This window comes from Ictidomys tridecemlineatus, chromosome 6, assembly GCF_052094955.1.
Source record: "Ictidomys tridecemlineatus isolate mIctTri1 chromosome 6, mIctTri1.hap1, whole genome shotgun sequence".
Classification (NCBI taxonomy): domain Eukaryota; kingdom Metazoa; phylum Chordata; class Mammalia; order Rodentia; family Sciuridae; genus Ictidomys; species Ictidomys tridecemlineatus.
Window position 1 is genome coordinate 17,548,651 of NC_135482.1, and position 144,179 is coordinate 17,692,829.

At 39.6% G+C, this 144,179-nt stretch overlaps 1 protein-coding gene across 6 annotated transcripts; it reads left to right on the top strand.

Annotated features, from left to right (window-relative positions):
• The first annotated feature begins 21,814 nt into the window (after positions 1-21,814).
• On the top strand, positions 21,815-96,474 carry Igf1 (insulin like growth factor 1). 6 transcript variants are annotated; one of them, XM_040279244.2, is made up of 5 exons: positions 21,815-22,171; positions 27,406-27,562; positions 74,987-75,168; positions 76,653-76,704; positions 90,283-96,474. In XM_040279244.2, the coding sequence occupies exons 1-5, from the start codon at positions 22,109-22,111 to the stop codon at positions 90,306-90,308; spliced, it is 480 nt and encodes a 159-aa protein (XP_040135178.1). In that variant the 5' UTR covers positions 21,815-22,108; the 3' UTR covers positions 90,309-96,474. The 6 variants fall into 6 exon arrangements, with proteins under 6 accessions (XP_040135178.1, XP_005322410.1, XP_077909052.1 ...); XM_078052926.1 differs by lacking the exon at positions 21,815-22,171 and adding an exon at positions 22,362-22,397; XM_040279238.2 differs by lacking the exon at positions 21,815-22,171 and adding an exon at positions 23,908-24,057.
• Positions 96,475-144,179: the final 47,705 nt, after the last annotated feature.

Below are 144,179 nucleotides of genomic sequence, written 5' to 3' on the forward strand. Positions count from 1 at the left end.
CCCTCTTTCTTTTTGAAACCCTTTCTTCACTTATTCTCTGTAACCTACTTTTCAGCCTTTTCATTTGTCTTTCAAGCTATATTTTTTTGTGTGTCCTTCAGCCACCCATCCATTAAATATGGTTATTCCTCATGTTCTATTTTTACCCTATCTATCTGTTTTGTTTATGGGACTTCTCTATTCACACCCTGTAGTTGTAGATGGAAGAAAATATAATTCAACTGAAGCAAAGTCAAGAAAAGTTAAACAAAAAGATAGAAGCTATTCATTGATGTAATATGCTCATCCTAATCCAAGGCCTTAAATAAGGACATTACCATATGGCCTTATCCTTTCTCTCTTAGCCTTGTTTCTATTTGAGTTGACATTATTTTCAACCTGGGTTCCCTCATGTTGTTCCTTGAAGCCCCAGGAGTCCATGCTCATACTGTCAGGCTCTTCCTGTTTATGTGCCCATTCTAAACCAACCGTGGTTGCCAGCAGGGTAGACATATGTTGACTTGTTAAAAACTGAGTCACATTGCCCTCTCTGGAGATAGATGTGAGGTCAATCTTGCCCCAAATGATATTAATTTATTTAAAAACAGTCAGTACATGAAGGTCCCAAGTAATAGTTTTAGTTCTGAAATACAGCAGTGAACAACAAAATAAAAGTCCCAAGTCCCTATGGAACTGGCATTCCAGGGGGTATCATACATAATAAACAAAACAAACAGAAGCAAATAAGCTCATAAATACAAGAGCAGGGGTTGATTCCCCAAGAATACCAGGATGGTGCTAACAGAAGGATTAATGCATTCTAGGTAGGCAAAATCAATAGATACTCACTATCATTCCCAGATTACTATGATTTGGATTTGAGGTGTCACCCAAAACCTTGTACATGAGAGAATGCAGGAATGTTCAGAGGTGAAATAATTATATAATGAGAGCTGGAACCTAGTAAGTGGATTAATCCATTTGATGGAATAATGATTTAAATGGATTAATGGTGGTAATTGAAGGCAGGAAGGGTACGAATGGAAGAAGTTGGTTGCTTGGGGTGTGCTCTTGGGAGTTATATTGTCTCTGGATCCTTGCACTCAAATTTTCTCTGCATTCTTGTTGTCATGAACTGAACAGCCTTCCCTGCCTCACCCTTCCACCATGATGTTGGACCTCACATGGGGGCCCAGAACCATGGAATCAGCTGACCATGAACTGAACCTCTGAAACCATGAGTCAAAATAAATTCTTCTCCCTCTCAATTTTTTTGTCATACTTATTGGTCACAGTGAGGAAAAGCTGACTAATGCTCAGCTCTACACCTTTAACTATCATATCCTATCACTCATTGGGCCCCATCACTTTATATGGAAATCAAAATGGTCAAATTGCTTCCATCTTTAAATAAAAAAATTTTCCCTGTTAGTCCTTCTCACTAACTTCTCTTAAACTAAAATTCGTATATTCCTTACTTTTAATTTCCTACTCAGTTTTGCTTTTTCTTTTAAAAAAATCTTAGTATCTAGTTGAGGTATCTTCTCTCCACTCCCACACCTTGGAGGTAATTAATAATAAAATATAGTAGAATGGAATTCACAAAATAAGGGACTATTTTTGAGAAGGCTGAGATAACAACCTTGTTGGAGAAGGATGGTCAGGATGGAAAGAAATTAAATTATTGGAGAAGAAATGACTTTCCTAACAAGGTTCTTCCAAAGAAGTATTCTGGCTAAAATCTTAAATTTAGAAATGACTTAATCTATCCACATCTTCCAGTTACCACTGATAGTCCATGATATAAGCAAAGTTGATTATCTGATTGCCCCTACCAAGTTTCATTCATTAAAGCTTGCCAATACCACCTCTTCAATATTTCTGGAATTCATTCCCTTCTTAAGATGCCTAAGGCCACTGAATCTCATCTAAATCCTATCCAGTCTTCTTGTTTCCAATCTTGTCCTCTCTCCTGATATTCACAATATTTCTGGAAAGCTCTTGGACTTCCAAGTAGTGCTGAATGATGATGCCTCTGGTCAAAAGTCTAAAATGAAGCCATTCAGCTTTATTGTGTGGTTTCTCCAGCTTTAGCTGCTCAGTTGTAGGCATGGAGTTGAGAATTATATCAGGGGAGGCCTGGACAAGGTGTATCCACAGAGGATGGAATAAGTGATGGGCGATTGACTCTAAGCTGAGTAAAGGGGCAGGAAGGCATGGGGTCAGGGAAGCCTGCAATGGGGACAAGGAATAGTTGTGGTTGAATTACCAGAAATAAGATGGAAAAACAGAAGAAGGTAAGAATGGGTGCGATACTTGAAATGGAAGTCATGCAACTAACAACATCTGGGATAAGAGAATGGAGGTTGATAAGTAAGGCAGGAAGGGACAACAGAGGGTTGGGTGCAAGGAGGTCAAGGAGTGGAGAGGCCAGGTTGTCAGATGGACTGCCCACGTGGATGCTAACATACTCAAGAACATAACAAAAATAGTGCTACAAAGAAAGAGACTATGGTCCGGTCAACAAATTTTTAATGAGGGGAATGTAAGGACGACAATGGATCATGGCATCAATGGGACAGGAGGTGGAACATTCTGTTAGCTTGTGCTCCAGAGGAGTTGGAGCAGAGTGATTTAGGGAAAAGGAATCAAAAATCGTCTGAAATAGGGGATCAGAAGGAAATCATTTCACTGGAAATAAGGAGGACACCTGCTAATCATCTCCAGACCTCACTGGTATTAAATACCAGAAGAAAAAAGTAAACGGCCCTCACAGAGAGGATTGGGAAAAAATCAATAGGCATATGGGTTTGGGAAATAAAAGAAAATGAAGAAATTGGTGATTCTGCTGCTGATGTGCTATGAATTCCAAAAAGAGGGGAGGGGAGGGGTACTGAGGAGTAAGCTGGATTGCTGAGATGTGCAGGGCAGTAGACAGAGTCTCCATGATGGGATGTAAAGAAGGATCCAAAATATGTAGCTTGGTCCATATGGTCTTTTAGAAGGAACTGAGTAACCAATCTGACTGTAGCCTTCTTTGTGAGATGAGTCTCAGAATTTGTATTCGGTAATGAGGTGGGACATGGGAAGGCAACACAGTCTTGCCAAAATATATGGGAAGCTCAGTGTCTTCCATGGAACCCAAAGTGATTCATATTGAGCTCCCAGTGAGTTGTGACTCTTTCAGGGACTATTTTCATTTTAAAGGAAGGCCATTTTCTTGAAGTAGGCAGAAGGGTGGGACTTTGAGCCTCTACATCTTGCCTCCTCTGACCCACATTCATCCCCACTTCACTCTGCGAATCACCTAGAGTTAATATGACAGAACAAGGATTACAGATGCAACTGTCCCGCCATCAAAGAACAACCCAAGCATGGTATTTGATACCATATCCCTCTAAATTAGCTAGTAATCATGACATAAAGGTCACTGTCACTATTTTTTAAATAAGTTTTTTAAGTGTAGATGGACACAATATCTTTATTTTATTTACTTTTATGTGGTGCTGAGGATCAAACCCAGTGCCTCGCGCATGCAAGGCAAGCACTCTACCAATGAGCCCAAACTGCAGCCCTCAATGTGACTATTTGAAATTTGAATTAAGTTTCAGAACATTAAATTCTTTTTGTTAGCTACTAAGGCTGAATATTTAGATTTGGTCTCTACTTTGGATTAGTGAAAAAGATGGTGAATTTTATAGCAGATGGTACTTCCTAAGGTCTTTGCAATCATTCATGTTAATCATCTCATTTCTCGAGGTTTAAATAAACTTGAGAACACCAAAATTCAATTGAAACGGGTCACCCTGACCTGGACCCAATTCTTCCACCAAGGATAGGCCATCAGGAAACTCCACGCATGGATGACGCCAGTGTGATGGGTTCCAAATTGGAGAACTTTGTAGGTTAGTGGTTTGATTAAGTACTTACAAATAACTTCATATTAATACATCCACTCTCTGAGAACTTTTTTTATCCTTAATCTGTGAGCTGGGCATTGATATTCTGATTTTATAGGGATGGAGCTTCCCAGAGAAGAAAGAGCTTGCCCATGGTCATACAGTGTGTGATGCTGCTAGAATTTCAACCCCAGTCTATCTCAACTTGGGGTGATAGAAAAGCTATATATTATGGAACTATTCTGAGATGCTTCTGGGATTTAAACCAAGGTCTGATCTCAACCTCTGTGACACTTATTTTGGAGGAAAGTCATTTTCTCTTTCCAATACAATGCTTTTCTCCCTGTAACTGGATCATCTTGTAGCTTGACCAATTCCCTGCCTCAATCTGGTTTTAGATTTTCTTTCTTTTAATGTTACCTCTCTTTTCTGAAGTACAAAACCTCGGAGGGCTTTTCCCAAGCCCGTGCCCACCAATGTGCCCTAGAAGCCATCCAGGTTTTACTTTGTTTATTGCATAAAGTGCCATGTTAGGGACCATATGTAGCAAAAATACCCATTGCTGCCTCTTTGCTGTGTTGCCCACTTGAGATGACTGTACACCATTATTCAGCACATTATCCAGGCCCAGATCTCCCTTTCTCCATTTCCATGAGGTATTAAGTAAACAGGCACTTGGACCTGAGATTATGTCTAACTAAGGTCCTTTCCAATTCTAAAATTCCACACGTCTATCAATACTGTACTTTTGATCCTTGTCTTGAAACATGGTACATTTAGCCCTGGTAGCAGATCTGTGCTTTTGTTGATCCTTCCTGCCCCTTTCTAGCAAAAAATATGGGTAGCAATTATTTTAAATATTAGATTTCCACAGCTTCTTCTTGATGTTAGATAACCAGGTCTGACTGCAAAAATGGAAGACGGTCATAGTTTTCTGTATTAGCAACCCAAGATTCCAAGTACCCAGTAGTAAGAGAAAAGGTGACATTGAATGACCTGTCTTTGAGGCTGAAGATATGTACTTATCAAGTGCCTCATGTTCTCCCTTTCCATGTCTGCAGATTGTTTCAAACACTGTTTTGGCTATTTACCAGTTGAGCTTTGCCTATTAAAGTTTCAGATTTTCCAAGATTGTTCTCAAATTACTAACCACCTATTTCTAACACAATTTTCGTTCAGTTCTGTAAGATGCATTTTTTTCCTGCTAAAAAACTAAAACTACCATAGTTTTAAAAAAATAGCAATAGGTAATCCACCAATGATTCATTTTCTAAGTGATCCTAGACTCAAAGAAATCAGAGCTACATAAAAAATACCTGAAGCCCGGTGGTGTTAATCCAATTGCTAGGCTGCTGCTGATGAAACCACACTAGAACATACAAGTGTGGATTTTTATCCTAAATTTCTTTCTGTTATACCTACTCTTAACAGGTACGTCCCTCCCCACCAAACAAGGAAAATTCTTTATTTCTTACCTGTTGAAATCGGACACGTAGACACTCTAAGCCTTGATAAATTAATTCCCTTGTCCTCACAGCAGTCATTTGAAAAAGTTCAACAAAACAATCTTCATGGTGAAGGGAAGGAAAGATGAGGTGGCAGTTAGAGGAAGCAGTGGACTCAGGATGGGAGAAGGGCCATCACATTGTGTGACTCAGGAGAGCAAGCCCAGAGGAGGAGAAGAACACCTGGAGACAGCCTTGAAGAGGCAAGGAGGGTCCAGGTGGAGGCTGGTCTCCATGAGGCCAGTAATGGACATTTGTCCCTGTGAATAGGAGGCAAAATAGTCTACATGGAGTCAAACGTGGGCAGGTAGATGAATGTGCTGGGGGAGCTCACAGAGGACCTCTTCTGGCAGCTTCTGTCTCTATGATAAAACAGAAGTCAAGTTTTCAACTAATAGTGGAGGAGGGACTGGAGAATTAGGAGAGAAGATCTGAAGCACCCATCTGTGAAAGAGATTAGGTGAATGAAATAGAGGTGACTTTTAGGCAGTGTCAAGGACCGCCCCTTCCATCTTTGACCATCCCAGCAATAAACTCCTAGCAATAATCACGCAATTTAGAAATTGATCGCATATTATTCAATTGAACACTTGAAGGGTACATTGGCTCTAATTTCGTTGTATTTAAAAGTGCCCTCTACAGAAGATGAAAAGCTTCTCAAGGTCATAGATCCTGAGGTCATGATTAGGAAGGCCACCATGGAAATACACATAAACATACTGGACAGTGGGAGGCCACTTGGGAATACTTTCCGTGTGCTTCTCTACTGTGACCTGGCAGGCCTAATGGAACTCACCTGGCTCATGGCAAAGGTGCTAGAATTTTTATCCAAAGCATTTAGATGAGTCAACTGAGATTTATTCTTAATTCATTTGCTCACTCATTTCTCAAGAACGTTTGGGTATTTTTTGTTTCCTACCTCTGTGTTTTAGTCAGTTTTCTCGCTGCTGGTTCTAAAGGACCAGGCCAGAACAATTGTAGAGGAGAAAAGGTTTACTCAGGGCCTCTCGGTTTCAGAGGTATCCATCCATAGACAGCAGGCTCCATTCCTCAGGGCTGAAGGTGAGACTGGACAAGAAGGCGGAAGAGTGTGGCAGAGGGAAGCAGCTCACACGTGATCAGGAAGCAGAGTTCAAGGTCTCCATTTGCCAGATATAAATATATTCCCCATAGCCACGCCCCCAATGAATCCCTTCCTCTAGTCACACCCCACCTGCCTCCAGTCACCACTCAGTTAATCCCATCAGGGATTAATGTGCTGATTAGGTTAAGGCTATGCATGCCCCAATCATTTCTCCTCCAAACCTTGCATCGTCTCATGTGAGCTTTTAGGGGACATCTCAAATGCAAATCATATAGCGCTGTGTTTTCAATTTATGGAAACCATAATTTCTAATGAGGAGAACATTTGATTCAGCTTGAGGTTCTAAGTTTATTGTGCTAGGTAATAGGTTTGGAGCAAGTTGAGACCTTAGTTTTTAGCATTACTTCTTTAAAATATGATTATTATAAAAGGTAATTTTTTCAGGGAACACGAAGGATTTAATCCAGAGGGCATTTTACTAAGCTCTATCCCCAGCCCTTTAGTTTTCATTTTGAGCAGAGTCTCACTAAGTTACTGAGGGCCTCCATAAATTGCTAAGACTGACCTAATACTCGTGATCCTCCTGTCTCAACCTCCCCAATTGCTGGGATTACAGGCGTGCACCATTGCATCTGGCTATAAAAGGTAATGCTTACATGTTCAATTGTTTTTAAAGAAAAAACTTCTAGATTCTTTTATTTCTAATCTTATTTCAACCAAAATTATCAACTATCTGTCAAATTGAGCCTGCTTCCTACCTGCATTTAAAAAAAAAATGGCTTGAATTTGGGTTGCTTAGTTAAAATCCACAGCAACGACTGTCTGTTTGTGTTTCTAGGCGCCCTCCAATGCCGTAATCAATTAGCTCATGTACTGGGTAGAATTATACAGGTAGCAGAGAGCTGTATCACTTGAAAAATGCAGATGGACAGGAAGGCATTAGGGACATTGCCCCAAAATATGGCACCTTGGCACCTGAGAAAACAGCAGAAGCTTCCACCCTTGTCCTCTGAATCAAGTAAGAAGACCCTGAGGTTAAACACGCCTTCCCGACTCCCAGAGAGATGACAAGTCTAAACACATAGGCCCTGCCCGCTTTCCCCCAGGTTGTCACCATTAACACGGCACCTTTTGTCCTCCATGAATATCTACTCTTACCAAACCTAACCCAAAAGCTTTCACACTCACTGTTCCTGGGACTTTATTTTCTTATGCAGGCTCCTGTACCATGCTCAAATAAAAAATAATTTAAAAAGTAGGCTTTTCTCTTGTCAATATGTGTTCTTTTATAAGGGTCTCAGCCATAAACGTAGAATAAGGGAAGAAAGGATTTTTTTTTTCTCCCCTACAAGAGATCAACAAATACGACGTTGGCTGCTAAAAGACTACAGGGAAATGAGACAGAAATGGGTTTCTCTCTCTCACACGGGGTCATCTCTGGGTCATTTCCACTTTATCTCTGAGTTAATCCTTGCTAAGCGAGTCTATTTGGCTATCCCAAATGCTATTACCCTGTTTTATTTTTTTCTACATGCTTAGCTCTTTTTGAAATTATCCTATCACTTATTTCTTTGTGTGCTTCACCCCTACCCACAGACACGCACACACACACTCTCCAGACAGTAAGATCCATGGAGGCAGTGGCCAGGGGAGTCAAAGATGGGTTTTGAAAAAGAAAGAAGAAAAAGAGATAACCAAACCTTTTGCCTCTATATCACTATTTCCTAAGGAAGACTCCCCTGCTTCTCCCATCTCAGTCCCTACTTTAATCAGGTACCTTTGTAATACTCCTTAAAGCCATAAACAAATGACCAAAAAAAAAAAGCAATTTCCTACAGGATAAAATAACTCAGCTTCTAAGTATGCATTCATTAGTGTGATTATTTAATGAGTGATCATCTTTCTACACTGGACAGCAAATTTCATGAGGGGAGAATGGTGTGTGGTCTTACTCATTATATTTCTATTGCCTGTTATGCTCCATAACTAATTTATGAATGAACACATATTTACAGACACATGTACAAAAAGTCAAGGCATGAGCAGAGTGGCACAGAGTTCATAAGGATGAGTCATCACTTGGAACTGGTACAGGGTTGCAGGCACAGAAGAGGTGGCAAGAAGATTGATGGCAGCCAGGTGATAAATGTGCTGGAATTTTCAGCTGCAAGTGTTGGGGTCAAGGTGGGGATGAAAATCCTTTAGCAGGAACTAAAGATGGAAATAGGACAAAATGCATTTGGAGTTCTGTAAGTCGTCCAATTTGGCAAGAAGGACAGACGAAGTTATGCAAGCTATATGAAGGTGTTTGTTTGCAAAGCTCCATTCACATAAATTACCAAGGGCTTGGGAGTTGTACTGATTCCATAATATCTCTAATAAAAATATTGGTGTGACCTAAACACATCATGCTCCAGAATAAAGAACACTTTGAAGCAGATTCCTATGGTCTAGAACTCATTACAAGTTGTTTAGAGTTAATTCCTTTTGGAGAAGATTCTGAATTGAAGCAACACTAGGAATATAAAGTATCTTTTTCTGATAGGACAGGCCCTGGAATGGTCTGATTTTACACAGGTCAGTTAGTGTGCTACAGTCAATTGGATCCACATCTGCATTTACTTTCCATGCCCCTAAAACTTTTCAGTGAAAACTCATTTTGACAGTAGAAAGGAACACGGTGTTGTGAGGCCAAACTGGGGAAGAAAAATCTCAGATGAAAATGTTCTCTGGTATTGCCTGCCTGCCTGCCTTTCTATTTTCTTTCTTTCTGTCTTTTTCTTTCTTCCTCTCCCACTGCTTTTAAAAATGTTTGTTTTGTTTTACGCACATATACTTACTTAACTGGAAGTATGAGATTCAACATTATAATTCCCAACATATCAGATTTCAAGTGCATCTCTGTCATGATGACGGAAATCAAACTTCTTGGGCAAGCAGAAAGCCTCTCTTTTGTGCTCAGCGAATCGTTGGGACATAATGAACATCTGGAATATACACTTGGCTTCTTTACATGATTATTGATAGACCCAATCCCACTGCACCCCTTCCAGGACTATAAAAACCTGTTAATATAGTTATATCACACACTTCGGCTGATTTGTATAAGGCATGATTTTGCCACATGATATTTAAAAATGCAGACAATAAACCCATTCAAAGTGACACTGTAGTTTGGGGCATCCGTGTGAGCCGAGCCTGGCCACCTACTGAGGAGTAGCATAAACCTTCTCCTCAAGCAGCATAGGTGTGTAGTTCCAAAAGAACAATGATTTCTCTAGTTCTGGGTGACCCTAGCTTCTAAGTGAGAGGCTGGACCACCCCTATTAATGAGTCCCATCTTCCAGCCATTCAGTTAAGTAATGGCTTTCCCTTCAGGAAGAAAAATCTCATGATGTGGGCTCCACTGATGCTGTTGAGGGAGGCAGCACCTCATGAATTGTGTGTGGTTACAAAACATTTGTTTTATCTGCAAAATTCACAAATTTGGAAGAAGTTTGGAAAAGGCCTGATGTTGGGAGACTGGGCCTAGATGACCCCTTGGGAAAAACAAAGGCCCTCATTTGGAAGGCCCAGGCTTCTCCAAACTTTGCAATTGCTACAATTGTCTCTGGACGTCTTCTGTGTTCCGAGCAGTGGAGTGTGTTTAACAACCTTGGCACCTTGCGGAGGAGCTCCCCCTTCCAGGATTTGGGATTGTTACCTTAAGGGGAACCCAAGATGGGAGTCTGCCAGTGGGCTGGCAGTGCTCTCACTCTGGCAAGATCCAAATCTGAAGTCACCATCAGGGATGTGGAGACAGAGAGCAGTTGATTAAAGGGAACCAGTTTGGCAAGTACCCATTAGCCAGGGAAAGAGGATAAAGACAGGATTTGGGTGAGGGTGGTCCACAAAGAGCAACTGGGAGTGGAAAGTTGAGGCCAAGTCACTAAGCAGACAGTCTGGTTAACCGGTCCTACCTTAACTCGCAGGAAGGTCCACAGTTTTTCGGGAACTGTCTCCAAACTACCATGAGCCCATTTGGGAACCACAGAAGAAAAGGAATGGTTTTCCCAGCTCCCCCAAACTGCAGAGTCCTGGGCAAGTTGAGAGGGATTGGTTCCCTATCCTAGGTCCAAGGATGACCTGTAGCTGCTTCTTTATCCTTAGGAACGGTAAACACCAAAGAGTGTTTTTTTCCTGCGGCCTACGATTCTAAGAAGAGCTCTCCCAGTCATCAAGTGGGAAATACGAAGGCTATGTTTCATCTGAACAGAGCTTATACAAATCAGAGTAGGAATCAGCAGAGAAGCGTTGGGCGCTGGGAGCTTTACTGCAGCTCCCCACATCTAAGGCTCTGGGAAGACTCTGATCCTGACGGTCTGTCCTCTGTTCTTACTGGAAGTACACGGAGCAAATGGCTTCCTGTCGGAGTCAGGGCTTGCCTCAGCTTCTGTCTCGCTCCTCTTGCTTCTGGAGAGTTATTTTCTATCATGCTGCTCTGACAGCTTGCTTTATTTTATCGGAGGCAGCTTAGTGTGGTGGGAAGTCTGCAGGGACGTGTCTAAACCAGGGAGTATTACACATGGTGCCCACCTGAATCTGAATCTGCAATCTATAATTCACTAACCATGTGACATCGACCAAAACATTTATCTTCTAGCTCCGTTTTCATTCATCCGACAAATATTTTTGAGAATCTAGTTTCTTCCAAGAACCAAACTAAGTCCTTGGACATGAAAATGGAAATTGAATATCTATTCCATCGAAGGACAAGAGAATTATTTAGATCATTAAAATAATATGAAATAAAAATTGAATATAATGGGCACTCAATAATGGTAGTTTGATTACTACAATTATTAATCAACAAGTATTTGTTGAGTCCTTATTAAAAACCAAGCACTATGATGTGAGGTAGGGCTACGCTGGGAATAATAACAGGACAGTTGTGAAAAGCCATGCTGAGCATCAGCAGGGCAGGAGGCTACTTAGGAGGGGGCTGTTTTAATTGGCAGGGGGGAGCCTTAGATATGAAAGGACTCCCGAGGACACGCTGCATGTCCCCAAGGAAGCATGATACACATGAACGTGGTAGGTGAAGAAGACGATTCCAGCAACCAGACACTGGCCTGGTTGCTGTGGGGGAAAGCATCTTAGAAGTCCATGATTGCCTGGACCTCATCCACCCAACAGGGAACAATGGCAGGCAAATGGAAAAGAAGGAGGAGGAGGAGGTTTGCTGAGCTAAGGACTGTGCCAGTCAAATAAGCAAGCCAAGACCAAGCTGATAATTGAAGAGGTTTCAAATCTTTGAAGAATACAAGGATTAAGTGAGTAACTAAATACACACACACACACAGACACACACACACACAGAGAGAGAGAGAGAGAGAGAGAATTGTACATGTATATGCTACATTTTCAGTCAACATTAAGGACAGTTAGTATAGATAGCATCTGCCAATGATTTTTTTCTTTTTCTTTCTTTTTTTTTTTTTTTTTTGGTACTGGGGATTGAACTCAGGAGCACTTGAGCACTAAGCCACATCCCCAGCCCTATTTTGTATTTCACTTAGAGACAGGGTCTCACTGAGTTGCTTAGTGCCTCACTTTTGCTGAGGCTGGCTTTGAACTTGAGATCCTCCTGCCTCAGCCTCCCGAGCCACTTGGATTATAGGCCACTGAGCCCAGCTCCAATGATGTTTTTAATAACTGTTTGTCTTTTTTGGCTATAAAAGTAACATCCTCTTAATGAAAACTAATTACTAAGTTCAGAAATAAGAATGTTAAAAAGCACTTGTCATCCTTTTACCCAAAAGGTCATGTCCTTATGTAAAGCCAGGCAAATAGTTAATCTCTGTAGGCAAAAGCATATGGGATTCATCCCAAGGATTCAAGGTTGGTTCAACATATGAAAATCAATAAATGTAATTCATCACATCACTAGACTCAAAGTCAAGAAGTATATGATTATCTCAAAAGATGCAGAAAACGCATTTGACAAAACCAACCAACCATTCATGTTCAAAACACTAGAAAAACTAGGGATAGTAGGAACACACTTCAACATTGTAAAGGCTTTATATGCTAAACCCAAGGCCCATATCATTCTAAATGGAGAAAAATTGAAAGCATTCCCTCTAAAAACTGGAACAAGACAGAGATACCCTCTTTCACCACTTCTATTCAACATAGTCCTGGAAACTCTAGCCAGAGCAATTAGAAGAAAGAAATTAAAGGGATATGAATAGAAAAAGAAAAGCTCAAATTATTCCTATTTTCCAATGACATGATTCTATATTTAGAAGAACCAAAAAACTCCACTAGAAAACTTCTATAACTCATAAATGAATTAAAATAAAATTAATACCCATAAGTTAATTCATTTCTTACATTTCAGTGATGAATCAACTAAAAGAGAAATTAGGAAAACTATCCTATCACAGCCCCAAAGAAAATAAAATACTTGGGAATCAATCTAACAAAAGAGGTAAAAGACCTCTACAATGAAAACTACAGAACTCTAAAGAAAGAAATCAAAGAAGAAGTTAGAAGATCTCCCATGTTCTGGGATAGGCAGAATTAATATTGTCAAAGTGGCCATACTACCAAGAGAGCTATACAGATTTAATATAAATTCTATTAAGGTTCTGATGAAGTTCTTCATGGAAACAAAAAAGCAGTAATGAAATTCACATGGAAAAATAAGAAGCCCAGAATAGCCAAAGCCATCCTCAGCAAGAAAAGTGAAGCAGGAGACATCACAATACCAGACTTTAAATTATACTACAGAGCTACAGTAATAAAAACAGCATGGTATTGGCACCAAAACAGACATGAAGACCAATAGTACAGAAGAGAAGACACAGACACATCCACATAAACACAGTTATCTCATACTAGAAAAAGGTGTCATAAACATACATTGAAGAAAAGATAGCCTCTTCAACAAATGGTGCTGGGAAAACTGGAAATACTTATATAACAAAATTAAATTTGACCCCTATCTCTCACCTGCACAAAGCTCAACTCAAGGTGGATCAAGGAGCTAGGTATTAGACCAGAGATCCTGCATCTACTAGAAGAAAAAGGAAATCCTATTCTCTACCATGTCAGCTTAGGAACCAAATTCTTAAACAAGACTCCTAAAGCATAAGAATTAAAATCAAGAATCAATAAATGGGATGGTATCAAACTGAAAAGCTTTTTCATGGCAAAGGAAACAATCAATATTGTGAAGAGAGAACCTACAGAATGGGAGAAAATCTTTGCCACCTGTGCCTCAGATAGAACATTAACTATTTATATAAAAAGAACTAAAAAAAAAAAACCTACCACCAAAAGAAAAAATAAGTTAATCAATAAATGGCTAAGGAAATGAACAGATACTTCACAGAAGAATAAATATGATCGGTCAACAAATATGTGAAAAAATGTGCAACATCACTAGCAATTAGAGAAATGCAAATTAAAACTACACTGAGATTTCATCTCACTCCAGTGAGACTGGCAATTATCAAGAAAACAAGCAACAATAAATGTTGGTGAGGATGTGGAGGAAAAGGTACACTCATACATTGCTGGTGGAACTGCAAATTGGTGAAACCCTCTGGAAAGCAGTATGGAGATTCCTCAGAAAACTTGGAATGGAACCACCATTTGACCTGGTAATCCCACTCCTCAGCATATACCCCAAAGACTTAAAATCAGCATACCATAGTGATGCAGCCACATTAATATTTATAGCAGCCCAATTCAAAATAGCTAAGCTATGGAACCAAACTAGGTGCCCTTCAATAGCTGAATGGATAAAGAAATGGTGATACATATACACAATGGAATATTACTTAGCCATAAAGAAGAATAAAATTATGGCATTTGCATACAACTGGAGAATATCAGCTAAGTGAAATAAGCCAGTCCCAAAAAAGTCATAGGTCAAATGTTCTCTCTGGTGTTCAATGCTGATTCACAATAGGTGTCGGGCAGCAGGGAGTAGAGGTTCGCTGGATTGGACAGCAGGGAATGGGGGAGAGGGAGGGAGGATGGGAATTGGAAGGAGAGTAGAATGAATCAGACATAACTTTCCTATGTTCATATGTGAATACATGACCAGTGTAACTCCACATCATGTACAACCACAAAAATGGGAAATCATATTCCATGTATATATGATATATTCAAATACATTGTACTGTCATAATGTAACTAAAAAGAATAAATTAAAAAAAATTTAAAATCAAATGGGAAACCTCTCTCTCCATTTTGCCAAAACATAGGAGCTCATCCTACTCTGAATACCAGTGTAGGCCTGATATTCCTCTCCACTGGTCTAAACAGCAAATTCTCTTATAAGAGAATGAACACAGGTGTTTATGTATGTATTTGCATGTTTGCATGTGTATGTTTGAGTGGTGTGTGTGTGTGTGTGTGTGTGTGTGTTCTATGTATATCTGTTTCCCTTAGTAGTAGAAAAACACAAAACAAACACACTTCCCAGTGAGTGCGTCTTTGTGAATACTAATGTCACAGCAAAGGCAAGCACCCTGAATCTTCCTCAGAGTAATGCTCAAAAAACACTAAGTGCAGGAGCCCAAAGTTTAAAAACATGCCTGGGAAGAAAACTTAGAACTGGAAAACATGATCCACTAACTCTGAGTTTTCTATTTTTGTAATTGGTAAAAGATTGTTCAGTTTTAGAGAAGGAAGACCCATGAGTACACCATTTGAGAACCACTGGTCTGATAGTTAATCACATGTGTCAATTTACCTACGCCACAGGACCCAGATGTTGGACTCGCATCATTCTAGATGTTCCTGTGATTTTTTTTTAAGGGAACAATTAACATGTAAGTCAGCAGACTTTGAGTCAAGCAAATCACCCTCCATAGGCCTATCTTGCAGATTTTGGACTTGCAAAGTCACCACCACCACGTGAGCCAATTCCTTAGAATAAATCTTTCTATATTCTTGGTATACATCCTGCAGATTCTGCTTCTCTAGAGAATTCTGACCAATACAAATGGTTTGAAAATGTATTTTGAGTTCAGAAAAAAAAAAAAAAACAAGGACTGTGCCAAGATGTTGTGAAACAGAACAAAGTGTATTACACTCATATCCAAGTGTCTCAAGGTGTTCATTTCACATTCAAGGGTCTGTGCTGAGCAGAGGATGAAGGGCCTCTCCAAGGGTGTGCAGATGCCAAGACCTCCCCTCAGGGCTGTCTACTCACACTTCTGCCTGTGCTGGGAACTCCACAAGGAGCGACCCCCAAAGCTCCCTAGTAGTCTCCTTCAAGTAAAAGACTGAGGCTAAAGAATCTGCACCCCACTCTCAAAGAGCACCACAAAACTTTTTAATGGACCCACATAAAGAGTGGTATAAAATAACTTTTTGCCTTAACCCTGACAGCAACCTTTTATGATCCGTTCACTTTTCTATTAACATCTATGTTCCCGAGTATCAACGGTGCCATTAAACCTTCCAGAGTGGGACCACCACTGGTGATCCACTGGTACCTCCGTTCTCCTGGAGGACTGCCCAAGTGGACCTGGGTAAAAATGAACCCTGAGTCTGTTACAGCACGTACGAGGCACTCTTCTATTCTCAGGGGCGATCACAGGTTCAGATATGTACAGATCTTTGCATACCAGGGAAACCTGAGAGAATTAAGACTTTCAGTCTTTCAACTGTGTGAAGGAAGCTACTGATATAGGCAGAGGTGGTGAAGGGGAGCCACCGAGCCACCGTGCAGGACACTGAGCACATGACTATGTTACTCCCACTTTGCTCATGCTGTTCCTTCTGCCTGGAACGGCCTTCACTGTCTTCTATCTCAAAAGAGAACACATGCTTCAAGGCCTAACTCAAATGCTAAACTCTCTGCCAAGTCTTTTCCCTTTCCTTTAGTTTTTGGTTGGTTGTTTTTGTTTGTTTGTTTGTTTTGCTTTGCTTTGCTTTTTGCAGTGCTGGGGATGGAATCCAAGGCCTCACACATGCTAGGCAAGTGCTTTATCACTGACCCACATCCCCAGTCTTTCTGCGAAGCCTTTTTCAATATCTCCAGACTCTTTGGAAGACTGGGGTGAAAAATGAGTGAGCCTAGAAGGAATCCAAATTATCTAGAATTGTAATTAACACATTTATATGGTGGCATTTTTTTTTTTTTTAACACACAACCTCTTTGTCCCCAGGTTTTGCAACTGTGGTTCTTTATTTGTTTTCCCAGTATAATAACATTTTGTTATGGGACACAAGTCCCAAACCAGAGACTTTTAAACATCATTTACACATTGTTTCTCATAACCATTGGTCACCTGTAATGTTATTTCTTTACTTTCAATATATTCTTTCTTAAATATATGTTTTTAGGATTTAGATACATAAGTTTTAAAACTCAACTTCAGGATATCTATTTTAAATACAGCATCACTTGCCCTAAATTGAGGGTATATTCTTAAAAAGAAATACCATAAAAACAAAACAGGATTATTGAATTCTGGATAGCAATTGCCACCTGCAAAGACTTAGGGCTTGAAATCCACTTTTGTTTTTTTAATTAGAAAGGGAGCTGAGCAAGTGTTAGAGAAGCATGGAAACCAAACCGGTCCCAAACCAAAACTCTCTCCCTGATCAATACAGGATAGAAAAAGAATTAAAAACCGGAACTACCGTGTGAAGGTGAGCAATTCTTTAATGCCCTGGTCTTTGTTCAGAGGCATTCTAATCCACATTTTGAAAAGTAACATGATAAAAAGTGCATGGAACAGAGTCTGGGTTCGAGCTTGGTTTTCAAGCACCTGAATTGGTTTGGTTTAATAAGTCATTCTTCTATCTAGCAACCGTGCGCCCCAGTCTCATTTTTTTCTTATTTAGAAAATGGGGACGTTGGTCGTTTTACTCTCAGAGAGTTTACACCTTTTTTAAAAAACATTTATCTTTAGTCTCATTTATTTATTTTTTAATGTTTATTTTTAGTTGTAGTTGGACACAATGCCTTTATTTCACTTATTTATTTTTATGTGGTGCTGAAGATGAAACCCAGGGTCTGGCACATGCGAGCCGAGCACTCTACCGCTGAGCCACAACCCCAGCCCCTAGTCTCATTTATTTTTGAGACTTCCATTCGTTCAGCAAAATGTTTGGAGCCCTCACCTGGAGTTAGGTTTGGGGAATATGGGCATGAAAATACCCATGCTCTCATAAAGTTAATAATCTTCCTTTCTCTCTTAGCACTCGTCCCCTTTTAAACGACAGTGAGTTTTAAATCTATATTCTGGATTTCCAAAGACTTAATAAAACTCAAGGTAAGTACAGTTTGAGGCGTATTTGAATCCAGAGCTTTTAGACCATCCCTCCCACCACCACCCCCTGCAGACCTCCCATCCAGGGAAGAATGCCATGGCAGTTTCCCAGATGCCCACTAGAGGGCGCGCACATTTTTCTATTCCCAAGGAAAGTAGCTGCGTGGGTTCTACCCCTGAGGTTTGCAATTGGTGTCTGTTTGCCCACTTTCTACGCAACGTAGGGCAAGTGTGGTGAGCCCTCCAGTTCCCTCACTCCACCAACCCGTCCTTAGCCCCATGCAGTGACTCCTCCTCTGCCATTACGAAGAATTCCTTTGCTCACAAAACCACAACAATTTTGTTTCTGTTTCCAGCATTTATCCTTTTGACATTTAGAAGAAATAAGACCCAAGTTTAATGTTGAAAAGAAAGCATTGATTTCTTTAGTGAGAGGATTTCTCCTCCCTATTCCCGTTTTCCCTAGCTGTGGGGAAAATGCTCCTTTAAGCAGTTAGAGCGACCCCTTTGAGCTGAAGAAGGTCTTTCTGGGGAATAACTGGACCCTTCCAGTTATTTTGAAGATCTTTTGAAGCTGACAGGACTCCACGTGGCTTGTACCATGTTGAATTGGGGGGGGGGGCGGGTCCAGCATTACCCCTGAGTTTTGCTGTGTGCATCAACAAACTCTTCACTTCTTGGCGAATACACCCCCAGAACAACCCTCCCCACAAACCAAGATCCAAGAGAAGAGACAAGAGTTCCCCAAAGTTCTTTGCCATCTTTATTGGATGTTAAAGAATCTTTACCTCCAAATCTCTATTCTGAGCTTTTCTTAGGAGTCAGCAAAAAACTATAAGGAAATAAATTGTAAATATGCCCAAGTCCACATGGATGTGAAACAACCTTTAGGATGAGCTCCTCTCCGGGAAACAAAGGGGAGATTGGGAAACATGGCTTAAGCAGAAAGAAGAGGGACAGGTCTTGTCACCCCTTTCTGTGACCCTCAGACAGCCTATCCTTTCTGAAAATGAACAACTTTTTTTTTTTTTTTTATAGAAAGGTGTCAGAAGTCTTCTGAAGCTGCAGCTTTTATGCAAATATACTACTCAAGTAGAAGGCTGTAGGGGAGAGTTATTTATATCCCACAGGCATTACACATGCAAAAGGTGAAACTGTGAATCTCTGAATTTCCAGGAGTGGATGTTCTCATGATGAGCACATCCTTGCAGTTAGCTATTTTGGTTGGCACACAGTTCCCATATCTGTCAGATTTCTTTCCCAGACAGAAGACTGCATAATCATTCCGTAATTTTAGACTGACCCTGGATATTTCTCTCCAGTGGGATTTCCTGACCTGAACTTTGCCTGGGCATTAGATTTACTACCACCTTGGACTCGGGTAATAGGTGCATTCATTTCTTTCTTTCTTTCTTTCTTTTCTTTTTTTTCCTAAATGGGTACAGCATTCAGTCATTAAAAAGTAATAATGTGGCACATTATTGCCCCTTCGTTTCATATTGAGTCCTGGAATTAGCAAAGAAAATGGACATTTCTCTAGGAATGATTGCCCTGCTCTGTTGCTGGCTCAACCTCCCCAGAAATATAGACTATTCTTCAAATTGAAATATACGTTAATCACTTCAGGAAATTGCTTCCCCCATTGGAAACTGATAGCTCACATCGGAATGTTTCCAAAGCACAGCTGATGACAATTACGACTCTCTGAAATTTCAGTTTTCTTTGATTGTGACATAAAAACTGGGACATAAATTAAAACTCAATTATCCTTTAAGGGTAATTGGGGTTATAAAACCAAGAGAGTTCCCCGTGTCGATATTGCAGGAGGGCAGCATCTGGTGGAATGGTATATATTCTGTCCCCAAAGCGGCCTTTCAGACAGAAATGGTTGAGGATAAGGTAATCTGTGCAGAGTGTGTGCCAAGAAAGCACATCAGACGGGGTCACAAACTTGGAGAAATTTAGTGAGCTTCTAGGACATCTTGGAACAATTAAAGCATGCCAAAACAGCACCGGGGAGGGGGGCAATCAAGTGCTGGCTTACCTGTGAAGGTGCCCAACGGTGGAGCAAGGAACACAGCACTGAGACTGCAGCCTAATTCTGACTCTCACAATTGAAAGTGGGGAGCTTCTTTCTCACCTGGGAGAGAAGTGAGATCAGGGGTTTTTGCTCCTATACAATCTACATCATCACAGTCCATAACAGGAGGATGAAGGGCATGATCCTCAAAAGCTGGAGAGAAAAGAAAAATGTTTGGTAAATTAAGTCATAAATCAAGTGCACAAGGAGAGCTTGTTAAAGGAAGCTTTGGATTATTCTTTAAGAGCAGGGATCACCACACAGCTGCAGATGTTTACAGGGCCACCTCTTGAGGATGCATCTTTGTGTGTTCTTCAGGTCAAATCTTCTCTGCTGAAATTTCCTAACCTGGTACCCCCCCACCAAAAAAAATTCTCATAGCACAATCCCTCCTTCCCCAACCTGGATTTGCAAAAAAAGTTTCCCTTCTCTATCTTCCCAGGAAATTTGCTGCTCCCTTTCACTGTGAAGTGTTCATGGTTTTAAAAGAGCACATACTCACCACATGACAGTGAGATTTTTCCTCTCTGTCTGCCTCTCTGTCTTATTCCTCTTTGTTTCTCTGGGGATGTAATAGTTGCTCACAAAATGAGCTGAGTATCATGTACCATTGCAACAGGAGAACTTCAAGGAGCTCACTTTTATTTTTGAAAGGTAAACATTGAGGTATTAACCGCAGGGCAGATTTCCCCAAGCCCAATTCCCTTTTAAAACCAATCAGGTTTTCTCTGAGGGCATCCACCTCTATAGCCACAGGACAATGTAAAAAAGCAGACTACAGTTTCTAGCAGACCTCTCTTTTCAGTGGATGGGTCGGTATGGTCAAGGCCCCTGAGAATCAGGAGAGAGAGAGAGAGAGAGAGAGAGAGAGAGACAGACAGACAGACAGACAGACAGAGACAGAGAGTCAAGGTCCACCTAATTTCTGCCCTTCCTGGGAAACCGTGCCAGGAGAGAGAGCCAGGGGAAGTGCCATGTCTGATCTGGGCTTTTGCAACCTTATTTCATAACCCATTTTCTTATCACTGCCTCCTGAAGCCAAAGAGAAATAGGTACAAATTGTATTGACAAAATATCACAAGTTGATTCTCCATGGCAAAGGCAAGTATACATTATAAATAGCAAAACAGCTGGCTTGGACCCTGCTGCCGGCCACTCACTCACGCAGTAGAGGGATTTGAATGACATCATAACCCTTGAGAGGGTATTGCTAGCCAGCTGGTGCTATTTAGAAATTTAGAATACACAACAATTAGAGAAAGAAAACGGCACCCTCTCCCCCCCCCCCAACACACACTCCCCACACACGCAGAGGTTCAGGTTTTGCAGAAAATATAAACAACGGGAAAACAGCTTGTCCCTCAGGTGCTCCCTCCTGGAGAGTGGGGAAGGTGACAGGCAGCCAGCCTAGCCTAAGAGTGAAGAAAAAGATTTTATTTTTCAGTTGATTTTACAGCTCAGCACCGTCTTTGCCTCTTTTGCTAGCAAAAAGCATGGAGACAACGTTCTGAAAGGAGCCAATCCAAAGCTGCCTGCCCCTTCTGTAGGTTTTAGGATATGAGCTCATTCCCCTCACTTGGCAACTAGGACAAGGGGTCACTCGATCTCCGTCTTCCAACCTAAGTTTACCCCAGTCATTGCAGGGTTAAAATTGTAGGATTTGCTAGAGATGGTCTTTTCTTCCTTTCTTCTTTTTTCTTTGAAAAAAAAAAAAAAAGCATTTGCTTTAAAATATAAAATTGCTCCCCTATCACCGTTTAATTCTGGTAAGGTGTATTAGCAGACGTGTGTGTCTTCATGCCTGGTAGAAAGTTAATCAGAGAACAAATTCTTATTTTCTATGGCAGCATAAGTATTTTCATGTCTGCTAACCCTGTCACTAACACACATTCTTTTAAGGGAAAAAAAATGCTTCTGTGCTCTAGTTTTAAAATGCAAAGGTATGATGTTATTTGTCACTATGCCCAAAAAAGTCCTTACTCGATAACTTTGCCAGAAGAGGGAGAGAGAGAGAAGGCAAATGTTCCCCCAGCTGTTTCCTGTCTCAGTGTCTGTGTTTTGTAGATAAATGTGAGGATTTTCTCTAAATCCCTCTTCTGTTTGCTAAATCTCACTGTCACTGCTAAATTCAGAGCAGATAGAGCCTGCGCGATGAAATAAAGTCCCTCAAAATTGAAATGTGACATTGCTCTCAACATCTCCCATCTCTCTGGATTTCTTTTTGCCTCATTATTCCTGCTCACCAATTCATTTCCAGACTTTGTACTTCAGAAGCAATGGGAAAAATCAGCAGTCTTCCAACTCAATTATTTAAGTGCTGCTTTTGTGATTTCTTGAAGGTAAATATTTCTTACTCTTTGAAGTCATGGGGGAATTTTATTTAAATTGTGTGCCGTTTTTTTTTCCTTCTGCCTAGAACTGTTATTCACTTTAGAATTTTCATTGTTTGGGAACTGGGAGATATTTATAAATTGCTGAATATGCAATTCTGTGGGATCTGAGAAAATAGCTCCGGGAGACGGATGCATTTGCACAGATAACTGTATGAGTAGAAACTATTGCAAGGTACTTATGCTAAATCCTCCACTTCTGCAGGGCTTTGGTGGTGTCATTTTGGAAGATTCCTTTAAATCCTGCCTATGGCTAAGGGCTATAGAGCATCCATAGGAACTTTGGGATTTTTTTCTTTCTTTTGCAGGTGCAGATGTTTTATTTTTAAGACCGTGTGAGTGTCTGTGTGTGTGTGTGTGTGTGTGTCCGTGTGTATGGGAGAGAGAGAGAGAGAGGGAGAGAAGGGGAGATTTGTCAGGACTTTATAAGGCATGCCACAGACGGAGAGCTATATTTTAGATGATATTAAAGCTTTTAAATATGATCTTTAAAGCTAAAGACCCGGAACTCTCTGCACTTATGCCCAGAGAGTCAAAGTTAGAGTGAAGTTTAATTTGCTCTTTGGAAAAAGAACTCCGTGACAGTGCTTGCTTACCTTTCATAGTCACATAATTTAAACAAACGCATACTGGATATGGAAAGCAGAAACTTTCTAGCAGCTGCTAGTCTGACTTTTTTCTTTTGAAGAGGACTTCCCCGGTGAAGTTTGGACCCCGGGGTTTTGTGTTGTAAAGCTCGGATTTTTATGCTCGGGTTGTAAAGTCTCTTTAGGTGAATTTGGCTGCTGTAGTCGGGTGCACCGGCTTCTCGGCTTCTCCTTTCTGATCACTGGCCCTGATTCAAGTTTCCATTCTCAGCAAAATTATATCCTCCAAGACTTGCGTTTTTCAATTTGCAAGCACTTTCAAGCCGCTGTCACTGGCTCCTCAGAGGCAATTGCATTGCTGGAGGGCTCAATTCATAAAAGGTCCAGCTACTCAGTGAAGCCGGGGTTTTTTTTTTTTTTTTTTTTTTTAACTGCTTTCAAACGCTCCACCAGGAGGACTTTTCTTAGTCTAGCAAGTGGCTCAGGAGTTAAGGAGATACCCTTGTCAGGCACCTGATTCTGCTGTCCCCCGAGATGCCAGCACACCCGGGGCCACGTTTTTCTTTTACAAGAAATGAAGTCAGTGTACATATACACTGTGTGGTCTGGCAGCCGGGGGTTTTTTGATGTCCCCACGTAAAGGGTGATCAAAGAGGCTGTGGAATGTGATCCCTGCATTACTTACAAGTTTGGAAAATTGTCTCCAAATGAACTTTTCCTGCTGTGCATGTTGAACGTTTCAGAAGGGGAGCTAGCCCTTGTTAACCCTTTCATGTGCTTGCTGCAGGAAGTGGCCAGAGAAAGCTTCGAGGTCTTTCAGATGTAATTAAGAGAATAAAGGCATCCTGCCCCGAGGCAGAACTCAGGAGCTGCTGGTACTTAAGAGTCTCAAGGTCTTTCCCAGTGACAGAGCCAAGAGGAAGGGAGCAGGAGCAGACTGGGGCTCAGGTCACAATTGGGGCAGCTACAAGAGGCATGCAATGGCGATTGGTGGCTTGATGGGGGGTAGGTTAACTGGGATCCCAGCTGTGTGATTTGTTCATTGTTTGAATGGACAAAAGGCAGTTTACCCAGGCTCACAGCATACCTGCCTGGGTGTCCAAATGTAACTAGATGCTTTCACAAACCCCACCCACCCCGCAGCACATGTTTTTAAGTCTTCAGTTTTCTATTCACATCAGCCTCATAATACCCACCCTGACCTGCTGTAAAAGACCTGGAACATACAAAAAAACGATCACACCTACAGTGAGTATTTTCTTATGACTATGGCCCTCACATTTTACTGGGCATTTTCATGGGAGGCCAGACATCTGGAATCCATTGATCTTCCATTTATTTAAGATAAAAAGAAAGGTTTTTGAAAATGTGGAGTTGTGAATGACTTCCAAGTAAGAAATTTTTGAAAATTTTTTGGTTTTTTCTCTTCTGTTTCGGGTTATTCCCTCTTTGCTCTCTCTCATGGGCTTCCCTTTCTATTCGTTGCTTTTACGGTTGGCAAAATAAAAGGCCAAGGGAATGATGAACATATGGGGCCACTTGTTTAAAACTTTCAACTCCTCAGCAAGTTCATTATTGTTTTCTGTTTTGGGAACATAATGTGATAAATTTTCTGATTCTCTGTGGGTGTGCTGTGCTGGACTGTTTTGTGAACTAAAGGAAAATGCACTAAAGGTTCTTCTACCTCATCCTAGAACTATTAAGTACTGATATTATCTGAGAATACAACTTGGAGGGGAAAAAAATGAAAAAAAAAAACAATATTAAAAAAACTATTATTATTATTTTTTTTAAATTTCAGTGCTGGGGATTGAACCCAGTGCCTGGTGGATGCTGAGCAAGTGCTCTACCACTGAGCTAAACCCCAGCCCTAAAAGAATCTTGAGTTTTTGATTGCTAGAGATTTACGTGTATTGTTGGATTTAGAAGTGTGATACCAGAAATAACAATTAAAAATACAGTTTTGACATCTAATGAAGTGCCAAATTGACTAAGGATATAAGGTGAGTCATTTCCCCCCTGAATTTCACCAAAAAAATTGAAAGAACTTGAAGGCATTTATAGCTGCAGGTGCTTGGTCTTCAAACAGTGTCAGAAACTGAACAAAGAAAGGAAGGTAGAGAAAGGTTAATAGAATAATACTTTCTAGAACTGGCCTATCACCAGAGCATGGAGATACATTTTGTAAGATCAGTTATGGTTTGTTCTTTTACAAAGAGCCATGAAGTCCAGTTAGGTTAGATGTGTTGAGGTTGCCATTGGAATTACTGAAGTTAGGACTGGATGGTGATCTGCTTCCAGCCTTCCCAAATGGCTCTAACTCTGTGGGGACAGAAGGTTTCTCTGCAGAGGTCACACTGAGAAAAGGGAACAAATGTTGGGTTTTTACCTCCTGCTCTATTTCATGTCCATTCATCATGATGATTTGAAAATAGAGGATGTTTTTCATCTGCAGCTATTTTATAAGCATTAACTAAATATTTACCTTATGTGAACAAGAGTCAGGGGTTTGCCTCACTACCCTCCACCCACCCCACTTGCCGGCTGAAGGTCTGGCCACAAAATTGGAAATCTTAATTAGGATGATGGAGCAAACATTGCCACTGGTGCAGAACCATCTGGTTGAGAGTTCAGGGAGGACAAGGAGGGTGGTCAGAAAATAAATGACCTGAGTCCATTTCTCCCAAACTGAATGGACCTGCCCTTACTGTGAGGTCTAAAAAAGATATATATGTATATATCTCCAGCATAACCCCACAACCCTTTTAAGGGTTAAGGGTCCCTCACTTAACACTCTATGGTGGCTCCTTCCAGTGCAGCTGACAGTAGAGGTATCTGGGACAGGTGGAGCTATTCACTTTGGGACCCTTTCTGGAAGAAACCACAAGTATTTGTGACAGAAATAACAATGTGGGAAGTGTGGCTCAATGGTCACCTTATCCCTTTTCTACTTTGCAGAATGAGGACAGAGACTTGAGTCACAAGAATCCTGCTTTTTTCCAGGGCTGCCATTTAGCTGTCTATCACTGACAAAGTCATGAAACTAGGGGGCCCTCCTTAGATTTTACTGTAAAATGGATACAGTGACACAATAATCCCTCCAAGAGAATTCCGGTGACTAAATAAAAAGACTTATTCAGATTTTAAGCCCGTGTCCTGTATGTGGAATGGACTCACCACCCATGTTGCCTTGATATTAGATTTGGGGTGAGGGGCTTTAGAATGCAGAGAGAGTAGAATTTACTTAGTGTTGGGGCTCAGAAAACAACACCCCAGAATACAGTTCTTGGCACGCTGAGTATTGTAAACTAAAGGGAATTGAAAGGTCTCAAAAGCAAAGTCTCTCTGACCTTCCTCTGACCTTCTTTTACCTGTTCTTTATTCTCCCCCAAGTCAGACCATGGAAACTAGAAAAACTCTTCCCCCAAACCAGCCCCCAAACCTGGAAATAAAGTTCTAACCTCCCCACCCACCCCCATGGGGAGGAGCTGTCCAAAAAGAAACTTTGTGACTTAGCTTATCTGTCAGTACATTCATAGGACCCTTGTCCCTATATCCAGAACATAGGAATGGTTCACTTAGGGGGCAAAGTAGAATCAAGACAGACAAACCTTGCTGGGTTTCCCCATCTCTGGCTGTGAGCACTAAGTCCTACCTTTTGTACAAACATATTTCTACCCAGCGATTCATACTTCATTTAACCAAAGTATAAAAGACAGTTTTCCCTGAGTCTTTGAGTCTTGCTTCTGTGACCTCCATGTTGCATAAAACTTCAACAAAATTAATTCACTCTTTTGTGAACTGTCTTGAGTTATAGGGATGTCACCTGTGATCCTTATGATGAATGAGGGAAAGGGTCACACCTTTCTGCCCTGATTTTGGCATGAGTCAATCTCACTTCTACATCCTTATATTTTTCCTGTTTCTGTTCATTGTTTTTCTTCCACTTGTGATTATGTTAACTGCTGATATTCCCCAGGTAAGAAATATCTGTATTCTCCTCCACCTCTGTCTCTCTCCCTCTCTTTCAAAGAAACTATAAAAATATATAACAGTATGTAGAATTTTTACAAGTCCTTTTTTGGCCACAGTAAATTCTTCTTAATCAGTAGCTGAGGAATGATGTTCTGGTTCATTTCACATTCTGGTTAATAATTCATGGATGGCCAACTTTCAGAGAATTTAAATTAATAAAACATATTTGGCCACACATCCGTACTGAGCACAATTTAACCTTTGATAATGCAAAAGTTTTACCTGATCTCAAAGTGGTGTGGAATCCCACTATAGCATCCTTCTTCTACAGAGTAAATGTTTGCAGATCTCTTATCTTAATTGAAATAGAAATCCATGGACAAGGGCTTCAGAAGGATTTCTCCAAGAATCTAGTAGCAAGGGAAATAAGTGCAGGTCATCTGATGTCGGAACCTGTAGGGGTCCATCACGCATTTTTTTTTTTTTTTTGCACTTCCGGGCAAAGTGGTTCTGATTAATGAAGGCAGTGGAATGATGGGAGTCAATGTGTTCTACCTGGACCCCACTCCCCTTTCAAGGATCAGGGAGAAAAACCTGACCCGCCTTCTGTTTCTTTGGCAGGTAAAGATGCACACCATGTCTTCTTCACACCTCTTCTACCTGGCCCTCTGCTTGCTCACCTTCACCAGCTCGGCCACAGCTGGACCAGAGACGCTCTGTGGTGCTGAGCTGGTGGACGCGCTTCAGTTCGTGTGTGGAGACAGGGGCTTCTATTTCAGTAAGTAGTTCTCCCTCTCCTTCTGTTGCTCAAAGTCTGAAGTATATGGCTTTGTGGATTTACAACCACAGGGAGTGTGTGAATAACTGAATGACTGCCCATGGCTGGCAGTCTTCCTAGGCCTCCAAGATCCTTTTACCTTAAAGTAAGCAGGCTGTTTCAGCGGGGTTTTGGCAATTTTTGCAGAGTTTGGGTGGAACTTTCTGCCTTAACAATTTGTCTTTAATGATTTCCTATGGAGCCTTCCTTCATCTATTATGGTCTACTGTCATTCTTCTATTTCTTCCAGAGAATAGGATAAAAATGGCCCTTGTTTTCTAGACCTGTGGGCGCACATATAAATATACAAAAGATATGTATGACTATTTAAAGTGCTGGGTGACTTGAAGGGAAATAGTAAGGACCCTCCATTCGTGTGGGTTTAGGAAAAGAACTATAGGGGCATACCCTAGATGTCTCATGCAATATGAAATCACTGTGAACAGGCAGAAGGTGACCTTTGCTCAAAGACAGGTTTGCAAATACACAGGAGGCTTCCTCTAAATGCAAACTGAAATGTCATACCAGTTTGCCCTCTATGCCAAGTGACCTTGATTTTTTTTTTCTGTCATGGCAATTTCTTGGCACAACTCTTCCCTGGTACTTCCTAATGATAGCTCCATCTGGAAAAGGGTCTTTGATGAATACAGAATCAGTTATCTTATAAGTAGGTCTCAGACGATTAGAAAGTTGACAGTCGTTAAAAAGTAGACAGCTGAGTCAATGTCTGCAAATAATAAACACAAAAGTCAATGGTACCTAAGGGAACTGATCACTTAAAAGATCTACCCCAAATGCATCTATCTCACTGTATATTACAAGACAGGGAAAGACTTAAAGCCAGATGCTCACTCTGCATAATTATTTGGAATTTTAGAGAGTTCCAGGAAACGGAGCATGAGTCATTCTCAAAGGTTGATATCACTCCAAGTGTAGACAGCTTACCTCAGTTACCCACTAAGCTTTGAATAGCTCCTGTGATGACTCACACGCTTGAAGCCTTTCTCATCTCCTTCCCAAATGTCGGCCTTTCTCTAGACAGGTGTGTGTGTGTGTGTGTGTGTGTGTGTGTGTGTGTGTGTGTGTAAAACTGGGGAAGGGGTGGGTAGCACTCCAATCTGGAGCTGGGTAGAGGAGGTGGGAAGAAGGAGGCTGATAGGGACACTTGTACTTACCATGGCTTTGGCAAAAAATGACAGAGAATCAGAAGTGCTTTCTACTGTCTGGGCCATTTCCCATTGAGTGCTTTCCACCAGTATTTGAATTGAGTGAATTTATTTATTTTTCTGGCAATAAAGCAATTCTATCCAATTTTCTGCTGCAAGGCCAAATGAATAAGTTCACTGGGGGGTGCTTTTCCAATGGCAGGCTTGTTATAACTTTAGAACATCCAATGGAAGGTAAACATCGGACAACAGAGCGACCCAACAATGGGTTGAAATTATTCAATAATTTGCTGCTACTGATCTGTATTTGTTTAAGAAAAGAATTAGTTCTCTTTATGCCCAAGAGGATTTTTTTTTCCCTTGATAATCCATGCTTGCAATTTCCTTTCATCCAGTTCACTAAGTACTTGCCAAGTCTCTGAGTGCCCTCCGTTACATGCCAGGTTCTGATGCTCACTATGGAATGTCTATGTGGACGTGTGGAAAGTAGATCCTTCTTCACCTATGAATGTTTGCATCAGATGATGAAAATGCAAAGCATAGCTTAGTCCTAAGTAACTGTGATCCTTATGTATGTTCTCACAGACACCTTAAGGCAACTATGTTGAAAAAAACCAACCTCAAGTCTGAAAGCTTTCTTTTATTCTGTCACACAGTGACCATATTTTAGGGTATGTTTTAAAATTATGTTTTAATCACTTAAAAGAGAGAAAGTTACTTATTGCAACTCTGTGTTTCTAAATTATGGCTAGAATGTGGCTTTATAAATTGTGTATTATAAATCCTGTCATTAAGAGCATATATTTCATATGTTCTGCCTTATAGAATTCCTGATTTAGGTTAATCACCTGCCTGACATAGTTCCTTATGCACAAAAGTATTCTCATTAGCTTCTTTGTCTAAGAGATGTGTGTCAGATTCTATACCAAGCATGCATCAAATGCCTGAAAATGAATGATAAATTGGCCTCATCTTTGAGGGACTCACAGTTTAGTGGGAAGATTTCAAAAAATGTGCACATACATATCATCAGGAGACATAAGAGAAAAAGAACCTTGGAAGAAGAGACTTTATCTTTGATGCCTTTCCTGAGAATTTTGTCTCATTTTTGCCATCAATTTACCTGGTTCTACCTTATCATGAATAATGCCTTCTCAGTGGGCTCCTTGTTGCAAAAGACGGTGTTTATTTACCCTTGAATCCCATTGTCTAGTTCAATGCCTCACTGATAAGGCAGTTGCTTATATCTGATTCTTGAAAGGTTGGGACTGAATACAATTGATTCAGTCTGAATCTAATGCAATTATTTCTTTGGAATTTTGGTCCTAAGAGCCATCAGAACTTAGGCTTGGTTGTCCAGTACTTTGAACCATACTTCTTACCTCAAATGTTTACCCAGTTATTTGATAAACTGCTTTTCTTTCTCCCAATTGTGTATAACGTATATATCCTAACAAGGACTTAGAGGCTGCGTTTTGGTCATCCCTGGGCTACATTGACGGTCTGTTTTGTGTCTGAGCCAATTATTTTTACAGGAATTAACTGTTGTCAACAAATTTTATTGAGTTTCCTTTTCATTCCCTGAGATTTACTGTGTGTGGAGAAGTCGACTCTAAGCATTTACAGTCTTTGAAATACTTTTTAGAGGAAAGCATTCTTCCATACTTCTATCCCCTGTGGGTTGACACTTGTTATTTATTGTTCTTTACCCTTACTTTCAAAGTTTCATTGTGGCTGTACCTTTTATTTTAGGCTTCCTCACCTCTATTTTAGAAGTATGGATTTTTCTAATGGTGGAAGAGAGTTTCTGATCTTAGTTTGAAATTTAAAAGAAAATTGCCTCCATCTGTCTCTTATTCATTAATACAGAATCTTTAACAAGAAAAGTTTTTAAAATACTACTAGAACTGTTCTGAATAAAAATGTTGGTAATGCTTGTTTTGTATAAATTGACCCAGTATTATGAATGAGCTCACTTTCCCCTTCAAGCCCAAGTTCCAAAGGAGCACAGTAGAAGCAGCCTTCTAGTTTAACCTGTTTTGTGAACATTTATCCCAAGCCTAAGTGGATCAGTCCACCTATAATTAATGTAACATCCCCCAGACATTCTATGAAATGGAAGAGCCGATGAAGAACTAATTACTGATCCTTCCCTATACATCTTAGTAAGAGGGCCTGTCAATCAGCCTTTTGCTCTCAGGGTCCTGGGTGGAAAATGGCGGCATCATGGAGGTAAAGCACACTGAGCCAGAGATGGCTATTACCTTTGCAGACTAAAGAAGCCCTCGCCATGGGTGGCACATTATAGCCTCCTTTTACATAAAACACAGCAATAGCTTAAATGAAGTGGGAGAAGTTAAGCTTGCCACAGAAGTCATTTTTGACAGCCACAGTGATGAGCCATTTTAGCATGCTGTTTAGGAGCTGGTGGAATTTTTCTTCTTGAAGATATTTTAAAAATGGAAGGGCAACCAACCATCTTGGATGGTTTCAATTAAGAGCAAGCAAAAGAAAGAGAGTTTCTGGGGTCCTTTTTAGTTTTAAGAGTCTATAAACAGTCCCTTAAATAAACTGTATATGCTATACCTCGGGCAGTCTGGGAAAAAGGAGAAGTAAATCAATTAGAAAAGAAAGTTGGATACCCTTTCAGCTATTCCAGATTTATGGCTTTTGTAAAACATGCTTCCAATGCACAGTTATTAAGAACAGGTCTGAATAAACGAAAGACATTCTTCATGTGTTAAAACATACTGTTTTTAAAGAGTTTAAGTGAAACTTTGCAATTAACTTTCATTGTTATTGATTGCATAAACCTTCCTAGATTTCAGTTATTATTATTAACTCAAGCGTCTTTCCTTTGATATATAGTGTTCAGAAAACTTCTCCCAGACCTGCCATTCATTAGTTGTATGACTTTGGCAGGCATTTAAACTTCCTGGGCTGAAATGTCCTTGTCCATAAAACAAGGGTATTTTGTTGAGGTAAATGACTTCTACTAACATTAACAGATTTGTATTCTAGGTTGTAATTAGCAAGGTGCTATTCAGGGAAGGACAATCTTGGATTTAAGTAGTGACCAAAGAGCATTATCTTCTTTAGATAGTTTCTGTTTGTTCCCAAAGATAGGAGATACCACCCACTTAGAGAAAAAGGAGTCACCTTCTTTGTTTTAAGTTGGGCCTCAACCTCTTAGAGATGAAACAGAAATTCAGACATGGCCAAATACTATCAGATCATCTACCCCAAAGAGTACATACCTCATGAAAACACACTGCCATTTTTCTTTGTTAGGAAGCATGACCTGAAGGTTCTCATCTTTGCATTTTCTCATTTTCTTAGCTGTAAGGACAAATTAATGGGCTCCTTTTTAGCTGTGTTTTATTAAGTTAGAGGTGACAAGGATCTATAGGCTTCTGAACTTCCATCAAAAGCCTTTCCCCAGTCTATTGCATACTACCTTTCCAATGGAAGAAGAGAATGTACAATTTGGAGCATTCAGGTGTACATTCACCCACTTTCCGCATTATTTTAAAGCAGACTGGATTTGAACTGTGCTTTTTGCATTCCTTTGCTTGATACCCCTGAGACTCCCAGGCATGCATTTGTGTGACTACTGGTCAAAATTAGGGGTACAACCACTAGCCATGGAAAAGCTATTCTCTTTGAAATAAGTTGATACATGTGGAGTTTGACCTTATGGTCCTGGACTCATTAATACCACGATGTTTATAGGCCACAGATATTATCAAAGAAAAGTACTGGGTTTTTATATTGGCCCCCAAAGCTTGTTACTACTCTTTAAATATACTCAGGAAGATGAGTCCATATAACTAGAAAAAGAATGGTTTCTGCACAAAATTTAAAAATAATTTGCATCTTGATGATATGTTAATGCTCTTTAAGGCCATCTTCTACCTGATGGAAAATTATAAACAGGAGAGTGAGGGGTTCAAGACCAAGATTGGGGCCTCCATGCCAGGTGTCCAGTGTTTGAACCCCATCTCTGCAACTTACTTGGCAGGTGACTTTAAGAAATTTACTTAACCTCCATGTTTCTCAATATCATCATCTCTAAAATGGGGCAAACTTACAGAGTTGGTATTAGGATTAAATGAATTAATGGATGAGAATATGTTAATTTAAAATACCAACTGACATATAGCCACCCACACATCTTAGCTATTACACTTATTTATTATCTTCTGGGATCCATTGCAGAATCTATTGCAAAGGTTGAGATATCTGAAGAGCCCAGTTAATTATGCACTCATTTTCTCTCCTTGGAGAAGCTGATTAAAATTGTTAGTAACAATTATTTCAGGAGGATCTGTACTTGTAACAAGAAGAATGACCCTATGTTTGTCTAGTACATTTACTGTTTGAAAAATCCAATTATCTGGGTCCTCTCATGATCTATATGTGAGATCATGTTTAAAACATAGATCATTGCTTCTCTGGGCAAATAAGATACGTGAAGTACAGAGATTTGGTGTCATACCCTACTGGATAGGTCCAGAACTACAACCAGGTTTTCTTGTCTCCAAGATGTGTATTCATATGGTCGTTTACATTGTTTAGAAGCCCAAAGTCTAGTAGCAGAGGGAGATGTTTCTAAAAATCTCAGTCCTCTTCCAAGAAATAAGAAGCAGGAATCCTGGGGTGACTCAGTTGATTTTGAACATTTCCTTGAAGGAGATATCCACATAATGACCCTACATTTTACCTTCAGGAAAAAAAAAATGGAGACAATACTAATAAGAATTTCTCGGGTTGCAAAAGAAAAGTCTTCTTTGATCAGAGTCTCCTGCTGTATAAAAGACTTCACAGGTCCCCACTCAGGCAGGACACTGCCACTCCTCTGTGGTCACCAGTGTGATCTAGGGAGCCTCTCCTCTAGCCAACTCAAGTTTTTTTTTTCTTCCTCTGCCAGCAAATCTCAAGTGCTTCATTTCTTGCAGCTATTAGCTTTGTTGGTTTTTCTTGAAGAACTTTCAATGAGGGCTATTTAGTTGGACCAAGCATCTCTCTTGGGGTACTATGAAAGTGGTAGTGACTAGGAGGCACCATGAGCCAGAGAGCCAGGCAGGAAGAGACTTCCCAACCTGACCAGGATAAGAGCTGTGGGAATAGCCAGGAGGTTTGGAGGCAAGACCTCCACCTGGGTGGTATAGCTCAACCAGTTGTTTGAGACCATTGGTATTGGAATGTCTCATATCTTCTGGAACTTGTAGGGTACGCATTTGGGATCCAAAAGAGGGTTTTGGCATTCATTGTGTGGATTCAGTGGGCTCAAATGCCTTGTCTAGACATGCAGCATCCCTCAGGGGCTCCATGAAAGAGGACCTCCACTCTCTATCATCTTCCTTGATTACACAGCCCACCACAAAGAGTCAGACACACTGAAAAAATAGGCACAAGATCTCTCTCAAGGAGATTTCTCATTGTTCTCAATAACAGGCTGCAAAGGTTTTGCTCTTTTATGCAGCCAGAGGTTTTTGACAGTGGTGGTGGCAAAAAGTCATTTTTGCATTGAGCTGCTACCCTGGCAAAGGTCTATCCTACACCTCTTCATGAAACATCAACAAGCTCTTCCATCCTAAAGAATTACTTTGGGTTGCCTGGAAAGTTCAAATCCCTTATTAGCTGTTAGACTAAGGAGATGACAACACAGCATTTTGTTTGTCTTTATCTATATGTGAGATCATGTTTAAAACATAGCAAAGAGCTGTTATTTGACGTGCAATTCCCTGACTGCAGTAAGCTGTATGCCTATTTAATGCATTGTTTAGTCTCACATTGGCTAAAGCCACTTAAAGAAGCACTTGGCAAGCTCTAGGCTTTCATTCTTGGCATAGCTGCCCCTCTTACTTTTTCACTGAACCTTAAATACCAAGAAAAACCCTTCACTTACTTTATATCTGGCATGTTGCTTCCTGTAATTCACCAGAACCTTTGCACGTGGCCCTATGAATTTGTTCTAAGGTAATTAATGGCTTTGCAATATTTGATCAGCAGAAACACAGATACAAAGAGAAATTGTGCAACTAGAAGAGACCACACAGTCTTTTAAATTAAAACCTCTTGCTTTAAATGCTAAGGCATTCTGCAGGAATAAGAGTTTCCATTCCAAAAAAAAAAAAAAAGTCTTGCTGAAACCCCTGAAGAGACACCCAAGAACCTCATTATTGATTAAGTATACATCTTCCTATTCCTTCTTAAAACTACCTGATTGTTGAAAGGAAGCAAAATTGAAGATTGCCATAAGCTTGGAGGTCCCCGAAAAATAATTTTTGTCAAACACTTAGACCCAGAGAGAAATGACATGTCCAAGGTCACATAGCTAATTAGTGCCAGAAGTAGAAGGAGATTCTGTTTTCTGATCCCAGTGCAGTAGTCCTCCTTCAGCAGTAATTAACCATGTGTGTGTCAAAGTGATCTGGTAAATTAACAAGACCAGGAGACCCTCCAATCAAGTTCATGCAAATAAGCACAGATGTCAGTGGATCTTTCATTCCAATTAACTCACCAGAGACTTAATTAACACTTTGGTTCCTTTGCTGCAAAAAGTGATCCCCTACTTATCTCCTACATATAGGATAGACAAAACTTTTTCAAATGTACTTTGGGCATTTCAAGTCCACTTAAGGTCATAATTTAGACTATTATTGTATATTATATTATTCTGACTCTCTGGTCACTCTCTCCAATGTCAACTTTGGGAGAACTGCCTTGGAATGACTTAGCAAAGCTGAGTTCCTGGAAAATCTGAAAAAGTCTGATGAGTTGTTGGATCAGCCGTTTTTTTTTTTTTTTCTGGAGATTTCTCTGATGGTCTCAGGCCAAAAGAAATTTACACCTGATTTTTTTTTTCAAAATCCCAAGCAAATACTCTATAAATTCTGATTTTCTTCTTTCATTTGTGGCCTTTGTGAGGTATTAGAAAGGCTGTTTGAGGAACCTTTGGAAACTCTGAAAATCTGTCAGTCTATGACAGAATTGTCAGGCAATTCTGTGAGCGTTTCTGGGAAGATGACACTACCTCTGTACCATTTACCCTGATGAAATGGGTCTTTCATCAGAAGCGAGAGATTTAGAAAGTCTGTGCTGAGCCAACCCACAGGCAGCCAACTCCTGATTATCTGTGAAACTGGGGAAAGGAGCACAGGAGTTAGAATCCTGGATTTATCTGCTATGAAGCCTCTGTAGGTTTCTCTTCTCTCTCCTCTCTGCCCCCTGCCCAACCCCTTTATGACACCAAGTGACACATTTTTAAATCCTGCTCCAATCTTATAATCCTCACTCAGTTTTCCAACCACACCGCTGGCAACATGGTTTTCAACCTCAGTGTTATTCATGTTTGGGGCTAGATCATTGATGATTGAAGGAGGGGATTGTCCTAAGTATTATAGGATGCTCAGCAACAAACTGGGCTTCTAGATACCAAATTGTGATGACCCAAAATATCTTTAGACATTTCCCAGGGTCTTCTCTGTGGGCAAAATGACCTCTAGTTAAAAAGTACTGGGCTGGGCACAGTGGCGCATGCCTGTAACCCCAGCAGCTCAGGAGGCTGAGGCAGGAGGATCATGAGTTCAATGCCAACTTCAGCAAAATTGAGGTGCTAAGTAATTCAGGGAGACCCTACCTCTAAATAAAATAGAAAATAGGGCTGGGGATGTGGCTCAGTGATGGAGTGACCCTGAGTTCAATCCCCAGTACCCACCCCCCCAAAAAAAGTACTGGACTAGACGAGTCTCCAGAAGTGAAAATAACACCCCACTTAGCAAGGCTTCCCTTGTGGGGGAGTCACTGATTAATCCTGAGTTAGTGTCCAGTTGCCCGGAGTAAGCAATGAGAGGAGTCACTGGGGTTTTGAAAACCACTCTCTGAAAATAAAAAGCTCTTTCTATAGGCTCTTTAAAAAGTATTTGCAGGCTTTCATTTCTGCCTTATAGCTATGGAACTCATTTATTTTAGCAAAGCCTTGTGCTTAGAAGTTTGATTGTGACCACCTGGAGAAAATGAAAAAGAAGTTGTTTATCTTTGACCTCGATATTTGTGGCTGTTCCCTTCTTAGTCTCATAAGAAATATTTCAACTCTCAATTCCTCACCAGTTAAAAAACCTACTTCGAAGGTAGTAGCCATCATTTTTCTCTTCCTTCATTGTTTCTTTCCTCTTTGAACAGCATCATGTGAACTTAATTATTACCTAGAAACAGTCAACGGTTCCATGTTCAGGCCTGACTCAGTTTCCCTACCAAATAGCTCTGTGATCTTGGAGAAGTCACTTAACATCCTCCAGCTTTACATTCCTTGTCATAAAATGGGGATAAAAATGTTATTGTTCTGAGATTGTTCTGAGATTCAAGTCCAGAAGGATTTTGGAAACTGAAAGAGCTATCCTAATATGTCCCTATTGATATCCAAGTACGTCACTATTAATGACTCACTTTACCTTATCTCCCTTCTCATGTTCCACAAATGAGTTCAATGGTTCAGCTTCTATAAAACCTTATGCAAGAATTATAGTCTAGAGAAGTTAATATGGCAGTGCATTTTTCAAACTTTTTAATTAAAAAGAAAAGCATGTAGTCACATACCACTATGCATTTAGGCTGCCCAAGAGTTAATTAATGACTTTGAGAATGCTCACCTCAGTATTGCTCTTTATTTCCTCTTATTGAAAGAAGCAGAAAAAAGATGGGGTCTATCACATTACCACACAGAGTTTGTTTAGAGAATCTGTCCCCAATGAGGTGGTTAGGTAGTCTCTGAGGTATCACACTTAGGCAAATGATTTCCATTCTCCCAAGTCAGCTATTGGAGATTTCTGCTTAGCCTCCAAAAACTGTTCAGCAGAGAGAATACTCTCCTAATCCGAGAAGTATCTTTACACTCTCAAGTTGCACTTCTAAACTGCTTGCTTATCACTATCCAACTTGGGGGAATCAAATTTTTTTGTTTGTTTGAGCATGCCTTTTTTCAAATCAAAATTGTGAGTTTCATCACCCTATGGACCAGTGACTAAGTAGTCCTTCCCTCTCAGGAACCTCACATCCAGGGGATCCCAGAGATAAGATTTGATATAGTAAAGACATGTTTGAATTACACAGTCAAATACTGGTTACTTTTGCAGTGAGTTCTCATTATGTTTTATTTTGAGCTCTTCAGTAAAAGCAGAGACAAATTTTAGCAGGTTTTTTTTCCCCCTGTCCTTTATAGCACCCAGTGTGCGGCACTTGATACTTGATTTGATATTTAAAAAGTCATACCAAAAGCTATTTTCCTTTTTCAGTCCCCAGAATAAACCTCAGGAGTTTCCATTTGTTACTATCATCATTACTTATGGCTTTGTGATTGAAGGAATAGAAAAATCTACAAATCTACTTGAGGAATAACCTTTTGGGGATCCATTCAATGCTGTCATACTTAAAACTCCCATCTCAAGAGAGAACTGATTCTAGTCTGGACCCTCACTAATAGGTTCCAGATGAGAACCTCTACTCAATTTCTCTTTCTTATACCATTTGAATTATTTAAAAGGATTTGTGGAAGGCAAGACATGCAACAAAGGGGACATCCCTGGAAAATATGTCTCAAGGGGGTGGCACAGCTGGAGCATCAACCCTTGGAGAACACCATAAATAGTTTCTATTGCCAAAGCAGATTGAAGAACTGGAAATCTAGAAAGAACCACATAGAACAATCTGATCCATGGAACTGAGATCTAGAGAAAACACAATGTGCATGAGGTCATAAAGCTGGTCATAAATACTGGCTGGGTGAACCAGGACTACAGAATTGTAGAAAAGCATGTAGGTATGAATATTCAACTCAGAGAGCTTTCCCACAGCTAGGTATATTAAACTTAACCTTTATAAACTCCTGTAAAGGTGGTCCAAACACTCAGAATGAACCGCTATGGCACATTCTACTGGTGTAATGCATCAGAATAATCTTTGAAAATTCAAGCCCTTAACTATTCATTAAAAAATTTCCCAGTTCCTCTCTCCCATTGGATAATATTATTAAGTCTCTTTATCCCAAATCTGATCAACTGGACTTACAGGATTATGAATCTTCCTAAACCCTAGTAGTTTGATAGACTGGGAGCTAAAAAAGAAAAAAAAAAGAGCTAATTCCTTTTTATAGTTAATTTTAATTTGAAGTCTAGTTAATGCATTTTGTATTGCTGGCTAACTTAGAAGATACCCCAAACAAAAGGTATTCTCAATGAGTTTTCTCTGTTTCCACACATTCCCGACTTGCTAGTCTTCCATGAAGGTCTTCCATGAAGAAGCTTAAATTTTCCTACGTATTTTGAGTTTTATGTTTCTTTCCATTAAAGTTTCCAGCCGTTCATAGACATATTTAGTTTGGCAGAAGGTAGTGGTGACTCATGGAATGAAGAAATTTGAAGGCAAAGCTACTGAAAATGGATCTAATTTCTTTTTAGGGTAATTTGGGAGCAAGCAATTGATAATTTGTCTAATTTTTTCTGGTTTCATCAGCTGCCACACTGCCAAATATTTGTTCCATATGGATGCTTTGTTACTCCTAAAACACATAACAAATTTCAGCTGCAACTATATCTAATATGGTCAAAGGGTAAGACTATTGTTGGCTCATTGTCTCATTGTTTTTGGCTGGACACCCTCAATCAATGGCTATTGAGTGAAAAAACAGGATCAAATTGAAACCATTTTCAGCATGTTCCTTCCTATGGATCCAACCACATCTCTGTGAGTTTGTCGTGCACCGCAAATGTTCCCTATTAGAGGCATGATGATGTTTCGGTGTAAATGCCACTGCCAGTTCATTGTGTTCACCTTATAATTTCACTCTCTCAATTGTGGTGTAGAGATGTTTTTAGCTCCCCAAATATCCCTTATTTTCTGCCTGATCTTGCCTCCCAGTATGGAACAGACACTTGGGGATCAATTCTGAGAAGTTCAATGACATGCTCATACCATAGGTATCATTTCAGGCTTCCCTTAAGATAGACAATCTGTGGGCCCTAAGTCAGATGAATCATAAGACTTGTAAAAGGGGTCAGCCACAGATCCAGCTGACACTTCTGGAGCTTATTAGTACTGGTGCCTTGCATGTACTTAGGGAAATCTCCCTTCCCAGATAAGCCAGTCAAGGTTACAGAGATTACATGATGTGTAAGCTAAAGGACTTGTTTTTGACTGATTCTGAGACAATCATTTGGCCACTTAGAGTCTTAAAGTCACTCAGGGGATTATTGGTTTCAATATAAATGGTTTGATCCCCTCTACCATTACTCCACCACGTAAAAAACAACCACAATCATAAAGAACAGGGATGTCTACTTCTTAGAAGAAATCAGATTTGATTGGTAGCTATAGAGAGTGTTTTGTGTCAGGGAACAATTCCTTGCAATCAGTGGATTTGGTTTGATGGACACATGTTCTAAGGACACATGCCAATGTTACTCAGTGTGTGTGAAGTTTGAAAATCGTGGCTTTAGTCAAAAATTCTATCACTAAATAACTTGGCATATTTATTGATTACTCCTCTGGATCTCAAAACTTGTTGCCGTTGGAATACACTGCTCAAAGCAACCTGAGAGCTTATTAGAAATGCAGAATCAGGAGCTCCAAGATCCCAGGACAAGTCAACCAAACCTTCCATTTTAAGTAGATACCCAGGGACTGCACATGCATTAGGATCTGAACCCTAGTCTAAGAATAATTGGTGACACTCATCCAATAAGAGAGAAAAGAAAAAATAATCAGAGTTCACCTTCCACTGAAGATAAAATCAATAATGGGGTAATACCCACTTGTGGTTAATATATAAACAATATATAAGGTGATTTATCTGTATCAAGTCCCCATTCCTTTAAGTCAGTGGAGCCATTCTTCAGAGGAGGCATAGAAGTGCTCCAAGGATAACCCCATGGCCTGACTTTCTGTGAACTGGAAATTGGAACTCCTAATTGCTGTAGCCACAATTTCCAAACCTCACTGTGGCCAGGAACTGAGCTCCAATACTTAAGATCTTGCCAATTGCTTTTTCAAAATTTTTTTTTCCCAAGAATAGCCAAATGAGAGTGATGTGTGAGTGTGTGTGTGTGTGTGTAAATAAAATATGTTTTCTAAATGCAGGGAGTTGACAAATGTGTTTTACTCATATCACATTGCTTCCTTTGTCATGCTTAGCCAGGTTCTAATATTATTTCTTATGAGTCAGAGTTGATTAGTATCCTTAGGGCACCTATTAGGATTTAGGAGAAATGATTTTAAGATGAGAAAAGTATACTTCTGTCACCTATTGGAAGGTGAAGGATAAATTTGGAAACTGCTTTTCAAAGAGAGATTCCAGCCTTTGCTACACCTGTTTTAGAATGTGACAGATTCCTCCATCTGGGTCCATTAATGGAGGACCAGGATGTGCTTCTTCTTCACAAGGACCTTATCCTACAACAGAGTAGGTAACTTGAGTCAGTTTGTAACTTGTATTCTTTGAAGTGACACTAGGGGGAAAAAAGGAAGGCTTTGAATTGGACAGTTTGAAAATCATGGCTTTAATCAAAATTCTATCACTAAATAACTTGGCATATTTATTGATCACTCCTCTGGATCTCAAAACTTGTTGCCATTGGAATGATGATACTAAGATGTAACAAGACATCCCACCTCTGAAATGTGATCCCTTTCCCCAATTTTCCAGGAAAAAGAAATAAGTCATCAATATCATTTTTGCATTTTTTACATATGTTTTCCTCGGACTTTAAGTATCTGCCACCTCTTGATTATATTCAAATCCGAGATAAGGTGGTATTGGGCTTTGATCAAGATTACATATTTGATTTGTTTAAACCTAGTTCATATTATTTAGACACAATAATATCCCTGACTCCTTGGCACTCTCCCTACTGAATGAATGTTGACACAAAATAATCTCTAAGACCTTTTCTAGAATGAACATTTAATGTGGTTTCATGGGAATCTATAAAATTCCCTTACAAATCCAACTGTGTGTGGAGTTTATTGTTTGCTTCTTTGTAAGCATTCTCTTCTCAGCACTTTTTCTCAGTGCTTTAGCAAAAGGTATGGCAATAAGATTATAGCAACCGTAGAATCATCAGCTGAGCACCTGCTCTGAACTAAGTACCCAACAGAAGACAAAACCATGCCTTCAAAGAGGTTTCACTTAGTGCACCAGGCCCCTTAAATATCAATGGTACAACCCCAAGCTTAAGTGAGATGGAGATATTCCATCCCTCCATCACATTAGTCTCCACCATTGCTAGCCCTCTACACAAATGATGAAAGACTTGAGGAAGACACCACAATCTAAACCCCAGTATGGACAGGAGGGAATAAAGCACAACCCCTTTGCTGGTGGAGTTGGTTTCTAGAGCAGATGGCACACAGTGGTGCAGGCCCGACCCCACCCTGCCTGAGTCCAGCCCACAGTCATGATTTTTTGGTTCATTCTATGTGTGCGTGTTTTTTTCTGAATTTCAGAATTATAAAACTCAAGTTATTTTAAGTAGAAGCAAAGATTAACAGTTTCTCTTGAAAAAAAAAATGAGGCAACCTACCATGGCTGGGCTTACCTTCCTGAATGCCAGCCAGAAAAACTGGAGGCTTCCATGTGGGGGGTATGCAGGCTTCAAAGTGGGCGGGGGGGGGGCACCTACCTTTCTAGTTTTAGCATATTTTGAGCCATGCTTCTCTGCCTCAGATATGCAAGATCTCTTTGAATATTAACTGTCTACCCTTCTCCTTATTCACTTCTACGTGGCTTTTATTGACTCTATACTGTTACCCAGCACTAGGCTAACCACAGCTGGTTCATATGAATGAGACACAAACCTCATCTTAATAGAATTTCATGACTCCCCTCAGACATACCAAGGCTACAGCTCAGCTAGAATTTAAAAGACAATAAGTCCTCCTGGTGAAGGAAGATCCCAGATCTGAAAAGCTGAACATTCAATAATTTAGAGATCACAAAGAGATATTTCTTCAAGAGCAAGTGGACTTTTTTTTTTTTTCCAGTGACCTTTCAAAGCAGGAAAGGCTAGGTTCCCAGCCAATGCAATGGATGATTTACGCAATCACCCAGAGTGTTTAGGACAGTGGAGACCATCAAACCCAACTCTTTAGACAAAGCAAGCTGTAGCATTATAGTTTGTTTTGCACCAAGATCCAGAACAGCTGTTACCAATTCGCTAGAAGATTACACATGTGTCCCTCCTTCCAGTCCCACCACTATTTAGGTCCTCCTCATCACTCACCAAAACTATTGCAACAGCCTCCTCAGTGATCGCTGTGTCCAATCTTGCTTGACACCAGCCATCCCACCCATGAGATTAATCTTTCTAAAAAACAGTCCTAATCACTTTATTCCTTTTCTAAACAACTTCCAGTGACCATCCATGGCTAAATAAATTGAGTCCAAACTTCCTAATTTGACAGCAAGGCATTTTATGGAAGACCTCTATCTGACTTTCCAATTGTGTTTCCTAATGTTTCCCTACAGCAGAGCTCGCAAACTGGCAGTCTGTAAGTCATATCCAGTCTTCACAAGTATTTTGTTTGGCAAATACAGTGTTTTTATGAAAATGTGAATTATTTGCCAATATTTACTAAATGACTCTTCCCTTCATATTGGCACATGCCTGATACTTTACCAAAGCCCCCACCATTCTCTATTATTTTCTTCTGGCCCACTTCACTTCCTTATAATGACTCCTGTCAGTCATAGAGTCACTGAATCAATACCTCATTGAGTTTACAACTGCCCCCTGCATATTCTGACGTGTAACCCCGATGACTGACTACCACATATTTTATTTTCCTGGACTGCCCTTCTGTTCTCTCAAATGTCACCTCCTTTGTAAAAAATCTTTGTAAAAAAGAGATATAAACTCTCTTTCCTCTGAAGAGGGCAGCAATAATATTACTCTTATTTATAATCTGCTCTATTTTGTGGTTTTTGGTGGATTGTTCATGCCTCATGCCATCTGGTTAACTATCAGATCCTCGAAGGTGAAGACTGTATTTCATTACTCTCTGTAAAATCCCCCTCACTCCTTTGTAAAACAGGAAAGTCAATGACTGCATGGAATTAATTAAGGCTTCCATTTTTCTTTGGACTCACAAGCCTAGATTAGTTGTGTGTGCTCATAAGAAGGCAATAACTCATTTGAAATGCAGACATGGCTGAGTCGGAAGGCCCCCATGGACTTTTAGGCATTTTCAAGAAGGGAGTGAGAAATGCTGTATCTAAAGGAAACTACTGAGGGAATTTAGGTAAACAGAACATGATTCTTTTTGTTGGAAGCTGACTGTGATCTCCAGATTAAAATGCTAGTGCATGCCTCACAAGGAACATCAGCAAATCCTTGAGTTTGCTCAAACTTGTGTTTGAATTACAGGAGTCCATCTATTCCTGAGGCCCCAGCTGAACAGTGAATTGAGCCAATACCAATAGATCACAAATACACTAGAAAAAAAAATGGAATGCAAAGAGCTCTTCCTGCTACATTCAAAAGCGTCCATTTCTCAAGTTTGTGAGTACCTAGAAAGGGACTCTCATCCTTGTTGGCGCTGGTATCAGGGTTGTCAACAAGTCACAAGGTTGTTTCAGCTCCAGAAATGAATACAACTTAATGAGTTTCAATTGGAATGATCTGTTGTAAAATAATGATCAAAAAGAAGAAAGTCGCTCTTCTAAATGTATTTAAATTCAGCAATGTTTGATGAGCTACTGTGTACCTAGCATGGTGCTAAAAGCCAAGATGAAAGCTGAAATAAGAAAGCCAGAGGAGACACTGTCCAAGTCTGTCCTAAAATCCTTCAATCTACTTAAGAAAGCAACCCTTACTACTATGTAGGACTGATCATCATAAGCCTATAGTATTAAAAGAAATAATAATATGTAGAAATGGTATTCTTTTTCTTTTCTATGTCTCCTGAACATAGATTTTAAAACATGTTTATTGAATTTGCAAATGAATACCAACAATTTTCAATCTCCTCTTCTTTTATTCAGTCTTATAAGGTCTTCCATTGATATTTAAGGTGGAATATGTCACCTTCATGCCCTGACTGTCTGCTGGGTCCTTAGCAAGGCAGAGATGTGGATGTTTTCTGTAGCCTGAGATAGGCCAGAAATAATGTGGCAAGCTGCTTTGACTTTGAGTTGATGGAAAGCTCATGAAAGACTCCCTCATTCTGTGAAGTTGCCCGGCCAGGCTTTCAGTGGTGCATCCAAATTCTTCCTAGAGTCTTGAGGTTCACCTCCCACCTGACCTCCACACCCCACAATACAGAGAGGATCAGATGCAGAGAACACGGGCATTGTTGGTTCCTGTTCTCAGCACAAGTACTCTCCATGAAGATTTTTCTAAAGTAAGCAAAAATCCAACTATGACTGTCTGAGTGTATTGGAGAGAGATTATTTTGCTACCAGAAAGACAACACAGAGTATCACAAAGAACTCTGCATCTAAGTTGAGGAGACCTGGAAACAGCCTTGAACTAGCTGGTTATAAACTGGGTCTATTTCTGTCCTTTAGAAAGTGAGGGTGGCCATCCCTACCTGCTACCAAAAGAGATTGTTTTCTAAGTATGAGGTGAGGTAATACTGGTGGCATTATCATAACATTGTCAGAGAACCAAGGCCCACTACCAGTTTCTAGAAATAAGTTGAGTGGAGAGTTGTTAGAACTGAAGGAGAGCTAGGCTGGAGTATTCTAAAGCTGAAAGTGGGTTAGCCAAGATGGCACTCTTGCATCTACCACAAGAGCTTTAGGGACTGCCATTCCTTTTTTGGGTCATATATAATTTCTGTGAACTCAAATGACAAGGGTAAAAGTAGGGGTCACTATATTCTTGGTCAATACATCTCACACTCCACCATCCCATGAGCAGGGATAAGAGGTTAATTAAATACATCTCTCGGGCAACAGAAATGATCAAGGCTGCCCCTGGAACACAGTTGCTTCAAAAAGTAGGCTTTTGTTTCAGGGAAGATCTCCCACAGAGAAACATGGACCGCCAAAGAGAACTATAAATAGGACTATCATTTATGTCAATTATAAATAGATTTGTTCCCTTTTGATTAGAAGATTAACGCTAGCTGAAACTCTGTAGTTGAACAGAAATGAGGGAAGAAATCCTGACAAAATATTATTACATGCTAACAGTTAGATTTGATACCTTTTCCTTCCTGAGGTATTTTCTCTGATTTCCCCTAAATGAGGACTTTCTTCTCTTCTCGTATGAGTTTAAAATTCAGTGTAATCTCTGAAGTATATTTGTTCATTCTTTCCTGGGTCCCCAGGATCTCTCCTTACTTTCTAGATCAGACAACACACATGCATACACACCCCTTTCTTTAAAGGGAAAAATTGAATACATCAAATGTTAGTGTTAGGAACTCAACAGGGGGCAAACCTGTTGCCTCTGATACTCCCAAATTGGCCATCTTGTTCTATTAGAGAAGTTCTTTTCAATGAAAGAGATTCTTTACCAAATTACCATGGACAAATTAACTCATTAAACACATGTTAGCAATGAGCATAATCACCAAAGAGACAAAGGGAAGTGTTATAGAAGAAAGTCCACATCACATAAGCTGTTGCTACTGAGAGCTTGTTAGATATGGAACCATTTCCTTTTCATTTGGACAGGGGCAATATCAGAAGGGTCCAAACTCTGTTTAGCCAACTCCTGGCCCTCTGTTCATGTTCATGACTCATCTCTTCTCAGGCCCAGGGAGAGAAATTACAGCTTCTCATCCAAGCTCTCTGCTAGGTTTACCCTGGGATGAGGGGTTGAAGATGGAGCAGCAGGATGCCTCAGTCCTGTACCAGGCAGGATGGATGGAATGCAATGGAACATGCATTTCATCCCTGCTTGGATGAGGGTATGGGACATCTTGCCCAAGTGTACCCACCTGGTCCCAAGGAGGCTTTTGATTTTAGCTACCTCAGACTCAGCATTAAGGAAGGTGCTATAGTTAAAAGATGGCTGAGCAGAGAGGGCAGATGTGCTGGGCAGGGACCCCTCTGGGAAACTCCTCCCCCACCTGAAATGCCCTACTGATGGGATACTTTTACATAATTTTAACTTGTCAACTGGATATTCTTTGACAAACCTGAGAGGGGAGATTTCTGGAAAAAAAAAAAAAACCTAATCAGGGGTTTGGAAAGGGTGGATCCCAACATACAAAGAAACATTGAATATTTTTTAAAGATACAAAATACTTAGAACCATTGGACAGGTTTCTGTGTATGACCTCTCTCTTCCAAGTGGTGTTGCTCAATAGCCTAGCTCCCCTCGGAAGGCTGACGTCACGCCGTTGTGCAATCAGACCCAAGTAATGTCACTTTGCTAACTGCGCTTGCCGTGCATTCCACGGCTGAGAAGCTGACTGACTTCAAGTTTTGAGTTGAGAGTTCTAAAAAGGATCATTCCCTTGAAACCCGAGCCTTTCGTTTTTCTTTTAAAAAGTCAAAAGACATTTAGATCTTGCAAATCCAGAATGTCAGAGCCAATATTTTCCTCTTTAATCAAATCCCAGGACTGGCACAGCGGGTGGCTGGGGCCCTGTCCTCCTTTCTTTTCCTTCCCTTCCCCCACACTCCCTGTCAAGATTCTCCAGGCAGAAGGGGGCTGAAGTGACAAAGCAGATCCAGTCCTTGTGTGGTCGGTCAGCCCTGAGGGTCTCTGCCAAGCATGGCATTAATGGACTCCGACACAGTGGGATATGGAGACATGAGCCTGAGAACACAAACTCACTCCCAGACTGATAGGTAAACAGCAAAGAGGAAGCACTTCTCTTCCACCCTCATCTCAGCTCTCCCATCAAGATATCTTGGACTTCAGCCAACAGCCTGACTCCACATCTGATGCTGGCCTCTGACTCAGTTGACCTCTTGATGAGGAATCGTCCATCTGTGTTGGATCCCTCCTCTGGCTCCATCTATGAACATTTTTCAAAACTGAGAATATGAGGCTCTTTTCTCTTCTTACATAGGCTGGCCTAGAATGTTCTTAGGAGCTCCACGAAGAACGACGAGTCTTGGCTTGTTCACAGAAGTGGCAATGGCCTTCAGACTTGGTTAAACCAAACATTGGCACATGCAGGTCACAAGCTGGTGTTAGTGTTTACCTTGTTCCCTCTGTGTGGCTGACATCTTTCAGGGAAATCTAGGAATAGCAGAAAGATGAATCTGCCTGCCCTTCCCTCGGCTACATGCCCTCGCCTCCAGGGAGGAGGAAGAGAAAGCCCTGTCATTTCCATGAATCACTCTGGAGGGTCAGAAGTAGCTTTGGTAAATGGCAAGTTTTAGAAAGGGATCCTGCAACCACTTGCCACAAAACTTGTGAAGTTCAACAAGGGTGCTTGCCTTTGCCTGAAAGTCACAGCTAGTGTTTAAAGTAGACCTTGAATAGGTAGTATTTTGATAGGTGGAGAGATTCTGGGCATAAAAAAGAAGTCAATGAACAAGCACCCAGAAAGAAAGCAGGGAGTCTATAGGTACATGAGATATCATCTAACTGTTTAGGTATTATCCTAGCAAAGTGTGGTGCAAGATAGTCCAAAATAAAATAAATAGATTGGCACAACATTTATAGTGGAAAATAATAATTAGCATATGCTGAGCACTTATTATATGCATTATACCATTCTAAACACTTACATGTATTACGAAGTCATTAGTCCTCAAACAACTCTGTGAAATAGGTACTATCATTATCCTCTATTTACAAGTGACACCACAGAGGCACAGAGAATTACACAATGAAGTGAAGAGCACATAGCTTCTAAGTGTGACAACCAGGGATTTAACTCAGGTGATCAACCAAAGCACCTTGGTACCTGGTCACCTTTACAGCATACTCCCCATAGCATGATTTTATTCTTCACTCTTTCTTCCATTTCCTCTTTCTTAGCTGTATAAATGCTGGGTAACCTCTAAGGCTAAGCTCCTCTATTCTTTCTTTAGTGAAGCCTCTTACTCCATAAGAAAGAATTTATCTTTCTGGACTCCAGGTGACTGTTCACTTGTCATACAATAATTTCCCCAGCCTTACTTACTCATTTATGAATTTCTCCAGGCCATAATTGACATCATCCTTCTCTTTATATCTTCAAAGCCCAGGATGGTTCTTTGCATGTAGAAAGTGTTCAATTAGCATCGCTTGGATTGAATTGAATACCAGAGGCCTCTGGTTAAAACCCGAAGAAATGTCCCCTACTTCTACCTTCGCCATATGTCTTTAAGATGGTCTTTCCAAATTCAAAACAAAAACAACAACAACAAAAAGACCAACCTAACAAATGTGGAGCCCTACAGGGAACTCTCCCACTCCTAAAAACCTACAACCCATAAAAAACTCTTTGGAGAAGCACAGTGTAGATAATCTCAGGCTACAGACCACGCACACTATTCCGGGTTTAGCCGAGTTTGGCTGCAAAAGACGCTAATGGCAACAGTGCTTCTAAAGACAAATATGTGGCCACACATGCATGACACATCTCACCAAGGGCCATGGGGTTTCAGGATTTCTGAGAAGGCTTCCTTCATCCTAATAAAGTTCTCAGAGTCTCAACCCCCAAACCCAAACTCCCTTAGGGAGATTCAAAAACACCCAATTTAATTAAACCTCTTTTTTTTTTTTTCACATTGAAGTCACAAGTTTTCACAGGATACAACGTGTTGCTAACCCAGCGTTTTCCAGACTAGACTGCTCAGCAAGGCAGGTGCTGTTTTCTTTTTAGGGCTTATGTCCTTAAATTACTTTGCTGCATAAATGTCTCTAAGGACCAAATTTCTCTGGCAGATTTTAATCCAAACTTTCTCTCTTTCACCCCAAACTTTTCTGGCCCAGAATAGTTCTTTCTCCCATAGGTGAGAGTAGCCCATAGGAAGATAATGTTGTCATTTTTAACCCATTATGTCTCAAGTTTTCCACTCTGTATAAGATGATGGGACGGAATGGGTTTTCAGTAGTTCTGTCCCAACTCAGAGTGTCAATAACAGCAGTAAGGACAGCAGTAGACCTTCTGGAATGCTGTTGAATAAGTATGTGGAATGGCCAACAATGATCTAATTGGCAAGACAAACCTAACACAGTTTGGGTGTCAAATAAGTGCCAAGTTGAGTGCTAACAAGCGATTGATAAGTGCTCAGATATTTGCTGAACATCTACTACATGACAGGCTCTGTGGCCATTGCTGGGAATATGATGCTGAGCTAAACTGGCAGGGTTTCTGTCTTAGGTGCTTATAATTTAGCCAATAAAATATAGATGCCAGTACCAAAGGAGAGCAAGGAAGAGAGAGAGACCCCTGTGCACTGAATCACCTGATAGGAGCACTATATAGTACATTCCCTAGCTTTCTTTCCTTCCCAACTGTTAAAATATCTATTCAATCTCCCGTCTTCTTTTCACATTTTCTTCTTATCATCCTCTGTAACATATGCTTCTGCATACCCACTGTTATCCACTGTTTTAGAAACTGGTTATGGGTTCCTTTTGTGGTTAGATTGCCTCACTGTGGGGTTCAGTTGGTTTCTTGATCTCCCCCTCTTCTTAGTTAACCAAAGGACCTTGGTAACTAAAATTGGGTGCCTTGTTGGTCTCCCCCCAGAGTCAGGCTCATTGGGCCTCTGCCTTTTCCCATACACATCCGGAAATTTCAGGTGTGCTATATTCTCTTGTCCTAGGAAGGTCCATATTCCTGAAATGTCAAAGAAAGGAAACCGTGGCCCTCTACCATGGCACCTTGATCTCAAACTTCTGGAATTGATGATTTCCTCAAAGCTCATTACCCATACTGTATAAACGAACAAAATAGAGAAGGATAGGTGATAAGGGTAGTTCTCATATTATTTGTTGGAGAAATACTGAGCTACTCTGTAAAAGGGAAAGCAGTGATCCCAGATCTTGACCAGGTACATGAAGAAGTCCCAAGGTTTAACATAATTTTCATTGATGAACTCAGTTCCCGCCCAGAAGCCATCTGGTCTGCCTAAAATAATTCTGGGCATAGACAAAACTAGATTAGGATTAAATCCCATCTATGAGACTTTGATACACTTGATATATCATTAGAATGTTTTGGCAATTTCTTATCTTCTCACCAATAATCTTTCTCTGGTCCCGTTAGACTAACTTGTTATAACAACACTCTCTGAAGCCTCTTTCAAGGAGGAACCTCCATGACTCTGTATCCCTAGATCTCAAATCCTGACTTTAATTAACAGAGGTTTGATCCAAGACCCTTCTTCTGAAAATCCACCCAAGGTATTATTGGAGTCTATTAGACCTGGAAAGAATATGTCAAAACTAGATGCATAGATGGAAGGACATTGTATTGGCAAATAGCATGTAGATATTGATTAAATGACATCTAAAATACCAAGAGAACTTAAGGGTACCAAATGACTTGGAAAGAAGAAAAGGCAAATGTATCCTCTAGCTGTATTTGTCAACACAAGATATAGTAAAAACCATCTCCAAATTAGATGGTGCAAGCCCTAGCCTTCAAGTGGAAGAGGCAGAGTCAATGGAGAAATCCAGAAAAGCAGCCTTTTATCAGGTTTAATTTAGTCCCAGTCATTGAGATTCCATTTGCCTCTAAGTAGAGCATTGTGTGGTGGCTGGCAGAAAGCCGCTGGGGCTGTCAAAGCAAGAGGGGCTTCCCAAAGAAACTCAGAGAGGAGTCCCAAAAGGCAAATATGGTCTGTCACATCCCAAACAGTTCACTCAGCTATTACACACTTTTCTTACGCTTTGTCATAGAGCAATTTCTAGGACAGTTGTGTAAAAGTAAGGAGACTTTTAAATTTGAGCAGCAGATGAGTAAATTGGGCAAGGAAAGCATACAATTTAGAAAGGAAAAGAAAAAAAAGTGATAGGAGAGTAATAGAAAAGAGTGTGTTCCAGGTAACAATTGACACCTATAGACCAGATATCCTCTGGACAGATTTTCTCCATTTAGAAGAATCCATCCCTTGAATAAAATGCTTTCTCAGTTTTTATCTCTTATGTTTGATGTGGCTGAGCACTTCCTTCTTAGAAGCTCACCCTCTCTGTCCACTACTGGATGAGGAAAAGGAAAGTCCATGAGTGGGTCTCCCTGGAGGCCTCTCTACCTACCCACATTTGTGCCTGACTTCTTCCAAGTGGTTGCAACATGACTAGGTGCAGATAACTAAAAGGGCAAGAGTTTGTGTCGGGAGAGAGGTAGAAGAACCAAAGAATGAAAGGGTTGGAAAAGACCTTCTAACTCAGAATCACTCTGCAGAGATGGCTTTCCCTTCTTTCACAACATGACAGAGACCTGTGCTAAAATTCCTCCAGAGGGAGCAGACAACAGATAACTCTCCTGCCTTCCCCATTCTGCAAACAGAAAACTATCAATAGGGTGTCACATTGCTGAGATGGAGACTCAGTGGAGTTGCTCCTCTGAGCCTTCCTTGTTTGTACCTGCAGAGACACTGACCCTTGTTCTGCTTTGGACTATTGTTATTTACGGGTCACCTCATCTCCCTGCTAGATCAGAAACTCCATGAAGACCCTAGCTTGGGCTTACCCATTCATTTTCCCAGTTAGGGTCATGCCTTAAATATGGCTGGTAACCAGTAGCTTTGCTTGCTTTTCAATGTGAGTTACTTTTAAACTGACTTGCAACTTAGCTCTGCAAGAAGACATCTAGATTATAAGTGATTTTGTCAACATGGATTGAAATTTCCTTAGTCTGTTCAATTTAAATTTCATCTTCTAAAAAGCATGCCTGACACATAGCTGAAAGTAAATGAGTCTGTTGAATGAATTCGGGAGTGAATGAAGGGATGAATTTATGAATTTGTGAGTGAATAAATTAGTGAATAGCAGGTGCTCCCCTCTTTTGCCTATGGAGTGGACAGTGTTGGCAGATGGCTTTATTTGACCCTAACTCTCCTGTCTCAGTCTGGTATTGCTGACACAAAGTATCATCATCCTTGTTAATCCAATACTAATGTAACCTGAACTTTTGCTCTGTGTAATCACAGATCAGTGGTGAATTTCCTAGAAGAGAACAGCCCTGGACACAACTGTTAAATGGGAAAAAAATAAACATTGGGCTTCTTCCTTCCTTACTTTCAAGATCAAGGAAGTGGTGTCTCTGCTCTGCTTCTTCCACCTTGGCCCCTCACTCCAACCTGCCCAGCAGCACAGAGACCTGCCCAGATGGCTTATTTTGTGCCTTCTGTCACTCCACTCACATACCCTGGGTGATTTGTTACCTTTCTCCCAGAATCTCTGTATAAATACATCCTAGTTCAAGGGGACAAAGTCATAATGGGGAAATTACTTATTCAAGAAGGGGTAATCCAAGAAAAAAGAAGAGGAAGAAGAAGAGGATAGCATTAAAATACTCCATGAGCCAAAGATTTCCAGGGTTACAATGGCTTCAATACAATGGGAATTTATTTCTCCCACATAACAGTCTCAAGAGACACAGTGCAGGGCTCCTGGACTATCTGCTATGCAGAGCGGTTGTTTTACAAAGTCCTCAAGGATCCGGCTCCTTCTAGCTTTTTGTTTCACTCTCCTTGCATTGTAGCCCTCGTCTACATGGCCCCAAATGGCTTTTTGAGATTCAACATTACATCCAGGCTCCAGCAAACAGGCAGAGTTAAGAAAAGAAAAGGGATGCCTTCTGTTTCTCTTTCAAGGAAGGATCCCAGAAGGTGCCATATCACTTATAGTGCCTTGTCTAGAACCTGAGCACATCACCATGCAGAGCTGCAAGGGAGGCTGGGAAATATACATTCAGGTGAAAATTAGAGTTTCTATTATTACAGACAGAGAGAGAGAACGGATATTGGGCAATGACTAGGAGTCCCTGCCAGAATAAACATCCCTGAGCTCTTATAAGTTGCATCGCTTAGGTGTCCAGCATCAAGGCACTGCAAAATCAAAGGATGATCTAGTATCATCCAGAACTAGATGCCAATCCTGCCAGCATCACTAATAAATGGCATGGTCTCTGAACCATGTCCTGTGCTATCACAAATGAGCATAACACTTCCCTCTTAGATCTCTGTAGGATCCTGAGATGACTGGTATGGTGCCTAGCACAGTGAAATGCATAGAGGAGATGCTCAGTCCACATTTATTACTATTATCATTCTGCCTTTGCATAAGATTGGCTCTGCTCCAGGCTTTAGATCAACCTGGGCATGAAAACATTAACAAAGTTCCTGGCAGTCATGCTTCCTTGAGCAATTTCACACCCTATCCATTAACCAGATGTGTTAGAGCAAATAAGTGATGCTCAAGAGAATGTCTATCCTCATCTGCCCTTCCCTTCCTCTTTGCTGCATGGTGTTGAACAAGACAAAAGCAATTTATTAAACTTCTCAGCACTATAAGAGACAACAATTAGGATCAGAAGAGCTCAAAAGGAAGCATCAAATGGTGAGCATTGGGGTAATGGGTTTTATAGGTTACAAAGAGCATTTCTTTTCAGTTCACCCTGTTGATCAGGTCAAGCAAACTAATGTGGGAAGTCACTGTGGAAAAAGTTCAAGAAAAATGTATCTCTTCTGTCACTGCCTACTATGCCATATCAAGTAAGTGGGTTAAGAGGTGTCCTGGGATTTAGTTCACTTTGTTTCATGCTAAGGCACTCCTAGAAAATGTGCTAAGATGCATTAAGCAATTCTCTTTGGCTTCTGCCTAGGCAGGAATTTTCTAGTCAAGGTGAAAATCGAAGTAATAGAATAACTTGGTGCTCAGAAAGACCCGAGTCTGAGTCCTGACCTGTCCACTTATTAGGTCCGGGTGATCTGGAGACAAATTAATAAACTTTTCTAAAGTTCAGTATTTTCAACAGTGTAGTGGGAACAAGGATGGTTTCCATCTCACAGGATTAAAGAATTGTAAGAGTAAAATGCGATGATGCATGTACAAGCCAGATGTCCCCAGGTTTTCCAGTCTTCTTGGGTCACACTTCCTCCAATATCTACTAAAATCATCATGTGATTTCTTTCCACCTTCCATGGGGAGTCCATACTCTGCCTAAGAGCTCTGCAGCACCGGGGCCTCTGCTTCTCCCAAGTTAGTTCACGTCACGGTCTGCCTCCCCAGTATTCCCACTCCCACTTATCACTCTAGACTCCTGAAATTGCTATCCTCTGTCACCTGCCCCCTTTTTGCTGTAGCTCACCTACAGGTTAGAAAAAAGCTGGAAGGAGAATCATGACTGATTGGAGTTCTGCAAGAGCTGTAGGAGTGGGTAGTAGGAGGGGACCCTGAGATCTGTGATAACAGAAATCTGGAAGCAATCTAATGCTTCCTTGAATCAAAGAAAAAGGCACAGATAGTAGCCAAAGATGATTTTAGGATTTTGAGCCTGTCTAAGCATGAAGACAATAAAGCAAACATGGGCAAGTCCAGAAAAGGATTTGACTTTAATTGAATTCACTTTGGTCAATGGTAAAGATATTGACTTTGGTTTTGGAGATACTGAATCATTATGGCACATTGAGAAGATAATTCTTATGGGTCACTAAGGTACTAATTCGAGGCTCAGAAAGAGGGCAACATAGAGTATGAATAGAATTGGAAGTTTTTTAATACAGTTGATAGCTGAAGTAGGCTCCCCATTCCTCTACCCAGCAAGTATTACATTTATAAATCATTTTTACAAGTAGAATAAAAATTTCCCTTTTTTCTTAAAAAGGACCAAGACCACCCAATTCCATTACAGATAATCTCCCCCCAAAACTCATTCCTTTAGACCATCAGCTAAATTTCTACCCATTATTTTTGTAACTAAGATTTCAAATCACAGAATCATAACATATTGCAGTTGGTAGAAGCCTTAAAATGTTCCTGAACCAAATGCCTCGGGGAATTTGGTTCATATGGGGAAACCGACCTGCTAGAGATGTGGGTGACCTACACTTTCTCTCTCATGATGAATAAAAGGGCTGCCAGAAAGTCTGTCAGAATTTCTGTTTTCCTTTGCTCATTGTTCCTCCTGCAGTCCAGCTTCTGATGATATGATTTTAGACATTTCACCTGCATTAAAAATGTTCCCTCTAACTGAAATGCAAGCAGAGGTGGCAAAGAGAGGGTGAATAACAAAGGAGCCAAAAGGCCTAGATCTTAGTCCCATGCAAAAAGAATGATCTGAAGAGAGTCATTTAATCTTCCCAGTTCTCACTTTCCCCATTCCAATAGCAAGGGCTAATAGGCAGGGGACAGGTCTAGACCGCAATGTCTTGCAGTTCTGACATTCCACCATTCTTGGAGGAATCAGCTGTCTCCAACTGGATCCCCATCTTCTAGTTCCACACAACATGGAGAAGCGGGCCCATCCCCAGCATTTTGGGAGGCCCATGAGGACAAAAGCTGGCCTCTCTCTGTGGGGGCTGCAGAACGGACGCAGCTGAAGCAACACTATCAGTTTCCTTCCCATTCAGAAGAGAACAATCCAGCTCCTCCCGGGGGAAGCCATTCGGATTTGGACAGTGTGGGGTCTGTCTTGTGACGGGAATGGAGGATTACTGTAGAACAGCGGTGCTTAGTGGCCATGGTTCCGCACACAGAATCAAAGATGGAAGGAAAGCCAAGAGGTCCTGAGGTCTAGTCCCCTGTCTCTGCCTAAGCCTTCCAAGGCAGATGGTTGTCATCCTACGTTTAAAGATCTCCAGGGTAGCAAATGCTCAGCTTCCCACCGCACCCTGGGTCAGCCCGTTTCCCCCTTACAATCAAGAAATTCTTCCCAGAGTTTAAGTGGGAATAACTTTCCAAGTGTCTCAAGCCTGTTTACCCTTGTCTAGTCCTCAGTGGAGATGAGGAAAGAATCCTCAGTGAAATCCTAACCCTTCTTCTACCTGCTGTGGTTATTAAGCCACCTCTTAGCCTTCATTGGCTGGGCTATATCTTAACTTCATTTTCCACACAGTTAATCGTTTTTTTAGTCCTCACTGGAGCCTTTCCAGCCCTCTCCAAATGAATCTTAAAATAGGAGGATGAAATCTGAGCTCCCACTCTAATTAAAACCTCAGCAATGCCAAGTTTTGTGGAAAGACAACTCTCCAGGCTTTTGCTCCTGGTTCCCCACGTAGGCTCGCCTCGTATCACACTGTGTGGTAGTCCTCTCTCACTCACTGGGGCCCACAGCTATTTCGCTTCAGTCCTTGTCTCTGCCAGAGGAAGCCCATTTCGGTTGGTGTTTTTCATGACTCCCCCTGTCTAAATTATTAAAGATCTCTTTAAATTCTAATCCTACCTCCTACCATTTTGAAGATCTTTTCCTGACTCAGTGGAATCTGAAAAGCATTCTTTTCTATTATTTATCATTGAGGAAGGAATTTCAATTTACATGCATTCCCAAAAGGGCCCGATTGTCAATCATTTCTTCCAATACCACAGACACGGTGGGAACATGAAAACCAACGTCGACCACCCCCTCTATCTATTCATTCAGCAAACTTTTGAGGACCGGTGGTAGCCACTGAGGACTCAGGGATGAACAGAACAGTGTCTCCAGCCATTCACTATTGTATCCATACATGTGTACAGAACGTATTCATTAAGCACTTACTCTATGCAGACCTCTTATGGGCCTTGTAGCCCTTGCAGGGAAAAGGAATAAAAAGCTCTTGGTTCCATAAACCAAGAGGGAGGGAGGAGGAGGAAGACAAAGCACAGGTCCACCAATAAGTAAACAGGACCATGTCAAATCTTGATAAATGTCTACAAGGACATAAGTGGGTGATAGACTGGATGGTGGCCGCTGCCTTAGATGGAGTAGACAGGGGAGGAGTCCCTGAAGATCTGACAGCTTAACAGAGTTCTTTTATTCTAAACCAGCCCCTTTAGCAAACCAACCTTCCTGTGTTCTCTTTGTCCAGACACAGAGTTAACTTTTGAGGGGATTTTAATGATTGACAATCCACTGTTGCTCATGTAATTGAATCTCAAAGGATTCTCTCTTAATCAAAAACAAAAGTGATAAGCAGAAGGAATTTCAGGATGAGGTGCCTTAGACCTTAAGGAAGTTAATAGATATTCCTGGAAAACTGGAGTCCTGCAGTGGATTAAGCAAGGGGAGAGTAGACTTTGGTGCTATCACATAGATTTCTTCACTATAGAACTCCTCACGGCTTTGAACCGGCAGGTGAACTTTAAGACTCTCCAGAATGGGCTACTGTTTGGATCCCTGAATGTCTTTTGACACTGGAAGTGTCACTGGGGAGGTGACTCCAAATCACAACTGCAAGCCACTCCTGGATATCTCTGAAGGGTGTGGGAGAAAGAAGGGTGTGGTGGGAGATAGGGGATACAGACTCTGCTTCAGTTCCCTATGGGCCTCTATTTCTGGGCCTATATTTCTCTAGTTTTCTCAGATCATGAAGCCTTTTGAAAATCCATTGACTGTCTGTCTGAATTTCTTCTTTCCAGGAAAATCCACAAACATACTTAATTATACAAAAAAAAAAAAAAAAGGATTCACGAGCCTCTTCCCAAAACGTATCCATGGGTGGAAAGATTTCTAGGGACCTATCCAGCACTGCAGTTTGAATAAGTCTGGGCTCTTGGATCATGTTAACCCAGCATGGTCCAGGCTTTTGACTCACCCATGGGCTCTTTGGGATCAGAGCAAGTGTCTTACCACCTCTTAAGCTTCCTTCAGCCTTGGTGGAACACTTCAGTATCCAGAATTTGCATACATACTTCTGTGCTATGGCTGATTCTCCCCAGAGGGTCCTGAGACGGCTGCCATTTGAGAAACAGCTCAGGAAGATGGGAAGACACAGAGGTTCTAACCAACCCTGGGGACACTCAGTTTTGAATTTGCAATGAATAAATGAGGTCATTTTCCCTCTTTTCTTTTCCAGAAATAGATCCTAGAGGAAGACATGTGTTGAAAGGACCCAGGGAGGCAATGGGAAGGAAGTAGCTAGAAAGAGAATCATTAAAAGCCCAAGTTCTTAAAAGGGCAATGGAAACAGGGACTTGAAGGAAAGTAATAATTATCCAGCCAGCCATGGCCTCTGCCTCTGCCTCCAATATGGATTTCCTGCCTGCGGGGCACTGCTTGATTTAAAGCTATGAGAACCTCACACACAATCTCATGAGAGGGCTCAGAAACAGAGCCTCATTCACCCTCTTCCTGCCACTTCTGTATGGACCCTTTGGATTCATTAACCCTGTTTCTGCAGTGAGCTTGATCCTCCCTTGAAAAACGCAGGTGATTATGTATAGCCTGGCTGTCAAATACCAAGCTGTATATTTTTTTTTCTTTTTGCAAAATTGAATGCCCCCTGGTTTGTGTAGCCACCTTGGATCTATGGGCAATCACCAGTGGTAATGTTTCCTTTTCACCCTCCTTGGCCTTGAGTTCTGAATGATCCACGAAAGGATGTTTGGAAAGTGTGGTTCCGAAGGTGTGCTCAAACCCAATCCCACCCCTTTTGGCTTCTCTGCATGACCCTAGGAGTGTACAAAAGTGAAGGCATAGAAAAGGAAAATTGGGGTTCTTGTGAAGTCTGTGTTCTGAGCTAAGCTGTACAATTGAGCAGATTGATGGGAACACCAACCTGGCCATTCTGAAAGCTTAGAAATGAGTTGAATGTGGGACTTTGAAAAGAAATGGCTGTTGGTATCAGAGACTGTCCCTGTGTTTCCAGTCTTCGTTTCCTGAAGACCTGACTTCTTGTCTTCAGGTACTAACTAGAACTCAGAAGGACACAGACTGTGAACAGAAAAAAACAAGGGAAGGGAGATAGGTCAATGTGTTGTTGTTGTTTGTTTAATTCCAGTTCAGTTTCTTACTTTGAGGGATTTTATGATTTTTTTCTCTTTTGAAATTAAAGTTATTCTGCTACCAGACTGACATATTAATATTTTTATTGGGCAATTATCAAGATTTTCAATTATTTCAGTTATTATGAAGACTATTTCTAGAGTTTTCTAGGTCTCTCCCAGGACTGAAGCCCTCATTGGCTTTTTCTTTTTCTCTAGTGCTTAATTGTTCAATCACATGTTGGGGGTCAGTAGCACACAGGGGCATTGGCCTTATCTCAAAGTTCTGAAAACTTGCATTTGGAAATGCAAATTCTCAGGTACCAGCTATTGAAACAGAGGGTGGGTTCTATTGATCTCTGCTTTTGTTGTTATTGTTGTTGTTTTGATACCACGGGTTGAACTCAAGGGTACTTAACCACTGAGCCACATCCCCAGTCTTTTTTATTTTTTTGATATAGTCTCACTACCTTTCAGAAGGCCTCACTAAGTTGCTGAGACTGGTCTCCAACTTGCAGTCCTCCTGCCTCAGCCTCCAAAGCCATGATCTGTGTTTTAACAAGTCCTCTAGGTGATACTATGCAGGCTCAAGTTTAAGAACCACTGATATGCATTATTGTGTAATCCACCCATCCTGTGGTGTGTTAGTCCTCTTGGGCATGAGCTGCTCCAGGAACACCCACACACTTGTGATCTTGAAATTTATCCTCTCGTGGGGTTTGGGGGACAGGAATGTGAATAGAGAAGGTTCACCATTTGAAACCAAAAGATCCTCAGTTTCATACATTAGTCACTTGAACTCTCAGTTTTCTCTTCTTGACAATAGATATAATTCCATCTACCTCAACAGGTTGTTGAAATGGCTAAAGGAGATAATTTCTGTGAAAGTGATTTGCACTCTGGAATTACCGGTGGTGCTGGCTGTATGGATCGATAATGCTGACGTACATTATGAACTGTAGGCTCCTGGGGGTGGGAGGGGATGTGGACTGTCCCCTTTGTCCTCTTTGGCATTCTGAGAACTGTGTCCAGGCATATAATGGCCACTGGCTCTTTGCTGAATAATGTTAAGTGACGTTTGTTAAGTGTTTAATCTTGCGTTCATCATGAGCACCTTGTGACGTCTCTGTCTCTTTTTGGATGAGACCTGAGAGGCGCAGTTGTGTACCCACGGTCACATGGGTAGAAATGGCGGAGCCAATGTGTCAACCGAAAAATCAGGTTCCAGAACCCCGTGACATAGCCACTTCTCCACACAACCTGGCACCCAAGTTGTCATGGTGATACTAAGGAGGGTGATGTCAGATACTTGCTATGTCCCACATGCTATTTGTGCCTTAACTCACAATAACCCATATAAGTTAATACTGTTCTCACTCCATTTAACAAGATAGGATATGGAGATACAGATCCTGGGCCTGTGATAGGATTTTCTGTTCTTTTTATGGTGCTGGGAATCGATCCTAGGGCCTCAGACATGCTAGACAAGTACACTACCACTGTGCTACATCCCAGGCCCTTGATGATAGGTAGGTTTCCCATTTTCTATGCACAGATTGCTTCTCTTCTTGTGGTGTACTTTTTTTTTCTCTTGCACAGTTTCATCAATCCACCCATTAACAAGCATTTAGGAAGTACCCACGTGCTCAGGGCTGTACTTCCAGGCATGGAAGCATGCGGTTGGAGTTACTGCTCTAAAGATGCTTAAAATCAAGCTGGGGAAATGGACTGATCTTTGCAAAAAATAAAATAAAGGTCAATATATAGTGAGGTGTGAGTTGTGAATACACAAAGTAGTCATTTTACGCATCTGAAGAAGTTAATGGGAATGAAGTACTCAGAGCAGAACGCTCCCCAGGTTCTGAGGGAATTTACTCTTGCCAGACTCAGACTTCAGTGTTGGCTCTGAGCAGTTGTCAGTGAACAGTTGAGCATCTCTGCACTACAGTTTCCTTTAAGGTTGCCACAGGAACCAGGGTCATAAGGGGATACTGACCTGTTATCCCATTTGTGTCGGTTGGGTTGACTTCTTATCCCACCTACTAAGAACACCATCCAGAATAGAGTAAGTGCTCAATAAACATTTGTAATGAAGGATTATGAGCAGGAGAGGAATATTGTGGTGAAAGAAGGGCATATGTGCTTGGCCAAATTTTGGCTTGGATGAGAAGGCAGGAATATTATTTCACAAAAGAACATGGAGAAACACCAGAAAGGATCTCAGAGCCTTTGTTATTTAGAATGCAAATCTCCCCCCACCCATTCCTTCCCTTGGGGTGTAGTATCATCTGGGCAGTTGTGATTCTAGAACCCTCCCTGGAGAAGAAAAACTCACAAGTACTTGGTGATAGTGCAAGTTAAGAATGAGGGTCTCTTGTTATCAATTTCTTTTTCCTTGCTTTTTCCTCTAGTTAGCAAACCTTTGAATGCCAAGCCCAAGTCTTGGTTACATCCCATGTTTCCTTCAGAGGAAACTGCACTAGAAATTGAAAGCAGAAATGGGTTCATTTGTTCTAATTCATGGGAGGCAGGTAAGATTCCTATTTATGCTCCACCTTGGCTGTCTCTTTTCTACTCTGGATTTGATTCTCTTCTTTGTTTATTAAATTCTTTCCAGTCCTAGACTGAGGATTGTAGGTCACTGGTAGAGCACTTACCTAGATTCAATTCTCAACACCAAGATAAATCAATCAATCAATCTTTCTGGTTCTTAGGCAAAACTGTGAACTTTCATCAAAATAGAAATTTTTAATAATATTCTTTGACTCCGTGATTTCATTCCTGAGAATTTATTCTTATAAATGACTGAGGAGAATGTTATTTCTACAGATACTTATTGCTATAGTAGTTAAAATACTGAAAACACTGGGAATAACCCAAATGTCTATAGAAATAGAAAAATGGTCGAGGACACAAAATGACAGTAATCTACTTAATAAAACATTCTGCACTTTTAAAATTATAATTATTAAGACTAGCAATATGGAAAATGCCTATGATGTAAGGTTAAGTAGAAAACAATATTGCATTGATTTTAGGCTGTGACTATATTAAAATAATGTGCACATCTGGATAAGAATGAGAAAAAAAATAGAAAAATGAAGATAATGGGATTTGTTGGGATATCAAAATTGTGGGTAAAATTTCCCTCTTTCATTGTCTTTAAATTATTACCACTTTGTACGATTCAAGGGGATTGGATAAAGATGATCTGACTACATGACAGAGCTGACTGCCCCATCTAAAACTGAAAGGGTCACCATGTACTGCATTATGCACCCTCCAGAATCTCAGTAATGCTATCAACCTCAGAATATTGTATCACCACAGAATTCTCACAATTTCAAGGTGTCCCCAGTCAAGATGCTCATGCTCCAATGTATAATTTCTGTCAAGTTACTATGTAACCTTGCTAAGTCTCAGCTTTTTAAAACATAAAATGGATATGGTAGTAACACTGACTGCATGTTGATGTTGTAAGGGTATAAATAAGACATTGAAAGCAATATTTACTATAGTAGCTCAACAGAAAGCACTCAATCAAGGAGAGCTAGTGGTAGTGTTATTGCAAAGGCTCTGAATTTTCTAAAATGTCAAAAAGAAACTTGTACTTAATGAAAATGTTCCCAAATTCCTCTTGGTGATATCTTTGGGTTTTATAATGCCTTCTCTCTCATTAGTTATCAGCTTCCTTGAGATTTGAGTCTTCTCAAGTGTTTCCTGCTTGCATTGTACACACTGTCTATGTTACTCTGTTTAAATCATGTGAGGGAGCTTAGCTAAATTTCAAACCAAGTAGCACAGCCTGCATAGTATAGTACTCTGACATTTGGAGAAATGCAAATCTCTAGGTCAGGTAGAAAGCTGGAGAGACGCTGTTGGTGATGTTACCAATGACTAACCCAGATGGGGAATATGAGAAGGGGGGGGGGCAGGAGCAATGGCCAAAGACAAGAGAGGAATTTGGTTTGAAAGGAAAGTGTTAAGATAGCAACAGACTGGAAAGAGAAGTCCAGGGTGATTTGTGGCCTGTTGAGTACCAGGAAAAAAGATGTGGCAAAAGAAGGCACAGATGTTCTGAGGAACGCAGGGAATTTATGACAGTTCATAGTCCAACTGCAATAAATGGCTGCCAAAGGCAAATCTCAGTAGATGGTGGGAGCACTGGTTCTTAGAAGAAGATAGGAGAAGACTAGGATTTCACAAGTGACCTTTACCAGAGTATGTTCTTGAACCATAAGCAAAAAAAGATGAAAAGAAGAAGGAGAAGTTTCTTGGGAAGAAAGTAAATTAGCAAGTGTTTAAAAGTAGATTAAAATATTCCTAAACCAACAGATCTCTTTTTCCTATCTTTTTTTTTTCCTTCAATAACTTGAGCTTCAGTATAGGAAAGAGAATGTAGGATGGGCTTTCCAGTCTCCTATCAGAGCTCCACCACTCAGAGTCAAAAGCTTCCAATGCCATTGCATGGAACTATTCTAAGACCTTGAGATTCATTTCTCCTCAGCAACCTGAAGGTTTATGCATCTTAAAAATATATGTATGTAGTTGACATAGGACAGATTATGGAGACCATGCCCACCAAGAGGTCAATGGACTCATTATTCTCCTTTCTCCCAAGAACAACAGCTTTGAGTAGGGTGGCAAAGAAGAAGGTGCTGGCTTCAAGGCTGGGGAAAGAGAATGGACACTTTTCTACTGTGAGACTGTATATCAGAAGAGAGCATTTAGCCCCTGCGCTGGGCCCTCGTTTTCTGTTAGAGTCAGGGAAGAGCCGATGACACCTATTGGCATAAGCAATGTCTCCATGAAACTTTCCCAAACCCAGACTGAGCCAAAGAGAGCGCACAGAAGGCAAGTGTCAGGGGAAATAAAATGGCCCACAGCCGTTATTCAGGCTCAGTGTCCCTGCCCCAAAAGAGCCTCCCAGCTCAGTGTCATGTTAGGCCTCACGTTGCTCGTTCTCAATGAGGCCAACTAACTCTGCAACTGGGAAAAGATTTTGTGATAAATTAGAAAACAGCTTGTGGGACAACAGTCTCTGGTTCTCAGAAAGGAAATTCACAGAAGTGGGTGAGTGGCCAGAAGGCCAAGAGGCCATTGCCTCAGAGTGGGTCCCAGGACAGTGATGTGGCCATTCACAATGTGTTCAAGTATGTAAGAAAAACTACAAATAGAAAAGAGTGTGATTTTTTTTCCAGCCAGTATCACAAGCCAAAAATATTTTTCTATGCTGAATTTAGTAAAATAATTAAAAGAATCAGAGTTTTTCTTGGTGGGTAATTGTATTTGCTAAAAAGCATTTAATGAGGTTTGAGATATAGGCATGATGTTGGTCCCAGATGAAATAAAGACAAGAACATGACTTATCTTGGTGTCAAGCTGTAACTTCTCTCTCTCTCTCTCTCTCTCTCTCTCTCTCTCTCTCTCTCTCTCTCTCTCTCTCTCTCCCCCTCCTCCCCCCCTTATTCATAAATAGTTCACTTCTTCAATTCGGAAAAATAATATGTAGGCAGTGGGGAGAAAGTTAAGAGGAACATAGAAGGTAAACACTAACAGACTCAATAATGAATCTGCTATAATATCAAAAGATGTAGGAAACTCTAAAACTCAATAATTTGAGGAAAGCACTTAAGGTCTCTTGGTCAAACTTAAGCAATAAAATACTATCATAAAAAGAAAGAAAAATTGCAGCATCAAAAATCCACAAAAAGTAAAAAAGTCATGGTCTGATAAGTCCAGATTTTATCCTAAAGGTTCTGAAATAAAATAATCACACTCTAAATGAACCATTCAACCTCAGTCTGCATACTTGCCTGATATTTGATGAGTAATATTACAACTTGCTTGAGAATTTCTTGCACAGATTTTAGAATTTTAGTAACCTCAGCGTTCATTTATTTTGCCAAAAAAAGTTGGGGGGGGGAATGGCATTTGAAAAACCATGTTTACAATCTTTCTCATCTGATTTTATTCCCTTGGCACATGTTGGATACCAATGTCTGGTGGCCCACTCACATCATCAGAGATGAGACAACATGTAGTTGGGAATTTTCAGGGAAATTGCATCTGTTCACCTGAACGGAAGTAAATATCACACAGAGGATTCATAGATCATTGACAGGCACCAAAGAAATTAGTGAGATAAAACATTGGCCTACATTGAGCAATAGAAAGGTAAGCATTTTGGCCAATAATATTAACAATCCGCCTTGGGGTAGAAAGAGTCACTTATTCACCTCTTGAAGATGCAATTTTGTGAAGTGTAATGATAAAAGGCCTTGAAAAAGGAATTCCAAGAAAGACTCTTACACTAACCCCTCTTCACTACTATATTTTCCTGTTAATAAGGAAAATACCTGCTGTGATGATAGATAGATATAAAGACAGAGAGATCAGGGAAATATAGCATAGTTATAATAACAGGGAAATAACTTATATATTATTGATTTAAAAAATGTGTTACCACCCAGAAAGAAGCTTGAGATTATTCAGTACCTCGGTTATGTACATGAGAAAACTGAATCTTAGCCAGTTTGGGTGGCTTGTGAGACACACAAAGGATCCCGAGCTGGAATGCAGTGATGTTTTTGATATCCCGTCCTGCCTTCCTTCTGTCCCTTCTCTGCATACAGCACGGTGCTAGGTGCTATAGAAACACTCCCAGGACCTTTCCATCCAAGAACACTGTTGACCCACCAGCATGAAAGGGGCATCACACAGGACCCAGCTGGCACTCAAGTGCTCACCAGGCAGTTATTTATACTGTGAAACACCTGAACCGTCTCCTCCTGCCCTCCCTCTCCCTCCCTCTCTCCCTGTCTTCAGTCTGTCACTGACTCTGGCTGCTCCCTTTTCTGCCATGCTGCCAAGGGCTGTCCCTGCTGCTGTGGAGGCTGTCTTCCAACAGTTCACTTCCTGACGCAGCCCCCATGACTCCCTTGACAGGCCTCCACCTCCCAACACACTCCCTTCAGACATGCCAGACTTCCCTGGCAGCCATCGCCCCTTCACCTGCCATCCTGACCCTGTCACACCCACCCCTGGGAAAATGTCCAGATGTGCCCCAAGCAAAAAAAAAAAAAAAACCAGAGGTCTGAGTGAGGAGACTGACAGGGAACAGGGCCCCTGAGAACACAGGACAGGTGCCAAGTGGCACAAATAAGAGAAACTTGAGAGACTCTAGGGGGAAACTAAAAATGAAGAGAATGTGTTTTAATACCCCTGTGACTGATTTATCTTTCTGTGTCACCAGAGAGAGAGGTGTTACCCTTTATTCATGAATGCCCTACGTTCTGCCCACAAGACCTCTTTTCTGAAAGAGTAACAATAACAGCATAAGTATAAGAGATAATGCTGCTGGCATGTCTACAGTCGCCAGTTTGCTTGCAATTTTTTGTCACAATCTTTCTCACAAAAAGAAGAAGAAGAAGAAGAGAGAGAGAGAGTTCATATATACAATTCCTCAACACCTCTTCTCATCCTTTCTCCTGTCATTTTCATCTCATGGGTCCAAGATGGAGTAGTGACTAAGTGGGCCTGGTGACACGGTATACTTGGTGATTGCTTATTCCCAAAGCAGGGTTGGCGGGAGATGAAGCCCTCTTTTATAGTCATTTCTGGGAGGGAACAAACCTCTAATTCCTAGCCCACCATGAACTTTGCAAGACATGAGCTTTTGACCTGACATTCATCGGTAAGTAAAAAGAATGGCTATCAATATCAGGAGAAGAGGGGAAAGGGAAAAAGAGAAGAAAAGAAAGAGGTAAGCCATGAATGAGAGAGAGACAAGAGAAATACAGATGTTGGTTAAAGAGAGGGGGAAAGAGCTTCTGACTACGTATTTCACCCACACCCATCCCAATGCCTTGCAGCATTGTTTTTAAAATAAGATGGATGAATATTGCCACTGATAAACCAATGATTTTAACTACTGAATTATTGAGGAGAAATCAACAGTAACAGGGGGTCAAGATCATCTCATATGACTTTTCCTTGTTGGACCTACTTGAAGGATCCATTCTCGCTCAGTGTCTACTCTAGATTAAAATTGTTCAGGATAGTCTGCACAACATAAAGTCTAGATAGCCTTCCATTTATTTTAATGGAGAACACTCCTCCTGTATTTCTAGATATCCATTTTTTCAACCAAACTTGGGGGGAGGTGCATTTTTAAGAATAAGAGAGGAAGGGGATACCTGCCCAGCTAACTATGTTAAGCAACTCAACTCCATAATACAAATAACCCATATTTATGTAGTTTATTGCATGCCAGACATTGTAAAAAACACATTCTTCATCTTCATAACAGTTCTAGGAGGTATTTTTGCTATGTCCATTTCATAGACAAGGATTTGGGTTTTGGAAGATTTGGAGTCTTGCTAAACCAAAGTGAACAGTGAATAATGGTAGATTCTAGACCTGTCTGACTCTAAAACCTGTGCTTTTGATGACTCCATATTTTGACTCCATCAACAGTATGACAGATCTTATTCAAATTCCTTAATATGTTCTAAAGTAGAAACTACATAACTAGAAGATGGTAGCTAACTTATTTAGCAGGACCCATTGAAGTAATTCAAACCTAAAAATGACCTCTTGGCATTTGATTATCTTTCACCTTAGATGCTGATAAGACAAACCATTCCCTTAGGACAGGGTTTCTGTGCAGCAAAGCATTTCTCTTGCCAAAGTATAATTTTGTTGGCTACATCTATCTCCTCCAAGCCCTGGAATCAGACCTAAGCTAGTAAATTGTGCTGTCCTGGCAAGATGCTCATCCTCCAGGGCATTGTATCAGGCTAAAGTAATACATCATGTTGCTTCCCACTCTGTCGGCCCATTTCTCCAAAGAATCCTAAAACAGTAATGTTTCTGCTTTGAATCTCTAGTTGTTCTGCCCATAGGCCTTGTACTTTAGCTCCCTGGCCTTGGAAACCAAGCTGAACTGAGTGGCACCCTTTCACACCTGTCCTTGTGTCAGGCTTTCAAAAGAAAAGAGGCTCACAAGAAAGGGGCAACCCCACAGTGCTCGGTTTCATTCCTTTTAGACCCACAAATAAACATTGACTTTATTGGGTAACAGGAAGACTTTGGTCTTTTGGGTTATGGGGATTTAGTAGCTGAGAAAGAATTGCTGGGTGGTGGTGGGGTGGGGTGGTAGGTCATATAAGGCCACGATTCCTAGAAAAGATGACCTCGTCCCATTAAGAGGTAGTGAGGCCAGCAAACATGGCCAATTAAAAATTAACACAGGCCAAAAGTGAAATCGATACCTAAATTTGATAGGTTTTCAAGAAAAGTTTATGACACAGAGTTCACAGAAAAGAGAACATTTTCTCAGGGTTCACTTTTACAGATGCCAAAGGTCAGTCTTACATGGAAAGACCCTTCCACAACAAAATCAGAGATATATATGGTTCATTAGCAAAGTATAAGATAGGATATATATTCATAAATTCTTCAAAACCAATCCTAGTTTCTAAAGCTTTGATATTGACAATAATTCACCCTGATATGTGTTTCAGTATATACAGGTACATATCCATGTTATTCTAAATGCATAGCAATATGACCAGTAGTAAATCTTTCTTTCCATATTTTTACTAAGCACATGACTGTCAGTATCTCGATATTTGCCTCAAATAAAGTAATATTTTCACAGAAATGTTTTAAAAGGTAAAATATTGAATCAAAAGGTTTTAAATTAAATGTGAATACCACAAGTTTAGGAAATATCAACCATTCAAGGTATCACTTTTGGGGTCTAGATAATAGTCATACCATAATTTTATTTATACTAGGAATTCAGGAAAGGCGTCGGGTTTTCCATATAAAGCCATCAAATGTACAAAATACTGGAAAGTGATCTATTTTTCTGCAGATGAAAATTAAAATGCTAAAATGCAGGACTGGGGGTGTAGCTAGTTGTAAAGCACATGATTAGCTTGCACAAGACCCTGGGTCCAATCATCTTTGGAAACACACACACACACACACACACACACACACACACACACACAGCTAAAATGTAGACCACTTTAAGATTAGTTCCATCTTACATAACTTTTCTACTAGTATCCCACATAAAATTATGTCCATGGAAGGTATTTGTATCAGACAACATGCCCTACAGAACAACATTGTCCTAAGAAACCAATCCTTGTAAATTATTCCAAATTGCCAATATATCTGGAGGTCTGAAATAAATAATTGGGATAAGAAACCTAATTTTCTGGCTTCTATAGAACTTAACTGTGATTTTAAGTTGTGTAGTCAATCCTCTGTTAATCAAAATTAAATGAGGATAAGTTTATTAGCTAATAATTCCATTTTTTACTAGACACATAATTGAGAATTTTCTTAAAAAAAAAAAACCTCAAAATATCCAACTTGGATTGTCTTACCTCTTTTATCATGCTTTCAAAAAATGGTGCATTTTGGAACCTTCTCCTGTTAGCAAATTTCTAGAGAGTAATTTTATTCCTTGGACCCCAAAGAGTAACAAGTACATGTCTTCAAAACTAGATATATCTCTATTTGGAAAATGTTTGCAGTTGTCATTATTTAAATACTGATTCTTCAAATCAATGTTTCCTCTTTCCAATGACTTAAAATAGAGTAGAGCTTTCTCAGTAAGCAAGAGGGGAAGTCTCAAAGGAAATCAGTCAAGTACAAGGTCTCAACTGCACGTCCCAAAACTGGTAAGAAACAAAAACTTGTGCCCCAGTAGAGGTAGTTTTATCAGTGGAGAATTCTTTGCTCTCGAAGTGATAACCCCAGTTAGATCTCAGCATCACACATTGCTCCTTAGCAATGGAGGAGAGCGAGTGGCTTGCATCCATGACAAAATTCGAGACTCAGCTGATTGATGTGGTTTTGATGATGCCACAATTCTGCCCAAAACCCTTGTAACTAGCAAGTTTGCCCTGAAGATTATTGAATTACTCCACTGACCATGCATTATTTAAAGGGAAGTGCTGTTATTACAGAAGCCAGCTGTTTAACCATTGGAATCCTGTCTGTTGGCCAACTTTCAAGACACAGTAGTGTGTTATGACTAAACATTATGTCTACTCCTAGACAGTCGAAGTCTAGGTTAGGCGGTGATCAACTTCTCTGATACGCAGTCTTTGGTCTACATGCTATGAAAGTGCTGAAGCACAGCTACTGGCAAAATAAATACATAAATATATGAATTTTCAATGTTAAGACTGTCAGTGAGAAAAATCTGTGTGTTGTTATACATGCCTCTTCACTGTAACAACAGAGTGAGTATTTAGACACTTTATAATGCTGGTACAAGAAAACTCTGGGATTGTCTCTCAATGTAGAAGGAACCAGCTCAGTCATCTCTCTCTTGTTGCATTGGGTAAGGACAATGAAAAATGTTTTGAGCATCTTGGAGAACCCAAATGATGAATAGAAAACAAATTTTCAACTTCAATATTCAACAATGTTTGAACTTCTTTCTTGAGGACAATGTGAGTGGCTTCCAACCACAATGAATATTCAGCCTAGATGAGCTTTTTCTACCATCTTTTCTTGGAATCTTTAGAACAGAAAAGACCAGAGTACTTATCCACTATGCTCAACTCAGCAGTGAGCTCCTAGGACCGCTGACCAGTGTTCATGTTGCCTTTATTTAACTGCTTTCTGCAATGGGGAGCTCACTGCTTTCAGGGATGTCTGTCTCATTGTTAACTATTTTGAATTTAAATTGTTAAAAATGTTTTTCTTCTATTAAACCAAAATTTGTTTTCTATTTATAGAAATACCAATTCTGATTCTACCCACCACAGCAGAAGTATATAATATAGAGTTTTGTTCCATTTCATTTAAAAATTCATCAAAATGAATAGAGTAAGCTGTAATTTTGAGGTCATTAAAAGTACCTATTTTTCTCAAAAATTATACTGGAGGAAATTATTTTATTGCCTTTTCTAATAAATCACATTGAGTCAGGTTTCCTGTTTTAGTCCAGAGAAGCACATATCTTTATTGTGGTTCAGAAAAAGAAGGCATATGAGGATTTGAAAATAAAGGACAAAACTTTGACTCACAGTTGTGGTCTCCCAATTGGTGAGAGATGATGATTGTTTGTTAAACATCTTAATGTAGAACCAGAAATCAAGCCTATAGGGCACTTCAAAGGATAAATTAAACTTTAAAAGGCAATAGGTAAACACTTGTCATATTCATATATTCTGAATAGAGTACAATGATTCCATTGTAGATATTATGAATAGACAAAGGAAAACATCTAAGATTCTGGTAGTGGAGATAAGTGGTAGTTCTATTTTATGGGAAAATCCAAGTCTGTATAGCACTACTTCAATAACATTTTAAAAAACAGATATGGACATAAAATCAACTTTCTTTATGGAACATTACAGAAAACTCCTAATATTCTCTATTCTAAAATTCATCAGTCTAAGAACTGAAAAACACAGCTATTTCATAAACTGAGTCATGTCAAACCTGAGCTCACCAAAACAGGCAACAAACCTGGTGTCAGGTATGTCTGCCATTTTTGGCTGTGGTGATTACTGTCTGTTTACCAAGAAGAAAGAGACCTTTGACTGTTGACAGTTGCCAAGAAGGGATTATAGGACACAGAGTGGCTCTGCTATCCCAGGTGAGGGTTGGCGACTTCCTCCTGTAGTAGGTAAGGTTTTCAGGTGTGCATGAAAAGAGAACGCAGTGTGGGTCCTGCCATCCCAAAACCTATCCCTCTCCATTTTCAATGTAAAAGCCTGAGTTTTCAAATCCGTTTTTTTCTGAGTTGGCCACACATTTGGAAGTTTCTGGAACCATCCCTACAAACCCATCCCCACAAACCCATCCCCAATATCAAATTTCTATTTCATCATCAACAAATGAATCCCAATTAGGTCCTATTAAGAAATAGATTGTCTCAACACAGAATAATCATTATCTGTAGTGGATGATAGTGACAATTAGCACAAAAATGACCATGTCACCTTCTTTTTTTCCCTACCTCAAGAGAAAAACCACTACTCTTGACTGGCTAGCCACTTAGCAAAAAGTATGTAGAAGTGCTTTGTGGATTACAAAGAACCATGTCAGCCAATTTGGGTCTTTCTTCTAATTTATTGTCCCAGGAAAAGATTATAAAAACAAAACAAACAACAACAACAACAAAAAAAACACACGGAAAACATTGTTTACATTGCTCAGGGGATCAGCCAGTCTCGGCTTGCCAGGACCTGGCTGGCAAGTCAGAGCAGAGTCCACTTCTATACTAGCCTTTGCCCTCATGGCAAGTGAAGGCAAAGCCAAGGCTCCAATTGGAGCCAGCTGCCTGGTCCCTCCCAAAGCCCACAACCATGAGAAGCCTACAGCGTTTGCACTGGGACACAGCAGCAGATCCCGCCCACAGAGTCCACAAATGAACCCTCACTAAGTGACTACCTCCAGCTGCCCTAAAAATGACAATAAACCTGCCTTTCGGGAGGAAGCAGCCACCAGGCTGGCATGCCAAGCAGCAGGAAAACATTTGGGTTCTTAGAGGATGCCATGAACAGTTGGCCCTTCCAGCAGAGAGGCAGCCAGACTAGTTTGGTAGCTGGCCATTACCGTGGGCCTGACATCCCCAAATGAGGAAGTTCAAAATATACATGAGGGTCTAGACTTTCAAAACCCCATCCTTAAGTATAGTGTCATTATCATGCAAACATAAGACTTTTTTTTTTTTAAATATCAAGCTTTCCCAGATCGGGGATTAAGTTTGAATCTCTTTCATATTTGTAATTGTATTCTTGTAGATTGATGGTTTGTAAATTGTCTTCCATGAAGCCTAGACCTCCATGGAGAAACCCAGGCCCCTCACCTCCCATAGGAGACAAGGGAGATAAGAAAAGGCCAAAGTCCAGTCTCCCTACCCTCACCTGAGCCAGAGGAGCTTCACCTGGGTCTGTTTTATGTTCTGGTGTATGGGCAAGGTTTGATTTAACAAAAGATCTAATAGGACACAAATTTACAAATAATTTTTCCAGGTGCATGTTAAGTTCTGTGTGAGCTTGTTTTGCCCTCTCTTTTAATTCCAAAGCCAAAAGAAGTGTGCCCCCAACAAAATCAAACCAAGCCAAGACCTACTTGCTAAGTAAAGAGGGCTAATTGATTTGAGTGCTCCCTCTTAGCAATCAGAATCACATGGAAGATGGACTTTTAGTTCAGTCTGTCTCTGTCTAGTAGATTTCTATTTAAAAAAAGAAATGATTATACTGATCCCTCAGGTGATGCTAGAAGGAGCCCTATCCCACTGCTACTATGGGTTCTAAGTTCCCAAGCTTCTGGGTGCAGTCAATAGTAACACTGCTTCTTTATAGACCATATAAGACCCAGAAAGGGTGCTCAGAGGAAGCAAACCAATATTTATTTAGCATCTACTATGTGTCAGGTGCTGCATTAGGCACTACCCTTACATTCTTTCCTCTAATATTTTATTTGATCCTCTATTTTGACAAAGAAGATATTATTACCTCATTATATAAATGGGGAAACTGAGGCCTAAAGAGCTTACATGACTTGTCTAGAGTCACATGCCAGGTCTCCTGGGCTTGATGGGGCACTTGGGCTTTGCAGAAAGCACATAGGAGTTTGAATCCTTTCTCCATCACTTACTGCATGCGTCCCCTTGAGCCAGTTGTTCCCAAATGAGTCTCAGTTTTCACACCAGTAAAATTAGGAGCCCTTTTCATACTTTAAACCCCTTTCATCTTCAATTTGATATTACAAAGGAAGCAGATAAGGGAAAAAGCAAACCTTGGAGCTGTCCTACATATAAAAAATATACAGATTTGTTAAAAAGATGAAGGACACCCAGTTTTCCCAGAACCATTTATTGAAGAGTATCCTTGCTCAAAAATGTGAGATAATGGATAACCCAAATATCCTGAGTTGATCATTACAAAGTACATTCATGTAATGAAATATCACATTGGATCCCATAAACATGCACTAATATTATCTGTCAAAAGGACAAATAAATAAGTGAAAAAGAGGTTAAGGAAACTTACTGCATGATTTTCTTTTAGTTAGTATTTTTAGTGGCCTCCCAAATAAACCAATATATTGAAAGTGTTCAGATTAGACAAGATTCTTGACAAGTTGCTGAAAACATGGAAAGAAGTTCTCCCAAACTTCTCTCCAAGTTTTGTGGTGAATGAGTTTATGCCAACAAATATAGTGTAGACCCCAGGAAACACAAGGAAACCAGGAGGATCCGTGGGGTCAGGAATTGCTGGGGAAGCTTCCAGGAGAAGGTGAGATATTAGAGGATGAGTATTGGCTCCAAGTGGAGAGAAGAGAGATAGCATAGAGAGTTGGAAGATTAAAAGTAGCAGATTCCACACTAACCCCAGCCACTCTTCCTGTGATTTGTACAGACAAGCCCACGGGGTACGGCTCCAGCAGTCGGAGGGCACCTCAGACAGGCATCGTGGATGAGTGTTGCTTCCGGAGCTGTGATCTAAGGAGACTAGAGATGTACTGCGCACCCCTCAAGCCTGCCAAGTCGGCCCGCTCCGTCCGTGCCCAGCGCCACACTGACATGCCCAAGACTCAGAAGGTAAGCCCACCTGGGTGGGATCCAGTCACCCTCAAGTGATCTCCGTCTTCTGCGCGTGGTGGGCCTAACAGAAATTCTGCCTACAGCCTCCTGGTTAAAAGGGGGAAAAAAACCATTCCCACCAACAGGATGGATTGTATGTCCATCCCTCAGTCACTCAGCATTGCAAATTTCACCTTCCCCTGCTCTGGATGATCTGGAATATGGTGTAAAACACTGGCAAAAATATGGGCTTTGGAGCCAGGCAGGGTAGCACACACCTGTAACCCCAGTGGCTCTGGAGGCTGAGACAGGAGGATCGCAAGTTCAAAGCCAGCCTCAGCAATGGCGAGGCGCTAAGCAACTCCATGAGACCCTGTCTCTAAATAAAATACAAAATAGGGGTGGGGATATGGAGTGGTTGAGTGACCTGAGTTCAATCCTTGGTACCCCCCCCAAAAAAATGGGCTTTAGAATCAGATAAAACTGTCGTAATTGTAATTGATAACTGAAAACTGAACTTGTTAATCCTGGAATTCTGCAATGGTGCAAAAAAAAAAAAAAAAAAAAAGCTCTGTACTGGGATCTATTTGAAATTGACATTCAGTGGGAAATACAAATTAGGGGGGAAAAAATTACAAATAGAAATTTCTGTTTTACTTGTGAGAACATCTAGAAATTTCTAATGATAAAAATTTGCAGGCATCTTTGTTTTCTACGAGTTAAACTATAAACATTACAGATACCAGCTATGCCATCAGAAGTACATAAAATCACTCAATAGATTTTTGTTGAATGGATGAGTGACAAATGAAAATGAGGGCTAAGTAAAGGTTTAGTCTGTAAGTAGAAAACATGAGAACTAAAGAGAAGATGAAAGAAGAGGAGAAAGTGAGGAAGATGAGTTAAAAAAAAAAGATAAATTTTTGGACTCTTTGGGGACTCTGTTGAAAAAAAAATCCTACATGTTGTTTTAATTTTTGAAGCCAAAAAAACTCCACTGTTTAGAAAGCTCAGCTAGGAGACCATTCATCCCGACACATTTGCTGCTTCCTGGTCTTAAGCCACCGCTGAAGCGGAAGGAAGACCTTGGTGTCTTAGTGGAGATGTCTCTCATGTGATATATAGGGACTGTTGAAGACAGGATGCATACAGAACACAGAAGCCAACAGTGAGTCAGAGAGAGAGGGCCACAGAAGAAACTTCTAGATAAGTGAGGTGGGAAGGTGTGCTGGAAGGGGGGGAAGGTATGTTCATTTTTTCTCTTCCCAGGTGACTCAGTGTCTCTTGATTTCTAGCCAGGGAGGAAGTGGGTGTCAGAGATGAGTCTCAAAGTTCTGGAACGTTGGGTCTTGGGACCCAGTTGTAGACTCCTCTCCAGGGCCAGTGCTGGCTTCCTGCTTTCTATGGAGCCTGGGCACTCTGGGCTGACTCAAAGACTTTGTCTTCAGGGTCACCCTAGGAACAGCCTCTTCTCAATGCAATTATTTTTGTGATGTTTACAGTATCAGCTCCCATCTACCAACAAGAAAAAGAAGTCTCAGAGGCGAAGGAAAGGTGGGTCAAAGCCACACCCAGGAGGGGAACACAAGGAAGGGGCAGAAGCAAGTCAGCAAATCAGAGCAAAGAAGAAAGAGCAGAGGAGGGAGACAAGGTAGAAACTGATCAAACAAGGAAAATGGAGGAGAGAAGGACTAAGCAGACAGAGGCCAGGATAAGAGAGGAAATGCTGTAGAGGACATGAAGACCAGTGGCCCTGACAGCGCTAGATAATGCTCACGATGGAAGGAGAATAACCTGTTAAATGGGAAAGAAAAATGGAAAGCCAAGAAAGGACAAGGAAAGTGGCAAGAATGGATAAAAAAAAAAGAGCAAAAATTATAAGAGGCAAACAAGATGCACCCTTTTCCTTTCCCCTTCCAAAATTTAAATGAGTAAAAAAAAATTTCAGATAAAAAAGGCTTTTATATGTATTTTTATTTTAAATTTTCTACTAATCTATAATAGAAGAATTGCCCATGTCAATATATGTTCAGAGTTAAATATTAGCCCCAAATTCTCAGCAAGACTGAATTGTGTCACAGAAGTTCCCAGATTTCTTTTCCTGCAATATTATTGGAGGCCGTGTTTCTTGGTCAGGTCCAGGGGTCAGACCAAAGGGCACCCAGTATTTACCTAAAGGCTTATGAGGTAACCTTTGAGAGGTCGCTGAACTTTTTTTTTTTTTTTTTAACTTTGGAATCTGATTTTTAAAATGTATCAGTTGGCTAAGGCTGCCATAACAAAGTGCCACAGGCTGAGTGGCTAAAAACGACAGAAATTTTTGTTCTCACAGTTTCAGAGACTGGAAGTTGAAACTTCAGGTATCAGGTTTTTCAGAGGCTCTCAGGAAGGTTCTGCATCAGGCCCCTACTTTGACTTGTAGATGGTCTCCTTCTCATCTTCCCTAGGTACATATGTCTGTGTCCAGTGCTTCCTTGTGTAAGGATAATAGATTGGATTAGGACCCAACTTAATGACCTCTTTTTAACTTAATAACTTGTGTAAAGATCCTATCTCCAAATAAGGAAACATTTCTGAGGAACTGGGAATTGAGACTTCAACATATAAATTTCAGAGAAGGGAACATAATTCAACCCACAGTGAAAACTTCTGATGTCCAATTACTACCTTCTAATTATCTTTCCTAGAACCACCCCCAACACATACACACTCTCTTTACCTTATAGTGAACTCCTTTACACACACATATCTAGATTTGACTTGGATTTTTAGATTAAAATTCCATGAGTTTCTGCTCCATGAAAAACATTAGGACCATGTTATGTTAGAGATGGAAGAAGCTTCAGAAATTGTTTTGTTCAATCCCTTCATTTTAAATACAAGGACAGTGAGATTTAGAAATGAGTAAAGACATACTTAGATTCTAAGCTTTTCTTTCTTCTGGCCAGCCGACAAAAGTACATAATCAATGAATCAACTGAGAAAAAATTCCAAAAGGAAAAAGAGAACAGAAATGAATATATGAAGTCTCCAACTCATTTAATATTTTTCATCCAGAAGGAAATAGTAAATAACAGAAAAGATGCTGGATTTCCCTGAGGGTGAAGAAAAACTAAGTAGATTCACAGAATTTAAGTCTTAGAGATCTTCACTTTTCTGGATTTAATCAGTAGGAACAAAGTCTTCCTAGAGGATAAAGCAAAAAGTCTCAAGATCATCCAAATTGTGAATTATAGTCATTCAGAGAGGGTAGAAAAGAGAAGTACTTAGCCAAGTAAATGATGAAGTCAGGGGTAAGAAGATGACTAAAAACCACACATGACCTAGTCCATCCAAGTAGCCTAGTTTAACGAAGTCATGGTTCTTGGTGCCCCTGCTCTGCTTTCTACTCCAGATCACCCTTCCTGAAAACCCAGCATTCATTCAGTATGGAGACTTCCAAGGCTCAATCCATAAGGAAAAGTTCTAATCAGAAGCTTCTCAAGGAACCATTAGTTCAGCAGAAGAATTCAAAGTGCATGTCATATGGAAAGGTTTGGGTAAACTATTACTATACATAATCATAAACTATATTCAAGAAGAATCTTATAAAGGCAAGAGAGCTGTCTAGTTAAAGTTCCCATAGTCTTAGACTATGCATTAAAATAAACTTTCTTTTGGAATGGGTTTTTATCAACCCTAAGCAATCCTTTGGAATTATCAAATAATGATTGCCATGTAATAGGTACTATCAATACCAAAGAGCCCACTGGATGGATGGACAGATGGACAAATAAGTGATATAGATGACTGTATCATGGTGGAAAGACAGACCATAAAAACAAGTTCACTGCTGAGATGAAATGATTTCTATGTAGAATAGTGAGGCAAGTACAGAGTAAAACAGGAAAGGACACAAATCTTATATATTTGGAATATCCTTCTCTAATATAAGGTGAATTGTTCAAGGACCTAAAAAAGGCTAAATATAGTGAATGTTAGATGCTTATTAACTTCCTCAATGTTTTCTTAAAGTAGACAGAGTATTAATAGTCACTTAAAATTTTCAATTTTCAACTTTAAATGTTTTTCTTAGGGGAAATTGATGATTGTGTGCAAAATGAATTGAAATAAGTATGGACTCATGATCTTAAAATAAAATTATTGGAAAACATTTTTATTGAGCATCTACAATGTAAAATATCTCCATACTAGGCATGAAGGAGATTATATATATATATATATATATATATATATATATATATATATATATATATACATTAAGAGCACAGAATGTACAGTCAGAATGCCTGAGTTCAAATCCTGGCTCACTTACTAGCTACATAGTCTTAGGCAAATCATGTAATTAATCCTATGCCTTAGTTTCCTAGTCTGTCAAATGGGGCTAATAATTGCATCTACCTCATGTAATTGTGAGGACTGAGATTTTGTGTGTAGGTACAGACAAATGTGTGTGTGTGTGTGTGTGTGTGTGTGTGTGTGTATGTGTATTATGGTGACCAAAATGGCACATGGCACATGACAAGTGCTATTAAAGTATTAACTAATATTATTGTACTTCTGAAAATTAGAGCCATATGTAAAAAAGTTAGTCTCTTGAAGTAGAAACAATTTTCATATCACCAAAAACTTTAAGCCCAAGCTTGCCAACACTTTTTGGTGATGTGGTAGTGAAATCTCAAGCATGTGACAGATGGAGAGAACCCAATGACCTAAGGCCCTTCCAACTAGGAGAACCCCTGAAACTATGAAGAATTTCAATTGAAATGGTAGCTTGGCTCTCCTACATGAAGAACCATTAACATTTATTTCAGGACCACATAATGAACTTTTCAAAAGCCACCATTTTTCTCAACCAGTTAAAATCAAGTGTAATATGTGTTTTCCTTTCGTGGTGCCTGGGGAAAACGTACTTGTAGCATGAACTCCAGCTCTTGCTAGTTTTAAGTGAAAGTGCCAAACTAAATAGAAAGGGGGGATATTTCCGGGCTCACACAGCTTCCGGGACACTTCAGTTTCTAGGACCGCCAATCCAGTGCCTTTCACAAGCATTTGATCTTCTTTCAAACGTCTCTTGAAAACAAACAAAACCTCATACAGCTCCTCAAATGTTTTTTGAATGTGGGTACTGTTAGGATGTAAGGATGGAACAGGAGGCAAATAAATGGCTTCCAAAGAATAACTCCCCACCCCCTCCAGCCTCTCCTGACCACCTCTCTGTCATCCACAGGGGAAGCAAGGCTTTCTGAGGTCATATATCTTACAGTTTCACAAGTCTGTTTGCATCCATGGGAGAAGATGAGGCCTATTCTCTTTTCTTGCCCACTTAAAGGGAATAGCACTCTTTTGCAATATTTAATAGAAAGGGTGAAGACGATTTTTCTTCTGATAACAAAGTTGACAGTCTAAATTGAAAGTGGAAGCTTTGGGTAGCAATACAAAGATTAGCAGTTTGAGATGAAGCACAATCCCCCCTCTTAAAGTTTGGAGTATCCACTACAGAATTATATGCTCATCTCAAAGATGAAAGCCCCATTATTGATTTCTTTGATGTAGGCAAGACGAATCGGAGAAGCTCATGTTAGCAAAAGTTCTTCAGGGACCACTAAACACCCCACCTGCAAGGCCAAAATCAGTTTGTTCATCCTTAATGTTCTAAGCGAAATCAGAATTTTTCCCTGATGCCTCCATATTTGGCAGGGGGGGGCTCTCATGGAACTTTTGGATGCCTTTAGTCCTAACTCATTATTACCCAGCAAACAAAAGAGATAATTTAGAAATATAAACAGAAGACAGAACTGGGTATCAAGAACAGCAGGGAAATGATGAGAGACACTCATGAGTCCATGCCTGACATTTCTAGAGTCCAAAGGAAAGTTCTCACCATTTAAGGGCTCAGTTACAGCTTGCATGGGCTAGTGGTAGATGAGTAACAACAACTAGAAAACATTTTGGGAAATTTATGTCTTTATATTATTAACCATTATGGTTATGGTTTTAAGAACCATTGATTAGGAAACTTATTTAAAAAGATAACACTAAAGGCACAGCCAAATGATTTTAATTCTAAATGTCCTTGGTAGTAATTCAGGATCTGTAATTACTTTTTCCATAGAATCAGTTTGCAAGTTGAGGAGCTTCTAAATCTACTTCTTGACCATGAGAACCAAGGTTCAGAGCACCCTTCCTCCCTTTTGTTGGAGACTAGGATTATTGGCAAAAAAACATCACATGCTTCTTGCACCATTTCCCCTTTCCTTAACCATAAATCTCTAACTTCCTCTATTCACTCTGGCATATTCTTTCATTTTCAATAGGTCCAATAAAGGAACATACATTTAGACTTGTTCAGGCAAGTATTATTTTCACTTTGGAAAAAAAAATTTAAAGGAGACAGTGTCCACCTTGACTCCTCTAACTGGTATGGTCAGAATTGACATAAGATGGGATGTTGAGAGCAGGACCTCTGACTGGCTGAGCATGATAGCAACTCTTATCTTTGGTAAAATTGCTCCACCATTCCCAGTGAGAGACCAAGAAATTTTACATCAACCCTGCACTGGCCAAATGGGCCCAGGCTTTCAAGCTAGGATTCATATGCCAAAAGTTTTATAAAACTCTGTGTAAAATCTATTAACATTTGCATGGGGCTTTCTGTCTGGCCAATACCAAGAGGTTAAGTAATCAAAGACCAACCAGCCCTGCCATCTGTGAAAATATGATGGGCTATTTTCACAGCTGTAGATAACAATTATGGCAAGACAAAAAATTCCAAATAATTAGGAGCAAGACCATGGCAAGTCTAGGGCTGAGAAAGATCCCTAATCCTGTGACAATTGTAAACTTGAGAATGCGCAAAATTTGTGTCATGGTGTGGCATGCTCGACTTGTTCATGAGGCATTGCAAGATGAGAAGAAAAGTAGCAAAGAACCAGTAAATGTACAACATCATTATTGTTCTTTTGTCAACATTAGTTGAGCAGGCCATTCTCGAATGTTCTGGTTTGTCTCTACAAATAATACTTGTCTCCTTTCTTGAAAAGGATAACAGGGTGGAGGAGGAGGTCCTTTTGGCACAATGCAACAAGTCTGATTTTTTTTAAGACTGTGCACGCATGAACTGTTCTTGTGCCATTTTCTGTCTTGGAAAAGCACTGGCTGGCATCCGTCATGTTTACTTTTATGTGCTGAAGTCTACCATCAACCTCAAACAGATGCAAATCACTTCAACTTGTCATAGTGTTATTTTGTACATCCTAAAAGTTCAGAAGAGTCTTCCAAACTTCCAAAATTTCTCTCAATTCAGTGAGGAGGAAAATTCAGAACACAGAGTTTGAATGTTCTGCCCAGATTTGTCACACATACAAAGAATGAGTGGAAGAAGGCAACACCCTTTCCTACTAACCCTGCAAACTCATCACAACTGCATTACATCGACCCCCACAGGTGAAAACCCAGGGCCTCACATCTCTCAAGGACATCATTGTGTCAACTATCACACACTCTACTTGAAGTAACCCTAGCTTAAATCAGTTGTCAGATGAAACAATGGCATTTAGAAGTGTAAAAGAAAAGGAATCATCAAATCCAGCTCTTAGGTAAGAATGTGCCGAAACTTTAACGCATTATCAGTACAATTGCTAGAATCTGGCGTTTCACTTTTTTAAATGCCGTAACACTTGAACCTTTAGCAATTCCAAAATCAACTCCCTCTGGGAAAGATAGTATGCTTAAACTTTTTTTTTTAATTTAAAAATGTAACACAAACACAAACAGCTAACTCAACAAGCTGCCCAGAAAATCAGCAATCCAAGCAGCCCTGAATCCTGAAGTATTTTACAACACCCTTCAAGACTATTAAAAACAACATAAATACCTCTTGCCAGGGAGAAAAAGTACCCTTCAGCATTTTTTTTCTTCTTTTTCTTTTCTCTTCCAGACTTTTAAGCCATTTTGGTAGTGTTTTTTTACATCACAGGAAGAACTATTTGAAATAGAGTCAGGTGGTATCCTTTGAAGACTAAGAAAATTAATAAATCAAGACAATCTTGGAATAATGATGGGGTGAATATAAGCTCCCCAATTCCTGGAATTGCTGGGGGTGCATACCAGTCCCTGGGGTCAGTGAGGGAACAATTATAAGTCTGCTCTCCCAGCCCTCCAGGGAGCTCTGAAAATCTGGAGGTACCTGCTATTTCACTGTACTCAGCCAGAAAAGTGCTAGCATGGAAAGTGCTTTGACTATTAAAAGAAAAAAAAGGTTAGTAAGAGCTGATATTTATTAGGAATATATTCTGTGGTGAAGGCCACAGGGAATCACTTCATTTAATCACTATAGCCTACAGGTTAAATACTAAAATTATCCCTACTTTTCAGAAAAGAAAACTCAAGCTAAAGAATCATCATATGATTATAGTTCTATAAAACAAATAAAAGATCTATAATAGAAATTTTCTCTAACAATCCCCCAAATTTTAGGAATGGTAGTAGGTGGATAAGTTTTCTGGGACATTAAAAACTAATAAATACATTATACAAAACTCCTCCTTAAAGTGAATTAAAAGTATATTTTATTTTGAAAATGTGAACTACAGAAAGAAAGGAAGAAACGGAGAGAAGGATCAGACTCAGGCTAAGAAAATCTAGAAAAGGTAAATGTCTTGAAAAGGCCTTAGCTACTCTTAAAAAGTGGCCAAATCTAAATGCCAAACCGAGTCAGACACCAGACCACCAGCCACTGCACTGCACTCCCTCTTGCCCCTAGTAAGCTCCAAGACAGCAGAGGGCTCTGTGCTATTTGTCCCTTACTCAGAAGCCAACAGGAAACAGGCCACCATGCGGTGCTTGCTATTGACCTAAACTGTGTTCCCTCAAATCCTACAGGACATTTCAATTAATTTAACCAGCTTTATGCTTTGCTTAAACCACCATGCTTGGGTCTGGGGAGGATACATAAGTAAAGGAAACATGCCTCCTACCCTCAAGGAGCTTACCTTCTCCCGTGAGACAAGACACACAGAACTTACTCTATAGTACACCAGTGTTCTAACAAAAGTAGCCCTAGAGCAGATTCTGACAGTGCACATGTCAAAATAGATTGATACTCTTCACAAAAACCACCTTAATCAAGTGCCCTTGAAGTATCGGTTCTCTCATAAACAACTATGCCTATCTCCCTGGGCCAGTTAAACATTCAAGGGTTTTACATTTAATCAGAATGTCTGTATGGGGTTGGTGCTCTTGCTTCACTCTTTCAATATATGAAAGAGGAAAATGAGGCAAGAACAGGGCAGTGATTATCAAAGGTTGCACCCCTATGGGGTCTAATAGCTGGGATCCAAATCAGGCATATAAGCCTAGGTTCCCTAAGAAGCAGAAAATGAGATGGGGGTCAAATGAGCAAGGATTTTATTAGGAGCAAGGATTTTATTTTATTGTGTGAAAGGAAATAGGAAGAGCTTTGGAAGACTGGGCAAACCATCAACAGCAATGCAAGTCTGAGCCCACGCAAAGGAGAAAGGGAGAAGAACTTGGGAAGAAATATCTATACTATTATGTGGTCAAAAGGAAGAAACATAAATCCATATTAGTCTTTGGGCTGGGGATGTGGCTCAAGCGGTAGTGCGCTCGCCTGGCATGCATGCGGCCCGGGTTCGATCCTCAGCACCACATACAAACAAAGATGTTGTGTTCACTGAAAAAACTAAAAAATAAATATTAAAAAATTCTCTCTCTCTCTCTCTCTCTCTCTCTCTCTCTCTCTCAAATAAATAAATAAATAAATAAATAAATAATGAACCAAAGTTGGCCTGCAAAAGAATGTGTTTCCCAGGAATGGGTGTGCCTTGGTATCCCCACCACACCTAGTCATTGGCTTATGGGAGGCTCCTCCCTGGGTCAATCTACTATGATCAAAGAAAGAGAAAAAAGTTATGCTTTAGGCCATTTCTAGCATAACTACATAAAAGGCAATGAAGTAGTTTCCAGGCAACAGCATAAAGTGAGGCAGAATTAACACTGTGTCCAGTAAGTACACACCTCTCACTTTTTGCTAAAGAAACAGCCACTTACCTGAGACATACAGATCTCTTGAATTCTGCACCTTGTCCTTTAGTTTTAAAGTCACATGCAAATGCCCTGAGTAAATCTCATGACACTCACTCAGCTTGGCTCCCAGAGATGAAAGGCTGACCTAGCTCTCCTGGAATTTGAACTTGTGAAGTTAAAAAGATATCACACTTGACACTGAGACATCTAAATCATCCTTCACAATTCCACACGTTCCCAGGCCAAACCAGGAAAAAAGCACATCCTTCCAACAAGTGACAAGCTAAGATCTGGGCCATCTCTCCATCACCCACTGCTCTTTTTCCTCTATTTTACCCTTTTGGGGAAAAGGTCAATGCTAAATTAATACTTTATGATATACAACAGGCAATAAATGTTCCATGCTGGACAGTATTTACCCAATATTTTTTATAGGATGCCAGGTTTTTCCAGACTTTCTCTCATATAATAGTTAACTTGTTTGGAGTGGGTGGGGAAGGAAACATAGTCATTGAAAAGAACACTGCTTCCTCCTTGAAATCTAAAGAGTCTATTATAATTCTTCTTTCAGAATCTGTCTTTCAGGCCAAATCTCCTTCAGATTAGGGAGAAGAGAAATGGTTATGCTATCCAAGAGTTCACTTTCACTAACTGAATATTGTGCTACTAGATTTCTATAAATAATCACACAAAGAAGCCCATCTCACATCAGTAGAAAGAGAGGGCACCCAGCCACCTAGATTAGTCTTCTATCCACCAGGCAGTACCTTCTTCTCTAAAAAAGCCCCTAACAGAAGCTGTGATCATGGGCAGCTCAGGGCATTATTGGCCATTGCTACTGGGAAGACTTTTGGACTTTGAGACACCAAGTACAGTTTTCGGTCTTGGGGAGATAGTACAGCAGAATGGCTAACATGGTAAGCTCCAGAATCAGAAGGAACCAGCACAAATCCCAATCTCTGCCCCATCTTCTCTATATGTTTGTCCTTTCAAAGCTTCAGACTCCTTAAAGGTCAAATGGTCAAAATACTCATACCCACCCCTAAAGGCCTATAAGAATTACATCAGAAAATATTTTCTTTTTTTAAAAATTATTTATTTATTTTTGCATTAAAATTCTTAATACACCATTATATCATAACATATCATATCTCTGATTATACATAAGGTATATTGACACCAAATTCACATCTTCATACATGTATTTTGTATAGTGATGAGGGTCTCCTTTCACCATGCATGCTATTCTCCTTCTCCCTCCCTTTCCCTCCCACCCCTATTCCCTATCTAGATACAGAAGATATTTTCAATGAGCCTGCATAGTACAATCTCCAGCACATAATAAATGCTCGTGTGATAGGTACTATTAGTATCAGTTCTGGGCTTATCAACTTGTTCCTATGTGATTTCAAGCACATCACTAAATCCTCAGCTTATTAATGGGGCTGATGTGAATAACGTGACTTCACCATGTAGTTTGAGAAGATTGAGTGAGATTATCTGCAAACTATAAAGCTTCTGCAAATGTGAAGATGATTATTATTTTCATTGTTATTAGCCTTCAATGATAGTTAATGGATAACTTTCCAGAGGAAAGCTTGGAACTAGGATAAGAACCAGAATGTAATGGGAGACAGTGAATGGTCACCTCAGGGTGGAGGTACCCATGTGCAATAACGTATATTGCAAATCAATTTCTTTCCCAGCTTATTCCCTGATGAGTTGGTTAACCCTCCTTTCAAAAGGGTTAACCAACCCCAGTAAACTGGAAGACCGATATTTTTAAAAACAATCTTACCTTCCCTGGTGTCAATAGGAAAACAGTATTTACTCACTACTGTTTTCCTTTCAAAAATCTGTCTAGTTGCATACTAGAAACAGCTTCAGCTGGTTTGTTTGTCTTGGATAGGCTGCTGAAATGAAAAGTTTTTGCTTGGCTGAATGTGGGACAGTTTCATAACCCTTTGAGAAGTGCATTGAAGGTGGTGCCAGCTCAGGACGGCCGCTCCTTGCGTGCCTACACTTGCCACCCATTGTCAAGGGTGGCCGCGTAATTAAATTAAGACAATAAGCAAAGCAACAGATGCATCTGAGACCAAGTCCCTGAGTGCTTTTGTTTAGTCACTGTCATTGTCTGCAACAAAAAAGTCACATGTGAGAGCCTGGGAAGAGAGCCAGATGCAAACCAGACAACATCCCAGCTGGTTTGAATGGCCTTCCCGTACGTGTGTGTGTGTGCATGAGAACCATGCTGCTTGGAGCAGTGCTGGGTGAGTTTCATCCCATAGCTCTGCTGTGACGCTGAGACAGGCCCAGAAGAAAAAGTCCAGAGGATACCTCTGCTCAAACCTCACACTTTCAACCTTCTGCTTTAGGAGCAAAGAAAAGAATCTCTATCGGAAACAAAAGATAAGATCTACATGATGTGTCTAGCTAACCTCAATGTTTTTGCTATAGCGCTCATGAATTTGAAGAGCAGAATACAGAATATACCTGTTGTCTTCTATAAATCTGTAATTAATTCAGTTTGCAAGGAAAACTGAGAAACATCTTACAGAGCATTGTTAACATATCATTCTTCAGTATTTTTTTAGTTTGGGCATGTCAGATTCCTAAAAATATTTGTTTTAAGCTGGTATGCATCTTAAATAGGAAAAAAAAGGTAAAACTCAAATTAGAATATATCTCTTCCTGTTAATTTGGTTTATAGTTTGGCGGAAAGGTGGTAGCCTTCAAAATAGTTATTAAGTGACTTACATGAGATACATCCCATCAGCAGGGTCAACACAGAAATTTTTCAACGAGTTTGGGAACATTTGTGTTTTTACTCTGTGGGCCTATATGTCTTTCTTTCATTTTCTTAACTACTATTTTTAAAAAAGCAATATTCATAGCTGCAATACATAGCAATAAATGCATGTTAAATAGATTTGGTAAAAGGTGTGTGCTATTTGAGAAAAAAAGTGCCAGGATTTTAAATAGAAAGATTTTGAGGATTCTATTCAAGTGCCTAGTTTGTTCGCATCAGCTTCTTTTGCAGTGGCCACTGAGCTACACTCCTTAATAAATGTTTTCATACAGTGATGCCATCTGCCTTCCATTCAGACAGTTCAGGGATATCAACCTTCAACTGGAAATGCTAGCTGCCTTTCATGAAGGACTTGGTGGTCAAACTCTATAATGTTCCAGGCAGAACTGAACACATATAAGAAAAATTGCCACATCCCTGTGGGTCTTGGCCAACAGGTATTATTTCTAAGGAATGGTAGGTGGGTTTTCTCCCATGTCAGCATTAAAACTTCTCTCGTTGCTCTAGGTCTCAGTTCTGAGCAGCACTAAGGACTCTTAGTTCCTAACAGTGCTGTGTTTGGGTGGGTGATCGTAACTTAAGCCAGAGAAAAAGTTTGGAGATTCTGGCCATCGTTATAAGAACCACTGGTTTTGGGTCTTAGTGAAAACATGTTTTAGGGATGAGGATAAGAATTCTTGAACTCCATTTTGTAATTGTCCATTATGTCCCCCCATAGAAGATTCTCTGGCTAGAAGCAAAACCAAGCAAAGAAGTGCTTTAAGTGTGTGCATGTGAATAACATTTTAGTTCACATCTCCTTATATGACTAAATACAGTGCTATTTAAATTGATTCAAGGCTAAAATAAGAACTATAGGAAAATGCATACCATGAAGGAATCCCTCATACTCATGTGATTCATCCTATAGATATTTTTTGAGCACCTGCAATATCCTGGGCCCTGTTTTAGACTCTGCAGCTGTCACAGTGTCCTTGCCCTCATAGAGCTTCGATTCTAAATGAAACTCCAAATTCCTTAGCTAATAGCCTTGTTTGTCAGTAAGTGAATAGTATCTCCAAATCACAGAACTCAGGATATTTGGTCTTAGAATGGTTACTTTGCAATACAGATGGCATAATAATAAGAGCAAACAAAGAATAACTGAAAATAGTAACAGCTAATACTTACGTAGCGCTTATCATGTGCCAGACTAGTATTAAGTGGTTTTATTATATATGAATCCTTTCATCTTTAATCCTATAAGGTAGATAATGTTATTATTCTGTTTCATGAAGCAACAGAGACAAAAGAGACCTCATTTGCACAAGTTCCCATGGCTAGAAAATACACTAATTAGGAATTGAGCTCAGCTCAGGAAGTCTGTGATTTTATAGATGACATCAATGACAAACTTGTGAATTTCTACTTCCCAAACTCTGCCTCTTTCTAGAGGGCAGGGAAAAGAACACAAAAAAAAAGAGAGATAGAAATATCATCTTTTTCACAAAAATTAAAACAGAACTTTGATAAAAACAGCAGAGGATGATCTCATCATCTGATTGATGTGTTTGTTTTATTTTGTTTTTTTCTAAGAAAAGATGCTACTGGTCAGACACAGGGATTTTCAGGATCCCTTTCCTATTAATGTGTGAGATAGGCAGATGGGTAGAAATACACTTTATATGATTATATATAATCATATATGTATAATATGATTATATATACATATATAAAAACATATGTGTGTGTATATATGTATATATGTGTGTATAATATATATATTACACACACATATATTTCCACATCACCAGACATGGAAGTAACCTAAGTGCGGTTTAACCAAGGAATTAACTAAAGACCTGTCCATCTATATGCCTCTCTCAGAAAAACCAATGCCTAAAGCTCTGCTGTAGCTTGATTCATGGCATACAAAGTACAAAAGAATGAGACCTCGTGTTAAAAACAGATGGGTACAGTTAGATAGGAAAAATAAGTACTAGTGTATTGCAGCACAGCAGCCTGTGTATAGTTTAGAATAATTGACTACATATTTTGTAAAGAATGAGAAGAGAGTGTCAGTTTCCCAGCATGAAGAAAGGATAGAATTTTAAGGGGCTAGAAATACTAATTACCCTATTTTGATTATCACTGCTGATACTCATGTATTGAATTATCTATCACAAGGTTCCCCATAAATATGTACAATTTTAAAATAGATGCACTTAAAACAATTAAATTAGCTGAGTCTACAAAACCTCACCAAGCTAACGTCACTGTCTCTCCTTTATTCATAGGAAGTTCATTTGAAGAACGCAAGTAGAGGGAGCGCAGGAAACAAGAACTACAGAATGTAGGAAGAGTCTCCTGAGGAGCCAAGAATGACATGTCACCGCAGGATTCCTTGCTCTGCGTGTTACCTGTTAAACATTGGAACACCTACCAAAAAATAAGGTTGATAGCATTTCAAAGATGGGCATTTCCCCCAAGGAAATATACAAGTAAACATTCCAACATTGTCTTTTGCAGTGATTGTTAAAAGATTTGCACCTTGCAAAAACAGTCCTGGAGTTGATAGATTGCTGTTGATCCTATATCAATCATGTTCTATAGAGAAAAAAATATATATCTTAGTCCCTGCCTCTTAAGAGCCACAGATGCATGGATGTTGTTCAGACCCAGCTGCCCTCAGTTCCTTTCTGAATCTTGGCTGATGCAGCATCCATTCAGCAACCTGGTCTAAGTGGTTTATGAATTGTTTTCTTATTTGCACTTCTTTCTACACAACACGTTTATTTTACAATGTCTAATAATCTTCTTTGTCTATCCCCATCACTCACCCCTTCATGTCATTTACGTTTTTCTAATTTGGCCTCCTCAAAAGCAGTAGCAAGAAGTCAAAGAGCCCACCGATGTTTAACCTACAAGATTCAATCTGTGGCATCTGTACCAAATATGAATTGGGTGCATTTATTTTAAACAAATAGCTTTATTTTTCCACATCATGCCACCAAAAAAAAAATATATATAAGAACGCAAGCAGTTGCAACTTTGAGGCCAATCATTTTTAGGTGTATGTTTGAAACAGAAAGTCTCTTAAACTCTCAATGGTTCCTTCGAATGATGAGTTAGCGTGCAACCTGATTAGTAAATTCTCTCTTTTTATTTTTTCCATGTAGAGCACTATGTAAATTTAGCATATCAATAATACAGGATATATCAAACAGTATGTAAAACTTTGTTTTTTAGTACAATGGTGCTATTTTGTAGTTTGTTATATGAAAGAGTCTGGTCAAAACGGTAAAAGGCGAAAGCAAAGCAGGAGGGAAAGCCTGGAGCCAAGGATGGTACCAAGGGGAGGGAAACTGGAAATTCCATCCATTTAGGAAAGAGGGCAAAGTCCCCCAATTATGCCTCAGAGGAATTTAACATACAAAACACCAATGCAAATTCGACTGGCACGTCCAGAGAGGAAGCCCTGGAATGGGAAAAGCAAAGGCTAGGAATTTTAATAGTCCTGGTTTCTGTTTCTTGCCTAAGAAACATCCAGCTCTGCCACAGACTCACCACTGTGTGACCTTGGGCAAGTCGCTTCACCTCTCTGTGCCTCAGTTTCCTCATCTGCAAAATGGGGGCAATATGTCATCTACCTACCTCAAAGGGGTGGTATGAGGGTCAAAAAGATGAAGCTTCAGATTTTTAACCTGGGTTGGTAGGAGGGCACAACACCAGAGCCCTTGAATTGCTGGGATATATGGAATTCTATAAACAACCCATTCACAACATGGCTAGAGGGTTATTAACCAAATGTTTTTATGAATACAAGTGAAAAGAGAGAAAGGAAAAGAGAACAGTAGAAAAACAAAAAGATTTCTACCAATGAAAGGGTAATCAATCAATCACTCCGTTTGTTAAGTTCTTAACTGGTTTTTTCCAAGTGGTTGCCTTCTATCTAGTAGCACCTCTTTAAATGTGACAAATAATATTCTACTCATTTGGAAAAACACACTTTTCTTGCTTCTTAGAAAAAATACAAGAAAAATGGCCTGAGATTTTAAATATTGAAGTAATATCCACTAAAATATCACATAGTTACTTTCTTTAATGGACTTTATTCTTATCCTTAGTTGTATATATACACACGTATTTTATATTTTGTGAAAATATGCTGACTACAGTTGGTAATTAAGAGACAAAAAATTCCTCCTCAAACTTGAAATTTCTCCTCATATCTGCTTAGAAGAGTGATTCCGAACTTTCTGTGAATGTCTTACACATTCAACTGAACATTGATATTAAGAAAATCCAAAAATGAGGACAGCCCCCCAAAATGCTCCCTGTCTATGGATCAGGATTTTCCTTTTAGAACAATGAACTATCCAGCATTCAGATGTTTTTATCTGCCTTAGATATTTTGGTGAAAAGCACACAGTTTGAGTATGTCATGTAAATTTTTATCTTTTATGTTCTTGGAAAGTATATATGAAAAACAAAAATGACATCTTTAGGTTTTGGGTTTTTCTTTCTTTCTACCTTTCTTACTGGGTCTCCTCAAGTTTAAGAGGCCAGGAAAAAAAAAAGGAAGACTTCCTGAATCTCTGATAATATGCAAAAAGAAGGCCTTATTCAGTGGAGTGTTCCTGTTCAGTCAACTAGCATCTTAACACTCAGTCCTCAGAGTCATTTGAATCAAGCGCCTTGGGGATGTTGAGTAAGGCTCTGATCTCTATGGAGAGATGTCAAAAAAAAAAATCCTATAAATTGTTTTTGCTCTCTGCCTGTTTTTCTAGACATGGATTCTATGGAATGAGATGCTAGACCTAAGCATCTCTCCAAGATGGCTCTTCTGATTTTTATTTCTTGTTCCCAGTGTATACCTTTTAAAATTGCTGACTCCCAGAAAAACTTCACAGGCAGTCTTCCCCAGATTTATGGGTTTCTTGACATAGTTGGATATGATAATTCTAAGGGTGACTACGACATATTTTATTCATTTAATTCTACATGCAGTCAAAAATATCCCAATGAGGAAAGCTTCAATATGTGATACCACGTCATTTTAAACAATATTTTCCAATACACAATCCCCTTGAGCTGGATCCTAAATCAACAAATAAAAATTAATTAATTAGGCTAGCCCACCCTTTTACTTCCAAATGAATTAACACTCGAAGACAAATAGATGTTATTGCTGCAATTCAATTGATTACTGCCACAGAATGGCTCAGGATTGACAGGAAAGAACTAGAACTTCACAGCTCAAAATTTTACCCACTTTGCTATGGAGTTACATTGCTTTAGTACTTAGAAATGGGGCAATTTTCAGTTGTTTATAAAAAGAATGACAAAAATTGGTAGGATGAGCTTTCAATGGATAGTTTTATTTCCAATGTAATTGACAGTATTCCACATCTCTGTCAATTTTTGGTTTCTCTTCCCCAAATAGTGTAAAGAATTATTTGACTATTTCAAGATTAGGCAATTTCACTGGACAGGCGAATGCATCTCTCCATCAAAACTCACTCTTCTATTTTAAAAGAAAATCTCATCATCCAGACTGCACACACACATGTACACATGCTCACCCTAAGAGACCAATGGAATCCTGAGTGGAAAAAAAAATTACTTCCTTGAAAATCTTACTTAAAAATAATGAAAACCAACAAAGCCTCCCTATGAATCCTTCCTTTCCCTTCCCTTAGAACATGGATGTTTGTATAGATGAAAACATCTCATGCTCTGTGGCTCCAGGGTTTCTGTTACTAGTTTATGGCTTGCAAGAATGCTTAGAATGAAGATGTAGCATATTTTGCTTTCCCATTTATTGTTTGGCCAGCTATGCCAATGTGGTGCTATTGTTTCTTTAAGAAAGTACTTGACTTAAAAAAAAATGAAAAAAAGAAAAAAAAAGAAAGCATAGACATATTTTTTTAAAGTATGAAACCAACAATTCTATAGATAGATGGCTTAATAAAATTGCATTAGATCTAGTCACACCACCTTTCAACTTTGTATCACTCACAAGTAAAGTGTTGTTCACCAAATTGTGAGTTTGGGGGTACTGGGGTAGAAGATGGAAATTTTTAAAAGTTACAAGGCTCCATTATTTCGTTGGCTCTCAAACTCAGCAAAATCAGCAATATTTCATCTAATCCAAACACTTTGATCAAGCGCATGGAGTATAAAGGGAAAGAAAAAGAAAGCTCTTCTAGGTAAATGGCAGAACTAGAAAGAGTATTCAGTTGCTTTTTGATTTTTTTTTTTTTTTTGTGCTCTGCTCTAAAACAGATATTCAGCAAGTGGAGAAAATAAAAACAAAGAGAAAAAAAAATGCATAGATTCGCCAACTACTAAAAACAGCTTCTGCCACATCTTCCTGGGGTGTTCTTGGGTATGGTCTGTAGAAGATCCTCTCCCTTCTTCAAAGATCTCAAACAGGCAGGAGCTCTCCTAAAACACAATCACTGATCTCATTGGGAAACGTGGGAAAGGACTTCCTTATGAGATGGGAGTCATCTGCTGATTAAGAAAGAGAAGCCTTTATGAGAAATTGTTGAAAGAGATGTTACAATCTGTGAAGATGTTTTTGTTCTCAGTTTCTGATTTTTTTTTTTAACTTTAAACTGCCTTTATGAATACCCGAATGTTCCAAATGACTTGGTCCTTTTCTTCTTTCTTCATATTGGAATGAGGGGATGATAAGATTAAACCACATATACTCTTTAAACCATAGGCTAGATAGAAACATATGCTTGACTTATCGAATCCAACTATTTAAAATGTTTTGCTATTTTTAACCTTGAAAGACGGTCCTAAATTGAGTCTGTTTGGCTGTCCTCATAAGAAAGAGCATTTCCTTTCAAATCACATGGATTTCCCATCGATGTTTTCAAAAGGTAAATCTGATCTATGATAGGGTCTCATGTACTTTAAAATACAGTAGAAGAACTAGCAGTCTTCATGAAGCCCCTTCCCTGAAATGATCATAAAGTCCAGGATCTGAGGGGGTGAAAACAAAAAAAAAAATTTTGGATTCTTTATTTTTATTTTTGTTATGTTTTGTTTTCAAGGCTAGTGCTTAATCTTATAGTACATATTCGCTTATTGCTATTTTAATATTCTATAAGACTTTCCTGTTAGGTATTAGAAATTGATACATAGATATCTTTTGTGTGTAATTTCTATTTAAAAAGAAAAGAAGACACAAAGACTGTCTAAAGCTTTAAGTGCATATGGTACAGGATAAAGTTAATGATTTAAATAAATAAGTCCTATGTGGAACAATTTTTTTTTTTAAGGAAAACTCTCACAGATAAAACAGGCCCAGGAGATTTTGAAACTGTCTTTATTCTTCTCCGTCCTTTTTTAAAAAAAATCTGCCTCAGAATTTTTTAGAGAGCTGATCAAGCTGAAGTCCTAGAATTAAAGGAACCTCTTTTAAAAAAAAACATACACTTCACATGGTCCCACTTAATGTATGATTACATTGATCTTAAACACAGTCCTTCTCTCTCTATTTTCCAAATGTCACTGATATAAACTTTCAAGGGAAATTTAAAAAAAAAATTAAAAAGAGAGCGAACACAAGAGTCAGAGTGTTCCTGCCCAATTGAAATATGATCTAAGATGGAAATAGAGTTTCTCCTACTTAAAAATCCAATGCTGATTCACCTTCAAAATGACCTTTTACAATCCTTAGAATACTCCTTTGTTCAAATTGCCCAGGCCTACAAGCAAACATTACTCATTTTCTTTTGCCCACAATGCACTAAAAATATAAAGTGGAAAAAATGAAATTAGAATTCTAAAAATCCCTTCCAAGCCACCCACCGACCCCACTCACAGATTCATTGCAAAGTCACTCTGTTGATCCCTTACTCTGATTTTATTTAGATGTTTATCTTGTACCTGCTGCTAAACACAGTGCAAGAGGGACTCTGAAACCTCAAGCTGTCTGCTCGCATCTCTTCTCTGTGTCTATGTATCATTAAAATGTCTATTCAAAATATCAAAAACTTTAAACATCATGTAGCTTATATTCAGTTCACATAGAAGCCCCAAATAGATGTCAGATCTCTTTTTGCTAAAAGAGTTAATGAACTATGAGAATTGGGATTACATAATGTATTTTGCTTCATGTATTTTTATCACACTTATAGGCCAAATGTGATAAATAAACTTACGGACACTGAATTAATTTTCCCCTGTTTTCTTTGAAACCAGAAAATAATGATTGGTCATTCATTGTATCTGTTTTAGTGAAAAGCATACTTTTATTAAATTAATTCTGATTGCATTTGAAATTATTATTCAATTCATTTATGGCAGAAGAATATCAGTCCTAATGACTTCTAAAAATGTACTAACTGAATCATTATCTTACATTTACTGTTTAATAAGCATATTTTGAAAATGTATGGCTAGAGTGTCATAATAAAATGGTATATCTTTCTTTAGTAATTACATTAAAATTAATCATGTTTGATTAATTTGTTCTTTTGGATAATGTTGGTGTAATGTGTCATTCCTTAAGAGGTCTACCATTATATAGCATTCTTATTAATTAACATCATCACAACAAGTAAACATGAAAACTTACCCAGAAAAATAAAATCAATCATACAACAAAATGGAAGTATCTTATAGAACTTATATTTTTTTAAAAAAGTATACTTTAAAGGATGTATACAAAGTAAGAGAAAGATAAGATGAATTATATAATATGTACATCAAAGATAAGATGAATTATATAATATGTAGGTTGAAGAAACTGGCCCTACTCACTAAGACTCAGCATTGAGTAATAACCCAGGATAGAAAGTTTTTGACAAATAATTTTCTTGCCAAAATACCTAAACATATCTTATAGAGTACATAATAAAGAGATGGCATTTAATACATGCCCAAACCAAGAGACTATATAAGAATGTGATCTTGCTCAGTATTGAGCTTTTATTTCAATAGATCTTTCTAACTCTTTACTGAATAGACACTGTGGATATCAAACTCACACAGTATTCATAGTGATACGAAGTGTAAATGTTTAAAATTTCCCTCTTGTTTAAAAGCACATGATTGATCAATTTTTCTTTTAATAAACTCACCATAAACTATTTGGAAAATAACTCCAATGTGAAAATAGCTCATGAACTTGGTACTTGGTTTTAAAGAAATAATACTGAAGTTTTCTTTACTATTTCTCACATGACCCTGATAACTTCACTCCCCATGATTCCCACCCTCACTTTCTCAAAATTTCTGTGGATCTGCCCTGGACCAATATTCCTCAGGTTCTTTCCTCCAAATGTCTAACTCATGCTTTGTCATTTTATCTCCCACGGCCACAGTCTTCTACCAGCTCTTCTCCACCCTCTGCTCAGGAGAGTATCTTTCTCCCTCCATTCACACTAGGTTAATCTAGTTCCACCCCTGCTAAAGGTTTTGTAGACAAGGAAGTGGGAGGCAATTGAGCACACAGCAGAAAAGGCATCTAATTCAAGGTCAAACATCCATTACTACACATTTTTCAAGGAATTTCTGGCTGCTCACAGGCCCTCCTGTTGCCTTAGTAAGAAATCTCCCCTGCTTTGCAAACCCTCTCAAGAACAACAGTATTTCCTATCCAACCTTTCACCACCTCCCTTAGAAAGAACTTGCGAGAAAATTCTATTATGTTCTTCTGCAGACCAAACTTCCTCTATGACAGCTTTGCCTATGGTGGGGTGGAGGCAGAGCTGACCCACATTTTATTACTGAATGTCCAAAAAGTGTTTTTTTCCAAAACAAAGGAACAATTCCATTCTTAGAAGGAATGTTATCTTCCTCCAAAGTCATTTAGGTCAAATGACTGCCACCGTTAAAAATATTATTTTCTTCCTGTCAGATCTGCATCAGGAATAATTATCAGAAATTGAAAGAGACAATAGTTTAAACAAGGTAAAAATATTTGCCAGGATTTGCCTCCCATCTGGGCCAGAACTTCTACATTAAATGTCTGTCACTATTCTAACTATAATGATGGTTAATATTCACTGAGCACTTACTGTGGGTCAGTCGCGGTGCCTAGTGACCTATCCACATTGTCTCATTCATCCTTAAAGAAAAATTTCTATGCATCAGATACGACTATGAACCCTATTTTAAAGACTAGTAATGAATGCCCAAAGACATTATTTACTTTCTGAAGGCAACAGGCAGTCAGAACCAGCTTGAATCTGAGCCGAAGACAACAAAACCTGTGTTTTTATTCTTCACCATCCACATCCCAACCCTGACTTGAAAACAGCCCAGTGCACAGATCAATACATTCTCATTCAAATTTTGTTTTACATGTTACAGGCAGAAATACAGCTAGTTATATCTTTGAGTGATAAATCACATTTGAGTATGGCATTATCAAGATAAATAAGCATTTCTGTACATGACCAGTGTTATCTACCCTGGCTTTAAACATTACTGGCTATCCTTCCTCCACTTAACCACACTATAGTATCAGTCCTGACAATGCTTCACACAGAGTATGTAACATCCAAGGGTAAACCAATCTCCAGACTCCTTGGGAAGGAAGGTTATGTCTTGTGCTCTTACACAATCCAGAAATAAACAATTTTCACATGAGTCAAACTAAAGCCGATCATAAAGAATCTTATCAAGGGCTCCAGCAATAATCCATCTACTTTTTTCCCTTGACAATTTATCAAAGTCAGTGTAGTCTCAAGGGTAAAGGTTGAATCAGAGCTGCTGGAAGAAAAGAAAAAAAAAAAAGTGCCCTTGAAGCTTGGAACTTCATGAGACCACGCTCCAATGAACTTGTCCTCCAAAACAGTCTGTTAGATCACATTACAGGTTCCCAGTAGGAACAGTGCTGGTCCTAGATGGCATTTTGAAAACACTAGGGATACCTGGGGTTGTCACAATGATTGGGGAAAGTGTTACTGGCATTTATTAGGCAGAGGCCAGGCCTTCAGAATTTTCATGTAGGTGATAACCTTGTTTATAATCATTAAGTGTAGAATATAACTCCAATTTATTTTAAAACTCAAAGTATTTTTTCATGATTTTAACACAAGCTGGATTTTGCAGAAATGCAATTGCCATGTAGACCGAGGGAAGGTTTTAGGTCTTTTGTTTGGAACTTTACCAAATGTTGTTGCCATTTTAGAAAATCTGCACCAACAGTGGCAATGTTGATTGTGCTATCTGAAACTCTTCAGTCCATACCTAGCAGTCTGCACAGGCAGTTTTCACATTCGCGATTCCCCACACGGGCGTAAACATCTGACAACTTCATTATGTTTTCTAGAAGAGTTGTGTCTGAGCATTTCTATCTTGTGATGCATGCTTTCTTATTACAAACTCTTTTTCCTTTAATTTCTCCTTTATATTACAATCCAAGCACGGCTCTGATTTGTCATGGTTGTTAAAATTGTGTATTTCAATGTAATCTATGAATCTCACTTTGGAAATTAAAATGTCTGTCACAAAATGTTCATTATAAAAAGTGGAGCTTTGGATCTGACAGGGCTGAGTCACAAGGATATCAATTTTGACGCTCCCTGGGTCACAATGACAGATAGATGGCAGAGCTTTTGCTCCCTTAGTCATGAAGAATCCTAAGTACAGAACTGAACTAAAAACTGGCCTCTTCCTCACCTGTTTATGGATAGAGATTAAGCCTCTTTGGGATCCAATAAAGGATAATGGTTATGGTTAATACAACATCTGGTTTCTAAATGTTCTTTCCTTTACCCTATGATGGGATTAGATGACTTTGAAAAGAATAAAGCAATCACTAAAAACAGAAACAGATGTAAATTGCATTTGAGACAATTGCAGCCGTACATCAGAAGTAACATTTGACCTTGGATTTCAAGTAAGGTAGGAAATGTGGCCTGGCAAGAAGGTTCCTCTCTTTAGTTAGGGAGGAAGAGAGTTAAAGATCAAGTAATTGTCCTATAATTTCCTAACTCTACTTATTTCACTCAGTGGCTCCTGCCTAGCCCCCAGCTCATTCAAATGGAAATGAGGAGGGGGTCATAGACATTAGTTATGTCAACTTCTCTATTTAAGTGCTGTAACTGAACCTAACATTCTACCCCACACCGTTCTTCCCAACCCAAATATCTAACAGGTAAATGGGGGAAGGGTTGTTCCTTGAGAAATTAAAAGAGACAATAGTTTAAACAAGGTAAAAATATTTGCCAGGATTTGCTTCCTATCTTATTTGGCCCAGAACTTCTACTTCAGCCACCCTTATATAATGTAAAATGCACCAAAGTACCAAAGTTCTCTTTGTATTTATTCTGGATCTCTCTACTTTAAGAGTCATCTGGAAATACAAACAACCCCAACCCTGTCTAATAGGCCAAATTGATTCTTCTAGACTGTTAATATTGAAAAGTCTCTTTAGGTATCACTAGACCCTGCAGCTATAGTAAAAGCTATAGTAAAATTCACTATAGATTTATGCAAAATGTGCTGGTTGTTAACCTGTCTGCTTTTGTACCTGTTTCTCATCATTCCCTTGATCTGCTCTATTTTACAGGGAACTACATTTCACAGCATCTATGTTTTCTGGTCTCTGGGTGAATTTGTCCAAAGGAGACATAGCAAAAGGTTGAGGATAAGAGGAAGGAAGAAGCCAGGGTATCCCCCCTGCCTTTTCCCTCTGCTTCAAGTAGCATCTTTTAGCAATATGTGCAGCTCCTCCCTCCATGGTCCCTGTCCTCCAGCCCAAGAAGCATCTCATGCCTCCTGATGGACCTAGGTCTATCTACTGGTTTTTCCCACTGGGAATTTATCTCCTTTCTGTGTCTCTCTAGCCCTAGGCATAGTGATTTCCTGATACTGATATTCTCTGGGTGGGTTCCTCTCCCTTATTCAGCTACCCATCTCTTTATCACCTACATTAAATCCTCTACGTGTTAATATACAGGGGTTATATTAACCCTAAGCAATACAAATAGGAACAAGATAGCAGTTAGAAACATGGGTGCAGAAACCTGGCAGAAGTGAGTTTGTGTCATGGTTCTGGCATTTCTAGTTGGTTGCTTTGGACAAATTAAAATGACTTCTATGAAGATCAGTAATATCTGTCTTATATTAATAGGAGGATTAAACATTATTATGCCACAGTTCCTAAACACCTAAATTTCTCAAAATAGTGAAATTTCAAAAACTAAAAGTAAAAATTGGGTGAAATGGACATCGGATGGCAAAATCTGTATTTAGCTAAAATAAGGCCATAAAAAAAATCATCTATCACCAACATTTGTCATTAAAAAAAGGAATTTCAAAAAACATGGCATGGATATGAGGAGGCATTTCTTTTAATGGAATAAATAAAGCTGTATGGAAAACTCATTACACTGGCTTCATTCTTTTCATCTTTTTTATTTCTCTGTGGCTAGATGAAAATACCAGCACAGTCTAGCACTATCTGTTCATTAGGTCTTGCTCGTGTAGTTTATTATCATTGTTTTTATTCTCATCACTACGGCTAATACTATTATGATTAAGAATGAGCACTCTAAGAATCTAACATTCCCAAGGTAGAATTCTCTCCACTGACTCCTGGCCTCAGCTTTCTAACACTAACCAAGTTACCACCTTTTTCCCTAATCCAAGAGAATCTCACTTGGGAAAATACTGGTGCAAATCCATACACCATGAAACAAATATAAAATTTCAAGTCTAGCATTTTCTTTCTGGGTCGGTGTAATTCTTTATCTTCACCCAGCCCTTCCCAACCTAGCCATCAGAGCTATACATTTCCCACATTATAATTTTTAGTGACTTAGTTAATACTTCCAGGCTATCTCTATATAATACCAAAGTAATTCCTCATCAAAATAAAGAATTTTTAAAAAATGCTTGTCACTATGCACCAAACACCAATAATTTTTCAACCATTTTGCCAGATTCATCAGCATATAATTGTAGCTATTCTTTTTTCTAATACCAATTAATTTTATTAGCTTAAAAATTAATTGAAACATAATAAAATAATTACCATTCATTTACAAAACTCTTTGCTTTTCAGTCAACTAATATTTATTGAGCACCTCCTATTTTTCAAGTCCAAAAAACATGTCTGCTACCATACAGAATTCTGAAAAACATCCTTTTAGATAGTATTTTTCATCAAACAGATATTAGGGAACATGTCATCTATTGTTCACATGTAGTTATTTTTTTACTTTTAGCCATATTTATTCCACATCATAGTCTAAGATATCACTCTTATTGTTAGCAGTCTATTAAATAGTCTCTTACTTCTCAATCTTTTTAATTTTTCATATGTCAAATAATAGAAATATCCCTGGAATGGCAAACTCTGATTCCCTGAAAGAGAAGCGAACATATTTTCAAGTCCTTTGTAAGCCGGGAAGATTTCTTTTTACTCTTTCAAGTTGTGTGTAACCTTTTTTCCAAATCTTCTTTGGAGATACTCCTGTACAACCCAGGGTGTGTCAGTCAACTAGAAAAGCAATTTGAAAATCTCTAGGATTGATTTTTGAAAATGCAGTATGCACAGAAACAGACTTCAGATGCTGTCCCAGCAGGAGCTGTAACTGTACTTTTGTGGAAAATGCCTTATGGGGGCTTGCTAAAGGGCCATCGAATGGCAATCATCATTCCTTTAAAATGAAAAAAAAACATTCTATGCTGTATGCTTGTATGACCATTCACAAGAATTTTGAGTATGGACTTGTATTCCCCAGTAAGAGTCCATAGCAAGCTAAAGCAGCCAGATAAGGTAAGAAAGATCAGTCAGTGAAAGATTTTCTTAGTGTCTTTTGGCTTGTTCATGCCCTCCAAGGTTTGTTTGTACATTAGCAAGACAACTCTCAAAGTCATACTGATAATACCCTACTATTTGCAAGTAGACACTTGAACAGCAAAGAACCACACACTCCTGGATCCTTGCATTGCCTCTACCAGAGAAGCAAATGAATGTGGGAAGGCAGATGTGAGTGGACGTGCACGTGATAGTTCCATGTGCACTGGGTCATGATGCTGTCTCAGAAAATGTGATCTCTGTCCCGAGAGCAGGGGGAGAAAGAAAACAAGGCTTCCTGAAGAAGCAACCCAGATAAAGCCACTTGGAGCTATTCTTCCAGTAGTTTAATGGATTACACACAACCATGCACACTTTCTCACTGGGCTCCCTTGGGACAATGCTACATAGTTCAGAGACAAATAGACAGGATTAGGGGTGAAGTCTGTGAACCATGGAATGCAATTTTCCTCTCCATGAAACTAACTGGCCCTTCTTGGGATCAAACCCATGACCTTGGGCTCGTTAGCACTCTATTCCAACCATGCCCAAAACAAATACAGGTTTGAAGCCAGAGGAGCTACAAACCACACATAAGAATGTAATCAACAGAGCCACAGGAAAACACATAAAGTAAACATTTTCTATATAGGCGAAAAAGAACGGAAGATTTGGAAAGAACCTACATTCTCTAAATCCCTTAGTCATCTGAAGGCTTACTGGAAATTTCCACTTGGATATCTTCCAACACTTTGACTTTAGTCCATTTTCCTCTCATAGTCCCTACCTCTAAAAGCAATTTGCTATTTAGAACTTTTCATGTACAGTGCCCTCACCCAGTAGACCAAGACAGAGTTGTTCTTAGCAACTCATTCAAGCCTCCAAAGCACATTTAGATCAAAACAATGTCCACTGAAGCCATTGTTCAAACAATCTCTTATATCTCTCGCCCTGCCTATCCCCAAAGGCCTTATCACAATCCAACTTTGCTACCTTCTGGAAAGTTGTACTAGCTTCCTACCAGTCCTCTCTCCAATTTACTTTCATACGACGTTCTTAAAATTATGCTTCACACACCTCAAAAAACTTCAGTGGCTACTATCTCAACCTGGTATCTTAGTTTTTCTCAATAATTATTACAACCAGACTACCTACATGCATCTTACCTTTGCTTGACATTAGTCCTTTCTTCCCTTCCAAACATTCAAAGGTTTTCTATCATTTAAGACATAGTCACACTCCAATTCTATTTTTCTAGGCTACTTCAAAGCCTGTGGGTCTTTCTTTCTATTGTCCTTCTAAATTCTGCATCTATAATTTCATTCTTTAGGAGTCTAGTTCTCCTTGAATCTATTGTTAGGTTCTCTACTGTATAATTCTTCTCTCCCATTTATACTGAGCATTTTTGGAAGATGTAAATTGATTTTTATCTCATGGGAATTTACTGAGTCTTAATGTTTGAGAGGCACTATTCTGGGAATATAATCATAAAGGAAATCAGATTTACCTGTAATGGAGAGATGAACAATAAAAATACACATAAACAAGGCACTTGCAAATAGAAAAACAAATAAAATAATAGGGTCATATAATAAAATATAAATTGCTACTACAAATTCATCTATTATCTGGGGCCAGGCAGTCTAATGTGGGAAATCAAACTTTTACAAAGTTAAACTTTGTAAAACAATTTTTTCTTATTTACCTTTTCCACTAGCATCCCCTCCCTTACAAATACCATCCTATTATTATAGTCTTCTCCTACATGCTAGATTTATTTCCTCTTTTGAAATTCAATCATTATAATCTACTGACTAAAAATCGCTTCCACCTCTACCTGTACTGTCTAACAAACCAGTTATTGAACTCTCAATATACTATAATTTTAAGATACATACTGGATTTCAAAGGTCTGACAGAAAAATAATATAATTAATATTTGCACATTGATTAAGCACGTGAATGATAATATTGTAGCTGTAATAAGTTTAAAAAAAATCATTAAAATTAGTCTACTCTGTTTCTTTTCACTTTTTTATGGTAGCTACTAGTGAAGTTTAAACTGCACATGGCTAATATGTGTGGCTCGCATATTGCTATTGGACAGTGCTAACCCAGGGTCCTACCAACCATTCAGATGTGGAGCACTTCCAGCATAACAGGATTCGACTTGGTAAGTAACCTCTCATAGTGTCAGTACTTCAACACAGTGACACTGAATGTGTCCTGTCTCCTCCCAAGCTTACTCTATATTTTGGCTTTCTGACTTCCATCAAAGATTTCATTCTAGTTTTCCAGATTTAGGAAGTCATAAATATGTATCTTTTCTCCTAGTGCATCATTTTCCAAGTCCTGTGTAGGTCCCTCTGTAACATCTCCCTCTAAACTTATACCACTGTTCTTAACATCTCTCAAAGGACAATTTAGTAGGTTCCTTGCCTCCTTCTTTCCCTGTTCCCTAGATGCCACTGCCAAATCAGTTTTCTGGATCCACTGTATGGAAAGCAGGATCACAGAATGGGACAATTGAAGGAATCTTGGAAATCTTTGTAGGTTCCTTTCAAAATGAGATGGATGAGATGGATGGATAAGATTTATAGAAGAAGTACTATCTGTGCGCCCCCATCTATTCTGTATGTCACTTGCATAATCACATTTAATTGTCCAAACAACATTATAAAAGAAACATTATTATTACGAACACAGTTTTGGAGATGGAGATCCCAAACCCAGGGAGATTAAGTATCATAACTCAAGGCATAGCACTATTTGTAACTCTGGTCTCTGACCTCAGAGGCCTTGCTCTTACATTCTACATTATGTTATTACAATGACAGGAAAGTCTTGTAAGTTTCTCTCCTAGAAGTTTGCTTCTGTCTAGATAAGTATCTGGTTCCAATATTCACCCAGTGGCTTGGGTTAAAACTCTGAGTCTTTTTTTATGACTTTCTTTCTCTCACACTCCAAACTGAATCCTTCAGCAAATCCCATAATCTCTCTCCTAAAAAATACACCCCAAGTGGAACTTCCCACAATCTTCATACATATACATACCCTCATAAAGACCCGCCATGGCTCAAATTTTAATTTGGTTCTTTATTGGTGTCATGGGTTGAATTGTACCCCAAAAAGATAAACTCAAGTCTTATCATTCCCTTATCTATGAATATAGACTTACTTAGAAATACAGTCTTTGCAGATGCAATTATTAAAGCTCTTGCGATATGATCATCCTGGACCAAGGGCGGGCCCAGAGTTCAATGGCTTGTGTCTTGATGAGAGCAGAGGGTGGGGGATTCAGACACAGAGACATAAACACAGGGAAAAGCAGGGCAGAGGCCCGAGCAGGGAATATCAGAAGCCACCAGAGCTGGAAGATTCAAAGAAGGATTCTTCCCTTGAGCCTTCAGAGAGAGCATGGCCCTGCCAACACCTGGATTTCATATTTTTGGCCTCTGGAATGGTAAGAGAATAAATTTCTGTTGTTTTAAGCCTCTCAATTTATGGGAATTTTTATGGCAGCCCTAGAAAACTAACACACTCTCCTTTTGTCTTCCACAGTCTATTCTTAACAGAAATGCTCCATGTTTCAGATTTTGCATTAAAGGAGTTTGGAAGTTGAAAATCCATCCCTAACAAGTAAAAATTCAAACAAACCGAAAATCAACCACTTTTCTTGGACTCACAGGAGAGGGGAGGACCCAAGATACACCACTGCCCCCAGGATTAGAGCCACAGGGAGCCACAAATTACCAGAATGGAAACTCACAAGCAGAAACTATTATGGGAACCAGGGATAGGACAGGAAAACCTGTACTGTAGTTGACAAGTTACTGGGAACTCAGTGCTGATAAGCCTGAGAGTTAAAAATTTTCTGAACACCAGTCAGAGGGGGCTCCCTCAGTATGATGAGATTTATCTCCAGGAGTTCAACCAAGTTCCCACGGTAAATATCAGAGAAAATCCTCTCAGGCTTCCAGCATGAGAGCGGGGAAGTATTTTGAAATATACCAGAGCATTCTGTCCTTCATTTCTTTCAGAAAAAAAATTAGTTAACCAGAGCCTAATCTCCTGAGGTATTATCAGAGCTTAACCTACCAGAGGAAGGTACCCCAATTCCAATCAGCTCTAGCCTTCTATAGACCAGTCTAGTCATTCTGCCACACTGAGGGCGGGGAGAAAGAACTGAGGAACATTTGCCAAGTTTATAGTCCCCGTGGCAAAAGGCTCAGTAAAAGACTGGGACTTATCAAAGAAATATAGATTGTTTCCCTCTCCAACACTTACCATCCCATTTCTAAAGACCTGTTTATAGCAGTTTCTTTTATCCAGTACATCATGTTGGCTGTCAAAAATTACAAGGTATACCAAGAGGCAACACATACACACACATGCATATGCATGCACACACACCAAAAATAAAAACAAAAACATAATTTGAAGAGACAGAGCAAGCATCAGAAGCAGCCATGGCAGGACTATTGGAATTATCAGACCAAGAATTTAAAATAACAGTCATTATGATGAACAATGGAAGCAGAGAGATGAAAAATCTCAAGAAAGAACCACAGGGAAATGGCATATCAAAAACACTGTAAACAAAAACGAAGAATAACTTTGATGGGATTATTAACAAATTGGATACAGCTAAGGAAAGTATCTCTGAGCCCGAGTATATATCAACAGAAACTTTAAAAATTTAAAAAGCAAAGAGAAAACTCACTGGGTAAAAAAAAACAACAACAACAAGACAGACTAGTCTATTCAAGTACTATAGGTGTTGGGAGTCACCCTGGCTCCAAAGACTAACTTCCCCATCCCCCAAGAAGAGCCGTCCAATGGTGAGCCCTGCTGGCTCACATGATCCTGCCATCCAATCACACTAGCTCTGCTGGCTCACATGATCCTTACCCACCAATCAAAAAGCATCCCATGCCAACTGTCAAACCCTTCAACTATTAAACTGTCATAACTGTCAAACCACCCCTGGCTCTATAAATAGGCAGAGCTGTTCCTCAATAAACGGGCATTTTCTCTGACGGCAAGCCTTGATTGTTCTTTCAATAGGTACAGTTAGAAAAAGTATAATATAAGCATGATGAGAATACAAAAAAGAGAAACAGAAGAAATATTCAAAACAATAATATCTCAGAATTTTCTTACATTAATACAAAATACCAAATATCAGATCCAGGAATCTCAGAGATCACTGTTACAGTATGGATCTAAAAATGTCCCCTGAAGAACTCGTGTGTTAGGCCATGCATCAATGTTCAGAGCTGAAAAGATTAGACTTTGAGAGTTGCAATATCATTTGCAGGTGAATACAGTTGATGGATTAATAATTTGAATGGACTATTGAGTAGTAATCGTAGGCAGGTGGGCATGATTGGTGAAAGTAGGTCACTGGGGGCATACTCTTGGTGACTATATCTTGTTCTTGGCTTCTCACTATCTCATCCTGCTCCCTGGTCACCATGTGCTGAGTAGTTTTCCTCCACCACATCCTTCTACCATGATACTCTGCCTCATCTCAGGTCCAGAAAATGGAGTCAGCTGACCATGGACTGAACCTCTGAAGCCTTGAGCCAAAATGAACTTTTTCTTCTCTAAACTGTTCTTGTCAAGTTTTGCTACAGCAATGAAAAGGTATCATAAACACCAAGCAGGACACTTAAAAAACAAAGCAAAACACAACAACAGCAACCCATATCTACTCATATCATTTTTAAACTTACAGAAAATCAAAGATAAGTTCCCAAAACAAAAGAGAACTTAAAAATACCTAGAGGTGTTTAAAATGAGAATTATATCCAACTTCTCATCAGGAATCATGAGGCAAGACAAAAGTGAAGTGAAATAAGTGTTGAATGGAAAAGAAAATCTCCACCAACTTAGAATTCTGTACTCTTCAAAATTATCCTTCAAAACTGAAGAATACATAACATCTTGGACAAACATAAATTGAGGGAATTGTTGCTTATTAACACACCTTCCAGGAAATGTTAATAGAAACTCAGATCTACACCAAAAAAAGGAAGAACATTGTAGAAGAATAAGTGATGGTAAAATAAAAACATTTGTTTTTCTTATTCTATTCTTAACACAACTATTAGAGCTTTCCAGTTAACAGATCTAGGTACTTCCTATTCAAGATCCTTCCTCCTGTGATTTCTCATCATATTTGGAATGCTATCTAAAGTTCTGCCTATGACCTTCTGGAAACAGTGTGACCTGGTCTCTGGCCACTGTCAGACCTATACTTTGCTCTAATCTTCCTGGCCTCTGGATGTTTCTCAAATATAAAAGTGTACCCCCACCTCATAACCTCTGCACATGCTGCTTTCTGTATGGAAGCCTCTTCTTTCAGATATTCCCAAGGATCTTTCTCCCTTTGTATAGTTTTCTGCTAAAAAGGAAAAGAGGGTCTCTCTGGTCATCTACCCTCAAGTAGTCACACCTTGAACTTTAAATTCCCTTACCCTGTTCCTCAGCCCTCCCCCACTGACTCTATTTGACATATGTGCTTATGTTCTTGTGTAATGATTGCCAGTTGACCACGCCAGCATGTCAATCACCTGAAAGCAAGGGCCTTGTTCACGATGCATCCACAGCACCTACAAAAGTCCCCAATACATTTTAGACCTTTAACAAAGATTCATGAACTGTGTGGACAACTGAGTTAGAGCACGATAAAAGTTAGGTAGGATTTTGTGAAGGTCCTGGGATTATTATCAGGATAATAAAATATAAACAACAGGCTGGGGTTGTATCTCAGTGGTACAGCGCTTGCCTAGCATGTGTGAGGCACTGGGTTCGATTCTCAGCATTGCATGTATATAAACAAAATAAAGGTCCATTGACAATTAAAAAATATTTTAAAAAATATATAAACAACAAACTCTTATAACAGCAACCACTCCTTGAGGGAGTTCTATGTGCCAGGAAGTACTTAAAGGGCCTAAGTATTTTATCCTCAAAATTACTCTAGTCAATTGTAACAATTACCTATTGAGTAAACTGAGCTTAGAAAGTTAAATGGCTTCAATATATATATAATGGAAAGAGATACCCAGAATCTATATATAATTCCTATAAATCAATATAAAAATACAAATAACTCAGTAGGAAAAAAATTGGAAAAGACACAGAGAACTTGTGGAAGTGAATATGCAAATAGCTCATAGTTATATGAAAAAAAAGTGCTACTCCCATTTACTTATAATCAGAAAAACCAAATATTAACACACTGTTAAATGCCATTTTTACCCATAATGTTGTCCAAATTTTAAAATTTAGTACTATCAAATATTGACAAGACTAAGAGGAAACAGTTTCCTATCCTGCCCTGGGTGTACACTTTAGTTCACTGGAAGGCAAATGAGCAGCAAATATTAAGATCTAAAATGCCCATGTGCTTGATCCATCATTTCTACTTCTACCCTAGAGAAGTCCTCACAAGTGTAAAGGGAACCACGAGGATATTGTATTCTCTGCAGCAAAAACCTGTGAAGGACCTCAACAGGGGAACACTGAAAACCTGTGAATGCACTTGTCTTAGTCCATGTGTGCTGCTCTAACAGAATACCACAGACCAATTCATAAACAATAGAAATTTATTTCTGAAAAGCCCAAAATCAAGATGGACACCAGTAGTTTTGGTTTCTGGTGAGGGTCACTCTCTGCTTCCAAAATGGCACCTTGTTTCTGCACCTCCAGAGGGAATGAAGTTGTATTCTCATGCAGCTGAAAGGATGGAAAGGCAATGGGAAGGGAATAAGCTACTTCCCTCCTGCCCTTATAAAAGGTGTTATAAATAAATAACACCAGCAGTGTTCATCATGGCAACACTCTCATGAATGAATCAGTTCCCAAAAGGCCCTACCTCAATACCACCACAATGTGGGCTAGGTTTCCACAAATGAATGTTGGAGGACATTTAGATCTTTGCAGTTTTCATGGTAATGAACAGTATGAAGCTATTAAAAAGAATGGGGTAGGTCTCCTTGAACCATAATTATGTTAAGTTAAAAAAAAAGCAAGGTGCAGAATGATATCTACAGTAACATATCATGTACATAATAGCAAACAAAACAACTCATTTCCTATGGGAATGATAGATAAATACATACATACATAGATAGGAAGGATACATAGGAAAGAGAAAAAAACAGGGGGAATGGATAGACAAAACAGAGCAAAGGAATGAATAGACCTAAGAAGAGTATGTAGAGAGGAATGAACGCCCCATGACTCAACTCAGAGGAAACACAAACCCTCAAAGGGTTCTGAGTCAGAAGTCATATCACAGAGGTAGGAGGAGAATCAGAAGACTGAAGTGCTACCAAGCCTTGAAGACAAAGTGCTTCAAGGAGAAGATCAGTGTTCTACTGCACTGAGTGGCAATAAGAGCTCCACAAGGTACTTTTGCAGCAGCTCAATTCAAAATAGCTAGACTATGGAACCAATCTAGGTGTCCCTCAAGAGATGAATGGATAAAGAAAATATGGTATATATACTCAATGGAATATTACTCAGTTTTAAAGAAGAGTGAAATTATAGCATTTGCCAGTAACTGGCTAGAGTTGGAGAATATCATGCTAAGTGAAATAAGCCCATCGCCAAAACTAAAGGCCAAATATTTTCTCTAATATGTGGGTGTTAATTCATAATAAGGTGGGGGGCCACTAGGGAAGAATAGTGTTACCTTAGATAGAGGGAAGTGATGGGAGGGGAGGGGAGGGGATGTGGGGATAGGAAAGATAGTAAAATGAAACAGACATTATTACTTTATGTATACATGTGACTATATGATCAATACGATTCTGCAACACGTACACTCAGAAAATGAGAAATATATCCTATCTATGTATGACATATCAAAGTGCATAAATGCATTCTACTGTCATGAATAACTAAATAACATTCTACTGTCATTCTACTGTCATGAATAATTTAATAAAAACAAATTAAAAAAAAAATTTAAAAAGATATTGGTGGATTTTCTTGAGTAGATTTGAAAGAGTTTGCTGGATTAGAGAGAGCAAATACCACTTGGAGGTTAGGTGAAGAAACAACAGAGTTGAGGAAATGATGAAAAATGTATAGAAACTTTTTAATAGAGTTTTGACCAAGAAAGAGAGAAATGGTAGGTATGAAATTGAGAAATTTCCTTCTTCTCCTTCCTTCTTCTTTCCTTCTACCCTCTCTTTCTCTCTCCCTCCTTTCTTCCATCCCTTTCTTTCTTTCTACCCTCCTCTCTTTTTCTATTTATTTATTGTGGTTCTATAGATTAAGCCCAGGGCCTTGCACATGCTAGGCAAGTGCTGTGCCATTGAGCTATACCACCAGTCCTGAGAGGTTTATTTTGAATGGAAGATGCTAGAAACTGTGTGTATATTAACACACACCAGTAGTGGCTAAAGGTGAAAAGGGGGAAATGAAACTTAAAAGAATGAAGTCCTTGAAAAGATGAGAAGGTGTAAGATAAGATCCAGGCTCTCAGAGGGGAAAAAAAAAGTCTTTGATTAGAGAAGGGCTACTTCCTGAATAATTATGTTCTTGACAATCCTTGCTAGGAGGGAAGAAAAAAAGTGCAAATGCAAGTAGGTTTATAAAGTTAGTAGCAGAAAAGTTACAGTGTGCCTATCTGATAATGTCAACATTCTCTGAAATGGGATTCAAGGCCATCATTAAAAGTAAGATAAACAGGGGAGGGGACTGGGAGTTTGAGGTGGCAAAAGATATAAAATGTTCATTGCAGATGATAGGACAACCTTAGGAAAAAAATGTGGTACATCTATTGATGACAGAGAATGTTCATTTGAAGTTGAGGATTACAAATATACAAGACCATTTGTCTCTATGACCACAAGTTGAAAAGTACCAGGGAGAAAAGTCAAAGTCTTTGCTAAATGTAACTTTTAATTTTTACCTTTCCCAATATTCAATCAACTCATTATAGTCAATCAAAAAAAATGTGCACTCTACCTGGGATTTATTTTTTGAGGTCAAAGAGTTATTTGGGAGTGTTTTCTTTCTTCTTCTTTTTTTTCTTTTTTTTTTTTTTCTATCTTGCTTCATTAAAACTATCCTGGGATTTCCCCATTGTTGGAATGGGCAGCATTTCTAATGTTTCTACAAATACATGAAGAAAAAATATGAAGCCAATCCCTGAAAACCAAAGGCCAAATGTTCTCTTTGCTAAGTAGATGCTGATCCATAACAGGGAGGGGGGGAATCATGGGGAAAATGGAGGAACTTTGATTAGGCAAAGGGGAGGAGGGAAGGGAATGTGCTTGGGGCCAAGAAAGATGGTAGAAAAGATGGACATCATTACCCTAGGTACATGTATGACTGCACATATGGTGTGATGCTACATCCTGTACAACCAGAGAAATGTAAAGTTGTGCTGCCATTGTGTACAATGAATTAAAATGCATTCTGCTGTCATATATGTCCAATTAAAATAAATTTTAAAAAAGGAAAAATATATAATATACATAGATTATCTTCCATTCCTTGCTCCCTGTCCATCCTCATACCCATTACCCACCACTATCACCCTAGGACATCAATAGCGCAAAATCTAGCTGTACATAAGGATCTTGCACCTAACCTGCTTCAGAACTTCTGGAAACTGAGTCCCTGAAATCTCCACTTTTAACAAGTTCCCTAAAGGATACTTTCTTAGTCAGTATCTATCCACCTTTGGAGGCCTCTTCACCATATGTAACATGTATTTTTGAGTTTCTTTGACTTTAGGAAAAAAGCACCCCTCCTTCTAACAGAAAAATAAATGTAAACCAAAAGAGGATTTCCACTTCCAAAACAATCCATGATTCTCAGAGTTGACCACTTGAGTCTAAAGTGCACATGTGTATTTTGTGTGTAAGAATTAACGGTTGTGGAATGAATAAATGAATGGATGACAGCGGAGCCCACAGGAATGGGGGAGGAGATGTTCAACTGGGTGATAGTCTACAAGGCTTGATGAGTCTTCACGCAGCCTGTGTTGAAGAGCTGACAGGGAGAAGAGACACCCAATACTGAGGAGAAGTTGGGCAAGAGGAAACTTAAAGAGGAGTATGGAAGCGTGGAAGGAGCAACATATGAAATAAAATGTCATCTATTCTTTTCTAATCACAACTCAGTCTAATGAGGACGTTTGGCAGAGAGGGGGTCCTGGTTGGAATCAAGATGCTCTGTTAACCAAAGAGGCCAGGGGAGAATACAGTAGCCAAATAAACTGTACTGGCCTTCCCTAACTTACCAGCTGTTTCCTTTCTGTTGGATGGAAATAGAGAAATTAAACTTTCTAAGCTCAATATGAAAATATTTTTTTCAGATTCTAGAGAGCATGATCAGGTCCTTACTAGGGAAACGACTTAACAGTGACTTAGTGATGGATCCCCAGAATACAAATTCAAGGGACTAGACATGGAATGTTCATCAGCCTTTCTAATGACATTCACAGAGTTATTTTTATGCTTAATCAAATGAGTCTCAGCTTTTGAATATGGAAAGGATGATACACAAATGTTTGTGCCAATTTCTGGTTATGCACTTTGCTTAAAAATTGACTTGGACTAGCTGACATTTTGGCTGAAGGGGCTTCTTGGTGAGAACACAGTGAAATATGCAGGCATTTTATACAAATTGAGAGAAATGTCACTTTGCCTTGAGTCTTGGGGCTATAAAAGGTTAGCTAGGTGACAAAGTGACAAATTCTCATTACACCATTTAACAGAATTTTATAGATTACAGGTTGAAGTAGACAATTTCCATTACCATTTCCTGGATGGGGAATACATTGAAATATTAAAAGTATAATAAATGACTCAAAACATTAAAATTAAAGTCTGCTCCCTTCATTTGCTTTTGCCTTAAAAAATACGAATTTGTAATATGATATAATGTAATTTAGAACTCAAAAGACACAAGAAAATCCTAACTGAAAATGTTTGTTTCACAATAAAGAGAAACTGTCAAATTTATTTCAAAATTAAAGTACCTAAGAGGCAATTGGATTTTTCATAGCACTACCAATGTAGTACAATTAAGAACGTGGCTTCAATTTTCCATACCTGTTATATACTAGAAATAAGATCAGGGATCTGGTAATACCCCATGGAAGGGCAGTTTCCTTCCTCAAAGTCCTTGTCTTTACCTTCACCAGCAATGTGCTGGTTTCTAGGAAATACCTGGTGGAAGAAAGCAAACCGAGGAAGGGAAGACCCCAGAAAAATCCTACCCAAACTAATTCATTTGAAGAGAAAAAAAAATTTCATTTTTTCCTTGGCTAAAGTAATTTGGTTTGGCTTTCCACATGACCCAAATTCACCAGATAATTACTAGTTCTCTGTTTCTCTTCGTGCCGTTTTGGTCTGGCCTTTGAATCCTGGGTGTACCCACAGTCCAAGGGATTAACTGAAAATTTCCCCTGACATTATTAAACCCATATACCATGCACTTTATGGCCTGATGAAGGACCCCAGATTGCCAGCACTGGGAAATATGCTCAGGAGATTGGCTCAGGCCCCCAAATCAGATAAAGGGAAAGGAGTTATGAGAACCGACTAGTTGGGGTAGTAAACTGCATGAGGACAGGGACGTGCTCATCTTGTCCCCATTTTATCCTCAGCACCAGCATAATGCCAGTAGGCACATAGAAAGGGTCAATAAATATTTCTTAAAAGCATTGACAAACTAGTGAATAGAAAATCAAATGAATAACTCCAGAAAGTTGAAAAATTGGAATAATGAAAATGTAACATCCCTTTTAGTTATAGACAAAACTTTTTTTTTTTTTTTTTTGTACAATACCACTATACCACAGACAGGACAAACACACATACACACACACTCACTCTCTCTCTCTCTCTCTCTCTCTCTCTCTCTCACACACACACACACACTCACACACACACACACACACACACACTCTTTCTCACACACACATGAATTTGCCCTCATGTGGCTGAGCATAGGCAGTCAGAACAACTACTACTAGCAATTACTGCACTCGACTGTGCACCAGGCTTTGTTCTAACAAAGTCCTTCATGTGTATTAATTCATTTAATCACTGCAAACCCATGTGGCAGAAATTATGATCATGCCATCTGGCAGACAAGGAAGCCAAGGCTCTGAGAGTTTCATAAACGTTCTCAAAGTTTCCCAGCTAATAAAGGGAGAAAACCATAATATACGACAGTCAGCCCCGCTCCAGAGACCACACTCTTAATCACCGTGCTGCATTAACTTCTAAAATACAACCTAAGAAACACAGATGAGTAGGGCACCTAAAAAAGAGATTTGTGATTAGGTAACTCATACAGAACATAGAAAAATCTAGGGATATTTGGGATTATTGCTTCTGCTGCAAATGCATGGCTTGACATGCAGGCAGATATTTTCAGGTTTTGAACAGAAAAAATATAAAGAGAACCAATGACCATGGTCTCCCCATAAATGGCAAAGCCAACTCTACAGAGCACACCAATGCTCTGGCTCACTAGGTCCCTTCCACAGGGTCCCCTCAGGTCTGGCCGCCTCCTCCTAATCCGCAGTCCACCACTTCTCCTCTCTTTCTTCCCATTATTCAGGGACCACCACCTACCAGCCCAGACAGAGGGTGACACATTCTGGTTCTTTCCCCTCTTCTGTTTCTAACCTAATTTTTATCATAGACTCTACAACATGCTTCCTTAAAGACTTTCCCTTTGGTTCTCAAGGACCTTTTCCTCCTCAGCAGAACCTGGCTCCTGAAAATTAAAGCTTTGATAATAAAACCTATGCGTCTATTGTGAGCTGCAAGAACCTATTTTCCTAGTTTCTTTCTCGCTGCTTTCCTAATCTAACAGTCCTACCTCTCTTCAAAGCAACATGGATGCCTCTGGAAGAATAGGAAAGAAATGTGGTAAATGTAGCAGAGATTAGTAAATCTTTTTTTGTCCGTCTGGTTTTGGGGGGTATTTTTTAAAAGATTAATATTTCAAGAACAAAAATAAAACCTCCCTTCTGTGTCAGTCAACTCAAGCACTTAGTTTAAGAGATCACTAAAGCATCATGGTTCAACTTGTTATGTTTCTTTTGTTTTTCTTTGCTTCTTTACCTCCTCCCCAAATTTGCAGAAGCAATTCTTGGACATGACCCCCTTTGCTCCAGAGGAGAAAAGAGTTCTGGTCCTTAGCTTTTGCCCTAGAACTGTCATTATTTTGCTAAAAAACTTGAGCTAGCTCTGGGCAATCTCTCCCAAGTGTACAATCTATGGAGCAATCATCTTACTCTCTATTTATGAGGCAAAGACTGTAGGCAGACCCTCTCTAGAAAGGTGTACCTGGATTGCCTCTCTTGATCTTACAAGAATCCTGAGAACAAGGGAGGTATTTCTATCCCCATTGTACAGATAATTCAGTTAAGGTTTAATGATAAATTCAGATCAAATCCAGATTTGCTGGTCTCTGAAAGTCTTCATAATCTATAACAATGTAGTATTTAGATTGGTTTCTGTGTGTGTTGTGTGTGTCTGTATTACTGAAGAAATGCTAAATCTATCATAAAGGAAACTTAAATGAACAAATACATCTAAATACAAATACAAAAAGTCTGAAACCCATCTATGCACAATGCTGGAGAGGGAATACCTAATAGATAAAAACCAGTCAAGGGGCAGGGCCATGGGGGATATCCTCATCCAAGAAGATATGGGCAGCAAATGTTGAATGAACTAGCAAATTCCCTTTGGTTGACCAATCTGGGCTGACTGCATTGAAGGAACAATTTCTCACCCTGCTAAGACAGGATCAGAGTTGCAAAATCTTGAAAAAAAAAAAGTATGGGGGGGCAAGACAGAGATCACAAGCATTCTGGCAAAATTCTGGTTTGCAGTGGCTTCGCATGCTGATTTATTTTTGCTGAAATGATAAGGCCCTCTGAGCAGGAAACTCCAGTGCCAAGGGAGGGAGTCTAATTAGGAAATGGACAATGAGCCACATGCAGACCCTCGTATCCCTGACACAGCAAAATACTCCCTTTGCTCTGGATGGCAAAGTTGTTTTCTCACTGTGCGCGTGGGAGAGAGATGACGCATTCTGTGACAGTAACTGCGAACAGGTGCGGGGAAAACAAGGGTCACTTCCAAGAGGTCTGTTAAAACTTTCCCTTTTCAGAGTCTGAGGAAATAATATTGTGGCTGCCCAAATGAAAACCTATCTGTTGCTATGCGTTCAGAGTGCACCTTGCTTATCCACTCAAAGTCTCAATTAAAATCACAGCTGTTATTTGTGTGGTGGGCTCAGAGGCTCTCCTACAGCTATGGCAAAGGAACAAAGGAAAACACCCTTGTTGGTTGCTACACCTGCAGCTAGGATGAATGTGGTGGATGTCAGCTGCATTCAGACTGTATCTGGAATAATAATAATGCTTTTCATTTGCAGAGAGCTTTACAATTCATGAAGTCCTTTTACATGCCTTTCGTGCATTCATTAAAATTAAATATAGTGCCTCCCTTACAGTAAACAGTGCAAATGGACACTTTCAAAAATCAGCTTCTGCAACATGTAGATGACCAAACATTTCAGTCTTTGTTGTGGCCACAAATTGAATATTTTCAATGACCATAAAAATTTCCCCAAAATTTCTTCTCCGTTTTAATAGCCACACACACACACACACATACACACACACACACACACACACACACACACACACACACGTTTCCCATTTGGGGTTGGGTTGTCTATCTTTTATATTTATGGATTTATAGGAATTACTTGTACATTCCTAGTATTTGTCAATTATATGATTTGTGAATATCTTCCACTTGCTTGCTGGATCTACAATTCATATACCATTTGTTGACATTCAGAGTCATAAAAATTGCTAGTAATCCTTTAGCTCAACTTCTTCATTCACAGATGAGGAAAACAGGGCCAGAAAGCAGTTTATATGGATATTTAAAGGTAAAATTAAGATTAGAATCCAAATCTGATTTTTTCTTCTGGCCTATAGCTAATACTCTGCACTTATGAATTCTTAAGTTGTAGTAGTCGTATGATTCACATATAGTAATGGAAATAAAACCTATCCATGTATACAACAGCACAATGAATCTCAGATACAATTTTGAGAATTCAGATACAATTACACAGCTACATAATTCATTTAAATGAAGTTCAAATGAAATTGAACTTTTAATGTTCAAACCTATTGTAATAAAAATCAGATTTGTGCCTCTGGGGAGAGGACAGTGACTATGTAAGGGAATTTCTCCTGTGTCAAGGGTTCTATATCTTTATTTGTGAGATAATTGTGTGTGTGAATACATAAATTCAAATTCATCTACCATATATAAATTATACATCAGAAGTAAACAAAGAAAACAACCAAAGCAAGACAGAGACTTAACTATTCCTCATTAACATGACAGAAATTTAGCAAACCAGAATAATCTGGCCTTTGACTGATTTTTAATCAGAATTATTCTTTTTGGCCGTCTTTCAGTATTACACAAACTCTGAAGTTACCAAATCTGCTTCTTTGAATAATCTGGCTCTTTGTTGAACAAGCTGTGGGTTGGGCTCATTGACCTTCAAAGTCTCTCCATGGTCCAAATTTTTGGGATTTTTTTCAAAAGATGCCAAAATATATGTAATCTCTGAGTGGGAAGGAGCATCAAAGGTTGTCTGGTTCTTGACTGTTATTTTTCTAAGAGGCTGTGGCTAGCATGTACATAGAAAACAATTTCCAACATTGCTCCAATAATAACTGGATACAGATATACAGTCTTCACCTCCACTCAATACACCAATTGCCCCTTATATTGTTTGGTGCTAGACACCAAGTCAGATTCTACACTGATTTCCCAGTCTCCATAATACCAACAATTAGGATTCCAGTACACTGCTGTATTAGAAAACCAATGAGGAGTTCATCTCCCACATACTCAGTGAGGGCACCAGCAGACAGGGCCAGAAGATTTAAAAGGAAGCAAGCCCAAGGTCAAAGCACCAAAGTAGTATAGCCACACTGTACCCATGAACAGACACAGTATGGCTATGTTCTTCTCAGCTCTAAGATTAACAAAGACTGTGACTTATGGGTTCATTAAGAAACTTGTGAGGCTGGTGATTCTAGGACTCTATGTTACGAACATGACAAACAATAATTTTAAAATCTACTACATAAAAATTTAAATCACATGGAACATTATGTGAACCTGAAATTCTCTATTTTGTAAATTTGTACTTCTTTTCTGAAGAAACTTGTATATTCACAAAAAACAAAGTACTTTTCTTCTTCAGTGAATTTAACAAGCATGATGAACTAACTACTGTAACCTTCCTTGAAAGTGATCATAAAAACCCCCATGATGCAGGTGCAATGTACACCTCAAAGCATGCAAAGCATAAGCCTTCGCTTTGGTGTTAAAAGCATAAATACAGTAGATACAGGCTTAGAGAGAACATCAGAAGATGTGGTTCCCTCTCCATTCTATTATCAACAAGCTAGGGAACCTTCTTTTTTTCTGGGCATTCACTTATCTTCTCTGGGCCTCCATTTCTCAATTTACAGATTGAAGAGGTTGGACCAAAGAATCACTAAATTCTTTTGGGGTCTAAGATTAACAAAGGCTATGACTTATGGGCCCATTAAGAAAACTCTGAGGCTGGTGGGCTTGTTGGCTGTTTCAGAGAGCACTATAGGTAGTGAGGATGCAGAGGATTAAAGGAGAGGAGAATGGGCAGAGAAAAAGAGGGGAAAGGAGAAAAAATTAGGAGGAAAAGGCATCATTGAGCCTTCAGGTAGCTCCTTGCCCTGGGCTTCTGACCTCTTTTCTTTCCCTTCACACTTGTACCCAGGATATAACTGGTTCTATCCTGATCATGTTGGCCGAATAAAGTTCCAGACTCTCACCCAGGAGGGGCGACTGTCCATTTTCCTATACTTTCTCAATATGTCCCACTTCCTTTTCCAAACCATTGTGGTCCATCCCCCAAAATTCTCCTCTGGGTGCAAAAGGCACGGTTGTCCACGCCCACACACATTTCCTTCTGTTCTTGAACTCTACACAGACTTAGTGAAAGTCTATAATCCTAAACTTTGAGCTTAATGAAGACCAAGTAACTGTAGAACCCCCACCACTCGTCTTCCTGAAATCTCTCTGTGAAGCTTTTTACAGCTCAGAATTTACCTGGGATACAGATGAGGATTTTTCAACAATGAACACACAATAGGAGCCCATTGTGCCTCTGAAAACAAGGAACATTGAGATCCCAGTTATAGAGAAGAATAGTTATTCTGATAGCACAGCTGAGCCCACTTCTTAAAGAGGTTCTAGAGCCTCCTTCCTCTCAACCCAAAGTGTGTACAAACCGGATTGTCTTATTTTTTGACATCACTATCTAGTGAGACCCAGAGAGAAAGGTGAGCTTGTTGGAGGAAACTCATTTTCTCAAAACCAAACTCCCAAACAGCTTGTGTCTGTCACACCTTTCATGAGCGTCTTACTTCTCCATCATGATTTGCAGCAGGTCCCCATGTGCCTGTTCTGCCTTCCTGAATCTGATGCTCTGGTTCTCAAATTTAAAGGCAGTGGTTCTCTGCACCAGAGCAATAGGGAGAATTTTATACAGATGCCCAGGCTATGCCCCAACCTCATGAACTGAGCATCTATAGGAATGAGAGACAGACATCAATATTGTACAAAACCTCCCTGGTGGTTATGGTTGTTCTACATAGAGAATCGTCACTTTAATTGGTTTAAGAATCACAGAGGGGACTGGTAAAAATAAAGATTGTCAGGCACCATCCCTGAGATTCCAAATCAGCATGAAGTAGGGATCTCAAGTGTGCATTTCCAATAATCTCCCCCAAGGAACTGCAAACAGATGGCCCGAGGGCCATACTTGGAAAAATTCAGTCCATGTAGCCTGAACACTCTCACTGCCCTTGGATTTCTTTTGGATTCCCTCTCTGCCTGGAATGCCCGCCCCTCCTCCTGACCTCTGAGAGAACTTTTGATCACCTCCCAAATGTAAACTCTTCTCTGTGACTTTTCCTGACCCTTCCCAGGAGGAATTAATCACTCCCCCATCTGAGTTTCCATAGCACGTTGTACATGCTTCTGCTAAAGCATTTATCACATGGTATTATGGCTGTTTCTTTATGTGTCTGTCACACCCTTTAAACTGTATTTTTCTTTTTTCATTTCACCAGCACCTAGCACAGTGCCTGGGACATAACTCAAGTCAGGAAGTGTTTACTGTATTAAATGCAGTCGTTTGTGGAGTTGGTCCTCATCTCAGATATCCATTCATGTCTGGGACGACTACAGATGCTCAGAATGGGACACAGGAAAGAGCCTAGTGCCAGAGTGGGGAGTTGGCCATAATGAGGCATGATAGAACTGCCAGCCCCATGACCAGTACTAGGGATGACACAGAGGGTATATAGGACATATCAGGCTTGCTCCCTAACACCAGCAGGAACAAGGACTATTAAAAAAATAAGTTAAAAATAAATATGAAACAGAACTTAAGGTACACGGCTATGGTAGATGATCAAGAACAACTGGGGCATTCAAATTAAAATAACAGACTAATGAGCCAAAAAAGCAGACCTACAATCAAAGATTTCCAAAGGACACATTAATAATCTAAATGTTTGATAAGAGCCCAGGGAATTTTTATGATCGTTCAGGTTTGTAAAATACGTGGCTAAGCTAACCTCAGCATGTGCTAGGAGTGAGTGAACAGGTTCTTGGTGCAAAGGAAACTCAGCATCCTTCGGCACTTTGTGGTCTGTTCTGGTGGTATTAAATGAATCATTGGTCTGATGGGAAGTGAGGGTAAATTTGAAGTTTGGGAGACCTGTGGCCAAGGTACCCCTGAGTCCCAGGAGGCCAAGTCTAACTTTTAAGAAGCCTGATAATGAACTGCACCAGCTGAATTGTAGGTCTTGCTGACTCTCCTACCCCCATGAAGGTTGAGCTGCGACAGGGATGAATACAAGTCAGGGACAGCATGGAGAGAAGCTGAGGCTGCAGGAGTGAAGCCACTGGCGAGAGGGTAGGAAAAGAAGCAAAGTTCATCCCTGCCTCTCTCAAACTATGATAGCTATAATTCTAGTTATCTTTTAAACCCTGGGAAAGGACTAGAATATGAGAGTGTCGTTATTTGGAATTAGCCTGCAAAGTTTCAGGGCACAGACTCACAGACCATCCTCACTTCTGACTAGTGCAGGTTTGGGGAGGCTCCAAAACCTCCCTGAGATTTGATAACCTACCAGAAGGATTCACAGAACTATTGGAAGATATTATATTCATGATTATGATGCATTACAGGAAAAAGATTAGAACCAGCCAAAGGAAAAGACAGAGGACAAAGGTTAGAAGGCCTCTAAATGGGAAGCTTCCAATGTCCTCAGGATGTATTACCCTTCCAGGCCAATGTATGACCGAGATGCAGAGTATGGCCGACTTGGGAAACTCAGCTTCCGTGTCCATAGATTTATTAGGGCTTCATTACATAGGTTTGATTTGTTGATTGATCGAAAAATTGCCCACATGGTTGAACTCAAAGTTTTGTTTTGTTTTTTTAATTTTGTTTTGTTTTGTTTTGTTTTTTAAATCTGCTCTCTCCCTTCCACAAAGCTTGGGGGTTGGACCAGAGGAGGTCTGAATGATGGCAGCTATGCCCAATCTTTGCCATCCTTGGAATGGAGTTAATGCTTGAAAAACCAAAACTGGATTTTCCATAGTGCAATAGGTTCTTGTCCCACATTGCATAGTTCTGGGATCAACCCAAGAACAGATTAGAACAAGGATAGCTTTATAAAACGTTTGGAACGTAAGTAAAGACATTCAAATATATACACACCTAGTGACTCACTTTTGACTTCAGTACAAAATCAAAACTTACTAATCAATTGCTCTCTGTTGAAAAGGGAATCTGCCATATGCACGGTCACCATCCCAGGCATCAAACCACTATTTGGGGGAATATTTTAGAAATATCAGATTCAATCAAGGAGTCCAGAAATCACAAGTTAGTCCATGATGGTAAATCAGACAAATAAAATAGGCAGAGGTTTTCAAATAGAATTCAGTGGGGCATGCCAAACCCTTCAATGATCACCAATGGAGAGATATGTTGGTGATAAGAATATGTGAACTTATAACTAGGTGAAGGCAGAAAAGACTTTGACACTCTTTTAAATGCATAAGTGTATGCTATGCATGTGAAATGACCTCAAAGGGAAAAATAGTAAGGACTAAAAAAATAGGGAGTTTCTGACCCAACCTTGAAGCATTTGGATGATTTGAACAAGACAGGTGGAAAAGCAGGCCACCTCGACCACCATGATACACATTAGAGTTAACTCCAGAACCAGCCATCTGAGCAGCAGCAAGTACATTCTGAAAAAAGAAAGTGAAAGCTTTAGAGTAGCCTTCAAAAACTGATGCCCAGAGGCCAATGGCACATTCATCAGGATGCAGAGCAATAACAAAGATCTTAGGCCCTTTCCCATGCTATTCATAAATCAGCCACCACATAATAAAAAAGACCTCATAAATTTGTAATCTGTACATTACATACATCACAATTTTTAAATAAGTTGGAAATGCAAAAAAAATCTACCAGAGAAGAAAATGGGTAAGAAAATAGAAAGAGAGAAGAAGAATTGTTAGCTAATAAATAAATGGCAGGTAATCAAAAGGGAGGTTTGGGTCCACTCAGTGAAGAACAGTGATCTACATAGAAGCATTCTTAGAGCAGAACAAGCCATCAACACAACACTGAACAACTAAAGAACTTGGAAGACAGTAAAGATTCCTGAGAAATTTCAAAAATCCTCTAAAACATCTCCTATTGTATGCCTTGAAACTTAAGGGGTCCCAAGTCTTAGACTGACCCCCAAAGCTTTGAATAATCTGTGAACAAATCATCTCTCTGTCATTTATTCAACACCTTTTTGAACATCTCCACTGTTAGGCTCTGAGGACACAACAACAAATAAACAAAAAGCCTTTGTCCTCCAAGGGATTGTCTTCCATATCAGAGGGACAGGCACTAAACACGCATGTGATATGCAATATAGTTACCAGTTTTATGATAGCAAATAAAGTACTGTTAGGGGAGAGGATCTGGGTAGTAGTTTAATAGGTGTTCTCTCTCTCCCTTCTCACTCATGGGGAAAGTGAGGGATTAAATCCTGTGGGTCCTGGGGGGAACCGTCCATGTAGGGGGAATAGCTATTACAACTCAAGGCTGCAGTGGGCTTCACCTGGAGGTGAAGTGCAGCAGAACAGGCCAGGGAGCAAATGGAATAAAATGAAGTGAGAGAGGTGAGCAGGGGCCAACTCGCAGTCTTTAGTAAGCCAAAATAAAGTTTGGATTTTATTCAGGCTGTAAAGGAAAACCTTTGGAAGCTTTCCTTTATGATCTTAGGAGCTCAGTAACAGAACTGGGCGAATGCAGATATTTCCTACTCTTCATGTTTTCTCTCAACCTGCAACTTCTCTGGTAAGGAGACTATTGTTTCTGCCCTCTACTACCACCCTCTGCCAGTGTTCCTACTGTGGATGAGTGACTCCAAATTTTATTCCTGAAGGATCTGAGCTTTCTTGCTGGGGAAAATTGGTAAGTCATCCCTTAATTTTCCACTGGACAGGGAAATCCTAGGAGCTTAGTTTGAGTCAGCTTTTTTTAGTGCTGCAACTGAAAGACCCAACCAGAACAACTCTAGAGGAGGAAACGTTTAATCAGGGGCTCAGGGTTTCAGAGGTCTCAATCCATAGACAGCAGGCTCCATTCCTTAAGGCTCAAGGTAAGACTAAATATCATGGCAGGAAAGTGTGGCAGAGGGAAGCAGCTCACATGATGATCAGAAAGCAGAGAGAGAGATTGCCACTTACCAAATACAAATATATACCCCATAGCCACATCCCCAGTGAACCACCTCCTCCAGCCACACCCCACCTGCCTCCAGTTACCACTCAGTTAACCTAATCAACGAATCAATCCCTGATGGGATTAAGACCATATGGCAATCATTTCCCTTTCAAACCTTCTTGCATTGTCTCACATGTGAGCTTTTGGAGGACACCTCACATCCATAATAAGCTTCCTCTGGATTTCATAAATATTTCTCTCTAATTCCACTGTGCATCAGAATTTGTAAGAAATTACAAATTTCTTACAAATTTGCATCAGAAAGCTTTGATAACTAGGATCAGTCACCCCAGCCAATACTGTGACCTGTATTTTCCCTGCCAATTGGGAACAGGAGCCTGAAACAGTGAAGTAGCAGTCTCTGTTGCTTCTTCTGGTGAATGCATCTCCCTCCCAAGTACTGAAACTCCTACATGAGTATTACCCAGCGGCAGCGGTATAATGTTAAATGTAATCATGAAAAGTGGCACTGCTTTCCTTTGGTCCAGGGATCCATGCTTTCTGTAAGGGCCTGCACCATCTATCAAGCACTTAAACTTAAGTTAAACTTAAGTCTGACCTCTAAGGTGGCCCCAGACTTTCAAAATGCTGATTTCAAGTCTGCACTATTACTCAGTCATTCCAATGTTTTGTAAAAACAGCTGCTTCCAGGATTTATGATAAGACCATGAATTTTGATGGGAATCAGTTCATTGGCTTCCTTTCCTAAAAACATTTATTTCTTGATGAGAAGCGACATTGGGTAGAATCTCTGATAGTGCACAAAGCATCCAGAATATTTACAGATAATGACTTTGACAGAAGTGTGGAGGAGAGGAAGGAGAGGGAAGTAAATCCAAACAGAGTCTATTTTAATAAGAACATTAATATACTGTTACTCCTTCTGCAAAGAAAGGATTCAAATGTGACTGACCTCTCACCATGTGACTCGTTGGTCTCCTTGAAATGGTGTTGGATGGGGGTGTCAGGGCTGGTCACTGGAGCTGGCAAGTTGGTGATGCCAGGAAAGCCATACTGAAGGGCAGTCTGCATAACTGAGCTCATATGTCAGTTCCTGTAACTGTGGCTACTCATTTACGGAGTGCATTGAACACCATTGACCATTGAGCACCTAATAATTGTGGAAAGACTTTTGGTACATACTACATAGAATTCAAATAGTATAGGCCCATTCTAAGAACATCAGATTAGAGTGCACCTGGGATCATTCAAATGTATGGTTTTGAAGATCAGAAAACACCGTTCATAGTTCCAATTTATATATTTGTTATTTAGTTATAAATGTCAGAAATTATTTTGATGATTTACCAAAAAAAAAAAAGTCAGCAAACCAGGATCCAATGCTACACATGTAAGGATTGTGTTCAAAATCACACTGCAGAGTTCAGTTGCTGAAGGTACCTCTGCCACCACCACTAACACAAGATCCTGCAGTTATTGCTGTCCCTCAAAATCTGATGTAGTTGCTATTGCTGCTACCCATCACTTTAGTGGATCTGTGTGGCCTTGACGCTCCACCTCCCTCACTTGTCTTTGTGTTTGTGATCATCTTGTTTAAAGGTTTGAATCCAACCTCAAATTCTAGAGGACAACATAGAGTTTAGAACATAACTAAAAAAATAAAAATGGAGGTAGAGGGTGGATAATTAGCTAAGAACAAGGTGTTTTGTTTTGTTTTGTTTTTAACCAAAAGAAACTAACCAACAGGCAAGAGGATGATCTTAGGAATGTCAACTAATGTTTACATAAAGTAAGTCACTGAGGAATGACAAACATTCTGTCCCATCATAGGGACCAAAGTCCAAAGAGGTAGATTAAAAACTCCCATGGCATGTTCAGGGAGCCCAAGAGCTGGTTTCCCATTGGGTGGCCTAGAGACTTGGGTTCAACATGAAGGTTAAATAAGAATGACAGAGACATGTAGAAGGGCAGTCTAGTCAGAAAAACAGCACCTGAGGCATTTCATTTCAAACAGGACCAATTTCATAGAGGTGATTGATTACATAGGTAATAAAAGAACAAAAAACCCAAATGAGGAAGGTGAAGCAACTCAGACACTTGCAAGAGCAGCAAACTACCACCACCTGAAGGGACACAGAAAAGATATAGTGTTACCAGAGCCAGAAACGAATGCCATTTGGAGAAAGTTATAGCCAGGTGGGGGCCATTCCACAGGAGCTGGGAACACAAGGGATGGAGCTGACCAACAGCATCTGAAACTGCATAAACAAACAAGCAGCCAATGCTGGGAGGAAAAAAGGAGAAATACACTGGTTCATTTTACCCTACATTCTTTCACCTGTACCTTCCTCTGGCCAAATCTACTAGCAAACCATTTGGCAAGAGAACATGAGAAATGTGGTTCCCTGCAATATATAGATGGCATGAGTTCTTCAAGGTGTCTGCTGGAAGATATGAGTCCACACAATAAAAACTATTGAGCTTGACCTTCTGATTCAGTGGAGGCTTTCATATTGATCCTGTAGGCTGGGAAGTCCATGGCCAACCTGACATCACTCAATCCCTCCCAGGCTTCGTGTCCAGAAGATGAGTCATCGGTATATGTATGATGTTTTCAGCATTTATAACCTGGGGCTAAAACAGGTACAATTGTGAGGTGACCATGCTGTGTTCTGGAGTGATATGGTTAAGGGTCAGAGAGGCACCTAAATATATCTCCTCTTTTGGGTCCTGAGAAACTACACTAAATAAATGCACCTTATCTGATACCATCCCTGGCCTTTGCTGAGACCTGTTTTCCCTGGGTTGACCTCCGTAAAGTATAACTCATGTGTAACACAGGCATCCCCAGTTCTCATACCCAGTCCTTTGTTTGATCTCTGGAGGGGTTAATGACTTAACACTCCAGGCAGACAGAGTTATAAGAAGAGGTCTGAAGGTGGGAAATGAAAGAAATAATGGATGATATGTCAAGAGCTTTGTAATGTTTTGAACAACTAATAATAAATTAAATAAATAAATAAAAATAAATAAATAAATAAATAAAAGATCCATTGACAAAAAGTATTTTTTAAAAAATAGAAACATGTTCTAAAATTTTTTATGCAAACATGACTTTAGACACTAATGGGCTAAACCATGATTTTGTTTATTTTTTCCTTAAAAATTTTAATAAACCTGCAGTCAACCCCTCTACTTATCCATGATTTTGCTTTTCATGATTTCAATCAGTGGTGAAAAAAACTCAAACAAAAAAGAGAAAGAAATAATGGACTGTGCCTCAGTCTGGCTGGGCACAATTCAGGAGCCACTTGTCAAAAGAAACGAATTTTATTTTTAGAACACACACACCGCACCACACAGCTCTTCAGGAAAACCTTCAGAGCCCAACTGCCACCACCGGCTTCCCACCAGCCTCTCAACCTCCCCCACTCCTCCTGCTCTTGAGGCTGATTGGCTGGGTCGCATGGGCGGAGCCAAAAAAAGTCCCCAAATGAGCAGCTCCTTGGTCTGAAAGGGTGGGGAAACAGCCCAATGAGCATCACTGCAGAGGAGCCAATCAGTTGGCAGCCAGAAGTTTGCTGGGGCTGCTGTGAGCCAATCATCAGCTGGCAGCTGAAAGTTTGCTGGCAGCTGGAAGTTTGCTGGGGTCCCTTCGGCTGTGGCTCTCAACATCTCCCCCTCTCTGTTTAAACAACAAGCATGTGGCTTAGGGACCATGCCTGCCTTTGGTTGTCCAATAGTACATATGGTCCTTACCCATTATTGAATGAGCTGACCTCAAGGTGTCAGCCTCCTGTCTTAGGTTGGTACCATTGCAATTGGATCTTACCCATCATTGACTACCAGTCCAGCATACAGCCATACCTGTGGATAGGTCTTTGTACCAGCCGGGGGTGGGGGGTGAGGTTCTTTGCCTCACCTCTGTTGGCCCCCAAATTATAGCTGAACAACCATCACAAGCAGAAGGGAGGAGGATACACCAAGCCAATTGATGGCTCCTTTTGGAAAAATTGTACCACTGATGACACCATCAGCAAAAATACCCCAACACTACCACAAGTTGCTGCACCAACAGATAGATCACAATGCATACAAGTGAGTTCACAATGCATAAAAGTGATACATAGTCCAGGCAAGTTCTGCAAGCAGTTCAGTGATAGCTATTGCAGAAGCTGTAGATTGGTTTTATCTTTGTCTTCACCGGCACTGGGATGAAGATAGGAATTCTGGCAATAATGGCTAAAAAAAAAATTATGTAACATTCCAGAAGGCACTAAAAGAAAACAATTTTCTGAACAATTTACATTATCTTGAACAGAATTATTAAATATAATGAAAAGGAAAGGTGTTAGTAGCAGTCTCCTGTTGTAACTTTTCCCCTGATGGCTTTTTCTGCTCTAAACTTTCTTCCTTGTCTGACTAGCTCAAGAGACCTTCTCTTTTACTTGAATCTTTTCCTCTGTCTGACTAACTTGAGAGACCTTCTCTTTTACTTGAATCAATATGTCTTCTCCTTCTTCTACCATTGTCTGAACTGAAGGCTTTGGACTAAGCAAACAAGATACGAATGTCCATAATGGCAATGTGCCAACTGGCAGAGTTCCTGGGGTTTTCTATTCTTTTTAAATCTTCACCATGATGGTTCCATTGTGATATATCTAACAACTCCTCCTTAAAAAGCCATGAGCTACATTTTTGTATTGTATCGACGTATGCCCTGACTGCTCTTGATTTTACTGGGATGCCTCCTTCCTCTAACAATTTACTTAACACTCTTTTGGTTTGTTTTTTACTAATTTCTGATCCCATATTTCTATTATAATACAACCCAACAAGATAACACCAAACAAAACCGAGACAAAATGAAACAAAAATGGAACAACACAAAATCATTATATCAGCCTTTTTATCCTCCTGAAATGTCCATCCGTCCTTTCTCCCTATTTGTTCTTCAGACGCAAATAGTTTTTCCTCAGATGTGAGCAGTTTTTCTTCCGTCTCACTCATCTCCAGGGACAGGCAATTTAAAAGCGAAACAAAACAAAAGAAGAATCTTAAGGCTACCCATCCTCTCACCCTGCCCTCAGGGGCGAGCAGTTTACCTTATCACTTACCCTCAGTCGTTCCCCGTGTGGCCTACTAAATGCCACAGTCTGGCTGGGCACAATTCAGGAGCCACTTGTCAAAAGAAACAAACTTTATTTTTAGAACACACACTGCACCACACAGCTCTTCAGGAATTCCTTCAGAGCCCAACTGCCACCACCGGCTTCCCACAAGCCTCTCAACCTCCCCCACTCCTCCTGCTCTTGAGGCCGATTGGCTGGGTCGTGTGGGTGGAGCCAAAAAAAGTCCCCCAATGAGCAGCTCCGTGGTCTGAAAGGATGGGGAAACAGCCCAATGAGCATCACCGCAGAGGAGCCAATCAGCTGGCAGCTAGAAGTTTGCTGGGGCCCCTTCGGCTGTGGCTCTCAACAGGACTGTCCATTGCATAAGCCAGTTTGGCTATTTAGGAGAAATTCCATCTCTTTTTAGCAAAGTCTTTGAGACCCTCATACAAAACTGGCTTGTAATTCCCAGTACTAGGGCAATGAAGACACACTAGTTGCCCAGCTTTCTGGAAGAAGGGGAACATTTACTAAAACAACAACATGTGCCAGAGGCAGCCTCTGTACTTCTCCAAGGTACTAGTCATTGTTTCATACCACCTCTTCATGAGGTGGTGGGGGGGTGGGCAGCACCCTATTTTATAGATGAGAAAACCAAAGTTCAAATAATTAATGCAGTTTCCTAAGAACACAACTGTTGAGTGGAGAACCTGAATTTGAGATAACATCTCCCAAGATCATCATCCCAGAAAACATTTGGGAAGCTCTCCCCAGAAGGAAGGGGACAAGCAGCAAGTAATTCTTGGAGTTTAATGATGTGAACTGGAAAAAAATCAAAGTCCCTTGAGACGGCCTCAAGTGGGATTCATAAAGATTGCAAGGGAAACAACTCCAGATTCATGACACTGAAATGACAGAAGATTCTGGAACCTTGTATAGCATTGGTTTCTCTCCAAACTCTTTCCACACTAGCCTCGGATTATTAGTAACTCTTTAATGTATCCCAAAGAATGGAAATGTTCCAGGAAACTACACGACACTGCTATGTGAAAGCCACCTACTTAGGGTGATGAATTCCCAATGACTCTACTCATCTGAGGGTGGGGGGAATGAGAGAGATTGGCCCTGGTTCCCTCTTGGCTTTTAAAGCACAGTGTACCTCTCCTGGACCTTCTCTCCCTCCCAACTCTCACTTGACCCGCCCTCCTGTGGAGTGGTCTTCCATACAAGTCATTGGTCAGCTGGACCCCACCAGTTGGCTGGTTAGGCACTAGCTCTAGGCTGAGCATTTTACCACCTGTGAGACAATTTTACTTCTTTCAGAATGTGACATATTGCTGGTAAGCTCAGCTGAGGTTCAATACTTCTCTCTGCACACATTCATGTATTTTCAAATCCTTTTAAAGTATGAAACAATCCCTTTCTGGCCTGGCCTGGCCTGTCACTGCGGGTTCCTCTAGTATGCTGACCTTCTCTGGCATCTCCTGGTTCTCTCTCCTTTTAGACAGTTTGTACATTTCTGTCTTCTGGCCTCACCTTAAACGATTGTCGTATGTGCAGTGTTAGCAGGGATAAAGGGAGGGGGCAGTTGGAGCAAGCCTTGCTCTTTGGGTCCCTAGAGAAGCTGGGCTTTTTCCTGTTATCTATCTTCTCTCTTCAGCCAGTAACCTAGGTCCTTTTAGAGGATGTCCTTTTTCCTGCCCATGGACTAAACAAGTTAGGATTCTCTCTGACTTTTGGTCCTGAGAGCTTTGTCTGCAGCCATTCCTGTATTCTGTATCCTGTATTCTGTATCCTGTATTCTGAATTCCAATTGATCTTGTCCCTCTTCCTGCCTGAGTTTTTCTCCCTTACCCCCTCCCAAGTCCATTTTCCTGCCCTCTACTCTTTCCTGCCCCCTGATCTCTCAGGTTATTGTCCCAGGAACTCAACCATCACCACCTTTTCTATAAATTACCTTGACATTACCTGTTCACATCTAACACAGCTGCAGGTCCTGGCCTCTTCCGCCACCATGTACAATGGCATTTGCCTTGCACAATTTTGACCACAGCTTCACAATGCCTACCTGCATTTTAAAGCAGTATTTATTGATCCCTACCACATTCATAAAAATCCTTAAAGCTACACTCACGTTTTAATAAAACATTTTGAGCCAGACATGGCTACTTTTGCTGGGGACAATGTCTTCTTTCCTAGAGAAAGCATGACAAATAGACACAACAGAAATATTTTTGCAAACATGTGCCCAAGAAATGTTTCGGATATAATATAATAAAATCAATATGTACCTAAGTAGTTTTTACTCTTCCTCTTCTTCAGAGTCTCCAGATGTTACAAGACCATCGAAAACCTCCATAATCTCTTAGGGAAACTTTCCTGACACATTCCTGGTCTTCTTTACTGTATACATGGGCAAGTTCATTATCAGGAAAATTTATGTTGTTCAGTGTCAAAAGTCAAAAAGAAAAAAAAAAGTGTTTCAGAATGAAAAAAGCAGCAAGAAACCACAAAGTCAAAGAGAATTCTGGAACAACTTCAAGGCATAATATAGTCGGACAAACAGGGGAAAGTGGAAGCAGAGTAAATTGATTCTTTTGTAGATAAATCCCTTGCTAAGTCAGAGAAACTCGGCATCATTTCCACATGAACCACAAAACTCAAACCACAATTTAAAGCCACTCTAGAAAATTCAGGAGCCAGAAAGTAAGGTGTTTCGTGAAAGCATCGAGTTTTAGAGCTAGAAGGAACTTTAAAGATTGGTTATCCAAAAAGATTATGAAGGATGGACTCTCTAAACTCAGTACAGCACTGAATGATAGAGTGACAGCTCACATTTATCATACATTCCTTTCAAAGTGACATCCTTCATGCTATTGTTCCATTAGTACATTTTTTTTTCTTTCACCTCACAATAGCTCTATGAGGTAGGAACTACTCTTATGCCCATTTCCCAGATAAGGAAGTGCAGACTCAGATATGAGCTTAATTCAAGTATTTAGAAGCAGAAAGCACCAGGGCTGGGATACAAACAGAGACACCCTGACTGCACAGGGGTCTGTTCTAGTCAAACCTATGGCTAATCTATGCAAATAAAGAAAGCAGATGCATTTTGAAAGGATCGCTTGCTGATAAATTATATGGCACAGGGCACTGTCAAAGGAGAAAACCTAAAAATATAAATGAAGGGTTCTAATGACTCCCTCAGTACCAACTGCATGGCACTGCCTTGTGAGTAAATTGACCACCCTAACTCTGTAATTTGGAATTTGTGTGTGTATTTTGAATTTATTTGTGTGCTTTGTGAACAAGTCTAATTCCAAATTATTTTCTACCACTGTGGCTCTTTTAAACCACTAAATACACGTTCCTTCAAGTACAAAACTGTATAGGGCAACATTTCCGACCACATTAATAAAAGCATGATCTAAATAAAATCCATATTCCAACTAATAAGTGGAAAATCTGTGACTTTTTGACATGAGATAATACATACAGAAATTCTTCTCATGTTGCTTGGCACAAAACAGGCACTCAATAATTGTTAGCTTCCTTAAACATTTCAGACTCCAATTAATCTTTCTTAAGAAACACATCTATGTCAAAAGCTGCCAAGTGCTGTTGAGTCTAGCTCTACTTCTGGCTCTGACACTAATTACCAGACACATGACATAGTAGAAAACCATAAAGACAAAAATGAAGACAAAAATGAATGACATCGGAAGATGCTGTCCCAAAGCTCTTCCCCAGAGCATGTTGAAGAGAAGTTATTCTCTGGGCCATGGCTATTTTCACATGAGCGAATCCTCCTGCCGTAGGGTTCTTTCTCATCAACTAGAGCAGTTTTCAAATCCTTTGGACATGTCCGGGTCACCATCATTGCCCTCTCTGTTATACAATGACACATATGTACAGATCACTGAAGGTAAAGGCAAGTGGAAGGCAAGGGGGGTTGTTTTCTCAGGAAGAAAAAGCAAAACCACAATTGGCATGATGGGATTGCCATATTAGCTGCTGGAAAGACAGACATGGGTATTCAAAGACAAAACACAGGAAACCCTATACAGAAGTAAACCATGGAGATCAGATGGTAGGTCTTGGGGGAAACCCATGGAATGAGAGCAATTCCCTTTGAGAATTTAGAAAATAAACCAGGGCAGTGCCAATCATATAATTCCACACATCTCTTTTGTGATTAAAACCAGAATGAAAGGAATGCCAGTCTAGTAAAGAAGAGTGGATAATTTTTCTTACTGGTCTCACCCATGATGAAGACAATGGATGATAGAAGAGGCCCCTGACTTTACTCTACCTTACTTGACCCCAGCCATGAATACTTCCAACTGAACCTTTGCTTCTTCATTTTGCAACAGGAAGAAATGCTTGTTGGGGGAACTTTCTAGCCGGATACCCTTGAATGCACTTCCTGATGAAGTGGGAGAGGCGCCAGCTGACACTACAGATGCTGAAAGAACTGGGAACAAGTGAAGCTGATTGTAATAATATGTTGCACAAGACCGAAGGAGTGATGGGACTGGCGAGACCCAGCACAGTGTTCAGGCACTATCCCGCTAAACAAAGGCCAAAGTGAAATGTGGCCCCTTACTCTAGCCTGACCATGAGGCTCACTTGCTAATCTGTTACATGGCAGGCGAGCTCTGCAGAATTTCTTAAAGAGAAAGAGAAATAGTATCATCAGGGGGAAGACTGAAAGTTTTTTGTTCCTAGATATTATGATTGGCAATTTAAGTGAGTTGTGTAGGCTGTCATTTCAGACACATAGGAGGCTCTGTGCCAAGAAATATATCATTTAACTACTTGAAAAATGCTCCCATTGCCATCGTTAGGGATGTATTTCTTTGATCTCAGTCTTGCTCTGTTGTTAAAATAAAAATTCAGGTCACAGTAAATCACCATTGAATCATTTACACCTTATTATGAATTAATTAATATATTAGAATCTTACTCCAGAGAGTTGTCAACACCTCCAAGTAGCAAAATGGTGGGGGAGAGGAGGGGAAGAAAAATAAATGAGTGTTTCACATCTGAAGGGGATTTTAGAGCATACAGGAATACATTACTTTAGACTTAAAAATCACAGGTGGAGAGTTAGCTGTCTGGGAACATGATAGAAAGAGGAAACCAGAAGGGGAAGGCAAAGGTAAAGTTAAATATTTTTCCTTCTGTTGAGTGTGTTTGTTTCAATATATTGATTGAATCATTTGAAGAAAAAATTTTAAAAATTTTAGAAAAAAAAAACTTGATTTGTTTTAAGGTTAAGACATGAGTATCTTTTAGGCCAAAGATGAAGTTTTGAGAACTAGCATTCATTGTCTTATTCTTTTCACTATAACTGCTCTTTCACTGCCTAGAAAACCATTGAGTACAGGCAGATTATTAACATTTTTTTTATGAATGAACAGATGAATGAAAGAATAAAATTAAATCCTTAAAACCAAATAAATGATTTTTTCTTCAAAATTATCACATGGGAGATTGTGTGCTTCTTCTAATTGCTCCTGACTGCTCAAAACATCTCCAAACAGTAGTCTAAGAACTGCCAAACCAAGTGACAAAAGTATATTTAAAATCCACAGTGATGCCAAGTCCTTTCCCTCTGGTGATATACTTGGTTTATTTATTTGCTGTTCATTTTGTTACAAGTCTAATAGAGGGTGCATTTTCAAGCTCTTCCTATTTTTCAATCCAAAAATGAGATATAATTTTATGAAAAAGTTAAGCTAACTTCCCTGTGTGGCATGAGCAAACCTAAAAGGAGGTCCCAATCACTCCAAGAGAGTTCTAAGAAACTGTTGGGCTAACGAATAGCCCTCCCACGTGACTACTCTGAAAGACAAGACTTATTTGAATGTCTAAAATAGGATTTGTTTTTAGACAAAACAAAGAAGAAAATAATAGGACAATCACACTGTATATCACCTTCTGTTATTCATTAAGTACAAACCCCTGCACAAAGATTACATTTTAAAAGAATGTGCTCCAATGGGTTGGGGCAATAAATGCATTCATTTAGGTTCCTCTCTTCACTCACAAATAAATATTTCATGTAAATAGGAAGGGTTCTCACACATCTCTCTCAAACTCTGACCTAACCCCTGAGCTCTCCATTTTCAACTGTCCACTCTACACTCCCATATGGGTGGGCAATAACCATCTCAAACGCAACATATCTAAAAGATGCTTGCACCCCTTTTCTTTCTCCTCCCAGTTACTCATTCTGCCATGACCCCATTGCTTAAGCCAGAAATACAGGAGACAGCCTCATTCCCTTCATCAGCAAATCCTATGAATTCTAGCTCTGAAATGCAGATGTTCCTCTATGTATCATGGGGTCATATTCTCACTGCAAATTGAAAAAAAAAGTACAATGTAAATAATATATCAAATGAAATAACATGTAAATATCATAAGTGGAAAATGCATTTAATACACCCCATCTATGGAATGCCGTACCTTAACCTAGCCTATCATGAACAAGCTCAGAACACTTACCCCTAGCCTATGGCAGGCAAATCATCTAACACAAAGCCTATTTTATAATTAGATGTTGAATATCTCCTGCACACACACAGATGGACATTTTTGTAGACACGATGGGATGCCAAACACAAAATGTAATAACCAAAAAATGCTGGCAGCATAATATACTGTTGAGTGTCAGGAGCTAAGCCTCATGATTGTAAGACTGGGAGCTGAGGCTCACCGCCATTCCCCAGCATCTCAAGAAAGTATCATACCAAATTATTGCATATTACCAAACTGTAGAAAAGTTCCAAATTCAAATTTGAAACATGTTTTTCACTAAACATGTATCAATTTTGTATCACAGTAAAGTTGAAAAGCCATAAATTTCACTGTCAAAAGTTGGAGGCCATAACTGCCCTCACCTCCCCACCACTCCCATCCTAATCCAAGGCAAAAACACCTGGGCTACTATGCTAGCCTCTCACTCAGCTAGCCTCTCTGCTCTCTGCCTCCAATTCTTATTCTTAAATCTAATCTCTTCAACCAGCATGATCTTTCAAAAATGTCAATCAGGCAATATAGGACTTCGAAAACCTCTTACTACTTGAAAACTCAATCTTATTACCAGTCCTCTGATCTGCCCTCCTCCTCACCCACCTCACTCTGCGTCAGCCCATCTGTCCTGCTTACTGCTCCCAGACACAAAGCTCCTAGAGACTTGGCCCTTGTCTCTTTCTCTACCTTCTGCCTAGAATTCCCCTCCCCTAAATTTTCACATTTAATTCCTTCTCATCACCATAACTCTGTTCTAACGTCACCTTCTTGAAAAGGTATTTCCTGATCTATCTAATATAGCCTAGTCACTCTCTATCTCCAACACTTCTTTATTTTATACACAGGACTAATCATACTTGAAATCAGTATTTTGTTATCTACTATCTCTTTTCCTCACCTCTAGAACATGGTGCTATGAAAGTAGGAATTTTATTTAGCTTGTTTATTACTAAAAGAACACCATTTGGCACATGATAGTTTACAATACATATTTTTTGAATTAATGAGTATTCAATAAATCATATACATTGTGAGGTATTTGTATTAGGTTTCTTTAGAGAAAGAAAACCAATAGGATAAAGAGATATAGACATAGATATATAAAATATTTATTATAGGAATCAGCTCATCCAGTTGGGGAGGCTGAAAAGTTCTACAATATGCCACCTAGGAGCTGGAGAACCAGGAAAATTGATGGTGTACATCAGTTAAAGTATGAAGACCTAAGCCAGGGGAGCTTGTGGTATGGCTCAGTCTGAGGCCATAGGTATGAGACCCTGAGGTAGAGGGCATAGGTGGACAGACACTCGTATAAGTCTCTGGTCCAAAGGCCCCCCAAAACAGGAGCCCTGATGTTTGAGGGAAGGAGAAAAATGGATGTCCGGGTTCTAGAGGATAGAGCATATTCATCCCCATCACCACTTTTGCTCTATTTGACCCTCAAACTATTGGATGATGCCCACACACATGGTTGAAGCAGATCTTCTTTACCCAGTCTACTAAATTGAATGCTAATCTCTTCCAAGGAGCACCCTCACAGACACATTGAGAGATAATATTCTGCCAGCTATCTGGGTGTCCTGTAGGCCAATTAGTTGAAATATAAAATGGACCATCATTAGTTCTAACAAAGATTTATGGTTAGACTATATTCTTCTAAAGGTAAAGAACTTCTAATGGAGACAGCAGCCATCACTTATACAAGAAAATCTTAGGATTTAGAAATAATGTGTCTACAGGGACCTGCCTAGATTATGAGTTGTGAAGCCTGTTTTAAATATTAGCTGGTAAATAAATCTACACAGAATGTGTAACATTTCACATTATCTTAAGAACGGCAGAGAATGCTTCCTTTAGCCAATGAAAGAAGATCTGAAATGAAATAGTAAAACGTATATTATCCAGGCCAGTCTGGACAAGGGGTTAAAAATGACCAATGCTGCCATCAACAGGCTGTCCTTCTTTGCTCTCTCCTTTTAAACATGGAAAGTCCATTGGAAAAGAAGCATTATATGAATTCAAAGCATTATCTTATCAAATCCCCATAATTATTTTAACTATGTGGTGTAATCTGTGTGCAGCCAGTGATTAAGCCATGCCACAATTATAACAATACCATGAAACTAATCACCAATGAGCTAGACGGGCTGTGCTGTCTTTCTGCATGGTGTCTGAATGTAATTCCACTCTGCAGACACCATTAAAATCTTCCAACGTATTTTTTAAATCTCTGGCTGTCTGAGGGTGAGTGAGGTCAGGGAAGAATGGGTGGCGACAAAGAGTGGGGAAGAATCCTGGATGAAGTTTGGGCTATTTAGACAAACCTTTCATCTTGAAAAGGGGAAAGTAACTAAAAATGATTCTTGGGAAAATTTTTTTCCTTTTTTTAAAAATTGTCTAATCAGAGAGCCAGATAGCTCTCTAGAAGACAGAAAGGCCCAGCTCCTATTTCCCCATTTAGATTGAAGCTACAATTATTTTCCTACTCTGAACAAATGAGGGAAAGAAAAAGAATCCAAAGATTAATGCTAAATTCATCATTTTACACAATTATTCACACAAGGCCAATGGCATGAATAGTTTACACGTACACATCCCCATGTTACCAACAGGTTTATGGGCTGCTTTCATTGATGTGATCATTATTTTAACTCCCAACTAATAGAAGGAAAGACAGTACAAAAGTGCATGGGTAAACAGCAGAGACAGATAAAATTTACCCCAATCTACCAAATAATTCAAACTGATTCTTTGATTCTAGTCCAAGGATATTCTGATATAACCATACAAATGGGGTAGCTCTGTGGGGCTATATAGGGAATGGGAGAATTAAGTATAGTACTAGGTAAGTATCAGGGCTTACCTTAGATTAGCTGGCCCTGGATCAATACTATTGCCTCACTCAGAGCTTCTTAGAAATGCAGCTTCTGGAGGCTGGGGGTGTAGCTCAACTGAAGAGCACATGGGTTCAATCTCAGCACCATACACAAAAAAGAGAACTGCGACTTCTAAAATGTTAACCTAGACCTACAGACTCTGGACCTCTAGGAGTGGGAATCGGTGTTAATCATCTCTCTAAGTGATACCCACACAAGCCACAGAGGCAATGCTCTTGGGTATCTGCATCAGTACTGGTAGAGAACTATCAGGATCCAAGCAGGCCATCGCCTGGGTATTCCAGGCCTCCCTTTCAGCTATAATCCTGATTTCCCCATATGCTAGACATCAGATGGGAATAGAAATAAACTGCCCGCTAACCTCCCCTCTATACCTGCAGACAGAAGTCTAGGGAGACCAATGTGCATATCCCAATAAGAGAAGAAGAGCTAGAATTTCATATCTTCTCTCCAGGCAGAGCTATGCTATTTGGGAAAAAAAATAATTTAGGATAAATAATGCACTGGGTCTTATACATTATATCTTTTCTTATGTCTTCTGTTCATTTTTTTATTTGCTCCTTTTAGATATACATGACAGTAGAGTATATTTTGACATACATACATGGAGTATAATGTGTGATACATTGGATCTTAAACATTATACATCGGATCTTAGAACTAAACAGCAATAGATTTTAAGCTCTGATTCTAGTCACCTTGAAATGTTCTTCAGTACCTGGCACTATGCATTGACTGTATTGGCTCTCAGTACATACTTGTTCAAATGAATGAAATAATATTTTCAACAGTTTCAAGTTACCCTACTTATGGGAGGAAGTTATCTTCAGGCGTGTTTTCTCTTCACCAGCTCATTTGACCAGAATATCATCCTGAAAGTAGGAAAAAAAGGTCCAATTGTTAGGTTCCCTGACTTAAAATTCAAACTTACCGGAAAGACATGAACTCCATTCATTCATACTTCTGTTCATTGTGGCATGACAGGCACTAGACTAGAAATTTTAAAAACTAATGCAGGTTGGACATCATCTCATACCTGGAGACACACAGTTGAGTAGAAGAAAGCACACATAGAAATAGTTAAGAACAATAAGATCCATGAGGTTCTAAAACAAAAGTGAGCATCGGTTACGGGACACATGCAAGATGGTACATTCTAATCCTATTTTAAGACTGTGGAAGGGTGTCTAGTAGCATTGTTCCTGAATGTGTTCTCTGTATACTTTTAACTCAACCTGAACCAAGTCAATTCTGCATGGATTAAGGACTTATTCTGTGATCTGAGAGTTGTAATAATCGATATTCATAGGTTTGGAATTGGTCAAGGACATGAGGATTCAAAAACAAATGCTTTCCTTAGACAGTCAACTGAATCGTCCATTTTTGCTGGGCTGTGTTCTGATCTGTGTGTCAGTTCATTTGTGCCTCCTTGACGACTGAAGTCAAGGCCTCATGCTTGGCTAAAATAATGCAAGCAGCATGCCACCCACTCTCCTCTCTGCTGCCACAGTGATTCTAGACTTTGTGCAAATCTACCCTAAGCAACTAGGGACCACTGCTAGGGAAATCGATTTCCTTAAAAAGCAAATGGAATAGAGTTGCCAAAAGAGTTTCTAGGAGGATATGCCTGGAATTTGGGATTTTTGATTTGTGTTTCTACAAACCCTGGGCAAGCTGCCCTACTAAAATTACCATTAAGTTGAATTTATGACCAAGTAATGGTACATTTCTCTCATTAAAGACAGATCTTCTCTATCTGTCTGGGCTCAAGCATGACCTGTGTGGGAAAACTATAAATCATCAACCCTGTATTGCTCTTTTGTGTGCCTTGGGACTGGAATGGGAATGCCAAAGCAGTTAAGGTCAGCTTTGTGATGTATGTCTCAGGAGGGCAGAAAAATCAGTTTGAGGATTTGCTAAAAGATCAAGAAAATAATTGATAACCAGTGCACTGGCATGATTCTGTGGTTGGAATGCCTTTGAAAGAGTTCCCAAATGGCACCAGGGATTAGGGAAGATTCTTGAAGAGAGAATGAGTTATGTGACCTAGGGCGTACTTTAACTCTGCCTTTGACCTGAGTATCTTTGGGAAAAACACTTGGCCTCAGCGACCTCATCATCTGTCAAGTAGGTAGAATAATAGCTTCAACCCAGATGGAACACAAAGCACCAAGAGACATCTTCCAAAAGCTGTTAGTTATTTTTTTGGGATTCCTCAACTTTTTAATTAAAATCAGAGAAAGAAAAACAGATGAACATAAAATCTAATTTCAATCCTTAGGCCCAAATTATGGGAAAATAGCAGCTGATGTACTTACTTGAATTTTTCCACTGCAGCTTCTCCTTCCAATTTTTGCCAAGAATAAATGATAATAATTATAATATTTAAGATTTATTGAGTGTGTAAAAACTCAGATCAGGTATTATATTAAGCTCTTTACATGCATCTCATGTGATGCTCAGTGATACTTCATTTTTCAGGTGAAAAAGTAAGAAGGTAGGTTTAAGGAATCTCACTCACTGAAAGTGCTGGGACTCAAACCCAAATTATGCCATTAGAAAGTCCATGCTCTTGGGTCCTAATATAGACAATAAAGAAAGTCCCACCTGTTCTTAAATTTTTTTTTAATATTTATTTTTTAATCATCGGCGGACACAACATCTTTGTTTTGTATGTGGTGCTGAGAATTGAACCCGGGCTGCGTGCATGCCAGGCGAGCGCGCTACCGCTTGAGCCACATCCCCAGCCCCTGTTCTTAAATTTTGAGAAAAATTTTTCAAATTAAACAGAACAGTTTAATATCAGGTGATTTAATCATTGGTTGCCTTGAAATTTCCTTTTTAATTACTATTATGACAAAGAAATCTATTCAATACCTATTCCTTTCTTTCTCAGCATTAACTGACTATATCCTTCCAATCTCCATGTAGACTACTTCAGTAGAAGCATTTTCAAGATAAATGTTCTACCTTAACGCCATTCGGCATTCCAACTCCCTTCTTTTGCAAGTCTTACACGTTTATAGCCTCAGATCATATCATAAATTCTTTTATATTATCGAGGAGTTAATTATATGTTTCTCAAAACTATATCCCCTTTCAGAATTTAGAATTTACTCAAACCATTTCTGAGATGAATTATTATAAACTTCTTGATGACTCAACATCCTCTGGGAAATTCATGCTTCTAAGTCTTTCTATAGAAATATAAAATAAATCCAGACTCTGTGCCTTGTAGTTTGGGGGCCTGTATTTTCTCTTTCTGCTGCCACCATTGTAAACTGTTATTCTACATGCTGCCAGTGTGGCCTCACTGCTTATAATCTATCTTGCTTTATAAATAATTGTCTGGATTAGTGCCTGAAGGCAGAATCATACTTCCACTTTGGAGTGCACAGTCTTTGTAACATGTATTTCCACATTATCATTTGGTTTATCTCTGAGTTCACAACAGTCTTCCCAATGGTTATACTTGACCCAGGACATAAGTTGATTGTGAATGCAGGTTAGATTTTTTTGTCAAGCTATATAGACATACATAGTAACAGCTCAATGTAGAGGATGACATAGGTGTAGACACACAGATATCAAGCATGGGTGCTTTTGCTTAGACTCTTTGTAGACCAGGCATAATACTGTGAGAAACCATGAATATCCAAACTGGAGGCTGTATTAAAAAGTTTTCTTGAAGCCTAGAATTCAAAACATTGACAAATTCAACATTTGATAATTCAAAAGAAGCATCAAATAGTCATCTTCATGAAAATCAAATTTGGGGTATTTGCTTTCATTTGTATCTGGGGTCAAGATGCTATGTTTAATGCTTAGAGTTTCCAAGTGTCTTAACCCCACTGTGTTCCCAGGAATATCAAATAGCTTGACTGAGCTCACACAGTCCATGGCAGAGCTTCAACTTGTGTATCTAGATCCTCATCTCAAATCTTTACCCC

What these genes read in the sequence shown, in the direction of transcription:
- Igf1 (XM_040279238.2), top strand. Translation starts at nt 23,923, where the DNA reads ATGCTTTCACAAACCCCACCCACCCCGCAGCACATGTTTTTAAGTCTT. An exon ending in ACATGCCCAAGACTCAGAAG is followed by an intron (nt 75,169 to 76,652) that starts GTAAGCCCACCT and finishes TGATGTTTACAG; the next exon opens with TATCAGCTCCCATCTACCAA. An exon ending in GTCTCAGAGGCGAAGGAAAG is followed by an intron (nt 76,705 to 90,282) that starts GTGGGTCAAAGC and finishes CTTTATTCATAG; the next exon opens with GAAGTTCATTTGAAGAACGC.